Here is a 140,566-nt window from a genome sequence, read left to right as displayed (position 1 = left end):
TCGTTGCCCTCTATTTACAGCCAAACTCCATTAAACACCCCGAGGGTTGTCACTGATAACACTATTGCATCTTGCCACCGTCTATTCAACCTGATGTTGCTAAGAACTCCATCTTAGTATAAGTGTAAAACCTTTGTATCAAAATTAACCCTGTCCTCTTGTAGCCACTAAGAGCTTGTGGTGATGACCAGGAGGAGCATAGCATGCTAATACCCCTCAAAACCCAATATCCACCCCAGCTGGAGACTCCAAAGAGGTCAACCATGAGCTTTGGCTCTCACCAACACTGGAAGGGTATCCAAGCCATTGGGGTATTGCAGTCTTGATGGTGAGGTAATGGAGCTTTCTGGTAGGTACAACTGCCCACCTCCTCCTCAGGAGCTTTCCATCACCCTGGTGAGGTGGATGTGATGTTTCTGCATGAGCTTTGTCAATAGGAACATCTGGGAATGTGTGTTTAAGTCCTAGATGTTAAGACTTTGGTAGTGGTGTCTTCACAGACGAGTAGGATGTAGTAAAGGGAAATCTCAGAGCATCTTTTGACCTTTGGAATCTTCAGCCAGAGCAGTAGCAACGGCATCCCTTTAAGAGGACACGTCTGGTTAACATCATCTACAGCTTCCTCTGCAACAAGATTTAAAATAGGAGACCTCCCCTTCAGAGAGGCAGCTTTGTTTAGCACTAAAACTGATTTATGGCTAGAAGGGATAAAGAAAACCAAGTCCTCTGTTGATCTCGTGGGGTATGACCTGCTATGGCAGAGATATGGATGCTTTTACCTTCTGTTACTCTCATCGTGCTCTTCTTTCTCGGGCAGAAGCCAAAGGGCTTCAGACTATGAGGGACCATCGTGTGTTGCTCTTGCCTGGTTTCAAGGGAAGCATCATCCAGATGGGTGCTGGTAGCTGCAACACAGAGCATCAACTGCTCAGTTCGAGGGCAAGCGAGGACAAGAACTCCAAATGATCCCGTTTCTGCTGCACGTGAGTGCTGTCTGCTTTCATCCCTTCCTCCCTGGCACACAAGGGAGATGGGATGTGTTTCGTGTGACTTGATGTGGTCCAGAGATAAACAGGGCTATGGTGAATGTACAATTCCTTTCCACTGGCATCACCTCCAAAAGCTGAACCTCTCCTCCTGCGGCATCTCTGCTCCTGCACTGGACAAGGGAGAAGAAACCAGCCTCTGTGGAAATGAATGAATCCTATTTCTTACCCAGCTATTTTGGGATCGGATGTGTGGAAACGCCGACTTCCCCCACTTAGCTCTTGGGAGAGCCCGGAGGACGGCTGACTTTCAGATGCCTGAGGTCAGGCGTGGTGAATCCCCACGGGCAGGATGTATGGAATGCTTTCAGTGGTATTTACTGCATGTTTTCTTACAATAACATGGCAGGGATTTTCTCCTCTTCCCTTAGGCCTGCGCGTGCTCCGGGTGCGAGCAACCTCAGGAAGCTCCTCGCGATGTGCCGCAAGTGCTGGTTGGCTTGAGGAAACCATCGGCTGCTTTCCCTGCCTGGAGGGTTGTGGTGTGGGTCTGGAGGTGAGGTCCCTTGGAGCTCTTTCAGGGCAAGAGGGTGCACTACCTCACTGCAGCTCAGTGGACACCCGTGATGGAAAACTTCAGTGGCTGTGTGTGAGAGAGTGAAATAGTCCCAAAAGGATGAAGAAATAACCCCCATGCTGATATTCCTCTGGGAGCTCGGCTCCAGCAGGACTCATAAAATCACCACTGGAGCCCTTGGCAGAGTGTTAATTGTTTTCTTGCCTATTAGAGCCACTTGTGTAATTGCTCCCACACCATTAGCACGGTGAGTGAATTACTCTCCCAAATGGCATCTCGTTTTTACCCCTTTGTTTTTCATCTAGACACAGTGGCTTGGAGTCTTTGCCTTCACATGGCGTCAGAAATCACTGCTCATCAGTTGATCCCTTTCCCCTGGATCACTGGGAAGGAACCCACCTGGTCCTGTTGGGTTGCCAGAAGAGCTTTGCCCTGGTGCCTCGGGAGAGCTCCAGGGTTTGTGAACTGATTTGTTTCCCTTTTTTCCCAGAAGATCATCCCAGATTGCATCTCATTTCTAGGAAGACGAAGCACACGGAGGAAAGCAGCGCTCCCACAGCCGAGTTCCCTCTCGGTACAGGATTGTTTCTTCCCAGAATTGCTTCTCCCTGGGTGAGAGCCAAGCCAGGGCTGTTCTTCACTTGCTGATTAATTAGTTCTTGAGTTCCTCTAGTGCAAGTGGAGGGCTACATAAATTAATGATAACAATCTCTGCAAGCACCTCTGTAAGGAGCAGAGCTTTGTACAGCTCCTGCCTCACAGCAGTTTCCCCACCTTCCCTTTGGACCTGTACATCTCCTCTTCTCCTTGGTTTTTGCCCTTTGTTACTCTGCTTTTAGCTCCTCGCTATCCATGTCTGGGTCAGGACCTCCAGCCAAATACCCCATTGCAAGGAGGATGGGAATCAATGGGTTGGGTGGCTCAGACCCCTCGTGGGGGCCAGCACCAAGCTCCGCTGAGCCTCCAACGTGTGCCCGTGTGAAAAGGGAAGATGCTGCTCCTGGTTTTCCACTGCAGCCCCCAGCGATGCTCTGACAACCGGGCCTGGCTTCTTGGCAGGTTTCAGCTAACGATCACCCCCCAATATGCCTGTGATCACCGGTGGGAAGTGCACAGAGGAGAAGAGGTGCCATTGAGCAGCTCTAGAAAAGCCTGCAAAGTATCAGTCTTCCCTCAGACCCTCACTCCCTGGGGAGCCACAGCCCATGCAATATTCAGTGGGACATGGAAAGCAACACGGAAAGAGCCATAAATGTCTTCAGGAGAGATTTCACTGATGGAAACTGTGAAGCTGGAGAGGATCCAAGGGCTGGAGAGCCTCCTCCAGAGCCACCACCCCTCGAGAGCTTCGCTGACTCCCTCCAGCTCGTGACTACAGTCTGAGAAACCCACAACGTGATGGTGTTTGGGGCATTAGGAAGGTTCCCAAGCCCTGGAATCTTTGTGGGGAGCAGGAGATGCTGGAGGGGACACGAGGCAGGCTGTGCACGCTGGAGGAGCCTAATCTCATTACGGTGTTTTCCATAACATTACAACATGGACACAGTTACGCCAGGGTTTTCCGTTAGCTAGTCTGTAACTGGAAACTCGCTGGGGGAAACAGTGTCAAGTTCCCTGAAGGAAAGTTACTGCTTGTGCTCCCCACCAAAATCCCTTGTTTCTGGTTGTTCCCACTCGCTCCATCCTGGTTCCTTTTCCTGGTGTCTCCACTCACTCCATCCTGGTTCCGTTTCCTGGTGTCTCCACTCACTCCATCCTGGTTCCGTTTCCTGGTGTCTCCACTCGCTCCATCCTGGTTCTGTTTCCTGGTGTCTCCACTCGCTCCATCCTGGTTCCGTTTCCTGGTGTCTCCACTCGCTCCATCCTGGTTCCATTTCCTGGTGTCTCCACTCGCTCCATCCTGGTTCTGTTTCCTGGTGTCTCCACTCACTTCGTCCTGGTTCTGTTTCCTGGTGTCTCCACTCACTCCATCCTGGTTCCATTTCCTGGTGTCTCCACTCACTCCATCCTGGTTCCGTTTCCTGGTGTCTCCACTCACTCCACCCTGGTTCCGTTTCCTGGTGTCTCCACTCACTCCATCCTGGTTCTGTTTCCTGGTGTCTCCACTCACTCCATCCTGGTTCCTTTTCCTGGTGTCTCCACTCACTCCATCCTGGTTCTGTTTCCTGGTGTCTCCACTCACTCCATCCTGGTTCCATTTCCTGGTGTCTCCACTCACTCCATCCTGGTTCCATTTCCTGGTGTCTCCACTCACTCCATCCTGGTTCCATTTCCTGGTGTCTCCACTCACTCCATCCTGGTTCTGTTTCCTGGTGTCTCCACTCACTCCATCCTGGTTCTGTTTCCTGGTGTCTCCACTCACTCCATCCTGGTTCCTTTTCCTGGTGTCTCCACTCACTCCATCCTGGTTCTGTTTCCTGGTGTCTCCACTCACTCCATCCTGGTTCCATTTCCTGATGTCTCCACTCACTCCATCCTGGTTCCATTTCCTGGTGTCTCCACTCACTCCATCCTGGTTCTGTTTCCTGGTGTCTCCACTCACTTCGTCCTGGTTCTGTTTCCTGGTGTCTCCACTCACTCCATCCTGGTTCTGTTTCCTGGTGTCTCCTCCCTTGCTCAGTCCTTAGTGGCCATAAAATGTCTTTCTTTCTGAAACCAGCATGGCTTAATCCAGGGATTACAGCCAGCATTCCCCGTGGTTGTCATTGCCTTTGCACTGACCGCCTGTGACCATCGTGGCACTCACGCTGGGCTGCAGTGACCCACCAGTGTTACGGATCTATCCCCATATATATGGACTGGGATGGGTTGTACAAGGCTGGATGTTTTCTAGGCGAAACCCCTCACTGCAGCACAGGAACTGGTGCTGTTTCACCTCCTGAATCCCTTGCCATGCATCAGCCTCCTCACCTCCGCCCCGTGCCATCAGCCCCAGCAGCCGAGTCCTTGCCAGTACAGCTCTTGGAGAGGATCAAGGAAAGCTCCCCCCGTGCCAAGGAACTGCAGCCAAGGGCTTTGAAGCTCGCTGAGGTCCAGCGGCACGGAGCGGAGCCTCGCTGCAGGGAGGGCTGTTGTAACTGCAAACAGCATTCCTGGCCTCGCTCATCGTGCCTGCACGCGCTGCCCCACGGCCGCATCCAAACCTGCCCCGAGCCAGCCGGAGCTGCTCCCAGGGAATGGAGAAGCAGCTTTCACAGAGCGCCAGAGCCAGCAGGGTTGGAAGGGAGCTCTGGAGATCATCGCGTCCAACCCCTGCCATGGCAGGGCCACCCGGAGCAGGGCACACAGGAACGTGTCCATGGTGGGGTGTGAATGTCTCCAGAGAGACTCCACAAACCCCTGAGCATCCTTTCCCTACCATCAATATAAAGAAGTTCTTCCTCATGTTAAGGTGAAACTTGCTGTGTGTTAGTTCATGGCCATTGCTCCTTGTCCTGTCGCTGGGCACCACGGGAGAGAGTCTGGCCCCATCCTCCTGGCACCACCTTTGAGCTATTGATCTGCATTGATGGGATCCCCTCTCAGGCTGCTCTTCTCTGACCAACCAGGCCCAGCTCCCACAATCTCTGCTCATGTGAGAGATGCCCCAGACCCCTGAGCATCCTTGTGGCCTCCGCTGGACCCTCTCCAGCAGCTCTTTGTCTCTTGTACTGAGGAGCCCAGCACTGGATGCAAGGAGCCCTTTTGGGTGTTTCTCCCCAGGATCCAAAGCACGCGATGGAGCAGGATCCAGAGCTGAGTTGTGCGGGAAGCCGAGCGCTCCGCAGGGGGGGCAGGTTGGGTTTGCACGGCTGCTCCTTACCATGTGGGGTTGATTATGAGCAAGGAGGGGCAGGAGGCTGGGGGGGGGGGGGGGGAATGTGTGTGTTTGAGCATGGAGCAAATGATTCTGGTGCTGTGAGCAGTAATGGTTGCCATATGGAGCAATGTGCTGAGGATGCTTGGCTGCGAGCAGGCAGAGCCTAATTCTCCAGGGGGTTAAGCTGCAAAGTGTTATTTGTGGGCACCTTTTCCTTGCTGGGTGCTGGCAGAGGGGCTGGTTTGGGGTTGTTCACGTATTGGGTGTGTAGCCAAGTGTTGTGACATGAAACCACCCTGATGTGGGGAGGGGGGGGTTTGCCCCATCTCCCTGCGTGGGGCAGGGGACCAGGGTGACTTCTGATGTACTTAGGTTGCACGTTTGCATCCAAGCCTCGGCCTGGCAGGCGGCTTCTGGTGGGGGTACCAGGGACATGGAGGAGGCTGATGCTGGCACAGAGGAGAGGTGGAGCAGGGGGAACGTGCTGTAAAGAAGATGTAAGAGAGCAGGGTTCACCCATCACACTCTTTTTTTCCCCCTTCTTGTTTCTAAGGTGAAAATGCACTTGCTGCAAAAACTGCCTTTAATCTTCATTGCAGCCTTTAGCAGGTACACAGCCGGGGGGAGCGGGTTCGCTGCCGGGGAGGGGGGGATTTGCCACTCGAGTGGCCTAAATCTGTGTATTTCTGGCTGATTTATCACCCACGTATCACCAGCAGTGCCCTCGGAACCGAAGAGGGCTCAAGCAGCGAGGACGTGGCGGCACAGCCTGGCCCTGCGAGTGCGATGGGATGCTGCAGAGCATCACCACGAGGAGCAAAGTTCCACCTCCCCATCTGATCCCGTCTCCGGAGCCGCGCCGGCCTCTGCACACCCCGCAGGGCAGGAACTCGCAGCATCGGCTCCCAAAGCGTCCTACTTTATCCAGAGCTCATCGCCTGTCCCCAGAGCCCTCTTGCTCTGGCAGCGTTACCTGGGTAAGCTCCAGCTGTCGGCTCCATTCATCTGGGCTGCATTAAGTGCCTGGCAGGTTGCATTGTTCCTTAAGTGCGTGCAGTTCATCCCAGCCTCATCTCGCAGCAGCTCCCACAGCCTGGCAGCGGTGAGGGTTTGCAGCATCCCTCAGAGTGATTCCCTTTGCTCAGGAAGCTGGAGCTCCCGCTTCCCCCTCTTCCCTGGTAAATATGGAAAAGGGGGGTTAAAGCTTCACCATTTGGGGTTTTTCTTGTGGAGCTGCTGATTTTTAGCTGGAAACCAGCGTGCTGATATATACCTGTTGCTACCACATATTTCAACTGAGGTCAAAGTGCAGTCCCTGGTTACATCGGGGGGATGGGGGAATGCAATTAAAAGCTCTTCATTCTGCTAATAATAATTCAACAAGTGTCTTTGTTAGCCAGGGCAGCTCCATTTCTGCTAGCAGCAGTAGGATGCAACGTGGTGTTAGTGGGGAAGTATCCTGTGTGGGTTAAAACTTAAACAAGGGAAGTTTAGATTGGATCTAAGGAAGAAGTTCTTTACTGTAAGGGTGCTGAGGCACTGCAATGGGTGCCCAGGGAGGTTGTGAATGCTCCATCCCTGGTGGTGTTCAAGGCCAGGCTGGATGATGCCTTGGGTGAGATGGTTTAGTGTGAGGTGTCCCTGCCCATGCAGGGGGGTTGGAACTGGATGATCTTAAGGTCCTTTCCAACCCTAACTGTTCTGTGATTCTGTATGGAGTAAAACATGGGAATGTCCAGGGGATGTGTAGCAGGCTGGGGGAGAGGGAATGGAAACTGGGATTTTTATATCCCAGAATCCATAGGGTATCAGTGGATGCTGGGACCTGCGCTGGGTACCACTGGGAGCTGTAACCAGTGCTTGGAAATGGAGATCCCTTGCTCGTTGCTCCTGCCTCCATCCCCGGTTCATCCTGCTGCTGCTTCCAGTGCTCAGCCCCCCCCAGACCAGCCCCAGCCCAGGCCAGGGAGATGCCTCCAGCTTCCCTGCGAGGCAGGAGGGGACATCAAAGGCACCAGCCCCATGTCCCGCCTCGGCCCCTCTCCCCCTTCCCTGGGTTTGCATCATGGAAAATGCTCTCGGCAGGCGGCTGGCTCAGCTCCATGGAGCCGCCCGGCTCCATCCTGCCCGGCTGGGGCTCCCACACCAGTTCCTCCCCTGTCCAGAGATGGGGAATGTTGAATGTTTTCCCCTCCCTCCCGTGATGCTGCGTCTCTTCCCCTCTTCCGGAATAACCACGGATCCTTGGGAAGTGCCGAGGAACGCCGCTGCCTTTTCCTCCTTCCTCCTCACCCACCAGCCAGAACCAATTACACCAGCAGAAGCTCAGCTCTTCCCGGCTTCCCTTTTAATTTCAGACCCCCTGGTAAGAGGAGACATGATAAAATGCAAGATTAAATGCCTAATACCTAGGATTTGGGATTACCGAGGCCAGGCTGGATGGTTGGAGGTAGAAGGATGTGTCTGGTTAAAGGGAGGTTTGAACTAGCGATGCCTCCCCTCATCTTCTCTCCCATCTGCGGCATCAACAGGGCAGGACAAGCGTGAGACCCCTGCACGGATCCAGCCTGGAGGTGTTTGGGAAGGAAAAGCTTCACTCACTGTTGTTCAAGGGTGGCTTTGGGAAGGGGTTTCTGCACGGGGCAGGGGGTGAGATCCTCAATCCCACCCCATGGCAGCAGGGTGGGGGTCCACAGGCCCAAGTCTCTTGGGGTTGTAGGTAACAGCATCCAGCAGCCCCTGTCATACACCAAACACATCATCCTGACATCCCCCCTGCCTCTCGCTCCATACTGGAGGGTTTCAGGCTTTGATGGCTGGAAAGATGCTGCTGATTTATTCATGGCCACTTCCCACCCATTAGCATTAATAGCTCTCATTGCTCTCCTCCGTCTGTGGAGCTCATTCCCATCCCTGCCCAGCCTTTACTGGGAAGGTCAAGCACAGATTGATGCTGGAGCCCAACAGATCTCCTAAACAGAGCTGGTGTGCCGGGTTTGCATCCTCAGCATCCGACCTTTCCAACAGGGAAGGAGAAGGATGCCAGGAAACGTCCCCTCTCTGTTCCTTCTTCCTCTTGATCTTCTCACTCTGCAGAGATGGATCTGTGCAGAGCTGGTCTGCCTTGCTCCCAGCTGCTCGCTGGCCGTGCCATATGGCAAAGCAGCTCTGCTGTCCTGTTTTGGGTGGAAATGTGGCCTTTAGGTGAATCCCAGCACTATGTGAACCCCATGGGGCCACCACATCGCATCTCACTGAGCAGCCAGGGGGTCCTCAGGGCTTCCTCAGGGGAGGGAAAATCAATGTCTGAGATAAACCTCCAGTTCTGAGCTGGTCAGAGGGACCAAAAGGATCCCCAGAAGATGCTGTTGAAGGATGCGCCTTCCTTTGGTTCCCTCTTAGCTTCAAACCCATTGCCCTGCTCTGGCCCTGCACCTCCGCCCCACCTCTGTTTAATTTTACCACTGTTGCCTTTAAACATGACCAGGGTGCCCCAGTGCCAGGCTGGTGTTACTGGGGAGCAGGTAGGGAGGATCTGGGGGGCCACAGCGGGGTTCTGGTACCGTAGGGCTGGAATCCCCGGCTGAGCCCCCCAGGAGCATCACATTGGAATGTGTGGGAGCGTCCTGCATCTTCCCAAGCCCTGGGAAGTGCGAGATGCTCTTTGCTGGCGGTGGCTCTGTGCCTTGTGAAGCCACGTGGGTGGGGGATCCGAATGGGCCGAGGGAAGGACTGCAGAGGATGAGCTGGTACCCAGGGATGAAGCTGAATATCCCGAATCAGGAAGGCTTTGTGTCTGAGCTCCAGGTTGGGCTTTTCCAAGGGATCTTGCCTGAGTCCTCCCCCATCCCAAGACCTCTGCACTGTGCGTTGTTATTGGAAGCAGGGACATGGATAAATGGGATAATGTTAGAGAGGTGCTGTGATGGAGCTGATGGCTTGAGGAGTGGATAAATGTGTTAGAGCTGAGATGCTGCTCAGGCTCCTCCTGCTCCTATTTGACCTACAGGAACTACCTTGAATAGACCAGCCAAGGCTTTGGAACTGCATTGGGTGATGCTTTGATTCCTTTTATAAGATTACTAATGCTTTAGAGGTGTAATAGCAGAACTGGAGCCTTCCCGTGGCTGCCTGGGGAGCCGGTGCTCAGGCACAGCAAGAGCATTTCACTCAGCAAACACCGCTGAGGGCACATCTCTGCTTTGGGGCTATTCACAGTATTTAGGAAGCACAGGGCTCAGTTGTCTGACTGCCAATGAGGCCCATTTAATGTGCTGACCAAAGGTGTGTTCTCAGCCTGTGGACCAAGGCAGGGGAGGGGACATGGTGCCCAAATGCCCGAGTCCTGCGGTGTGTCTCATGTGACAGAGATGCTCGGGTTTGGCATCAGTGAAACGAGCATCAAAGCGGGTTGGGAAGGGGCTGTTTGGCACAGGGTGGTGGGAACAAGCAGAGGGCCATGGCCAGAACCTGTTGGTGTCACCTCCACTCAGAGGGTCCCTCTGTCAGGCTGTGAGCAGGAGACTGCATCTCGCTCTGCCACCGCACTGCAAGCTGCCCATGAACCGCAGAATGGGCTGGGTTGAAGGGACCTCAAAGCTCATCCAGTTCCAACCCCTGCCATGGGCAAGGACGCCTTCCACTAGAGCAGCTTGCCCCGAGCCCCGTCTATGCTGGATCCCAGTGAGGGGCCAAGCAAGCGTTGGGGAGCATGGAAGGGTTGGGGACCTGGGACTGGGGTCTGGCATACAAAAGATGATGCTTTCCCAGTGTGCTCCATCCCTTCGAAGCGCTGATGCCTGGAGGGATTCTGTGGCTGCAGCCATCGTCCTATGGATCACGTCCCTTACTGGCAATGAGGCACTTCTCCATTCGAGTTCTGCCCTTTTGAGCTCATTCTTGAGCTCCTGCAGCGATGGGTTCAGCAGGGTCTGAAAACCCATTTCCTTTGGTGTATACTTGCACTTGGTCCTGATGGCTTCATTGGATTCCCCTGGGATTTCTCCTGTGGGATGAGACATCACCAAGATCCCTCAGCTCTCACTGGGGTTTTACCTGCAAGAGCCCAACCTCTGTGCCCACTCCAGCACAGCAAGCGAGGGCTGGAAACACAAATTCCCTCTCCCCAGGAGCTCCGTGGAGCTGGAATTGTTATGGCTCATTTCGAAATGAAAAGGCAATCTCGGAATGTTCCATTTGTGTGAAATATCCCACCCCGAGGCTCTTCCCTCCAGCTTCTATTCGCGTTACCTCGGCATTAGCAAGCGCTAATGCTTTGTAATGTGGGATAGAGCTGAAATGACAAACCAGAACGTTTTGCTGCAGGAACCCTTCTGGAAGCTGGGGAATAGCTCAAAGGATGAGCCCTCTGGTGCAGTTTGGGATGATCCTTCCCGGATGGGCCCCTCTTCCCATCGGGAGCTGGATCTTCATCCCTCGTGTGACCAAGAGAATGAAGTGATGCCGGAGGTGGTTACTCCAGAGAAGAAATGCTTCTGGTGGCTTAAAATTAGGCCTCCACCAAGGTGGGGGGGGGGGTACATAAGTGATGGGAACAGGCATCTTCCCTCCCGCTCTCTGTTCCTTTCATAACATGCAATGTATATGGGGTGCAACTAAAACCAGCTCCCATGCAGAATTCCTCCCCCAGCTTGTGTTAATGCCACGTTGGAGCTGCAATTGTGATGGGCAAGTGGCTCCTGGCTTGTGCTGGGCTTGGGTCTACAGCACCTTGCTCCTTCCTCCTCCTGCTGCCCTGAGCGGCTGCTGGAGAGCCAGGATCATCAGGAACGTGGATGCTGGTGGCAGCGAGATCTTCCCAGGTTCTTTTGTCCAGCATGGAGGTGTTCCTATGGACTCTGAGTTGCACAAAGCTTTGCAGAGCTGCGTTTTGGCCTCAAGTTCATGTTCCCTTCAACTGGAAAACGTTCCTTTTCGGGGGTTAGTGAGGAACGGATCATCCTTTACAGAGAGCCCTGCCATGTGTGAGCCTGGTCAGGCGAGGAGGAGGGATTGCTTTCCATGGCACTGGAGGAGAGACCCCGTAAATCAGATCCCACCTTGCCTCCTGCACAAGTACCGCTGGGGAGGGAGTAATGAGCATCACCGGGACAGTTTGGTGCGTGCGGTACAGGAGAAGGTTGCAGAAGAGCATCATAAATCACTGACAAGAGAAGAGGGATTTAACTGGAAGCTTTGGAAACGCGTTTGAACTCCCTCGTTTTGTAGGTGGGGTTAATTCACATTCATCTGTGAAAATATCCAGGTTTTCTACGTGGGGACAGCTGACATTTCCAGATCTCCTCAAGCCTTCAGGCTTTCCCAAGCTCCTATTGCAAAGCTGGAGATAATCGCTTTTCCAAGGATCTAAAGATGACTCCACATTTGCACAACGGGATTAGGAACAAGCCTGGTTATATTTACACTCAACCACCGGAACAGGGCTGCTCCAGAGCAGCCCATGGAGCTTTGCATCCCACAGGGATGGAAATATGGTGCTGTGGTTACTTCCAGGAATGACACCAAACTGCCCCCCCCATCTCTAAAGGGGCTTTGGGAAGATGCTGGCCCATCCTCCTGCTCCTAATGCATTGCCCAGGTCTTCCTTGGCTTTGGTGGATGGGGGGAATGGTTTTCCACCTTCTTTCTGCAGCAGCTTTTGGGGATGCTGGGGAAGCTGCCGCAGCATCTCCCACTGGATGGAGGTTGGATGGAAGTTGGATTGATCCTCGTGCCCCACAAGCATCAGCTGCCTGGGAGGGGATGGGGGGTGACTCCTCAGCCAGAGACTGCTTCCAGCCCCAAAACTGTGCCTCTTCCCAGCGCAGGCAGTGTGTGACCACAGGCCAGGGTTATGCAGCAGCGAGCAAGAGCCATCACAAGGCCTATTTTAACCTCCACAACCGCCTTGGTGGCAGGAATACATCACATCCTGGCTCTGTGCCTCAGTTTGCCCATTGCTTTGAAGGGGAAGGGGTGTCCGCTTCATAGCTGGGGCTTCAGAGCTGCAGCCCCATCCCCTCTGCTCCAAATCCCCCTTCCCAGGCCGGCAAAGCCCCATGCGCATCCCAGGAGGGGCCCTGCTCCAAGACCCCTCGCATCCAAGCCCTGCCGTGCCCACGTTGCCTCTCCGGGCTGTGACCCCCTTTGGCAGCAGCCATCCCCTGCCCATCGCCTCCCGGTCGGAGGCTCCTCTCTCCTCCGGTGCCAAGTCCCGCTCCAGCGGCTGCGTGCTCCCCAGCGTGAGTCATCCCGGCCCCGAGCTCCCGGCCGCTCCGTAACAGCATCGGAACATTCCTTCTCCCTGATCTCAGAGCCTGGCTGGCAGCGCTTCCCTCGCTGCTTCTCCCGCCTCCAGCCGCACGGTTCCTCCTGCCCGGGCTCGGCCGGGAGCAGAGGAGGCTCCCCCCGGATAAACCAGAGCTTGAAGCGAGGCGGATTCGGGTCCCTTCCCTCTCCCAGACCCAAGAGGAGTTTCCCCGCTGCGGTGAGGTGGGGTTGGCCTCTCTCTGAGGGCAGCGGTGTCCATGCTTTGCTGCACTGTTTGCTGCTCTTCCCCCCCATCCAAGACGTGTCTGTAGGAGCTGCACACCCAGAGCGCTGCGGAGGCTGCTCCGAGCCTTTGGTCCTGCGCATCTCCCATCCTACCACGGGTTCTGCTCCAGAGGCCCCTCCCTGGGACCCTTCCTTTCTCTCCCTGCCATCACTTTTGTCCCAGGTGGGTCCTTCCCTCCTCTGCTCCTCCAGAGGTGGTCCCACAGCCTGCAAGGACGTGGGCAACAGCAGCATCCATCTCCCTTCCATGAGCTGGGCACTGAAGGAAAGGGGAAAGAGCCAGGCTGAGCTCTTCCTCCTCCACGGTACCTTGTCCCTGCATGGTCCAGCTTCAACCCCTGCAGGCAGCTGCCCTCATCCCTACACCCGCCTCCATCATCTTCCAACACATTCATAGTGGCCCCATGGGGAAACCTGCACTGGGAAAACTGCTTCAGAGCAGGCTCCTGTGCAGGGGTGGGCAGCACCTGAGTGCCTCTGCCAGCTCCTGCTGCTGACAGCACTGCCCCTTGCTCCGGACGTCCCACTGCTTCCCCTCTGGCTCTTTGGCCGGCTCCGCCTGGCACAGGTACAGCCTCTGAATAGGAATCGGATTTTGCTCAAAAGCATTAATTTCTTGTGGATGTGGAGTGCCCAGATGGCCTCAGCGGCAGCAAGGGGAGGCCTGGAACGTGGCACCGAGCAGTGTGAAAAGCCGAAGTCAAATATCATCCCCCCCAAGTCAGCTGGGTTTGTTCAGCCTGCCTGCATGGAGAGGATGAGGGAGGCATCGCTCCAGTGCAGCGGTGGAGCTGGCACCTCGGGCATGCAGCTGTGAGCCCTCACCCTTCCCCAGAAGTCCAGAATCATGGAATCACGGAATCCTGGAATGGTTTGGGCTGGAAGGGACCTCAAAGCTCACCCAGCTCCAACCCCTGCCACGGGCAGGGACCCCTTCCACTAGAGCAGCTTGCTCCAAGCCCCTGTGTCCAACCTGGCCTTGAACACTGCCAGGGATGGGGCAGCCACAGCTTCTCTGGGCACCCTGTGCCAGCGCCTCAGCACCCTCACAGGGAAGAGCTTCTGCCTAAGAGCTCATCTCAGTCTCCCCTCTGGCAGGTTAAAGCCATTCCCCTTGGCCTGTCCCTACAGGCCCTTGTCCCAAGCCCCTCTCCAGCTTTCCTGCAGCCCCTTTAGGCACTGGAGATGCTCTGAGGTCTCTCCTTAAGGAGCCTTCTCTTCTGAGCAGCGGCTCCAAAGTTTCCCAAACACCCCTTTAACAGCCTGGCAGAGGGTGGGGAAGGAGGACCCAGGGCACCATCTCCACAGCATCACCCTGAAGTGGGGATTTTATTCCTCTCATCCTCGACTCACCGAATGATGCTCCTCTGCCAGAGCCAGGTGAGGAACCGGGCTCATCCTGCGCCCCATTTGTGAGCTTTATCCTGGAACCCCTTTCCTGGGCAGCACTCTGCCACAGAGCCTCATGCCTGGGCTCTGCATCTGCTTTAGGACCATGGAGTGCTGGTGGCTGTCATGCTGGGCACGGCACGGTTGTGTCTTGTGGCTCCGTGGGGGGAGCATGCGTTTGGTTTGATGCTGAGATTTACCCCAGTCGTGGGGAAGGGGGAATGCAAACGCGGTGTGTTGTTAATTAAAGGCTGATCATCAGCCTCTGCCTGCAGAGCATCAGTGGCTCTGGGTGTAAAGAGGTTGGATCTCCTCAGCAGCGTGTGGGGTGTTGGGGTGTTGGGGTAGGGGTTATGTTTGTGAAAGTTGGGATCGGTTGTTTCAGTGCACTGTGGTGTGCCTGTGGTGGTTACAGACGTGGGATGCTGCTGGCTGCTCACTGGGGATGCGGGGATGGGGATGAAGTGATGGGGATGTGGGGGCACTGGGATGTGGGGGTGCAGAGATGGGGATAAAGTGATGGGGATGTGGGGATGCAGGGATGGGGATGAAGTGATGGGGATGCAGGGATGGGGATGCAGGGATGGGTACTGATGGGGATGAAGTGATGAGGATGTGGGGGCGCAGGGATGGGGATGCAGGGATGGAGACACAGGGATGGGGATGGGGATGAAGTGATGGGGATGTGGGGATGCAGGGATTGGGATGAAGTGATGGGGATGTGGGGACGTGGGGATGGGGACATAGGCGTGGGGATGAAGGGATGGGGATGGGGCTGAAGTGATGGGGATGGGGCTGGGGATGAAGTGATGGGGCTGAAGTGATGGGGATGTGGGGACGCAGGGATTGGGATGAAGTGCTGGGGATGGGGCTGAAGCGATGGGGATGTGGGGACGGTTGGTGCTCACGGAGAGGTCTTTCAGTGCCTCTTTGTCGAGCTCCGAGGCCAGGAGCCAGCCCCGCGCTCCGAGCCGGCTCCTTCCGCAGCCTCTGCTCCCCTTTGTGCTGCCCGGAGCAGCCTCCGGGACGCCTTCGAGCCCCAACTTTCCCACGGCCGCCACCCGGCAGCGGCCCCGCCGGGGGGGTCCCGGTCCGTGCCCCCTCCCCGCGCTCCGCCCCCCGCGGGATCGCGGCCGGGGCCGGTCGGGGCGGGGACCCGGGGCCGGGCGGAACCCGCTGCTTCCCCCCCCCCCCCCCGCCCAGACGGCGGCGGCGGCGGCGAACGGGGAGGGCGGAGGAGCCGCGCGTGGCCCCCCCGCTCCATGGCCCCGGCAGCGGCGGCGGAGCCCAGCGCCCGCTGCCCCCCGGGGACCGGCCCCGGCCCCGGCCCCGGCCGGAGGCGCTCGGCTCGGAGGCCCCCGGTGAGTGCGGGGCAGGGGGGGGGGGGGACGGGAGGCGGAGCGGGTTGGGGGGGGGGGGTCCAGGCGGACACGGCGGTGTCCGGACACGCTCGCATCGGCCCCGGGGGCAATGAGCCCGCGGCGGGAACCCACGGGCACGGAGCACCCATGGACATGGGGCAGCCGCGGGCACCGGGAGTGTGCGGCTACGGGCAGCCACGGGCACGGGGCAGCCACGGGCATGGAGCACCCACGGGCATGGAGCACCCATGGGCGCAAGGCACCCACGGGCACGGGGCACCCACGGACATGGAGCACCCTCGGGCATGGAGCACCCACGGGCATGGAGCACCCATGGACATGGGGCACCCACGGGCATGGAGCACCCATGGGCGCAAGGCACTCGGGCATGGGGCGCCCAAGGACATGGAGCACCCTCGGGCATGGAGCACCCACGGGCACGGGGCACCCATGGACATGGGGCACCCACGGGCATGGAGCACCCATGGGCACGGGGCACTCATGGAAACAGGGCACCCGCAGGCACTGGGAACGCGCAGATCCGGGGTGCAGATGGGCACAGGGCACCCATGGATACTGAGCACACACGAGCACTGGGAACCCATGGACCCAGAGCACCCATGGACACCCAGCACACACAGAGACAGCAGTCAAGCCCCCGCAGGGACACGCGTGCAGCCGCACTGCCATGCACACGCACTGACACGCGTGCTCACGGATGGGTGCACACACTCGTGTGCGGGCACACGCACCCTTGCACGGGCACAGCACGGCTGCTCCAGCCAAACCCCGGGGCTTTTGGCAGTTCCCAGATCCTAGAATCATGGACTCATGGAATGGTTTGGGTTGGAAGGGACCTTAAAGCTCACTTTGTTCCATGGAGTGTCCTCGTAGAGGGTTGGGATGAGGAGGGGGTCGTGCCGCTGATCCCCACGCAGGGTTTGATGTGGACACGCAGGAGAGGAGAAGTGGGTGGAAATCATCCCCGCAGCTCCTGGAGTTTGGGATGGGGCCGGCCTTTTGGCCCAAGGGGCTCAGCTTGGCTGGGGGGAGCGCCCACGGCTCCCATCGCTCTGCCGGGTGGGTTTTGATTCCTGTAGGTGGGAATAAACGGGAGATGATGGAGGTTTAAAACACTGGAGACAAACGTAATCCCAGCTGGGAACTTCATTGTGTGCAGGGAGAGCGGGATGCGGGTCCCTGGGGTGGGATGAGGTGGGTTTATGTGTGTTTGTACCCATCGGATAGCTCGGGCCAGGCCTGGGAGCGGGGAGGACTTGGCTGCCCCCCCTCTGGAGTCCCTCCTCCCGCTGCTCTGGCAGGGATGTCCCAAAGGAGCAGCAGGGAAGGTGCCAAATTCGGGCAGAGTTTGGTCCTGCCAATCCCAACCTGCGGATTTGCCTTCCTTTCCTTTGGACCGGGAGGCTTTGCAAGGTGCTCGGCTGCAGCCTCCATCCCTCGGGGCCCTGCACCCTGCTCCGCTTCCCAGAGGCAGGAATTCTCCCAGGAAATCCCTCCGGAGCTTCCCACTCCTCCCCCTCCTCCTCCGAGCCGTTAGCAGCCCTCTCTCCATTTAATTTTAGATGCCTGCAATATCTTGAATTTGGATTTATTAATGATTTCCATGTGGTTCCTATCAGGACGCGTTGAGCAATGCAGATGGCCTGGTTTCGGCATCAGCTGGGGCGGGGGGGGGGGGGGGGAACACAAGATCTGTGGCATTTCCATTGTCTCCTGAAACAATGGGCCCATCAGAAGCAGCTGGGATGATGATCCCTTGCTCCGGGGCTGTGACTCTGTGGGATCCATCCAAGCTGCCTGGGTGACCAGCGCTGGGGATGAGTCGGAGGAGCGGAGCCAGCCTGGGTGAGGGAGCTCGTGTCGTGAGTCACCGGCTGGATGTTCCCATGTGCCGGAGGCCGGGGAGGAGCTTGGCACATGGCCCTGTGCTGGGAGCAGCGAGGACCTTGGGGAAGTCAAGGTGAAGGGAGCTGGGGGCTCTGCTGGCTCCCACCTCTTGCTGCATCCCCATCGGGACCATCTCACCCCGTCAGACACAGGGTGGAAACCAAAGGGACAGACCCCGCCGTGTCCCCAAACCAGCGCCGTCTTTCCCTGTATCCCGCTGCCCTGGATCCCATTCCAGGAGACAGCGGTGGTCCCTTGGCTCCGGTCTGGGATGTGTGACCTGAAGATGAGGATCCAAGGTGCTTCTCCACAGCTGGGCTCGGTGTGGAGGTGATGCCTCCATCACCAGGTGCTTAGGGGGGGTGATGGTGTGTTAGCACCTTCCCCATCCCACCCTTCCCTTGGGAAAACCGAGGTCTGGAATGAAACAAGGGGTGTTCGGAGTGAGGAGCCATCACCTTCGGGTTACAGGCAGAGGGGTCTTCTGTGCTGCAGCAGAGGGAAGATGCACCACAAGCCCAGTTAAAACCTGCTGTGAGACCCCCCCAGCCCAGCACCAGAAGGTGATTCCTGCTGGGAATGGGGCTAATCCATCCTGCACCGCGATAACAAGTGTTACTGGGTTTATGTGGAAGCTCCTATGAGGGACCTCGGTTGATTATGATTGATAACGGGTGTCCCCAGCCAAGATCTGTCACCGCACCGGGAACACAGCAGGGAGGTTTCACCCCTGCGGACTGGGAGCTGCTGGTGGGAGCTGGGATGGCCACAGGGTTTTCTCCTGCTGGAAGAGACCCGGAAAGATTCCCGGCAGCTTTTATCTCCTTTCTTCCCTCTGGACACCTCCTGTGTGCAGCCGAGGGGGGAAACGTCAGAATCGGTTCATTCCCAACTCGGGAGAACGGCTGCAAAGCCACAAGATTTGGGGAAAAGAAGAGGAAAAAAGGAGGTGCTTCCATTTGTCACGCATTGCTGGGGGTGCATCCTGAGCCGCAACTCGTGCCAAGCTCGATGGGTTGGAAGGGACCTTAAAGCTCACCTTGTTCCGTGTAGTCTCCTCGCAGAGGGTTGGGGTGAGGAGGGGAGGAGACCCACAGCACGGGGTCCTGGAGCAGGGCAGGATGGAAACGCTCCCCGGGGAGATGCTGGGGTTTAAATCCCTGCCAGGGTGATGGAATCTACCCCGTGCCAAAGCCTTTTCCAGGTGTGAGCCCCTCGTCCCTCAGCCGGAGGGAGATTTTGAGGCCAAATCTGCTTTTTGGTGACCTGCGGCGTTGGTTGTGGCAGGGGCAGGGACCCTTCCCAGGCTCTGCTTTACCCCCATCCCGGCTCCGCTGCTCTTGGATGCGTTGGGATTTAGTGTCAAGTTTTAGGAGCATCTGCCCGCGAAGGCGGCAGGAGGGGATTGGGTGGGAGGATGGAGCTAGGAAGAAGCCTTCGTGATGGGGGGGATTAGGGAAATGTTTGGGTTTATTTTAATGCCAGGCTTATTGCAGGGATTGGGAGCTTAACTGCGAGCCTGGCAGCGGAGCAGCCCTCGGCTCGCTCTCTACCGGCATTCCCGTCCCTAGGCCGGCATTCCCTTTGGGAACAGAAACCTCGAAACCGGCGGTGTCGGGAGCCATGGATTGCAAGGGGGTGGCCCCAGAGTCACCTCCTGTCCCCACCGGGGTTGTTGTCCCCTTGCCCCCACAGCACCCATGGGCCCCAGGGCTGTGTCCAGCACCGCTGCTCCAGGGCTGAATTAATCCCTTGGCGGGAGCGGCGGCGGCTGCGAGCTGCAGAATGGGGTGGAAACGTTGGGATTTGGCTCATTTTGTTTTCCTTTCTTTTTTTTTTTTTCCAAAGAGCTTACATAACCTTGGGGATTCTATTAATAAAAATAATGGGTTTGAACTCTGGGAACAACCAGCCCCGCGCTGAGCAATCCCGAGCCTCAGCTCCACAGCGCGGCAGGAGATGAGGGGAGAGGAGAGGTGCTGGGGGCAGGAAGAGTGATAGGGGAACGGGGAGCAGGAAAAGGAGATTCCCAGCCTGGATGCAGGTTGATGGCATCTTCCTGCCCTGGATCCCCACCCCTGTGTCCAGGGAAAAGAAGAGGAGGGAGGGAATGAGGTTATTCAGGCCCCGGGGATGTGGGACCTTCTTGTCCTGCTGCACTGCTCCCACAGTTTAATCCTGGGTTGTATCATAGAATCATAGAATGGTTTGGGTTGGAAAGGACCTTAAGATCATCCAGTTCCAACCCCCCTGCCGTGGGCAGGGACGCCTCACACTAAACCATGGCACCCAAGTATCCAGTATAAAAACATGGGAGCAGCATCCCAAATAACACCCAGACCCAACGCAGGGCCCTGGCTGGACCCGGATCTAAGATGGCAATGAGGGGATGTGGAGACATGACCTGAATCAGGGCATTTAAAGGCAAAGATCCCACGGTCTTTGGGATGTGTTTCTGCTCCTGGTTATTTCCCTTCTAACACCAAACCCTTCTAACCCTCATTTTCCTATGGAGGGTGCCCGTGGTGTTGGGTTCATTGCGTTTCCCCCTTGGCCACGCAGGATCCTGGTTCCCGGGGAGCTTTCCCAGCCCCCTCAGCAGTTGGGTTTGGGTTGTTTGGGACTTTATTTCCCTTCCTCCTTTCAATCTCCCTTATTCAAATTGTCACAGCTTGAGCGCCTGGTGCCAGGAACACGCTGTCATCCTGGAACTCATATCTTTAATTCCTTCCCTCTGGTGTTAATAACACCTTAAGATGATTAAGGCTGAGGATAAAAACCCTTTGTGTCTTGTTTTCCTGCCATCGCTGATGCTGCTTGCTGGCTCCTGGTGCTTCATTCATCCCGGGGAGTGAAATGAGAGCAGCCTCCCCCCTCCAACCGGGGTCTTTCTGCTTGGGTTTACTTTCTGCCTCTTCATTGCTGAGCGTCGATGCCACCGGGCTCTGCGCCTCTCCTGCTGCTCTTCTGCTGCAAGCCCCCTCCTGCAGCATCCCTTGGCCGGGGGCCACCCTGCAGCATCCCCAGCGCCCATTTGGGAGCATTCCTGCTGCACAGCCACGTTGCTGGGCGCACAGCAGCGAGCAGCCGGGCGGCAGGGGCTGTCAACACGGGGTTATCCATCTGCTGTTAAAGACGTGTCCGGGCTGGGACGTGCCCAGAGCCTGTCTTAGCCTCCCCGTACCGCGGGGCACCGCTGACCCTGTGCAGCACGGAGCCAGCCCGGCTGATGCTTCCCTGCGGGGTGCTCACGGGCTGGCTTAGCAGCAGCTTCAGCAGCGCCCTGCTCATCCAGGACACAGGGTGCTGGATAAGGAGCTGTGCTGAGCGCCCTGCGAGGAGCCCTGCTGGGGACTGGGCAGGCTCTGGGCATGAAGCAGGCTGAGGAAGGCGGCTCTGGCTGTCGGCGCCGGTGCTGCCTGGGGCTGGGCTGCTGGGGCTGGGGCTCACCGGCGGCTCCGGGTGGTGGCACCGCGGGTTTGGTGTGCAGGGGGTGCCTGGGTAGCGAGGGGAGCAAACGGGAGCTGGTGCAGCTCCGGCAGACCCTGAGCTTGGGTTTGCACACCCAGCCCTGCCTCAGTTTCTGCGGCCAGTGGGAAACTTCCCTTCCCCCTTTCCCTTTCCCTTTCCTCTTCCCCTTTCCCTTTCCCTTTTCCCTTCCCCTTTTCCTTTCCCCTTCCCCTTTTCCTTTCCCCTTTCCCTTTCCCTTTCCCTTTTCCCTTTCCCTTTCCCCTTTCCCTTCCCCTTTTCCCTTTCCCTTTCCCTTCCCCTTTTCCCTTTCCCTTTTCCTTTCCCCTTTCCCTTTCCCTTTTCCCTTCCCTTTCCCTTTTTCCTTTCCCTTTCCCTTTTCCCTTCCCCTTTTCCTTTCCCCTTCCCCTTTTCCTTTCCCCTTCCCCTTTTCCTTTCCCCTTTCCCTTTCCCTTTCCCTTTTCCCTTTCCCTTTTCCCTTTCCCTTTTCCCTTTCCCTTTCCCTTTCCCTTTCCCTTTTCCCTTTCCCTTCCCCTTTTCCCTTCCCCTTTTCCTTTCCCCTTCCCCTTTTCCTTTCCCCTTTCCCTTTTCCTTTCCCTTTTCCCTTTCCCTTTTCACTTTCCCTTTTCCCTTTCCTTTTCCCTTTCCCTTTCCCTTTCCCTTTCCCTTTTCCCTTTCCCTTCCCCTTTTCCCTTTCCCTTTCCCTTTTCCTTTCACTTTTCCCTCTTCCCTTTCCCTTTTTCCTTTCCCTTTCCCTTTTTCTTCTTCCTTTCCCTTTCCCTTTTTCTTTTCCCTTTCCCTTTCCTTTTCCTTTTCCCTTTCCCTTCCCCTTTCTCCTTCCCCTTTTCCTTTCCCCATTCACTTTCTCTTTTCCCTTCCCCTTTCCTTTTCCCCTTCCCTTTCCCTTTTCCCTTTTCCCTTTCCTTTTCCTTTTCCCTTTCCCTTTCCCTTTCCCTTTCCCTTTTCCCTTCCCTTTCCCTTTTCCCTTTCCCTTTCCCTTTTCCCTTTCCCTTTCGCCTTCCGCTTTCCCCTTCCCCTTTCCCCTTTCCCCTTTCCCTTTTCCCTTCCCTTTCACTTTCCCCTTTCCCTTCCCCAACACCCATGTGTTTTATGTCCCTTCTATGTCCCTGTGATCCCCACACTCACACCATCCCCATGCTCCCCATGCCCACATCCTCCCCATTCTCCCATCACCCCGGGCACGCAGATCCCCAGTGATGCCTCTTCTCCTCTTTCTCCTCCCCACAGCAGGAGGAGCGGCCGGGCCGGACACGATGACCGCGGAGAGCACCGAGAGCAACGGGCCCATGCGGGAGCCAGAGCCGGGGGGCACAAGGTCCCCGGTGCCCCCGGTGCCCCCAGTGCCCCCAGCCCCACCGCGGCGCCGGGGGCATCGTCTGCGGCGGCGCAAGTCCCCGACGGAGGCGCCGGTGAAGGGGCAGCTCCGCATGCGCTCGCCATCGGGAGCCTTCGTCATGGTGGGCATCTCGGTGGTCCTGGTGGGCATGACCATCGCCGTGGTGGGCTACTGGCCCCACCGCGGAGCTGGGGCCGCCGGTGCCGCCAACGTCACGGGGGACGTGAGGAGGGAGGTGGCGGCCGCGCGCCACGTGCCCCACAGCGAGAAGCTCAAGTTGATCGGCCCCGTCATCATGGGCATCGGGCTCTTCATCTTCATCTGCGCCAACACCATGCTGTACGAGAACAGGGACATGGAGACCCGCAGGCTCATGCAGAAGGGGCTCTACTGCATGGTGGCGGCTCTGCCCGAGGGGACCGGCCCCGGGGACGGGCACTGCCAGCGCGGGGACACCCAGCCCGTGCCCAAGGCCAACGCTGAGTGCGTGGAGGGCTGCTACCGCGTGGACCTCTCGGGCCAGCCCTGCCCCGGCACCGGCACCAAGTGGTCCAACTGCTACGGCTCCACCAGGCTCCAGACCACGGCCGAGTTCCTGCAGCGCCCGGCGGCATCTCCCGCTGCCTCCCTGCTCAGCCTCCGCTCCGGTGCCTCCGCCGAGGCCAACCTCGGCTTCTCCCCGCAGCCCGGGGCCGAGTCCCTCCTCTCCTCGGCTGTCAGCGCCCTGGCGCTGCCCGTCATCAAGCTCAACAACTGCCTCTTGGATGCAGCAGCGCGAGGGGGCCCTGCAGAGCCCCACCATGAAGCCCCGCAGCTCTCCCAGCCTGGTGGCAGCAGCAGCAGCACCGTGCCCCACGGCCACGACCCTGGTGGTGGCCACATCATCATCAACGTGGATGGAGGCGCGGAGCCGGTGGTGATGGAGCTCGGCCCCGATGCGCAGCTCCACGCCCCGGGGCACTCCAAGTCCCTGGACCTCGGCCAGCCCGGGGTGCTGCTGGTGGCCCCCATCAAGGACCGTAAGAACCGGAGCTGGCCGCGGCTGGACCACGTCAGCCTGGTGGGTTACAGCAAGCTGGAGAGCACCGGCGAGTCCTCGGACCGGCTGCTGGAGCACAGCGAGCCCCGGCCCAGCTCCTGGGCAGTGGGGATGGAGCAGGGAACGCGGGTCTGACACCCCCAGCCCCTCACCCTGCTCCCCAGCACCCACCAGAGACCCCACATCTGGGGGTTGGGGTTCAGGGGTGCTGATGTGAAGCAGTGCCAAGAGGGAGGTCTTGACCTGGTGCTGCTGCCGGAGGACTTGCCTGGGGTGTGATGTCCCCTCCCGGCTGCCTCTCGATGTCTTCCCAGTGGATGCCCTTGGCCTTACAAAGCCCTTTTCCTGGTGGCTTTTCCAGAGGAGCCCTGGCTTTGAGACCCAGCACAAACTGCAGGATGGGGACGTTGGGTGGGTGAAGCCCCACCAGCCCCTGCAGCACTTTATTGCACCGGAGTGGGGGGGGGAATGCTCTGGGGCAGGGGGTGTCCCCTTGCCCAGCCTCAACCCACTGGAAGGTTTGCTTGACCAGAGCACGTAAACCCAATGGGGCTATTAAATATTACCTTGATGCCATGTGGTCCCACCTCGTGTTGCCGCAGGGATGCTCAGAGTGGGCAGCGGGTCCCAAAGGGTGTCCAAGACCTGCTGCCCCCCCCCAGGCTCAGGGTGGGGATGTTCTGTAAATGATGGGTACGTGCAGGACGAGGTGGGAAACTCGAGGTTTGGAGGGGTTTTAGCAGAGCAGGGATGCAGGAGGAGCCCAGGGGAGGTGCAGGCAGCAGCGGTTCCCAAATCCCCTCTACGGGACAGGGATTGTTTGTGCTGATTGAGGGGGTGAAGGATGTGGGCTGTGGGAGGAGGGATGTGATGGGCAGGGAGGGAAGGGGGAGCGTTTGGTGCTGTGGTGTTATTTGGTGTCCTCTGGGTGCAGAACAGGAGCTGCATGGAACGAGGCCGGAGATGCGACCTTGGCACTGGGCTGTTGTGATCCCCACGGGGGGTAGCACAGAAACAAAACCCTCCAGCAGGGAACGTATAGCAGGAAAATGGTAGTTGGAAAAGGACGTTACAGCAGGAGGAAAACATGGATAGAATGGGAAATGGAGGAGCAGGTCTGCTCCGTCGGGTGAGGCTGCGCTGCGGGATGCAGCTCGGATCCCATCCCAGCCTGGAGCAGGGAAGCGCCGCTCCTCTTTACTTCCAAACAAGCAGTTTTGCCTCTGTCGTTTCTTTCCTGAGCCTTTCCCGGGGTCTTTGCCGTGTTTTTCCCTAGGGAAGGTCATTGCTGTGAGGCTCAGCCCGGTTGATTCCCACCAGCGGTGTCCCCATGGAAGCGTCTCCAGGAGGGTTGTGGGGATGGGGACAGGGGTGAGGAGGTGACGGGTCCCACCAGCCATGGCACGGCCACAAAGCAGCGGTGACGGGGCCTGGTTCAAATACACGGGGACTGGAGGAATATCGGGGAATAACTGGAGGAATATCCAGGAATGACCTTTGTGTTCTTCAGGCTGCAGTGTCCCAGCTGCGCCACCGGCTCAACCAAACCCTGGGACAAACCGCGGCCCAATGCCGGCGTCAGACCGGCTGGGCCCTGGCAATGGGAGCAAGGAACCGGAGCCCCGTGAGGAGCTGCACCAGGAGCGGCACAGGGCCGAGGGCTTCTGGTGTCATTTGAGCCCTTCATTGGCTGGATGGGGCTCAAACGGCTGCAACCCAATGATGGGGGATGAGAGGGGAACCTGCCTGCGGCATCTCCTGCCTGGACCACATCTCCTGCCTGCACCACGTGCGGCCCAAGCATCCTCCTCCTGCCCCAGCATCCTCCAGCCCAGCATCCTTCTCCTGACCCCAGCATCCTCCTCCTGCCCCCAGCATCCTCCTCCTGCCCCAGCATCCTCCTCCTGCCCCAGCATCCTCCTCCTGCCCCAGCATCCTTCTCCTGCCCCAGCATCCTTCTGCCCCAGCATCCTCCTGCCCAGCATCCTCCTGCCCCAGCATCCTCCTCCTGCCCCAGCATCCTCCTGCCCCAGCATCCTTCTCCTGCCCAGCATTCTCCTCCTGCCCCAGCATCCTCCTGCCCAGCATTCTCCTCCTGCCCCAGCATCCTCCTGCCCCAGCATCCTTCTCCTGCCCCAGCATCCTCCTCCTGCCCAGCATCCTTCTCCTGCCCAACATCCTCCTCCTGCCCCCAGCATCCTCCTCCTGCCCAGCATCCTCCTCCTGCCCCAGCATCCTCCTCCTGCCCCAGCATCCTCCTGCCCAGCATCCTTCTCCTGCCCCAGCATCCTCCTCCTGCCCAGCATCCTCCTCCTGCCCCAGCATCCTCCTGCCCAGCATCCTCCTGCCCCAGCATCCTCCTGCCCCAGCATCCTTCTCCTGCCCAGCATTCTCCTCCTGCCCCAGCATCCTCCTGCCCCAGCATCCTCCTCCTGCCCCAGCATCCTCCTCCTGCCCAGCATCTTCCTCCTGCTGCAGCATCCTCTTGCCCAGCATCTTCCTCCTGCTCCAGCATGCCCCAGCATCCTCCTGCCCAGCATCCTCCTGCCCCAGCATCCTCCTGCCCCAGCATCCTCCTCCTGCCCAGCATCCTCCTCCTGCCCCAGCATCCTTCTGCCCAGCATCCTCCTCCTGCCCCAGCATCCTCCTGCCCCAGCATCCTACTCCTGCCCAGCATCTTCCTCCTGCCCCAGCATCCTCCTCCTGCCCCAGCATCCTCCTCCTGCCCCAGCATCCTCCTCCTGCCCCAGCATCCTCCTGCCCCAGCATCCTTCTGCCCCAGCATCCTCCTGCCCCAGCATCCTCCTGCCCAGCATCCTCCTCCTGCCCCAGCATCCTTCTGCCCCAGCATCCTCCTCCTGCCCCAGCATCCTCCTCCTGCCCCAGCATCCTCCTCCTGCCCAGCATCCTCCTCCTGCCCCAGCATCCTCCTGCCCCAGCATCCTCCTGCCCCAGCATCCTCCTCCTGCCCAGCATCATCCTCCTGCCCCAGCATCCTCCTTGACGGGATTCCTGAGCCCCATAGGGATCATTTCGAAGTGTGAAGCTGCTGGATTAGTGGATGTGGCAGGGTGAGGAGACCTCTGCTCCCATCATCTGCACATCCCTCACCTTCAGCTCTGCCCGTGGATGTGATTTCAGGAGTGTTTGTGGGATTTTACCAAATGCTGGTTTCAATGGACGGATGCTGCGGATGCTCTCGCCCCCACGCTGTCCCTGTGATGTGCTGGGAATGGATCTGGGGTGAGAAGATAAATTAAAGCAAACTAACCCAGTATGGATTCCTCTGTTGACCCCCTTGGATGCAGAGCTGTGAAGTTCACCCATCCTGGAAGCACTCATTATGGGTTAACCATCCAGCCATTACCACCCAGGAGGAGACTGCCACCAAGAGAAGGGGGATTTCACCCAAAACACCAGCAGAAGATAACAGTGGGGTTGCCCTCAGGGCTGGCACATCCAGGACAGACCATGGGGCATCCCTTGGGCCACCACAGACAAGGGTGGAGGCAGGAAAGGCAACGGGCCCTGGTAATTGCAATTACCATCACCAAGGGACCCCGAGGCTGGTCCATGGCGATGGGACAGGCGTAATTTGGGCTAAAACCAGGCAAAATGGGCAAAATGAGTGGGGGGAAGCAGTGCCCGTGGTGCTTGTGTGTGGGGAGGGGGCAGACCCCACCTGCGCCTCTAAGGGGGTCCCCCATGCCCAGGGCCGCCGCAGGCAGCGCTGGTGGGGCTGCAGGTTCCCTGCCGGGACATCGTCATCCCCAGGGCAAGGGAGCCAGACCCAACCCTTGGAGCACAGCAGCTCCGGCCACATCAGCCACAGGTGGGGATGATCAATCCCACCCCATAGCTCCCACCACACCCTTCCTGCTTCTCCTTTCTCCTTTCTCCTTTTTCCTCCTTTCTCCTCCTTTTTTCTCCATTTTTCTCTTTTTTTTTCTCCTTATTTTCTCCATTTTTCTCCATTTTTCTCCATTTTTCTCCTTATTTTCTGCATTTTTCTCCATTTTTCTCCTTTTTTTTCTCCTTTTTTCTCCTTTTTTTCTCCATTTTTCTCCTTTTTTCTCCTTTTTTCTCCCTTTTTTCTCCATTTTTTCTCCATTTTTCTCCTTTTCTTCTCCTTATTTTCTCCTTTTTTTTTCCTCCTTTTTTCTTTTTTCTCCTTTTTTCTCTTTTTTTCTCCTTTTTTCTCTTTTTTTCTCCTTTTTTTTCTCCTTTTTTTCTCCACTTTTCTTCATTTTTCTCCTTTTTTCTCCTTTTTTCTCCATTTTCCCCCATTTTTCTCCCTTTTTTTCTCCATTTTTCTCCCTTTTTTCTCCCTTTTTCTCCTTTTTTCTCCTTTTTCTCCATTTTTCTCCTTTTTTTCTCCTTATTTTCTTTTTTCTTTTTCTCCTTTTTTTCTCCCTTTTTTCTCCATTTTTTCTCCATTTTTCTCCTTTTTTTTCTCCTTTTTTTCTCCATTTCCTTCATTTTTTCTCCATTTTTTTCTCCATTTTTCTCCTTTTTTTTCTCCTTTTCTCCTTTTTTTTTCTCCTTTTTTCTCCTTTTTTTCTCCTTTCTCCTCCTTTCTCCTTTTTTCTTCTTTCTTCTTCTCCTTCCTTTTCCTTTCTCCTCCTTTCTCCTTTTCTTCCCTTTTTTCCTCCCCCCCCCTTTCTTTTTCCCCCTTTCCCCCTCTTTTTTCCTTCTCCCCCCCCCGTCTTCCCCTTCCTCCCCTCCCATCCACAGCCGTGACTCCTCCTCTCCCTTAGGTCCTTCCTCACAGCCTCAGGTCTGCGTGGGGGGAAGCAGACGCACACTTGCAGTGCAGGCCGGGGATGCGGTGCTGGTGCACGACTTAGGGCTGCCGTAAACCTCCCTGCTGAGGCGCGGGGAGAGGAAGTGTTGGCTCTTCTGCGCCCGTTGCCCTGTGTGATGGGTGATGCTGTAGCACCGTGTGTTCCAAGGCAAGGGCCCCAAGCAGGGTGCTGGGGTGCTGATGGGCCCCCAGTGCTGCATCACCTCTTGGGGAGGTGTCTGGGGGCTGCTTTTGGAGGCTTCATTCAATGAAGGGAGATAAGTGCCATGCAAAGCGCTTCTGTGCCCTCCTGAGCTGTCCTTGAACCAAGGACACGTCCCAGCACCCCATGGAGCCAGGATGGGGTTGGGGGTAGTTGCTTGATGCATTTCCTTGGGGCTGGGGGGTCCTGCACAGGATGTGGGCACCTCTGGCCCTGCACATTGCTCCTGTTGCAGGAATGGGGTGAGAAACCTGGGGCTGATCCCCCCGGGCTGGTTCTGGGTCCCCATCAGTTGTTATCAGCATCCCTGCGATGTGCTCATCCCACAGCCCAGCGCTGGAGCCTGGATCTCTTTGGCTTAGAGCCCATTGGGGGGCACTGCCCGTACTGGGGGGACATGGTAGGAAGAAAAGGATAATGCGGATAACGTGGCGTGTCTGGAGTGCAAGGGGTTAACTGGGGCTTGGTGCAGTTAAGGGCTGGGAATCTGGGCTGTGGGAATCCATTCCAGGGAAACTTTTATCTGGATGGCGTGGTGGGATGGGCTGGGAGAAGCCTGTGCCTGGGAGCTCACTGCTATGGAGCGGAGCAACGAGAGGGTTGGGAGCATCACCCCAGTGTGCAGCTCCCTGGGAATCACTGGGTGCAGGTTTTGCTGCCTCGGGTCCCGTTTCCTTGGCACATCCCGAGGGCAGTGGGATGAATCCAGATGCTGTGTCCCTCTCCATGGGGTGATGGAGGGCACCGGGCTCCAGCCCCGCTCGAGGGGTTTGGAGGGATGCGGTGATGGAGCAGGATGGCAGGGACGGTGCTTTGGGATGGAGCTGACCCCGCTGCCTGCCCGGCTCCTGCAGCCCTGGGAGCAGCCCTGACCCCAGGGCCTGGCGCTGATCCGTCGGGACCAGGATTGGCTGCCCTGACCCATGCCCGGGAGGAACGACCCAAAAATAGCCCAGGCTGGAAGGAGCTGGTGCTCGAATGGGAACGTTCTCCTCGGGGGTGATGGAGGCTGCGGCCCCGGCCGGGTCTGGGATGGAGACCCCCGGAAGGACCAGGGATGGGAGAGGGGGAAATGGCTTCTGTGGCTCCTTCCCAAAGGATGGGACCTCAAGATGGAGACTTCAGGGTGGGATCCAGGGGCTGGAGCTGGTGCGGGGCCAAGCAGGAGCCCAGGCTGGGCCCCCAGGGAGCTGCGGGCTGCTGCTGCCTTCTGCTGGTGATGGGACAAAAGGTTTGCTATGGGCTTCCTTGTGTTTGTTTGCATCTCTCGGCATTGCCATGGTGTTTGTTTGCCCAATGTTTTCCCTTCCTTGTAGCCAGGCAAAGCCCCCCCCCTCCCCTCCACAAACCCTGCTCCTTGGTTCCTCTCGGGATGTGGTCTGGACCTGCTCTAGGGGAAGCTGTCCCTGCCCAGGGCAGCGGGTTGGAGCTGGATGTGCTTTAGGGTGGCTCCCAATCCAACCCATCCCACGGTTCCCCTGTGGCTGAGGAGGGTCCGACAGCCCGAGGTGCAGCTGGGCACATGGATTCAACTGCTCCTTGGTTGTTTGCCCCCTCCACGATGCCTTTGGAGCTGCAGCTCCTGCCTGGCTGTGGCTCATCACCCCCAGTGTGCTCGCTGAAGGCTCCAAGCCCCAGCTCCCCAGGACAGGGTTATTTAAGCATCTCTTGGTGTGACCCTAATTGGGTTGGACAAGGCAAGGAGCCCGGGGCTGCCGCAGCCCGTGCTGGCTGCAGGAATAACGTTGGAAGTGATTCAAGCTGCTGTGACACGTTATGGAACAGCAGCTCCAGCGGCGGCCGGTCCCCAGTGATCCCAGCCTGATCCCAGCGGTCCTTTGTGTTCAGGTTGAACACTTGGAGCTGCCTGGAAGCAAAGGGGCCAAAGGCAACGAGATGGAGCTTGGCTTCATGCTGCTTTTAGCATGTGCATATAGACATGGGACAGCATGGGGGTGTGTAACCCTTCCCCTTCTGTCTGCTGGAGAAACTGAGGCACGGGAGTGGTACCACAGCCAGCTCCAGGGCTGCCTCTGCCATAAGGATGCTCTTCCCACCCCGTTCCCCATCTCCAGCTGTCCCAGCTGGCTGTTGCTCTCTATGGGGCTGGTGACCAAGCTGCCCCATCAGCTTTCTGCTGGGTATCCCTGTCCCTCCCAGAGCTGCTGCAGCCACAAGAATGAGATGGAACAAACAAACAGAAGAGGATGGGTTGGACACCATCTCCCCTGCTCCAGCTCAGCATCGGGCAGCCCCTGGGCAGGAACCTCACGCAGTAGCTTAAAGGGAGTTTCTCCATCAAATGGTGATGCTTTAGGGGAAACCTGGACTCTTGGGGTCCCCTCTGGCTGTTTCTGGGGGTCTTGGTCACACACGTGCCCCCCTGGAGCTGACTGAGGGTCTGAAAGCACCGGGAGTGCAGGGAAACACAGCCCAGGGATAGGGGAGCGCTGGGTACCACCGCACACGGCTGCGGATGCGGTTCGGAGGCAACAGGTCTGGCTTAGGTCGGATGAAGCCAGGCTGGGAAGAGAGCCCTGGAGGAGGAGGAGGAGAAGGCAAAAAGGCTTCAGGGCCAGGGCCAGGTTTTGTTTGAGAGTTTATTGGAAAACGCAGTACAAGAAGCAATACCGAACACTTGGGTGGCTCTAAACGCTACAGCGACTTTCCCTTTGATTCCCTAGGGGAGTCCAAAAGAACAGCTCCAGCACTAGTGGATCTAGAAAGGTTTGCCCATTGCAAAGTTCCTATTGGTAGAAAGAAGTGTAAACAGCTAGCCTAGACAACCCACCATCGCCTCAGAGTGTTACAAAGCTCCTTCGTCCGCTCAACTAAATCCTTGTGTTTCTTTCCAAGCTTCAAGGATGCTGGGACACGAGCACCTCCGACGGGAATGGTACAATCAGGAAAATCAGCAAACCACAGTTTAGTGAAAGCAGAAATCAGTCAGTCCTTTGCTAACACATCTGTGCTGGTCAGAGATTGCTACTTGGCAACCAGAGCCGCCGCTCCAGTTTAATGGAGGAGGGAGAACACGAGCTCCTTGCCTTCCTTTCTATAAAAACATTCATTCATATATAAATAGCTTCCATATAATGTGTATTATACAATCAAGACAGTCTCTGGGTGAATTTGTGGAGTGGGAAGAGCTGGGAACATTCATATAAATAGACCTTACTTAGCTGGTTTGTCCCTAGAAATGACACAGCAAGCCAGGAGCCAAGGACTCGCCAATCCCACGGGAGGTGGAAGAGGTGTGGGCAGCATCACTGAGGATGGAAGAAGCTGCTCCTGCTCTGAGCTTTTATCTTCTTCCTGGGCTGCTGCTGCTCCTGTCCAGCTCCTGGCTCGGGTGCTGCATGGAGGAGGCTGTGCTGGTTGGAGAGGGTCAGCAGGGACATCTCACTGGGGTCAGAGCAGGGTGATAGCAGAGGGCAGACGAGGCAATAGCTTGGTTAAAATACTCCAGGAGAAACAAGAACTGAGAAGGGGGACGTGTGAGAATGAATAACGTGGAGACAGGCACCCAGGAAGAAGTTATTCCAGTCTACGAGTCCTTAAACCAGGGATGCACAAAGCCACGCTGAGCAAATCCTTTTGGAAAGGAACCACCTCCTGTGCCAGCAGCTTTCTCACCCTAGAAATCCCTGCTCAGGGTGTTCTGTCCCACTCTTTGTGCTCCAGACACCCCAGACCAAGCTTCAGCCTCACACCACCTTTCCCTAACTTCTCGTGGCAGCCACGTGTCTTTAAGTGCTCTGGACAAACAGGATTTACCCCACTGGCTTTGTGTGGCAATGCTCAGAAATCCTCCTATTGACTCCTCAGTGTGTCTGCTTGCTCCTCAGGGAGCTGCTGCGGGGTGGAAAGGGAGGACTGAGTGGCAAAGGGACGTTCTCAGAGGGATGCTCAGCATGATGGGGCTTTAAGGCAAGTGTTACCCCAAGTAAGTTGAGGGCAGCAGGGACACAGACCTGTTCAAGGGTCTGCAGGATAAGGAAGGAAAGGGCTGTTCAGGCATAGACAGGAAGACTTCATCTCTATACTACAGCTGTGGAGCCCAGGATTCCCTAAATCCCAGTGTAGATGCCTGGTACCCAGCGGAAGGCAGAGCAGCCCAGGAAGCAGCGACCAGCATGAGGGTGACCCACACCAGCAAAGCTCAAAGGAAGCAGAATCCTGGATTCCAGCTTCTTCAGCACAGCCTCCAACCAATACTGAGAGCTTCCTTCACGTTACACCTGACTCTGAGTAGCTACAGCAGGCCCAGGGGAGTTGAAGGCTCTCTGCAGCTCAACACCAAGTCCTCACAGCCTGAGCTGAAGCCAGTGGCTCCTGAAACACACACTCTGAATTTAAACCAGCAGAGAGCTTGCTTTATTGCCATCTTCTCCCCATCCTCACCTGAGCACTCCATGCCCTCAGCTACCGATGTGCCACACTAGAGATAGACAGAGATACATACAAAAATCACAACCTCAAAGTGTACTCAAGTGCTCACGAGTGTCTGGGAGGCTCTTTCCAAAGCCTGGATTTATTCAAGTTTAAAAGCTGGAAGGAGAAACCAGGGCATGATCAGAACATTTCCACAACGCTCAGGAAGCAGCAGTGGGAGCTCAGTCCCCAGTGCTATGGAGGGAAATGCATCCAGCCCCCCCAGAATGATGTTTTCTGGTCATCGCCATGCCCCAGTGGTCTTTAAGCTCAGCCTAAAGCTGATACTAACCCTGGTATGTCATTCCAGCAAGGTGGTCACGAAGCCATACGAAGTACAGACCCCTAAGTCAGCGTGGAAGAGGAGGTGGAAGCACTTTCTACATGGTTTGGCTCTATCATGACCAGCAAACACCTGATACCTCCTAAGATTTCTTGTTCAGCCTCTCCAAATACAGCTCGCAGGCCTAAGAAGGATTGTCTAAAGGGCTTTAAAATGAAATGAGAGTAGGATACATGCCCTGGGATGTGGGTAATGTGTTTAGCTTTAAACAGCACTGTGAGGGGAGGCAAAAACCCAACCCATGACTTACAAAATCCCCCCCTAAGTTAAAACTCCTGAACACAAACAAGTGAAAAACTATGACACTGAAAAAACCCCAGTTGCTGTGAATGCTGCCTAAGCCTACCTTAATAGCATTCCGAGTCCAAACACCTTAAACACACACTTCTAAAGGGCTTTTTAACTGAATGGCATCTAGAAAACACAAACAGGTAGGTAGCACTCGGCAGAGACACACGGGAGGAAGGCGAGATGCTATCACAGTCCTCTTAAAGCTCTAAAATTCACAGTATAAGATACTTGAAGCAACTTCCAGTAGTCCTTAAAATCTAGTCAGCTATGGAGATGTGGGCATCAGCTACACCACAAAACCCTACTGTGTTCACACATGGGGGGCCTGAAACCCAACGGGGAGCAACCTCCTCTGCATGTGGCTGTGGAGTCTCAAGCTCCCTCGAGCTAAGAAAGAGAAAGGATAAATCAAGAGGCAATCGGAAACGCTGCACAAAAGTCTGGCTTCTCTTCAACTGGCTCTCCCAGCAGAAAGAGCCATGGCTTTATGAAGGCGTCTATGGATCCCGCACTGGGAATATGCATGGATGTGGCTTATCTCCTTTATCCCTGATGGGGTGGAGGGACTAGGACTTAAACCAGAGACCCTTTGAGCCCTGCGAGGTGTGTCTGGGTTGGTATGGGAAGAGGCTCTGCAAGAGGGAATGCAAAATTGAAAACCTGTAAAAAAGATTCAGTCCAGTTAGAAATATGGCAATATACTTCTGTCACTATATATATATATATAAAAAACCCCAAACCCTATATCCAAGGGGATCCAGTGGAGGCTGGAAAATCCCACGTAAAATGTCAAAGCGCAACTCCTATTAAATGATATGAATGTCTCTGAGTGTCAAGTCTTGTAAATCCGAGGTCTTTGTGCTCCAGGTAGCTTCTTGGTAGTTTTGCTGGGTTTCTTTTTCCTGGTGCTGGATCTGGCAGGAACTCTTCCTAGAAAGAGGGCAACACGGGAAGTCAGAGCTCCCAACTCAGAGAGGGACCTCTTCCTGAACTGATCAGAGAACTGAAAGCAGAAAGTGAGTTACCATTACTGGCAGATTCAGATCCACCACCAGGCTCCTGGCACAAACTACACCCTGCTCCCACCCCTAAAGGACTGTAGTTTAAGCCCAGGAACCCTTAGGAAACCTGTGGTGGTTTTATTTAGGTTTGGAGAGCTATAAAGCTCAACCACAAGTGTGTTAAATCACGCCGTCTGTTCTCTGCTCATCTGTTCATGCTCCACCTCCCGAATCCCATCTTTGTTGGGATGAGGCAGGACACAAGCACAGGCTTGGGCAACACAAACATCACCAGTGTGGGGCAGGATGGGCTTTACAGCACTGATGCACAGGAAGAGCTCCTGGATTCCTTGAGCAGCTCTTTCCCAAAACCCTCAAAACTACAGAGAAGGGAACTTTCCAGGCCAGCCAGGAGCTTGGGGTCCATGATGCAGGCAGGGGTCTATGTGAAACCTGTATCTCAGCATGCTGCTGGTGCACTGAAGGTGTTTGGTAAGGCAAAGCAGCTTCATCATGCAGCCATGCAGCTTGTTTTAGACTATTCTGGCTCACTTCCACAGCAGGATTAGTCTGTGACTGCTTCATCAGCCTTAAATCATTTCAGAGAGCAGCCCGAGCAGGCCTCACCAGCTAACAATTATAATTGAATTTAAACTTTGACCATATTTAGCCAAACCTCCCTTGCACCCATCCCTCCCTGTCTGTGGTCTCCCTACTTACACAGCCTTGCTACTCCTCTGCGATCTCCGTCTCCTGGTGCACAACCACTTTGGTCACTGACATGTCCGGGTGCTGCTCCTTTGCTGCTTTGATGGCCTGAGCTAGGACCTGAAAGAGACCACGTTTCAGAGCATGACACCAATGGTCCTCGGGGACAGAAGAGACTACTCCTAACTCTGGGGAGAGGAAAAGTGACTCCACTTCAGCTGCAGTCTGTGGGTGGCATTCGATGATCTCTGACAGGAAAAGCTCTTTTCCAAGAACACACCGCATCTCTCCCCTGCCCCATGGTAGGACATGGCTGAGAGCAATCAAGCCAGCAAGTGTGATGAGCCCATTGCAGGCCTTCTCACACATCTCTTGGAATGAATAAACTAGCCCTTGTGGTTCAGATGCTCTCCTGCCCCATGATACTTGCCACTAAAACCAAAGTATAATTCTCTGATGACAAAATCATCACTTCCAACAGACGCTCCAGGCCAATGAGCCTGACTCATCAGAAAGGTTTCACATAAAGCTGATGAGATTTAATGCAGGTGCAGAAGTGCTGTGAAATGACTTCTGGCACTCTACAGCAGCAATAATGCTTCAAAGGTATCAGCAAATTCATGCAGATCTCAAGGAAAAAAATCGTATTTCACCTTTTTTTTGTGGATTTTTTTGCATTTGTCTGGAACAATTCTGGAATCAAAACTTTGCTGCCAACACCAGCTTTGGAACAGAATTGAGCCTTGCTGGCCCAGCTCTGCTGCTGCAAACTGCCACAAAGGGATTTAGTGCTGAAACCCATCTTGAACTTTTATTTCTACCCCAGTAACGTTCCCCTCGGCTGTTTTCTGGCGGAGCTGTCCTCAGCAAGGCAGCCTCAATGTCGAATTCGTGCCATCTCTCAGAAGCTCTTCTGGACCACATCCAAACTCCTACCTGGTCGTGGTCTACATCTGCATCTCCTGTGATGACAATCCTCTTTTCAATCCGCGTCTCCGAAATGCCACCTTTTACAGTCTAGTACAAAAGGGAAAACTACTGTCAGTCTTGGGAAGCAAAAGGAACTGCAGTGCATGGGGGCTGCCCGCCTAAAGACTGCTGCAAAAATAGCATTTCCAAGCCCTGCCGTCATAGGACGACAGCAGCACCACGGGGGAAACTGCCACTGCTCAAAGGAGTTCTGTCAAATACTCATTTTCTTCTAAGTGAGCCAGGGAAGAGCTTGGTGTGTCCCACTGTGTTCCTGTGCTGTTACCTTTGTGATCTGGGTGGTGGTGGTGCTGCTGGTGGTCTCCGAAGTGATGGTCTGAGCAGTCAGCAGGATGCCAGGGTCTAAATCTCCATTGCCACCATCTGTCTGTGGGACAGAAGAACAGGCCATCAGTCTCTGTGGGATACATGGGCTGAAGCAGGGGCTCCACATCAACAGAGCAATGCAATCTCAGGACACAAACTCCTCTCCATCGTGGACCACGGGACAGAGCAAGCTGAGCTGCACAAGGATCACGCAGGTCTGAAGGCTCAGCACAGCCCCTGAACTGATCCAGAGAATCACCCCAGACGACCTCTGACAATGGAAGTCCAGCCAGCTGGTGAAGTAGGAACATCCATAGCTGGTCACTTGGTTCCCATCCTGCACGACTCGGCCTGCCAAGGTCTGCTGAAGAACCTAACACTCGTCTTTGCCAACTCATCCCAGCCACATCTCCCTCACAGGGCACCACTAAGGAACGCTGTGCAGCATCCCCAGTACGGCAGTGGGACGATATCTGGAACTACCACAAGGTGGGACCATTTCCCACAGACTGGAAGGAATCTCACGGCACATCACAAGCCCATATTCTCCCTGGAGACTCGCTTTTCTTTTCCGTTTCCCTGTTAGAAATGGTAGCAGCAGTACGAGAGCAAACCTCCTGTTTCCCTAGTGATCTGCTGAGAAAGAAGGTGATGCTCACCACCACCCAGAGCGGGCATCTCTGAACGCCCCCTGTGCTCCTGAGCACCCTTTGGGGCAGGAATTGTTCCTCAGCTCCATCTAAACCTGCCCTGGTGCAGCTTGAGGCCGTTTCCTCTTGTCCCACCCCTTGCTCCTTGGGAGCAGAGCCCAGCCCCTCCTGGCTCCATCCTCCTCTCAGGCACTTGTAGGGAGCCATCAGGTCCCCCCTGAGCCTTCTCTTCTCCAGACTGAACCCCCCAGGTCCCTCAGCTGCTCCCCATCACACTTGTGCTCCAGGCCCTGCACCAGCTCCATTGCCCTTCTCTGGCCCTCTCCAGCACCTCAAGGTCTCTCTTGTAGTGAGGGGCCCAGAGCTGAGCACAGGATTCAAGGTGCAGCCTCACCAGTGCCCAGTGCAGGGGCACAGCCACTGCCCTGGTCCTGCTGCTGTACTGGTGCTGATACAGGCCAGGATGCTGGTGGCTTCTTGGCTGCCTGGGCAGACTGGACTTAAGCCCCTGGAAAATGAATCAGAACACACCATACCTGTGCAGCTTCATAGGTGATGGTCTTGGTCTCCGTGTGGACGATGGGGACTTCTTTAGTGGGGATTTCGCTTTTGACAGCGCTGGACACGTCGGAGATGGTGACAGTCTGTGTCTTCACTAGGGGTGGCTGTGAGACAGGGTTAAAAACATCTCCATGAGGACTCAGTTAAGCATTTCCACAGCGTGACAGTGCTCCTGGGAAATGTTCTGACACTGATCTGATAAAAGCACTGTGGGAACCAAGGTGAGCCTGGAAATCTTTGGGTTTAAGTCTCTAGGATAATACACTGCTCAGAGGGCAGAGCTCACGTGTGAGGATCGAACCCATCAGACCTTCTCCAACACCCTCAGGCCAGCCCAAGCGAGGCATGAAGGATTCAACCAGTGTGTCACAACACCATAAAGAAACTGTCTCCGCTGATGACCCTCGTCTACCGATGACCATGTCAAGATTAACACAACCCTTGGGCAAAAAAGAGACTTGAACTTTTATTAAATCAATGTCAGACAAAACAGAAACGGGATGTCTCGAAAGAGAAATGGGGAGGGGGGAAAGAGAAATCAGTTGTTCCACCACCTGATAATCATCCAGAAGACGACAGGGTTAGTTCAGACCCACAGTGTTTTCCCAGAGGGCTTGATCGCTGCTCACCATTCCCAAACCTGACAGATGCCACTGTGGTTGTTAGCAGGGGAAGTGGGCATCTGTTTAACCAGAAGCAATGCATACCAACACTGAAGCAGGCAAAAATACCTCCCGTGGTGGGGAGCAGGAAGGGGACATCAAGTCCCACCTTCACGGTGTAAAAGTGTGTTTGACAGCACTTCAAATTTGCTCTGCTGTGCTAAGGCTCAGCCTCTGCTACAGCCGGAGACGGCAAAAACCTCAAGGAACTAAAATTACATGCCTTTGGAGCCTAAAAATTTCCCTTTTTGGGGATGCAAAAGGATGCTTTGAGCACAGAAAGGCAAAGGGCGTTGCGCCATGGCCATTTCATGTGAAGACAAACGGAGCGGGACTTGTGTGCACTGGCTGTTTAGCTCCAAGCACGAGGCCAAGCCAACACAATTCCTCTCTGGATCCATGGCATCTGCTTGCTGCAGTGTTTGGGTCCCACTCCAAAGGGGGTGCAGGGGAGCAGGCGCTGGGCTCACTACCTGGAAGCAGCGAATGACTGCGGGCAGCCCGGTATTAGCATCCGAGTCGTGACACTCGCCATTTAGCTCTCTAAAGGCAAATCTGTCTTCACCTTCCTCTGCCACCTCCTCCTCTCCTGCCCAGGGCTGCTGGGGAGGTGCAGGGCTGGTGGGGGGCTCCAGCTCTGAGAGCTCCGAGGCCTTCTCCACATCCGCACAAAGCCCCTTTGCACATCTCAGGTCCTCCTCGCTCGCGGGGAGGCTGGGAGCCACCTCCTCCTCCTGCTCCTCCTCGCTGCTTAGGGAGGAAGCACCAAAGTCCTGGCTGGGAGAAGGCTCTGAGGCGGGTGGCACCGGGGTCTCACTACAAGCTACCGACCACTTTGAGCCCTCCCATGCCACGCCAGTGTTAACACTGCTCCTCTCTGGCACTGCAGCCACATCCTCTCTGGAGACAAAGTCACTCATTGTCTAAAAGGAAATGGATACACAAAAAAGGCCAGGGAGAGAAAGAGAAAGAGCGTTAGGGAGAACAGGAGGTCATGAAGCATAAAGGCAAAACATCAGTTTCTTACATATCACATCTCCAGTAAGGCATGCAACAGCAGTGGGTTTGGACACTGGAAAGCATGAAGACCTCTGTGCTATGTGGTGTATCCATGGCATCTACTGACATGGCTTCCTGGCACATGAATAATCCCCTCTCCTGAACTTTAAGGAATTAACAACTCTGCACCTACAGGAAGAACCACTGCTAAACACTTTTTACCCAGTTTGGAAACAGGAATGATTTTGGTGTAGGAAGTGGGGACTTGTGCACACCCAAAACTCACACGTTCCACAACAATACTACACCAAAACCATACCCCAGTTCTGCTTTTAACTCCTTGAAATACTCTATGCTGTGTTTTAAATTGCACATGGAGGTCAAAAGAATAAGCCCAGAGTAACTGTGCAGGATAATCTGCCTGTGCTCTCCGGCGATGAAATCTGGTCACCTAAAGGAATCTGCATGATTTCCTCAAGGCAAACCAGTTCAAGTGACTCAGCACAAACCCTTTCGGCTGAGGACTAAAGAAGTGTGGCTTTAAGGTGGCAAGCCAGACGTTCACACTGATGTGTGCTGACCCATGGCCACCACGCCACCGCTTATAGCCCAGCAAGCTGCACTTGACCATTAATTCGGCACTACCGACCTCACTGTAACATACTCTAAGCCAAAAGCAGTTGGCACATGGACACCTTTGCAGCAGCTAAACCTCCTGGAGGGCCAACATGACTGGCATTTGTGATGGAGAGCACGCACGTAATGAAGCAAGTCAGCTCTGCAGAAGCAAGGAGTGTGTCCAGAGCACCTGAGATGCCTGGGAAGAGCATGCCAAGCCAGTTCAACCAAGGCTGCTACTCTGCTGCTCCCCGTTCAGCTTGTTAGCAAGGTCTCAACTAGGTCTTCCTACATCTCTAGACAGGAGGGAAGCAATGGTGGCAGAGGAAGAGTTAAAACATGAACACGACAGAAAGGTTTAGCAAAACCCAGCTCTTTGCCCCAGTACCCAAGTGGTAAATATTTCACATTGTGGATTTCATAGAGCAGCAGCATTTCAGTCACCAGCAGTGAGTGATGGCTACAGCCCTGCCCTGGGCTAGAAACTGTGCTGCTCTCGTTACTGACATGGAAAGTTGCCTTCAAGTGAGGCAGAATAAGCAGTTACGGGCACCTACAATACCGCACATCTTGAAGTTGTCACATCCTGCAGCATCAGGGAAAACGGAGGGAAGAAAACCACTTAGGATACTGCTTAATCAATGCTATTCATATTTCTTCTTAATAATTAACCTTAGGGCTGATTTCTGGTAACTCTGTATAGAAATAACCACATCTCTGTTCATCCAAAAAAACAGTGATTTAACCTTCATAAAAACATGGCAAGTCCATTTTGTTGACTGGGATTCTAATTGTGGGGGTGGGATAAAGATGAACAGAGATTGTTGCCTCACTTTGTACCCTGAGGAGTCTCTGGGCAACCAAAAACCTGTAATTTGGGCTTAAAATGGGAGGTCTGAAGCCTAGGGGTTCTCCAGTACAATGTATTTTTTGTACACCAGAGGTTTTCACCCTGATTGACCTCATCTAATGGCCCAGTTCAATAGCGAGTTAAAGAATAGGAGCTCTTTATAGAGGAACAAATAGATGCTTATTTTAGTATCTTTTCAAGAAATTACTCTTTCCACTGTTCCTTCCGGGTGCTTTTTCTATCCATTAGGATTTCCAGACTCTTGGGCTTCAGTTCCTGGGATACTGCTTAGGAAAATGCATTTAACAGGAGTGTAGGGACAGCGATGAGGACTGCGATGATCAGGTCAGACTGCACACATAGGGATGTGTTATTTCTGATCGAAACCACTTCCATCTGTGCTCTGCCAAAGGTCTATCCAGATCCCACCCTCATTTTGCCTAATACAAGACAGTACACTGTAGTACTTCACAGAGCAGGAGTGGAGGTGGTTGGCTTTGAACACTCACGTCTTCATCTTGCTATAAAACCTGAATTTACAGACTGATGTTTCCTTATGCTAACTCCTGCAAGCTCCTTGTGGGATCTTGAGAAGACACAGAACATCTTCTGGGGTGTAATGGGAACTGCCTTAGGAGCAAGATGTCCTTGTGTGACAGCTGGGGCATGACTCCACCAAGAGGAAGAATCACAGAACAAAGCAGATTAGGCAGCTACACAAAGGCAGATCTAGTTGAGAGACAAACATTGGTACAGTCAGAACAACTTCCCAGGGGAAAAATAATGTGCGTTTTGGAAGTATCTTGTATGGTAAAAGCATAAAGGGAAGGAAAAGCTTAAATGAAGCCCAGAGCATACATATATAGAGTGGTATCAGTAGAGCAAAGTGCAGCAACAAACATGCAGGCTGTGAAGCCAGAATGAAATCCTGATAAGATCAAGTGATCAGAAGCACTTTTTTCCTTGCTTTGCTATTCCATCAGTAAGAAGAAAGACTCATTGGAAGGTGTTTGCTTCTATAGAAAGTTACCTATTGACAGCATTGCTTTTTTTAAAGAACACAACTGTGGTTGGTCCTACATTTAAAACATGTTTGAATGCAGACTAGAAATATTAGCTTTAAATATAAACCACAAAATAACCCAAATACCACCGCCCCCCCCCTCAGGAATTTGAACATCTGTTCCAAATTCTGATCTTATCATGATTTATTTTCCCTTGCAAATGCAGAAGCATTCCTGTTTGGAGGGCTCAGGCTTGCAGAGTTCCAAGCTCTCCTGGAGACCCTGCGAGTTCCTGGCCTGCAAAACTTCCCACTTCCAGAGCTCCAGACTCAGACCAGCGACGCCTCCATCCCGCACAAGCCATACACAGGGTCAAGAAAATACAGCACAGGATGCGATGCCCCCTGATGAAACACATGGAACCGGACAGGAATGCAACCGAAACATCCCCCACTGCTAAATGCAAACCTTTGTGCACCTGATGCTGCCAAAAATGCTTGAGGGTACAGCTTAAGCATTGCAGTGTAATAAGTGACACACAATAATTCTGACTGGGGATAAATTAATAACAGGCTTAATGGCTTGGCTGGTTATCAGTGAGCAAAAGGATTTATCTTCCTTAAAAAGTGATTTGGTATCGATGTCTGTGGATGTTTCCTGGTTTGGATGAGGACATACTCCTATGAACCAGCTGTGCTGCCAGATGAATGCCTGTTTTCTGCAGCCCATGTAGGCATGATGCTGCCTCTCCTCCTGAAACATCCCATTCTCCTCATCCCAAACCAGACTCCGATCCTGCAGGAAACTTAAGGATTGCTAAAACAACGTCAAGCTGCCAGTCACCAAGGACTTGTGCTAAAACTGGATTAAAAATGACACTACAGTGCACTCTCCCTACAACTACCATGTGAAATGGTAGAAACAGACATGGGTTAGCCCTGGCAGTGCTGGAGTAAAGGTTGGGCTTGATGCTTTTGATGTTCCAAGCTGGTTGATCCTATGATTCTATGGAATTCCAGCTGATCAGTGCCTCCCAGTCCCCTTCTTTTCCAGTCATTAACATTGCCACATGTTATTAGGTTATCCCCAACAAGTATCACAGAAGCTAACAGGCTCTGCATGACCGTCTACGGATGCACACGTAGATGATGTCCACACTCACCAGTGAGAACTCCCAGCTCAACTGAGGCTGTCAAAGCACTTGGATAAAAGGTATTATAAAGCAGAAAACAAAAGAGCCTTAATTTACAGTACGTGCCATGCCTTACAGAACTGCTTTGCCTTAAAGATAGAAGTTAAAGAGTTTAGAAAGCATTCAACAACCCTTGGCATTTGAAAATGATGGCTGTTACCTACGGATTCACATTTGTGGATGGTGTTTTAATTGCCATGGATCTGATCCCAACAGCCTGACCACCTTAGTCAGGCAAGAGAAGGATAAACCAGAATTTGGCCGAAGTTAAGAGTAAGGCTAGGAAATACTCAACATGCTACAAGCTTACAAAGATTAACTTGCTGCCATGAACAAGAATCCCAGGATATTACGTGATACACAGCAGCCACCTCCAATGCACTGCATCAACTACTTGGCAACAGGAAACAACCTCGAGAGCGAGACTTAAATCATTAAAATGAGGTTGCTGAGCAATAGGATTCCTCTTCCCATCCACCCTGACCCCTTTCCCATCCCTCTGTGGGGCAGGTATCCTCGGACGAAGAGCTTCTTATTCCAGAGTCCCTCCGCAGAGGAAGGACTGCTAGTGGCACTGCAAAACCACCTCTGGCTTGATGCAGCAGCAGCAGCAGGTAAAAGGAGTGGGGACACCATCAGGGTTCACAACTGACATCACTCTTGTGCTGCTGATTTCATAACTAAAGTTACAGCTCCAATCTGGAGCCAGGCTCATCGTGTTTGGGTTGGAAGGGAGCTTAAGGCTCATGAAGCTCCAACCCCTTGCCACGGGCAGGGACCCCTTCCACTAGAGCAGCTTGCTCCAAGCCCCTGCGTCCAACCTGGCCTTGAACACTGCCAGGGATGGGGCAGCCACAGCTTCTCTGGGCACCCTGTGCCAGTGCCTCAGCACCCTCACAGGGAAGAGCTTCTGCCTAAGAGCTCATCTCAGTCTCCCCTTGGGCAGGTTAAAGCCATTCCCCTTGGCCTGGCCCTACAGGCCCTTGTCCAAAGCCCCTCTCCAGCTTTCCTGCAGCCCCTTTAGGCACTGGAGCTGCTCTAAGGTAACAGAGTGCTACAGTCAAATTATTCGGGCCAGTCTGAGAGCATGAGCTGCCTACAGCTGGAGCCTTGTGTGCCCCCTCTCCCACAACAGAGAGCATCCAGCAGCCCCAACACCCTAAAAGCCACCAGTAGTGACTCAGGGGTCTTACAGCTGCTGGTTTGGGAAAGCAGTACTGAGGGGTTGTCCAAGGAAGTTGTTAGTGCAGGCTGTATATAGCGGTTTTGTTAATAAGCAGGGGAAAGAAGAATCTGATTTGCAATAACATTTATTAAGGATAAATGTACATATTTACAAAGGAAAATCTGAGAAAAAATACAAAACCGAAGAAGTGTTCCAAAAGAGAGCAGTTCAGGTAAAAAAGAAAGTGGTTTTAGTCCCCGCAGACCGATCCAGCACGACCATGTACCACTGCTAGAAGATCCCAAAGCAGCACAACCCAAGGCTGGTCACTTCCCTCCAGCTTCATAAACCAAGACAGAAGCAAACAGGGACACAAGAGAAACCACCACTGCTGGGTTCTCCAGTGCCATCCCCTAGTAAGTACAGACCAAAGAGTTTCCAAATGAGTCTATAAGCCTTCTTTGGGATATTTTTCCCCAGAGAGCATCCTCCCTCGTTCTGCAGGTCAGAACAGGCACCATCAACTCACAGAAACCAAATAAACCAGTGGAATAATTCTCAGAGTACCAAATTACTGACCTTTGTATGAAGTAAAAGACACTTGCCCATAACCTTCTCGAGGAGCCCCATAACCTTGGACAAGGCCAGCCCTACCTGCTCCCTGCAAACACAAACTACTCCCTTTCTGCCACGCGGAGGAAATCCACCTCATCCCCATTATTCCAGGATAGGAAGCAAATACTGAATACCTGCTCCTTAGGCTCATCACTAGTTTCTGCACAAACTGTAAGGGAGGAGAGCTGGTCTTATCTTAACTCCATACCCCAACCCAAGCTGCCCACAGAGAGTCCTCAGCTCATCTTCTGTTGACGCACCAGGCAAAGCAGCACGTGGCAGGAGCTGCAGCCAATACCCTCCTTTATCTGCTCACTTTTAATAAGTTTATGCACACCTTGAGTATCACCAGTGATCATCACCTGCATCGCGAGACCTAATTCAACCTCAGAGCTGAATCCAAGTTTCAAGCCACTGGCTCTGGCATACTTGCTGCTTCAAAATACTAACATCCACCTCTTCCTAAAGCATGAAAGCATGAGATACTCTGTGGTTTACCTGGCACTAGGATGAGATGATATCAGGGTAGGAAGGTTTAGAAAGTCAGCACGGAGCCAACACCAACTTTATGATGGAAAACAATGAAGCCTTGACAGCCACTAACTGGATCCATACACAAGCTCCAAAGAGCCTCGCTGCAGCCGAGTGCCCACACCACAGAACACTGGGGAAGTCTAATCAACATCAGAACTGCTGGAGAAGACTGACACCATTTTCTGCAGCAGGTCCCATGGAAGATGAGGATTTCTCATGCCAACCTGGATGAGGTTACTTGCTGTGGACACTACCGGCTTCCCTTGGAAGGGATAATTCAGTTTGGCATCACCCGCAGATGGGCACTGCACTGGCCTCATCTGAACACTGCCCAGGGTCAGGCAGCCGGGGTTTTGCAGCAGGTTTATTCCTGAGGCAAAAGGGAGCTAAGAACATGTGTTGGTTCCTTTACCAACACCCTGAGAGCTCTGCCCTTAAACAAAGCTGGAGCAAATCACCTCTCCTGCACAACACAGGCATCCCGAAATCCCTTCTTTCAGCACCGCATCCCGCACAGGCATCCAGGGAAAGGGGTGAAAGCAGTACTGACCCAGCACAGCACTGACATGTATGAGAACCAGAATGAAAGAAAGCAGAGGAGTGACAAGCAAAGGGGCTGGAGCACAGTGGGCACATCACTGTGGTGTCAATCAGATGAGGTTTCTGCTCCTGACAAGCTATGGGCTCTCTCTGTCAGGAGAGGTCATAACCACCCAGATGAATGTCAATAACTGGCCTCTAAACTGCCATAGAAATATAAAGCATTTGTTCAGGTTCTTATACTCTGCAGTGAGAAGTGTTCTATAAATCCCAAAAATGTTCCTGAGCATTCTCAGAGTGTAAAGTTTCAAAGGTTTTTTGCTGATGAAAACCAGCCTTATCTCAAGATTTAAATCAGAAAAAGAGAGACCATCTCAATAAAGAAGTTGAAGAATTGAGTTTAAGCAACAGAGGCATCTCCCACCACTCTGGGATAAGATACCCTGAGCATTATGTTTAAATATTGCTCTGGGCAAAGATATTCAGACTTCAGGTCCTTTGGAACTGGTAGAGCTACAGAAGTCATGGCTTTGCAGAAGTCACTGGTATGGCTTCAAAGTACCTGTCATCAGATCAAAACGACAGCATGCAGCAACCTGACTGCTCACAGCAGCCACATGGCAGCTAACCCGAGCAATGGCTTTGAAAGGGAGCAGGAGTGTGTTTAAGCTGCTCTTCTCCAGGAAATATGGACAGAAAATGGACAGAGAGAGATCCAGCTCCTGCCCCTTCTCTCTTCGCACCAGGCTGGGGAAAAGGAATTCTCCCTGGTTTTCATCATGTCTGTTCCAATTTGAGGAAGGAGATTGAGGCAGGGAATCCCAGCCAGAAGCATCCCCTTGGCTTCTTCCAACCTCCATCTTCTGGCACTTCAGCATCCTTCCCCTCCTCTCCTCTCCCACCTTTCTTAAGACAGTCACACCAAGTTTGCCAGAGTCCAAGCACACTCTAAGGATGCAGCACCATCCATCCACTGCCTGCACAACAACCCAGTGACTCCTACACTTCCTACTGCTGAAAGAGGAAGACTCTGTATTAAAGGCAGTGTATTAAAAAGAGAAGAATACTTTCCAAGGAAAAAATCAGCATCCTCAAAAAACAAAAGTCCTAAAGGCACAAACCGGTGAACTCATCAGAGCAGGTTACAAGAGGAACTGGGAGGATTCCTGTGAGATCACAACAAAGGGGTTCACGAGCAACCTAAAGTTTCTGAGACAGCATTTAGAGAGCCTCAGCCTGTACCCTAAGTGAAGAGAGAGGCGGCTCAAGTGGTCCATGATACACCACGGTCCTTCAGATCAGACAGCACGTGCTGTATTTGCCTTATGTCTTTTTCCTGTAAGCTTCCTAAGTAACACTGTTCACATGGATACAGATCTAGAAAGGGTTATAAATACAGGTATTTATATATATTCACACATTTTAGTCCCTGTAGTAAACATCTACTCCTTTCTCTTCAGTGCTGCTGGAGCAGCTGCCAACACTGATGGCACTGGTGGCTGTTCAGAGAAGTAATTGTGTCTACACCAACCCTCCGGAGTAGGCAAGAGAAAGCAGATTACTACAAAAGGAGAAGCACTTGGCTCAGCTCAGTCCCATAATTACTATATACAGAAAAGAAACCCTTTAGACACAAAGTCCCATCTTCCCTCCAGCTCACAGAGCAGTTCTGCTCAGCCCAGCTCAACCAGGGTAAAGCATCATCCAGACATTTACATTTGTAGGCAATAAACAACAAGCAGCATGCAACGGTTCTGTTAAGAGAAGTCAAAACAATCCATGGCTGTAACATTAGAAGTGTGTCCTGATGTGGTAAAGTCATGCTAACAGAGGAGACGTACCTAAGAGCAGGTTACTCCACTCCTGTGACCTAAGCAAACATGCGCCAGTTAGTTCACACAAATGAAATAAAACACATCCGCAGTGCACCGAGACCACCAGGTTCAGAAAAATGAGTCATTTCTTTACAATAAATACATCTTTGCAATGGGTTTTTTCCTATAACGTGATGTACTTCCTTGGAAATGAGGATAAATGGAGAGGGGGGAGCTGTGGTGCTTTGCAAAAGGCTTCCCCCACCAGGAAAATGAGAAGCTGCCAGTTCCTGTCTCTAAGTTAACACTAACAGCAGCACTGAGAATCAACACTTCTTATTTAAAGCAATAATAGTTGCCTAGAAAAGGAGTGGTTATGGATTAGATTCAGCAGATTGCTGTAAAGCTGCTTTTGGACCAGTATCAAACATCCTTCTTGTGAATGCCTTACATTGAAACCTTAAAAGCAAGTCTTCAGCAATGCCTACGTGATGTCTACAGGGGCTGAAGCAGCAAACGTCTCCTGGCTTGTATCTACACTCCCCGTCTGGCCTCTTATAGCAACTGGGAGCACTCTGTACAATTATAGAGCAGGAAACTTCCCAATGGACCTGGCAATCCATGACCACTCCTGCCAGGTCCCGGATCACAGCTACACACGACACACAGCAGGATTAACACAACGCTCGTGGGGTGTCCCCTTCCCGGGACACTGAACTACGGAGAGCAAAGACCAGGACAAGGAAGATGCAGCAGAGGCTATGGCCAAGACATTCAGGAGCTTTGGTCTTGAGAGGTTTCAACACGACCCTGTTGCCACTCAGAGAAAGAGCAGCCACCAAACAGTCAGTGCTATGACCAGGAGAAAGGACATCATAAAGGGAATACGTGGAGAAGGAAAAATGCTAGAGTACAGCTGACACTTTTTGAGCGCTTTCTGCTCTTCAGGGATTGGAATAGAAACCTTTGGAAGAGTTTCTTCACTTGCTTGCCGGGCAAAGGCTGTCTCAGTAGGTATCTCCTGCTTTTTTAGTTTGTCTTCATCCTGTACTAACAGAGGACGCTCCCGTGTCTGCTTTCGTGGTAGAAGATCAAGAGAGACAGAGAGAGATGAACAAAAATGACAGATGGAAAGTGCCCAAAAGGATACTTGGAGGTGTGCAAAGCATTCGGACAGCCTTCTCAATGTAAAAATTAACTGCCCAGGAGAGCAGAGCTGCTGGTGGCTTGGGCTGCACCAGCCTCAGAGCTACAAAGCGCAGTCCTCTCTGCAGAGCTCATGAACATCTGCATCAGGATCATGCATGTTTTGACACAAACACCTGGATCATGACCATGATTTACACCTGCCCTCCCAGAAAACTGTGTTCTTGGAACCCACTGAAGCGTTTTGGAATTGAAATGGCTGAGAAAAAACACGTGAGGCGTTAGGAACAGGAGCGGTGGAGTACAAAACATGGTCTCTGACAGCCACCTACTCTACAGGGCTCTTAAAAAGCAGCCTTTGTTCAGTGTCACTGAGCATCCAGACTGCAGTGCAGGTACAAAAAGCTTTGCCAAAGTTCTGGTGACAATATCAAAGTAATTCATTTGAAAACCCTCCTGGAACAAGTGGAAAACCGCTCAGCTTAGAAACACTGAGCGTGGAGCTGCAGGATGGCAGTGGGAGCCCTGCTACCTCCTTCCAGTTTGCTCTTTTGCACTTTAGTTTCTGGAGTCGAAAGAATGTAAAAGCCCAGACTGAGTAGATCATGGCAGGCTCAAGCAAGGGCTCCAGTGCTTCCACTGAGGACAGAAAAGGTTGTGGGAAATGTAGCTTTTTAAGTAACTCTCCATCCCTTTAGTTTGCCAAACCTGGTCAGACCCAAGCGTACCTAGGAGAGGAAGAACTTGGCTCTAAGCTCTCTGAGCTGAGCTAACCTCCTTTGATCAGGGCGGTATTTTGGGACTGGTTCTTTGCACACCCCTAAGTGATGAGTATTAGGGAGAAAGTAGCCGGGAGACTGGGCAGCAAAAGAAAATATAAAATGCAAGAGTAACATGATCATTAAAACAAAAGAAAAAACAGAAAGGAAGACAACATAAAAAAGAACAGGGTACAGTTAAACTTTCATCATTGCTTTGCTCGCCGAGTACACGGTTATATCTTTCATGCAGCTTGTTTTTCCAACCAGCCATGCACCAAAAGAAGCAGAATTGAAAGCTGCAAAAGCTGCAGCAGTGCGGAAGTCCTCTCGGTGTGAGTTATGAAACTACTTCATGTAGCCAAAAGAAAGAAAGTGTTATCCAGCAGCTGCTGTTGAGTTTTTGCTTTGGTGCCATCGCAATAGCAAAAGTCTGGTTCAGAAGCACATATCAGAACAGCAGCTTTACCTCAAGCCCACCAACCTGTCTCTCAGAAGATAGGACAGTGACTTTCTTGACCTGGACACATAAAGCGTGTTAAGGTTCAGTCGTTGTGCCATAAAACATCTAGGAACAGCAGAAAAGCAGCCCCTGGCAGAACACCCCTTGGTCACTATCGCAGGGGGAAGGTACCACCATGACCAGGAGAAACAGGATTGCTTTGCATCATCATTTCCCATCCTTAAACATGTGCAGGTGAAGGGAAAACCCCACCCCAGTAGCTGCCTGGTGAAGATGCATTTCTGGATGCTCACAGCAGAACGTGTCCACCTCCACCTCAGAGCAAGCCCACTTCAGAGGGCATCAGATGAAGAGGGTATTTCCAGAAATGCAAATCCAAGGCTGCCACCAATACTTGCATTGCTGTGGACCTCAGATGGGGAAGGCCCACACCATCCAGTTACTGTGAAGAGCAGCCCCCAGGACCTCACAATGTGGTCGCCTTGGAAGAAACTCTCCATGATATCCAAGAACAACACTCTTGAAGTGCGGTTGTGGAGCCTGGGAGCCCCTGCTCTGTCCCACCTGCACATCCCTGTACCCAACAGCAGCATGGGGAGCTCTGCAGCACTCCGCTGCCCATGTTCCTGCAGAATTGACCCTGATGCTCAGCAAGCAAAGAGGAAAACCCATCCATGTGCTGAACTGGGTAATTCCAAGGGTAATGATCAACCCTGAGTAGTTCATTTGGGGTGGTGGTGGGGGGGTGGTGTTTATTTCTAGCAGGGGGAATAAAGACCCTGTAATTATTATGGCTTTTCTCAGTGCTTTGAGGAGCCTGGAGTAAACTTGGCCATTAAAACCTTGTACCTCCATCCACTGCAGGATGATTTCTGTCTAAAACCTATCTCCCTCGCAATGGTTTGAAGATTAAATCCCAGCTCCTTTGCAGGGCTGTGGGCAGGAATGGGAGAAGCTGGGCTTAAACCAGCAAAGTCCACAACTGCCACACAGCCAGGATGCAAGTTTTCAGTCATAATGAGAAATCACATTTACTGTTTAAGAGACTGATTACCATGGGCACTGACTACAGGTTTACTCACAAGCTGAGCTAGATAGAATCATAGAATAGTTAGGGTTGGAAAGGACCTTAAGATCATCCAGTTCCAACTCCCCTGCCATGGGCAGGGACACCTCACACTAAACCATCTCACCCAAGGCTTCATCCAACCTGGCCTTGAACACCGCCAGGGATGGAGCATTGACAACTATAACACCAATATTAGACAGAGCAGCTGTCTGTTCTCCAAGAAACCAGTTGCACACAGAGCTCTGCTGCTCCAACTTGGTTTCTTTGAAAAATTACCTTTCTTTGAGGGAATTAGCAGAGAAAATGAATGTGTGCAGCTACTACAGGCCCTGCTCCTGCAAGGAGAAAGATTCCCATCACGTATGAACAGCCCTGCTGTAGCCACCTGAGGAGTCTTCCTGAAGCCTCCACAGCACAGCAGCACCTGCAGATCCTAACGCAAGACTAAACCCAATGACATACTGGATTATAACTGCAGAATAGAGTGACGCTGGAAAATGGGATACCATTCCAGTGCTTCTCCACTGGGTTATCTGCAGTATTATGGCTGAAGTAATAATTCTCTTTAGAGTTTTGGGGTTCTTTTTCCACATTTTGGGGAGATGCATTCCCTGGCACCGGGAATAAGCCAGTTCCCAAACCAGCCCTGGGACAACACTAGCATCACGGATGACAACAGTCGGAAGTCAAAACCAGGGGAAGGATTCCTATGTTGTTTTCTACCAAAAAGATCACATTTTTTTGACACTAAGACTAAAGCATCAACTCTCCCAGAGACCATCAGGCATGTTAGAAGTCCCGATGTACCATTAAAACTCAATCTAAGCACAGCCTAAGGGGAGCTGAGGCTGCAAAGCTGTCCCCTGGAACACTGCAGAGCACCGAGCCCCGCGCGCCGCTCTGGTACTCACTCCATCCGCTCCCGTAGGAATCTGCCCGTTGACGTTGAGGGTTCGGAATGGGGAGTGAGTGGACAAACGTTTGTCCCATTCACTCGGGCGAGGCTCTGGGACGGACTCCATGAAGTTCTTCTTCAGCTCACTGATGTTGGCGTGATGCTTCTTTATTTCTTCCTGGGTCTTATCTAGATCCTATTAGTGAGGGGACAGGACAGATGAAGAGACATGGAGGTGACACCAGCACTTGCCTAAGCTGCTGCTTAGCAAAGCTGCGCTCAGCAGAGGTACTGCCGGCTTCCAGCAGTTGTGCTCGCACTGCAAACACGCAACGGGAGCATCCTCTCTCCTCTTTCCTCTTGCATCAACTGCGATAAACTCAATCCACCAAACCCGATGGTAGCTGAGGTGTAACCTCGTGGGTTTCCCCATATGGGATCGGGTTGAAGACTATGTTTGCCGTATTTAATTTAATGCCTTTAAATTGAGTGGGTTTGCTTCCTTTTCCCTCTACTGGTCTGAATATTCACAGCTATAAACACAACTGATGTTTAAAGGAAATGTTTCCCCAATTTTCTTTATTCCCTTCATACCTATTTCCCTTTCATCCTACCAGGAATTACCTCTGGACCCAGAATACCCTCACTAGCTTTCCACCCCCCTCTCATCTCATCCCTCCAGAAGCTACCACAGGAGGTGTTAGACTTCTGACATGGAGATGATGGCCCTTTACAAATCAATCTGAGAATCTGCTTTATGCTGCATCAGTTCAGAAACTCCTCCTAAAATCCTTCACCTGGAAAAAGCCAGCTTTCTGCTCTGTGATGCCAGTTTACAGCATAAACACACAGACTTTAAGGCAAGTCAGCTCTCTTCCTCCTGTTTAAAACCAGCTTTTGCCTTGCAAGCAAACCAGAGGTTGTTGAAAGCGAAGCTTTCGCTGAAAACAGGCAGAAGCCAAACAACAACTTTTCTGGACAGTGCTGAAAAGCAGCTTAGAAAGGGAGAAATTAAGGTCAGTAAAAGCATCACTGGGGAATTTCGCTACTTTTCTGCTTTGAGCTGTTACTCGGCCCATGGAGTTTAAAAGATGGGAGAGTAAATGCATCCCTCTAGGCAGGTTTCCCCACCAAATACCTGCAGCTTGGACATTTGCTCTTTCTGGCATGGTTCTGAGGGGTAAAGAACCAGTTTGGGATTGATCCTGGCTCAAAGCAGAGGGCAAGTGCCTGCTGGATAGCAAAAACGAAAATGAAAAGGCAGAAATGAGTCTGCTGAGGACTCCAGGGTAAAGGCCTGTCTGGTCCAGGAGCTCTACAACCCTGCTTTAGAGAAGAAAGACCACCTTGGCCATCCACCACTGCTCAAGAGGTGGTCCTGGGAGGGTCTGCAGAGAAGCTGAAGCCACAAGGAGCTCCACAGAGCCACAATGGGTCTTGAAAGCATCTTGAGGAATAAGCTCGGGAAGCGATAACCGCTTTCCCTCCAGTTCTGTAAGAACATGGGCTATTGACCACAGAGCTTTCAATAAAAACAAGTGGCAGCTTTGGGAGGATAATGTCTGCTGGGAAAACATCCCATCTGCCCAGTGCATGGCGTAAAAAGAACACAAGGAATAAAGGGGGTGAGCTGCTGGGGTCTAGGGAGGGCTGGAGCACCTGCAACAGAACCAATGGGAAGGGCAGGGGAGAGGGAACGGGCTGAATGCCAGCACCCAGTATTGCAGTGACAAAAGGGGGAAATTGGGAAAAAGGGGGTTGGAAGCAATGAAAAAGCTCTGATTGGGGCTGGGGAGATGGAGTTGTTTGAGTTGGGTGGTAGAAAGTGACAGGCACGGTACCCACAGCGTTCCGGTGCCCATCGTGCTGCAGCCCCTTTGCTCGTGGCCAGAAGATAGGGGTGCAGCAGTCAAAAAATAGGAGAAAAAAGAAAAATCCCACCCAAAAGCTGCACAACTTTCCAGACTCCGGTTAGGAGAAGGCGTTGGTACACTTCTCTGTCAAGAGATACCAACAGGGAAACCCTACCAGCTGCTGGTGCTGCAAGTTGGAGTAGAAATGTGTAACACAGGAACAGAGTATCAGAAGCCACAAACATCTCCCATAACATGGTGTATTAAAGAAAAGAAAATATATGATTGGCCTGGTCTGTTCTGAGACCGCGCTTGGGTGAAACCAAAGGGGAAGGCTCCCAAAGAGAAGGGAAAAGCTGCCTGAGAAGGGATGAGGGCTCCCAAAGCGAAGGGAAGAACTGTCTGTGGAGGGATAAAACAGCATCTTGCCTGCTCACAAGGTACTCACAGGTACACTAAGCCCCTGTGTCAGCTCCAAGGGGATGTGGTGCTGATGCAGGATGGGGCCCAAGGGAGTGTTGAGATGCCACAAGGCAAGCGCTGGGAGAAGGGTTGCAATGCCATCAGCAATGTCCAAAGGGAGCACTCGCTCCGGTTGGAAGCAACATGAACATCACGGTGGCCTGAACCCCACAGAGGTGCCAATTTCACCTTATCCTCATCCTGAGGTTTGTATTCTCACAGATTGTCTTTTACCCCTGGAAAATCACTTATTCCAAGCAAGGAGAAACTTGTCCATGAGCCACCCACCCTAGGACTGATGCCACTGTGAGCACCCAGCGGGTCCAAGAGCAGACCTGAGCACGCAGCTCTGCCAATCATATATTTTGGGTAAGTATGAGAGAATGAAAGTCAGAAGAGGTAGAAGGCAGAAGGCCTGCACACCGGCAGGTTTACTGTCACCATGCAAAGAGCCTCTTTCAAAACAACCCCAAAAGGTTTTTCATGCAAGAGCATGCAAAAAGAAAGGCAGCAGCAGAAGAGGAAGAAACAGGTTCAGCGCAGATGCAGGTCTAGGCAAACGCAACTGAAAAAAGCTTCAAGTTCATACAAACCTCCAACATTAAATTGCTATGCCTGATATAAATGTTTTCACCATCTAGCCTCTTTGATCTCTTCTGTGAAAATGAAAGAAAAGGGGGGAACAAAACAAACAAACAAAAAGCACAACAAATTAAAACGTTGTTCTGGCGGGCTCGCTACATCGGCAACTTAAAACGTGAACTGAAGGTGGGGAGCGCAGCGCTGAGCGTGGGGGCACCTCCACCAGCAACTTGGGGGGGGGGGGGGGGGGGGGGCTGCTCATGGACAATTGGGACATGGAATGAGTCTGTTAAAGAGACAGCTCCCAGGGGGCTCTTGGCTTTCGCCTTCATTTGTAGTGCTCACCACAAAGGGATGGGTCACAGGTTTGCTGGGGGAGCCTCACACATTGCTCAGAGCACTGAATGCATGCCCCAGTGTACGAGGTGTAACCCTTAGATGGCCTCAATGTGTAAAGCCACTACGCCTTAGCCACCTTTCCCATCTTGGGTATGTCCCCTATTACTTAAGAAGCATTTTTAATTGCAGTTCCTGCAATGCACACTTACAGTTTCTTTGGTTTCTACCTGAATTTGTTACAAAGAAGGTAAATTTTATCAATCAACCCAAGAGTGATTCTCTTGAACGTTCAACATGCATCATTTTAGCAATCAGACTGTCAATGGGACAAAAAACTATTGATTTTAAAATCAAATGTTTGATTCAAGGCCAGGTTGGACACAGGGGCTTGGAGCAAGCTGCTCTAATGGACCGTGTCCCTGCCCCTGGCAGGGGGTTGGAACTGGGGGAGCTTTAAGGTCCCTTCCAACCCAACCCATTCCATGATTCCATGATAGTTGCAGTTTAATAAAACAACAACTAAACCCCAACCCAAAGCTCATGAAGAAAGTGGAGCACTGTCTTTTTAAACAGGTTACGGATGCATGAATGAGATGGCAAATTCGTTTGGAGAGAGGGTAGAACTGCTAACCTTCCTCATCCTTATCAGCTCTTCCTCTTTCTCTGCAGGCTGCTGCTGGTGGGCAGTGATAAGGAAGAAAAAAAAGAGTTGTTGGTTCATTTAACTCTGTTGAACCTCACTGTTTAACCTTAAAAATAACATGTGAGCAACCTAACTGAGTTCTTAGCACAGACCTGAGGCTGGGCACCATTCGTGGTGGGTACTGTGACCTCAGTGTGTGTTTTCCTCACCTACATGTGAGAAATAAATTGGTAAAAACATTCCTTGTTAGTCGAGTTTCAAGAGCCCCTTTAGTTTCAAACCACATGGAGCTGGTTTTGAAACTGGTGAACATGCAAAAACCACCATGCAGCTCTCCGGAAGGTGTTAATGACACCACAGCTCTGTTAGTTACCAGCACATCTACAGTAATTCCTATCTGCATTGGAAACCAGTGCTCTCCAGTGCTTCCCACTTGCATGACAGCTTTGCCAGGCAATGTTTTCCAATTCCACTTGCAGCTGGATCTCCCAGTGGAATCCACATCAAAAGCGACATGCTCAAGTCAACAGAGAGCTTCTCAAAACCAGAGCTTTATTTGCTATGCACAGGTTAGGATGTTCACAGAGTCAGTCAGAAAAGACTATGGACAAAATCAAGCCTAATGTCACAAACTCAGCTCTTTTATAGGCCATAAGGAGGGAGCCAAGTGTTTTAACACTTTAAGGGAAGTGTTTTAGGGAAGCTGGATTGCCAAATCCTCTGTAGGCGAACGCAGAGTAACGCTGGTGAGTGCTAAAAGTGATGCAGCTACTTTGAGAAACAGGGTAAATTTGGCACATTCAAATCCCCAATTTCCTCCCACATCTCCATTTCTAGAAAAAATAAACCCAATGTTTAAGTATTTAGGGGAAAACCCTGTAATAAGTGAGGTGGGATGAATCAAATAGACTTGCTCTGTTTCATATAGGGAGGTGAGCAGCAGTGTAGGAATAGCATTGCAGGATGTACCACGAGGCACACTGACAGTGCCAGCATGGAGATCCCGTCAGCATTTCCATTTAAGAATCACTGGTCACACAGTGATCCATGACGTTTGTGAAAGCAACTGTCCTTTCTACACCTCCATCTCCTTAATGAACAGTGATTGATCACCTTAATCAACAGTGATTCCCCCTGGAGCATGTGATACAAGACCCCCTGTGGGATAGCTTATAGCAAACTGTGGCTCCAGTAGTGCTCAGAACAGCTCCATATGGCAATATTCTATCTCAAGGTGTCCACCTCTGCTCCCAACACTGGAAGGTTCCAGTCAATCAGATTAGCAGAATATCAAGGATACTGTAATAGGGACAATGATTGTGCGTATTCTTTTGACTTTGGAGAACACCACGCATGGATCAACCCCAGCAGAGGACTCAGTTGTAGAAAGATCAAACAGTGTTTAAATAAATGTACTTTAAACAATAAACCCCCCAAGGCCTCAATAGTGCCATTCACAAGGGAAGTTTCAGTTCAGTTTGCAGGAAGGTACTCACAGCTCTCCCAGAGAAAGCCTATCAATGTGAAAAACATTTGCACCCAGGCACTGGGCTGGGACCAGATCCATATCACCCATTTCACTGGAATTGCCTCCTGCTGTCATACCAGGAATCAGAGAGAGCCTGGCGATGGGTGAGCCCTAAATGCAAGTCCCAGGAACTCGTGTGCAATTCTTGCCAGCATTTTTTACAGCAAGTTGCCTTTGGTTTGCCTGCAACCACCAAAACCCAGCTGCCCTGGACCTCCTCCTTCAGGGATGGGATTTCCCTGGGATCCAGATCCCTGCCCCTCAATCCCACCCGATGGGTGAGGGATAAACCCTCTGGGGTGGCTTTTAGAGCCAGCGCTCCAACCGAGCACAAGTGCAGCCTCTTCCAAGGACACACTAGTGTGACCTACCTTTGAGGCATCAGCTGGCTCTGGCTTGGCTTTCTCTGCTGGGATTTCTTCACGTCTCACATCAGGTTTTGCTGCTTCTTTCTCTACTTTATAGGCAGCAGCCACGTCCTTCACATCGGGCTTCGCCGGGACTGGTTCTGCAGCGTGGGTCTGAGCGATGGCTGGGGCAGAGGTGGGACGGGGACTCCTCTCAGGGGTTATCACAGCTGCTGCTGAGCATATGGAGAGACAGACAGGGATGAAGTTCACAACAGGAAACGTTGCCAAAGTGCAGGCAAAGTCTTTCCAAATTACAGTGCTGATGTTCAAAAAGAAAGGGAGGAGGAGGAGGAAAAAGGAAAAAGAAATCAAGATGTTGAGCAAAGCAGTTTGTGCATTTAGTATGGAAAAAGTTGAGATTATTTTCCTTATGGTTGAAATCAAATCGAATCCCACAACAGATGGTTTCCAAAAAGCAAGCTTGCACTCTGCAGAGAAGCCACACCAGAAAGGTGAATCTATCTGTGACACTGTGCCATTGGTTTCTGGGTCCTTCACACACACTGACACAGAATCCACTCCCAGTGCAACCATTAAAATGGAACCACTTTGAGCTGTGGTGAGTTCTTGAAGCATTGGCATCTCCTCAGCCAGGAATGGATGGTTTCTGGAAGGGCAACACAGGCTTTCCCCCACCTTCCCCATCTTTTCAATCAAGGATTGCTCTATAAAACTTCACAGCAACTTCCAGGTGGGTTTCAAAGCAGGCTGGGGCTGCGTGTCCGAGATGGGTATCTCCTGCTGCAGCCCAGAGCGACACTGCGAGAAGATACCCATCATCTCCAGATCAGTGACAGTGCAGAAATGAATAGCATGCTGCCAAAACTCATCTTCCTGGGGGATGAGAGTCTTCAATACAAGCACTTGGTACACACAAAATCAACTGCCTTCTCCTTTCCTCCCATTCCTGATTTCCCAGTCAGTTCCCAACCCCAGAAAAGTCCGACACCTTCAAAATATTCAAGCCTGTGTGACAAAGCAAGCCCCAACTACTTCACTGGGCGTACCTATAGATGCAATGAGCCTACTGAGTTCTCCTGATGTTGGTTTTCAGGGCCATTCCACTAAAAATACACCTTAGTTACCTGAATTCATTCATAGAATCACAGAGTGGTTTGGGTTGGGAAAACAAAACCCAAACCACTGCTGCCATCTCCATTATCTCCCCTGCTCTTCAGCACAGCAGTTCATTTCTGTGAGCCAGACATGGTGTTACCCTTTCAGAAGGACATTGGGTGCTGTGTCCTGGTGTATTTATGCCACGGAAGTGGTGACAGCCGCTGGGGAGGTTGTATGGAGGGTTGGTGAGGTGGCAGGGACAGCCGGGACAATGAGGATGCTGGGTGTGCAAAGCCATCACGGTGGTACCTGATTCCTTTGGGACCAGCTCTAGTTCTCTCATCACCAGCATTTTTTCTTCTTCCTCCTCTTCAATTGGGCTTATCTCAACAATGCCAAGAGCACGTTTGGCTAAAAGAGTTATGGATGTGTTAAAAAGCCACCTCAAAGATGAAGCAGCAAAGGCAATGCCACCAATAAATCCACACAGCCACCTCTCCTGCTTCTCTCAGTGCTCAGAAGCATCAAGACACACAGGAAAGACACCCACAAGTACCAGGCTTTTCCTTTGCCATCCAGTGATGAGTTGGGTGCTGTTCAGAACTGTGTTACTGTAGTTACATTCCCATGATTAACCACCTTTGGCTATTTTGACACATGACAATTTAAACACACCGCTCCAAACTACGAGATATAAGATATCAACCATCGATGTCCTGGCCAAGGAAATGGTCCCTACTGGGAACAGAAGTGTTAAGAGGAGGGAAAAGTGCTGGAGGTGAATGCGAGGCAGGGGCAGCTGCAGCAGGATGTGCTTAGGTCTGACACAGGCTGATGTCCACTCTGCTGCAGCCCGTTCCACGAATACCCTAGAGGGGAAGCACAGGGGCTGGTTTTGTGTTTTTCATGATCAAACGAAGAGGTGAAGTTCCCAGTCAGTCCCTCCATGGCTTCAGTCTCCTCCTCCTGCAATGAACTCTGCAATCAACTCTGTGTTCAATTATGATGAGGGTGCATCTGTCTGCAGCACTAAAGCTGCTCAGAAATCCTGCTCTGAGCAGGGAAGAAGCAGGTTCCCTAGCAAATGAATAGAGCAAAGTGTAGGTGACCTCCAGCATCCTGGAGCACACAACCTGATGTTCAGGCACTGCATGTTCCTATAGCTCAGAGGAATGCACCTTTCCAGAAGGGACAGTGACAGAGGAATGTTAAGAAGCCACTGCACACTCAACTCAGCACACAGGCACACAGCCAAGGCACGGCACAGCACCTCAGGCACACGCTGATAAAGCAGCACTCATGTATTACAGCACGCTTGCAAAGCTGGCTGTGATTTTAATGGCAATGAACACCACCACAAACAAGGTAACCTCCACCCTACAGCACTGCACCACATCAACCCAGCAGGTCACAGCATGGGCTGCACCCTGATGCCGAATGCCACTGTGGCTGTACCTGACCACGTCCGCAATGGCTCTGGTGACTTTGGCTCGGACACAGGAACCTTAACCACCACTACCTTGTCCTCCTTCTCCTCCTCCTCTGCAATGGGCTTCATTTGGAAAGTTTCAAGTGCATATTTGGCTAGAAAGAGGTTTGCATGTGTTAACGGAGCAGCTGGAGAGCCGCACAGACACACGACAGGCACCACAGCAGAGGAAAGAGCAAGAGGAGATCCCACTCCGAGGCAGAAAACAGCAAGGACATTTCTAAACCAGGCAGCTTGGTAATTATTTTCCATCACACCATTGCTATCAGTCCTTGTAGTGCTGCCAGACACAGGCCCAGGATGTGGGATGACTGGGGAAATGAACAACACTTTGTTCTAAGCTTTGCAGGCTTCTTGCCCAGGCAGGGATATGTGGGGACACCTGATGGCTCTGGAGTGTTGGGCTCTGCCTGCAGAGTGCTGCAGTGGGGAGATGCAGGTGCTGGCTGCTAATATAGAATCATACAATCACAGCATGGTTTGTGTTGGAATGGACCTTAAGGCTCATCCAGTTCCAACCCCTGCCACGGGCAGGGACCCCTTCCACTAGAGCAGCTTGCTCCAAGCCCCTGTGTCCAACCTGGCCTTGAACACTGCCAGGGATGGGGCAGCCACAGCTTCTCTGGGCACCCTGGGCCAGCGCCTCAGCACCCTCACAGGGAAGAGCTTCTGCCTAAGAGCTCATCTCAGTCTCCCCTCGGGCAGGTTAAAGTCATTCCCCTTGGCCTGGCCCTACAGGCCCTTGTCCAAAGCCCCTCTCCATGTTTCCTGGAGCACCTTTAGGCATTGGAGCTGCTCTAAGGTCTCCCCTTCAGGAGCCTTCTCTTCTCCAGGCTGAACCAGCCCAGCTCTCTCAGCCTGGCTCCAGAGCAGAGCTGCTCCAGCCCTTGCAGCATCTCCAAAGCCTTTCTCTGGACGCACTCTAACACACAGGCTCCTCTAGATAAAAACCTATATAAAACCTAGCAGCTTTAACTAAATGTACTTCAAATCTAAACATTAGGAGCACAGAGCCACCTTCCCCTGTGCAGAATTATCTCCAGCCCTCATGCACCACAGGCTTTTGCTATGTAAGTGATGAAGACTGCAAGTATTTGACAACACCGCTTCTGTGATAAACTTATTAGCAGTCAAATATTCTGTTGTACCTACATGCCTCTTCAGGGCATTAATATTTATTAGTATTACTTATCTTAAGAGAAATAGAAGCTCCAGGCAGCAAAATGGGTGGCATTTCTCAAAGCCCAAAGAAAACCCATTGGAAAATGGCAAGCTGGTCCCAGGATGAAGGATTTCAGAAGCTTTACAAGAAGTTTCAAGATGAAACTTTCATGCTTTCTAATCCACATTTACAAAACCACTCAAACTTAACAAGGAGACAGTCCTCAAGGGCCAGCACGGCCTCAACTTTTCCCCATCTCCCCCTGGAATTACAGTCTAATGAGGTGCAAGGCAGAGATTTAATGAGTCTCCAGAGCCGGGGTCTGCTGGGCTCTGTCCTCTGACTGCAAAACTCTTCTTGCAAAGGAATGGGAAAAGAAAGCCACCAGATTTGGTGATACTTTGAGTTGTCAGGAACAAGCATGTAAAGGATAGGAAAGGTGCTGCAGAGAGTTGTAGCCACCACCACCACAGCTATACCTGGCTTCTCTCGGATCTGATCCACGGGTTTTGGTTCAGGAACCTCAACCACCACCACCTCCTCCTGCTTCTCTTCCTCTATGGCTCTGAACTCAACTTTTTGAGTCGCACGTTTAGCTGAAGAAATGGGGCACATGTTAAGGACTGCCCACACAGCAGATACAAACAGGCTGCAGACTTCAATGGGGACACAAGCAGGACATTCACAGGCTGCTCTTTTCCAAGCTCTGGCATTCAGGTGCGGGATTGCAGCATGGATTCCTCTGTACATCTGGGGTTATACATGTCTACAGGGCATGGCCAAGGGGCAACAACACTGCTGGTCCTTTTACCCCTGTGCATCATGCCTGGGTAACCTCACACACCGGGACTGCAGTGAGCTGGCATCCTGCTTTGCTGAGGTACAGAGCTCAAGCCAAGCAGCCCTTCCCCTCCCAGCTCCGAGGCATGAAGCTCAGGCTCGGGTGTCACTGAGCCCTGTAAACCCATGTCAGGAGCAGGGGCAGCCTGGCCACAGGATGCTGCTGGCCACAGGATGCTGGGGCAGCCCTGCTCCCTCCCAGGCTGCAGCATGACCGCAGGGCTCAAAGCAACTCTGCTCCTGCTCTGTCAGGTGCTCTTGGGGCAAAGGGATGCTCCCCTTTTCCTGGATCCTGATTTTATGAGCACCTTACAATCCAGATCACCTCCACTGGCTGCTGCTATCTGGCTCTTTTAAAAAGATCAGGGATGAGCCCACTTGACCGAGAGGCCACAAGCTTCAGCATGAGCATCATTTAACAGTGGAAAAGTTTCAGACAGTTCTGGCAAGAAAAACTATGTACTTTCAGCAGCTCAACAAACCCTAGAACAGCTCAATTCCTGATTCACTAACAGGAAAATGCATTGAGATGGAATGAGGAAATATCTTTACAAGCAGAACTTTGCCATGAGCCTTCAGCACCCTCCTTCATCCTTTTTGTCAGTCAGTTCTCACTGGTACTACTAGCAGTTTGCGTTTTACATCCAGGTCTCATAGTAAAGCGAGAAGTTATGGGCTGGGGTCTCTTTAAAGCAGGGAATTGAGGTAGTATTGAAGGAGTATTCCAGCATCCTACTGAATGCAGGCATGGAGGGGGAAGAGCACCACACTCACCTCCATCCAGGCTCCTGGATGCTCGCTTACTTGCCGTGCGCTCGAACTGAGGAGCAGGGCGGTCGATGAGGGCGCTCGCCTGCCTCGTCTGCGCCTGAGTCCGGCCACTGTAGCGGAACTTGGAGCCCAGCGCCAGGAACCTGCTCTTTGGGATGGCCTCGGTGGAAGTCAGCCTGGAAACCAAGCACACGGGTTAGAAACCCCACATCTACATGAGACAGAAGACCTCTGCCTTATCACAGAGTCGTAGAATGGGTTGGGTTGGAAGGGACCTCAAAGCTCACCCAGTTCCACCCCCTTGCCACGGGCAGGGACACCTTCCACTAGAGCAGCTTGCTCCAAGCCCCTGTGTCCAACCTGGCCTTGAGCACTGCCAGGGATGGGGCATTTACCACTTCTCTGGGCACCCTGTGCCAGCACCTCAGCACCCTCATGGGGAAGAACTTGTGCCTAAGAGCTCATCTCAGTCTCCCCCCTGGCAGGTTAAAGCCATTCACCTTGGCCTGTCCCCCCTTGCCCAAGGCTTTCCTGTAGCCCCTCCAGCTTTCTTGTAGCCCCTTTAAGCACTGGAAGCTGCTCTAAGGTCTCCGTGGAGCCTTCTCTTCTCCAAGCAGCCCAGAACACAGTTATTCTTATACATCTTATGAAGCTGCCTAGAAATCCATTGCAATGTACATATTTAATGTCTCTCAAGCATTTCACTCTAGATTTTGTGAAGCCCTAAGGACCTCGGAAGGACTGCTCATTTTCAGCAGCTAATCTAAAGCATCAGTTGGTCAAGGTGAGCCCACCACTCAAAACCCACCTGAAAAACGTGTGATGTTCAACACATACTTTCCACAGCTTCTTCGCTGCCCGGTAACTTGGGAGCTTGAACCCAATTGTACTTTCATACTGTTCTTGCTGTAGAAAACACAAATATTAGCAAGAAATGTGGCAGGAGTCCAGTCCCCAGCCCATCTTCCCCTTGTGTTGCAGCACAAAGTGCTGGTGTAGCCCAAGAGCAGCTGAACTCACTCTACAGTGTGAGGGAGGAGCTCAAGTGTGACCAAAGAAAGACCACAAGCTTGGCCACAAGCCTGAGCATCTCTCCTGATGCACAGGGATTTGCAGAGCCATGTGCTGTGGGTTTTGCAGCCATTCAGACTCATTTAACCCCCATCACACTGCCCAGCTGCAGGATGGGGTTGAACACTGAATTCCCTGCAAGGCCAGGGCATGGCAGTTGAGCAGAAGGAGGAAGAAGAGGAGGAAAGAGGCAAAAATCATTGCAGCCTCTTTCTCCACTGTCTTTCCAGCAACCAGGCTGCTCCAAGGATCTCCCCCTTCATAAGAGGCAGCATCAGGGCAGCCTCCCCCTGCCTGCTGCAGGCTCAGTGCAAAGTATGGCTCTGTATTTGTAATTACTCTTTTGGTTGTAAATGAAAAGAGATCAAGAGCCTTCGTCTAGCCCTGTTTCCAAGAATGGAGTTAGTCCTCTCCAATTCCAACTGCGAGCTTCCCACTCGGGATGCTGGGAATACCACGCGGTGCCAGGAGGTGGTGCTGGACGACACCTTGTTCAAACCGTCTCCCGCTGGTTTACAGCTCCAGCGAGGTCAGCGCGTCCCACTCGAGCTTAACACCAAGCCAGGCTCAGAAACCCGAGAGAGCCTGAAAATGCTCTCTCAGAGAAGGGGTCCCTCCCTCCCCGCAGCACACACACACGGTGGGGGTAACCAGAAGGCAGATAAAGAAGAACCGAGCACCAGGAAGTCAGAACTTGCCTCCCCTGGGCGAATCTTGATGAAGAAGCTGCTGCGCTTGTAGGAAATCTTCAGGACTTTGGGCCACGGGAAGCGGTTGATTCTCAGTTTGTCCTTGTAAACCAGAAGGCCGCTGGAACACACTCCCAGAGTGATGTCCACTCCTTCCAAGTCCTGGGAAAGCAGACGAGGTTTTAGCAGTGTCAGGGTTACAAGTTTCAGGTCAGTATCTGCCTTCAAAGGAGCCCTTTGGTCTTCTGATGCCATCTCCCCACCTCCCCGACTTCAGGTTCCAGCTCCCTTGCTTTTCCTTCACATTTCTCCTTCCAACCTCCTCCCTTCTGCTCTCTCCTGATGCTGTTTGCTCAAAGGGTTCATCTCAAGCGTGTCCTGCATTTCCCTGAGCACAGTGGCTCCTGTTGCAGAGTCAGAGCTGTACCTTCTAAGAGCAAGGACCTGCCTATATCAGGAGCTTTGTAAAGCTTCCTGTAATATATAAGTAATAAGCAATCAGGAAGCATCACTTCAAGAGTGCTTGAGGCACTTGTGTTGCGTGGCAGTTTCCCTACTTCCTCTGTCTTTCAAAAGGAGCCTCCTGGCATTGGCAAACTTGCTCCTGCAAGGGAAGGATGAGTCTAGTTACCTCCACAGGCAGGTGCACACACGTCGATTCTCACCTTGGCTTGGTGAAGGTCGACTCCATACATAGACAGCTTTTTTGCATTCTCCAGGAACTCCAGGTCTGCTTGGGCTGGAGTCATAGATCTGGGGAAAGAAAGAAAGAAAGAAAGGGATTGGTACTCCCCTACCTGTTGCTTTTAGCAGGGGGCAGATCAGACTTCATGAAACCATTCACTCATTAGATTTTCTTTTGATGTCAGTACAGATTTGTGCCCAGAGGTAGATATATAAATATAGATATTTATGTCTAGATTTAGGCCAGGTTGGACACAGGAGCTTGGAGCAAGCTGCTCTAGTGGAAGGTGTCCCTGCTCATGGCAGGGGGCTGGAGCTGGATGAGCTTCAACCCAAACCAGGCTGGGATTCTGTGATGAACTATTAAATTACTGTGAATGAACAAATTTCTGCTTTGAGCCATCCTCGTGAACCAGATGCACTTTATCCCTGTGGCTGCACAGACACTGGAGAAGAAAGAAAGGAAGCGCAGCAAGAGGCACAAAACTTGATTGAGTGGAATAAGCAATCACAGGCAAAGGGTGATGGGTCTGATGGGTACCATCCTCCCACCCCTCCTGCCTCCAGACCTCCCAAACCCAGCTATTGTTCTCCAGACCCCAGGCTAGGACAGCTGAGACCCCTTCAGCAGTGATTCCTATGGGGCAGAGCAGATGAATGAGCAGTTTCTGGGAGCAGATGGTGCCCTATCTGCAGGAGGAGCAACACAACTTCACTTAACAGCAGCATCCTGCTAATGGAGGATTAGCAACGTTCTTGAAGTGCGCTTGTTAATAAGTTTCTAGGGTGCAAGGTACATCTAGCAGCTCTGCTGGGAGAGAATTCAGCTGTATCCACTTCATTCTGTTCCCTGCTTTGATGTCTCCTTTACTGAGCACTCACATACATCCTTTGTGAGATGTAAAGAGAGGTTTTAGTGGTGGGAGACAGGGCAGGCAAAGACAAATGTGAGGACAATCCTCTAGGAAAGACCTGGAGCAGTCGCCTGACATGTGCCTTGTGCTTTGCAGGTAAGGTAGCAAGAGATGGAGCATGGCTCAGCAGAGTTTCCCCACTGAAAACCCTCTGACAGTTTAATGTCCACAGAATACAGACCAGAAATTACACAGGGTACATGTTGATTCCTCCTGCACACTCTAGCAGATTAAATATAACTCCATCCTATACCTTCAAGTATCTTCTAATGAAGCCATGAATAATTCAGCAATGAGATCTGCCACTTCTAGCACAGCTAATGGCCTTTGACTCCAAGTCATGAAGCTTGTCAGCAGCCCAGGACTTATTTTCCCTCATTTCCTCTCCTCTCAGTGCAAATGGAGGGGAATCAATTGAAAGTATTGATTTGTGGGGTTGAGCAAGGTGTTAATTGTAGCCTGGTAACAGCTGGAGGTACACGTCCACCCTTCCCTACTGCACTTGGGTTATTAGTTCCCATCTGCCTGCAAGCAGGTCTCATCTTTGCTCTGTTCTTGCTACTAGCGCATCAACCAGCAGCTTTTCACAGGTCAAGAGGCTTAAGGCTGAAGGCTTTGGTATCACCAAGTGGTTATATGGGCTTTTCCCCCCCCCTAAAATCCGAATGTATTGCCTGGGAGGGTGCAGAAGCTGCTGCCCAGCCACTCTGCACAGCAGCCCTCTGCACTTCTGCAACCTGAGCACTTGAGAGCATCTATGAAAATCAGCTCAAAATAAGATGAGGAAGAGGTTTGGTTATTGTCCTCTTTTGATCTTGTCCCAGGGGGCTCCCAGGAGTCCTTGAGCCCTACCTGAACAAGACACAACTGCTTGGGTCATGGTCATGCAGGCAAACACCCTGAGGACAAGCTTAACCACAGGTTTCTACCTCCTGCATCACCTGGAATACTTCCACATTACAGAAGTTTTACTCATTAAATGTTGCACCAGAAAACCCCAAACACGCTGTAGGCTACAGAGTGTGCACACAAAGAGATGAGATCTGCTCCAGCCAGACTGCAACCCAAAAATTACATAAATCCCAAAGCAAATACTAAAAGACAAAGGGAAGGTAAAACCAGCCAAACTTTGTCTTTTCACATGAAATAAACCCCAGCTACACTGCTGAAGAGCACCTTACCTATATGTTTTGTGAAGCTCCACAACCTTCTCCTCCAGCTCTTTTGTCTGGTTTGGGGCCAGTTTGAATTCAGTGATGTAATCCGGGCCGTGGAGGTCGGGATCGTAGTCTCCCAGCTCAGACTGGACCGTGTATGAACCCAGCAGAGCCAGAGTGGCAAAGGAACAGGGCAGCCGCCCCATGAGGATGTCCTGTCTGAGCTGAAGACACAAGTAATACCTGGGGGAAAAGCAAAATACTGTTTACAGAGAACATAAACTTGAGGATCAAACAGAGCCCAACCTGGCCTTGGACACTGCCAGGGATGGGGCAGCCACAGCTTCTCTGGGCACCCTGGGCCAGCGCCTCAGCACCCTCACAGGGAACAGCTTCTGCCTAAGAGCTCATCTCAGTCTCCCCTCTGGCAGGTTAAAGCCATTCCCCTTGGCCTGTCCCTACAGGCCCTTGTCCAAAGCGCCTCTCCATGTTTCCTGCAGCTTCTTTATGCACTGGAGCTGCTCTAAGGTCTCCCCTTCAGGAGCCTTCTCTTCTCCAGGCTGACCCAGCCCCGCTCTCTCAGCCTGGCTCCAGAGCAGAGCTGCTCCAGCCCTCGCAGCAGCTCCATGGCCTCCTCTGGCCTCACTCCAGCAGCTCCACATCCCTTTTGTGCTGTTGCCCCAGCGCTGGATCAGGGCTGCAGAGGAGGATGCAGCCCAACATACTCCCAACAGATCTCCTTGCTGAGGGACGGAAAAGCACCCAAATGTTAACACTTTGTACCTGATATTCAGTGCTTTGCTGAGGGAACTCACCTGGTTATGTCCTCTGTCAGCTGCGCAGGGTCCGGGGGGTAGAACTTGACATTGAAGGTGAAATCCCAGGGGCCTCCTGCAATTACAAAGAAGAGCTTGAGAAGAATAAACACCCCACAATAGCTTCGTGACAATCAGTCCTTACAGCAAAAGCTGGGAATATCCAGCTGCAAGATAGAGCCAGCAGATCATCTCTTAGTTGCTGCTTAGTAGAGAGTGTAAGATACGATTTCATTTACAGGAGCTAAGATAGAGGCAGAAGAAAACAAAGCAGAGCAGGAAAACAGACATAGATAAACCACAGCTTGTGGAGAAAACTTCAATTCAGTGCTGAGAAGCTCAGTTACTCGTGTAGTTTTGCACTGCTTGAAAAGAGGGATTCATGAAGCAAGGTCAGTGCTGTAACTCCATGAGTTAGCATTGATTTATCACTCAACCCAAGTTTCAAATGTCACCAGCCTGAAGCACTGGGGTGGGCTCAGACCACAGGTTAAACTCAGTACAATACAAGCATCAATCCCTGGATGAAACCAGCACTGAGACAGGAAGAGCTTTACAAGTCTAGACCTAAATGCTTTAATACAGCAAGTCTTGTATAAGCATTAAGTGGAGCAAGAATCCCCATAATCCCACCTAGAACTGGCATTATGGACAGTCCAGGTGACTGGAGATCCTCTCATTTTCTTGAGAATAATCCCATTTACCCATGGAAAACAGTCCTGACCCATTAAGCACTCAGAGCAATTCCCATAGTTACAACTTCCCCTGATAACACTTGCCCAACATAATGTTTCTTTCAGCAAGAGGAGACACCCCTGTGCTTGACTCGCTCAGAGACTGATCCCAGTCTCAACCAGGGATGAGGTGGGATGCAACATTCATGGATTTACAGCTTATGCAATGCCACAACTGGGATTAAACACAAGGCTTGCTGTTTTCATCACACACAGCTCAAACCAAGTTATACCAAGAACGTATTTTAGGTGCCAGAGGGTACCCAAACCAGCAGACGCTGCTGTACACGTATTCATACATTCAACATATACTGAAGTAAAATCAAGTTATTTGCCATTTAACCCATCTCAGGGACCAGATTCCACAGGGAACTGGCTGCTCCTTACACTTACTAACTGAATCCTACCTGCACAGCATGGCCAGGGCAGCTCCTGCCCTTTACACACACCCTGCTGTCAACTCAAAGAGAAGTTGATGAAAGCAGAAGCTTCTACTCCACAGCCCTGCAGCACTTCCCCCCTCATCTGTGCTTAAGGACACACTTTGTCCTGCACCCCTCCAAAAGCACACACCTAACAGTACTGTACTGTCGTAAACCAGGATTTTGCTTTCATAAAGCAAGAATTCACATTCATAAAGCAGTATTTTACTTCCATAAACCTGTATTTTACTTTCAAAGGAGTCAGGTTTGCTCCTGAGAGCACACAAAAGCCTCTACAATTTATTTATCTTTGACACTGCCCTCATTTTGAACTAATTCAGTGCAAGCAGACCTTAAAATCCAGCTTTGGAGAGCATCTGCTATTTGCCCTGATACCACTTGAGCTATTTATCATTCCAGTGCCCCTGTCTGGACCTCAGGCCAGCTTCAGAGTCCCTCAAACCTTGCTACAGCACACAGCTTCCATCAGGCTCTCCTGTGAGATTTGCACTGTTCCCACTGGTACCTATTTTCCCATCCTCAAACAAGGAGCAGATCTCCTGTTTCAGCATCACATCGTAGCAAGGACAGCGTGGGTTTGCCCAGGGGGAACACCCCCAAGCTGTGTTTTCCCAAGGAAATGACATCCTTCCCTAAATCTAGAGCATCACAAAGTACTTGGGAAGAAGGGAAACGATGCACACACTGCTTGAACTTGTGCTGATCCCTGCCAGACACCCTCACTTGAATTACCCCCCCTCCTTAAGCCCCCTGAATGGCCCCTAAAGCCACACTTATTTAGGGAAGGAGGGAGGAACCACCACACATACACACCACAAATTCCATCTACTTACCATGAACCTGTTTCTTTATTTCTTTGGCAGGATCCAGCCACGTCTGTAAGAGGATAAAAACATCCCAGGTTAACAAATGTTCCAGAAACACCCGAGAAACCTGAAACCCCCTAAAAATACAGCAATGGGACATGAATGCAGTTATGGTAACTGGAGAGATGGGGCGTTTCTCACAGCTTCACCTCCAGTCTGTGGTCTTGGTGGGTGCACTTCCCACCCTTCATCTACCAGGTACTCATATGGGAGGAAACAGAAACAGGAGAAAGCAAACAGAGCAGCATATCATAGAATCATAGGGTTTGGGCTGGAAAGGACCTGCCAACCCCCTGCCATGGGCAGACACACTTCACACTAGACCATGTCACCCAAGGCTCTGTCTGACCTGGCCTTGAGCAGTGTCCTATCCTTACAGTCCCTGATGAAGAGCCCCTCTCCAGCATCCCTGCAGCCCCCTTCAGACACTGGAAGCTGCTCTGAGGTCTCCACAGAGCTTCTCTTCTCCAGGCTGAACAGCCCCAGTGTTCTCAGCCTGGCTCCATACAGGGGCACACAGCCGCAGGTCGCAGCCACATCCAGCTATGAGTGGCACTTGCACGTACTTGTCCTGGGCTTTTTCCTCCAGAACCTTTCAAAACAGGCCAAGAGGATGCATGCATTCATTTTAGGCAACCTCTCTCCACACTTACCCCTTCAGAACAAAGATTTCCAAGACCTTCTATCATTACCCATGGTTTTTAACTGAAATACAAGTGGAAACATCCAACTGCTGGGCAAGGCTGGAATCTCTTCCAGGGGTGTGACACAAACTCCATCCCTTTCAAATATGACTCATGTTTCTTGTAATGTTCTCAGCTACAAACTTTAGAAATACATCCTTTTTCCCCATCTCTGTCACTGGGGGCTTTGTGGGATGCTGGTGCCTACCCTGTAGGAGGTCAGGGCCTGCCCTGCAGAAGGGGACAGAACAGTTCTAACAGTGCTGTTGGAGAGCCTACATTAAGCCACCCTCTTCATTTTCAAGCCACCCTCTTCATTTGCAAGCCACCCTCTTCATTTGCAAGCCACCCTCTTCATTTGCAAGCCACCCTCTTCATTTTCACAAGCCCTGAGCAGGATTTGGACATCCAGGTCTCCCGAGGTGAAGGAATTAACTCACTGAATCCCCCAAGCTAATCTGTTTTGACCAGAAGGATGTGTAACTTCACAGCAGCAATATTTAATCTTATCTTTTTACATGCTTGTCCCTCTAACCCATAAAACTGGGGCTATAAAACCCATTTAGAAGGCAGACACGCCACTTGCTGTGGTTCTGTGGCCACTGTTTCAGACAGAGCACCTCTAGGCCCAGGCTGGGGCCAGGACTGCTCATCACTGCCCACGGTGCAGTCTGCAGTTGTGCATCCCCAGCACTCATCCTGCCCCAGCCAGCAGACAATGGTGGGCACAGCAATTAGCAGCACTTTCAGCCACACTGAGAAATGAATGGCTGGAAACAATCCTCCCTTTCAGAGCAGGAAGAGCATCAAGCTCTTTTGGTGCTGACCAGCTGCTCTATCTGCTGTCTCACTCTCCTGTTCCCACTGCCACCCTCTGCTAGTCCCATATGGCAAAATTCCCATCCTCAGGAAGGTTTATTCCATAAAAATCAAAGGGAAATGCCACATTCAACCCTTCCCTGTCCAGGAAGACACACAGGCATCTCTGGTCTGCTCCACACAGCACTGAGGACAGAAGTTCATCTATTGGGTTTATATTAAGATCATTTTATAATCTTTTATAAGATTACAGTCTAGTGGAAGGTCTGCCTGCCCACGGCAGGGGGTTGGAACTGGAGGAGCTTTAAGGTCCTTTTCAACCCAAACCACTCTGTGATTCTATGATCATTTCTACCTGTAAATGAGCAACTCACTGTCAGGTCCTATTTGAAGTTAAAGCAGGAGAGAGATGGAGCTTCAGATTTCAAAATGGTGTTTTCCCCCATCAGAGCACACCAGATTTCCACCAAGCAGCTTACTCTGCACTGGAGCTAAACCCACTTCCAGCAGCTTTACCCTCCTCAGCCCCTGAGTGATCCAGTGCACAGCACAAGTGTGAGAAGCTGAGCTGATCCAAACCTTTTTCTCTCAACTGGATCTAAAAGTGCCCCTCTGCCTCCCCCTGCAAGCACACCCAGCTCCCAGAGGTCAAAAAAACAGGTCATACACATGGAAGGAAATTTGGCATACAAGGAAATACCAGAGACAGAAAAACCAAACCCAAGAGAGTGCTCTGCCTGCCTCAGATAGTGATGGGGTGCTATTCCGCCTCTTCATTAACAATTCACTCTTGCATTTATGAAGTATTTAATGCTAAATGTCTCAGCCACAGTAAGCTGGCGCAGAAGTGATTCTGTAGGTGAAGCATGGGTACAGTCAGAGCATGGATCAACCTATCTGGTCTAAAGGACATAAAAGGGTCCCTTGATTTCAGCTCAGCACACTTTAGGCTTCAGGAAACAGAGCTTGAGTAATTGCTTGAGTTAAAGCATAACCAAAGGTTTAACAGATAAGACACTGCTTGAGTCTAACCAAACAAAGACCTTACACTGAAACCATATGAGTAAGAGTTTTGGTATGGAGTCACACGTTCCTTTGCAGGGCAAAGCCTTGACTCAAATCTGCTCTGGGTGGCTCTGACCATACCTCCCCCATGCTGACAGCAGCGCCAGGGCAGCCTCGCTTCCTGGGCTACAGCTTCACAAAGCAATGGCATCATTTTGCAGGCAGCTCATAGATAATGAATTTTCTCCAGGTGACAATGCAGGCCCAGGTCAATTTTGAACTCAAATCCACACTCCTCTGTCATTTACTCACAATTTCTACCTCTGGGATAACCCCTTTTTGGGAGGACACCAAAAGGAGCTTTAAAGAGCGCTTATGCATCACCTCCTCCCCAAGGGAGAGGATCCTGTAAGGAGCTGAATCCACCCAGGCACAGAACACCACGCACCAGCAGCTGCTTACCCTGGAGGTTGGTGTGTCCCATATGGCCAAACCAAAGTAGTCTTCTTCCAGGAGATTGAGGTGGTCACAGACTTTCTTAAGGAGATCCTGCCCCTTGGCGTGTTTCTGCAAACAGAGAAGAAGACATTCTGTAGGATGGGCTGCTTTCTGCTGCCCTGGTTCATGGGTGAGGGGAGAGAGGGAATGTCATCAAACCACACTATGCACTGTCAAGAAAGGAGTCCTGAGGAGCTCAAAATCAGATCTCCTGGTCGATTCTGAGCAAGGACCCCTTATAGGAAAGAGCATCAGGCATAAAAACTGAAACCAAAGAAGCAATGAGAACTGCAGTGGGTCTCTGCTACCAGCAGCTCCATGTCTGAAGCCCCCCCAAGCTGAGCTTCTCAACACAACCCACAAACACCAAGGTTTTGTATGGTTTTTCCCTCCCCAAGTACATCCCCCAGGCCCAGGCTATCACACAATGAGATGTAGATCAAAAGATGATCAAGGTGGGGTATGAAACTGCTGCTCCCTCCCACTGTAGAGACTCCCATTTTGGAGGCAACCTGACATAGGAGGTTCAGAGAAGAAAACAGCAGCTCAGAACCAAACACATCATTTCCATGGCCTTTCCATCAACCCCATCTGCTGCTGCTGACATCCAGCTTCTCCACTTCTGCCTTATGCACAAAAAGCTGCTTAGTTCACAAGTTCTTGCCTCCAGAAATACACTCTGAGCATTCCGAGCATCTCTTTTCTTCTTTCCAAATCCTGCAGAAGGGAACTGGCCCTCGGAACAGCCACGCTTTTAGTCCAAAAGCACGAAGGGAAACACCCCTAAGGCACAAAGCCATAGTAACCAGGAGCAGCTCATTCTATTGAAGGTTTTGCTGGGAAGAAAGTGCAGTTCCAGTGACGCAAACCGAGATTTACTGATGCTCCACTTGTGCCCACAGCTCTCCTGTTAGGCCTATTTGCACAGCAACTGCTCTTTGCCTACACTGCTCCAGTTCCTTCCCGATTAAGTCTTCGTAAACTCTCAACATGATGGAGTAGGATTCTATCTGAGGGTACCTGTCAAGACAACAGGGTCTCACTGTGAACAGCCCCTCTTAATCCCCACCATGACTCTCTGGACCTACAGAAAGAGACTTGTGGCATCCTGCTCAAATCAGGACCAACTGCCCCACCATCACTCTCCCCCCATCCCTGCAGCCTGCCAGGATGTGAAGACACCAAACACACACAAAGCCCCAGTGAGGGTGCTGCTGAGGGTGCCACCAGCATTCCGGGGAACACTTCCCTTCCGAGGGCTGCACACACAATTCCTGGCAAAGGGAAAGTGATCAGGGCAGCAATGATCTGAGTGGATCCCAGGCAGCAACAGCAGTAGTGCCGCTACACAAAGGGCCAGCACTGACCTACTTGCCCAGGATCACCCAAGGTAACATCCCTGTGCCCACATCCCTCTCCTGGCCCACTGAGCAGCAGGACTGGGGAAAAACAAGCTGATGGAGTATGCTTGAATGGGAAGAACTGGATTATTAATATTCCAGACAAGCACTTTCATACTGAAGGGGATTTCTGCTGGCTTTTTATTGCCCTGGCAGCAAGACAGCCCTGTGAGAGAATGCACAAAATAAAGCAGAAGAAAAGCTCTCAGAGGAAGGGGTTTGCACTAAGTCACCATAATCACTTTAAATTGTTTACTGCAAACACATTCAAGTGAAGGCTAAACACTGCACGCTGTTCTGCATATCCAGGCTCCTAGAGTTACGTCAGCCAGCAGCCTGATAAGCAAAGGTACCTTGGGTGAACAGAAAAGCACAAATCAAGCTGCCAACCCATTTCATTCAAAGGAAAGGGGCAAAAGGTATTTAGACAAGCCAAACCTAATACAAAAACCTCAACTCTAGTCTGGGATACAAATGAAAGGTGAACAGCAAGTAAGGTGATGTCCCCCCCTTTACACAGCAGGGCACCCTGGAAATGGTGGAATAATGAAAACAAGATTCCTGGGCACTAGAGAGTTTTACACCACTAATAAGTTGTTCCAGCTCACAGCAAGACTGTTCTGCAGTAAAGCCTGTCATGTAATTCACTGGCAGCAAATTAGGCTCTTATTAAATCGTGTTTGTGGTGATTTTTCCAGGGTAGGAGAAGGGAGAGGGAAAAGAGGAGAAGCAGAAACAAGCCTCTAAAGTACTTACATCCACGGCACACTCGAAGAGGGTGTCATCTAGCAAGACGACTTTGCAGTACATGTTTCTGTGTCTTTTTACTGCTTTCTGGGCAGCTTTCAAATCCTTGTCTGCTTTGAGCTCCGGAGTCTCTCGCTTGGGCTCTGGCTTGGTGCTCTCTTCCTTCCCTTCCCCTCCTTCCTTGCCCCCAGGGTCTCTGGGGTCCAGGTCCTGGTCGTCCCTCCTCTCCTCCTGTGCAGGCTGAAACCCCACAATTGAGAAGTGTCAATCCAAAAGAACATCACATGAAATAAGCATTGCAGAGGTGCACGACAGGGCTGGGATCTCACCCCACAATGAGTTATCTGACTTCAATGTGTGAGCTGGGACCTGGAGCAGCAGCTTGGCTGGGCAAGTGAATGCTATTCATTTTTAAAGCTTTTCAAGTCGTTCCCAAGTCTTCACTTAATAAAGGATGTAACAAAATTGAAAAAGGGCTTGATTAGAGGAACCAAGGCAGATTACATCATGCAAATCTGAACAGCAGCACCTTCTGGCCAGTTCTTCCCTGTGAGGGTGCTGAGGCGCTGGCACAGGGTGCCCAGAGAAGCTGTGGCTGCCCCATCCCTGGCAGTGTTCAAGGCCAGGTTGGACACAGGGGCTTGGAGCAAGCTGCTCTAGTGGAAGGTGTCCCTGCCCGTGGCAGGGGCTGGAACTGGATGAGCCTTAAGGTCCCTTCCAACACAAACCATGCTGTGATTGTATGATCTGAGCTGACTGTGCTATCAAAAAAGGAAGGCAGCCTTCGTACCGCCCTCCCTTTGCTTAACAAAGCACATTGCGAGTCAGTTTAATTCACTAAAATAGCAGCAAGAGCTGCAGTTTGGGGGCAGGAGAAGGAAGGAAGCTGCTTGGGGTTTTTTCACTGCCATTTCAGCAGGTTAAACGAGTTCACAGCAGCTCTGACAAGTGCTGGAAGTGACTCGCTGCAGCAGGAGCACGCAGCCGTGGCACAGCAAGAGCAGAACTCTGCCTTTACAGCCCATCACATCTCATGAAATCAAACCCAGGCACAACTGTACTGAGGTATTTAAAACCTAAATAATGGCCACAAGCTGCTGACTTCTGTTCCAGCAGGGCTGGGACAATCGGGAGCAGGGAATCAGTCAAAGCCACTGTAATGCCCCTCGGTCAGCATTTATCAAACAGGCAGCACCTCTCCAATGCTGTCACAGCACAAATATCTGCCGAGTGTCACGGTTCAAAAGCCACTGACGTTGAACTGAAGTAAGAGCTAAAAGGAAAAGCACCAATGCTTCATCTGAAGCAAACAGCCCGTGGTGAAAGAAAGCCGTGGTGCCCACTCCCATGCCCTCCGAAGCGGAAAATCCAAGTTTAAGAGAGAAAGAAATGAGGCATTTCCTCTTCAAACACAATTCTGGGCTGATATTGCCTGAAAATCTCCAGCTCCTCCCCACTGTGCTAATGCCACCCAAGCCAGAGGTACAAAACATGAGCAGAGATCAGCCCATGGCTTTCCCTGCCTCGGAGATTTGGGCAAAGAAAAAGGTGTTACCTGCTACCTCCCCTCCAGCTTTGTCATTTTAAGGAGGTGGATTTACAGCTACAGCTGGCAGTGCTCTAACTTGTCCCCTATTGCTCCAGAGTTTGCAGATATGGTTGGATGTGGCTCTGGGCAATCTGGTCTAGTGGAAGATGTCCCTGCTCATTGCAGGGGGGGTTGGATGAGATGAGCGTGGAAGGTCCCTTCCAACCCAAACTGTTCTGTGATGCTGTGTAAGACCTCCCTGGAGTGTGGTCAACACATAAGGGTAAATAATGCAGATTTCACCACCAACGGGCCATGACTCCGGCAACCAACAGAGGTTGGTTGGGTTGTAAGAAACCCCCGTGTGAGGAGAAGGGACACCCATCTTTCTCCAACTCCAGAGAACCACATTAAGTAACAGCAGAGCTGAAAGTACCCATGGAGTAAGAGAGGATAGGCAATACCTCCAGATCAATAACTACCTGCACTTTGTGTCTGCCTCTGGGTGGCTCTGCCTCAGTTTTTACCATGCTTTAAAAACCTTACATAGAAATGAGCCTGGCTGTAAAGAGCAGCCATCAGATAGCTCCGAGCAGCTGGGCTCAGCCCACGTGCTCTGCAGAAACCCCTGTCTACGTGATGCATAAGCAGAAAATATTTGCATTTGGCAGGCTCAGCATCAGCCTGGATTGCACAGATGACCAAGGCATCATCCCCACCATGCTTGCAGTCCTTGAAGATGGAAAAACCCTCTCCTAAATCCACGTCCTCTTGCAATCTCCTCTGATGCCACAGATCTGCCTTTCCCCTGCACCACCAAGGACATCCCAGTGAGCAAGCTCTGTCATGAATGATGAACTTGAACCCTAGCTCTGATGTGATCTCCCATTCCTCAGCAGAGTGCAGTCAGCATGGGACATTTTAAGTTCTGCTGTGAAGTGTGAGCACAATTTCAGGAGCAGGTACTTTGCAGAACAGTCTGACACAGGAATGCAAGAGTGGGAAGCACATGATACAATGCAGAGAGCTCGCAAGAGCCTTTCTAGCATCATATGAGCTTTTCTGACCAAGGTTTCCATCCTAGGATACCAAGTTTTTATAGTTTTGGCTAAAAAGACACATTTTCCAGCACGGGAGGGAGCACAGCACACAGAGCAGGGTGTTTTACCTGTGTTTCTGCACTGCTTAAGGAATGGAGATCTAGCGATGGATCGGTTTTGAGCTCAGGCTCAGGAGCTGCAATTGGGGCTTTCACCAGGATGTCTTCATCAGGGCTGGCTCCTAATGCGGGGTCTCTCTGGTCACCTCCTGCCTCTTTAGGAGCATCACTGTCTTTGTCCTCTTCAGACAACTGAGACTTGGGCCTCCTGAGAAAGGATGAGAAGAGGCGGGAGAGGCCGCGGCCCTCGGAGGTGCGGCGCTCCTTCTTGCTCTGCTCCTCGGGTGCGGGAGTGTCGCCGTTGGAGGCCTTCTGCTTCAGCCCCAGCACAGGCTGTCCCTCCGACGTCTGCCGAGCCCCTTCCTCTAGGGCAGCCTCTTGCTTCTGTGTTTCAGCAGCTCCTTCCTCCTCCTTGCCTTGCTGCTGCTCCGAGTTGTCAGCCTCCGCCGCTGGGCTCTTCTCTGTTGTCATGATGATGCTGTAAGAGAGGTGCAAATGTCTCAGTCAAGAGCTTTCCCCTATTATGTCTGCATGAAGCTATTCAAACCAAGCCACGAGCACAGACACACCATGTTCACCAGTCACACCCCCCTGTCCTGCCACCCGCAGCCTACAAAGTCATTAAGAGCAAAACCACTCCTTTTTGATACGGTTTGCTTTGATAGAAACATCTCTATCGATGTCTGCCCATGCACGTTCCACCACGTGGACAACTGATTCCATGTCCTGGCACCAGCAATGCTGCCTAATGGGAGCAAATGATTCCAAATGGGCACAAGATGAGGGATGGGGAGATGGCTGAAGGCCTGGCTCCAAAGGGCTGCCCTGAGGTCCTCTTTTCTTCCACGCCACCGTTCCCCTCTGGCAGCACAGGCAGTGTGAGCAGAGCAGATGAGGAATGCACACAACCAGGCAACCTTCCTCCTACCACACCGTGCCAAAACCCCTGATGGCTTGCGGTGTCAGCGTCCTTCACCACTGCAGCTGGAAGGAGGAATTTGCAGGGCTGGAGCTGGGTGAGCTTAAAGGTCCCTTCCAACCCAAACCAGGCTGGGATTCTATGATGGGATTCTATGATCTCTGCCGTGTGCACTGGGATAACATAACATGAAAAGGCTCCAAACCATCTCCGCAACAGGGAGCAGGTTTCCTCAGAGCTCTCAAGCTGATGCAATGTTTATTTCAACTTTAGCCTGGGCTGCTGACCCAAAAAGATGGAAATCACATGGGAAGGATATTTCAGGTATAAAGAGGACCTGCAATAATCATGCTTTAGAGTGGACAGGACTAACCTTCACATATTGCATCACACGGCTCTACAGCAATCAAGTGCCACTGCTTACACAGAGCAAACAGCACCTAATCCAACACATGCCTCCGAATCCCCCAGCCCGAGCCCCAGCAGGCAATTGCTCAAAGCACACTGAAAAGCAAGAAGCATTTCAAGGTGTCACCCTCCTCTGTATCACTGCATTCAACTCGGATCTAACTCCTCCCCATCGCCAAACCACCAGAGTGCCTGAAAGAGAAAAGCCCTTTGAGCTTTCCAAGGCACTCCTCCCTTGGGTTTAGGGCAGAAGCTTAACATTACTCCTAATGCTGTGGTTAAAACAAAGCAGCACTGGAGACCTTCATTCCAGTTCTTTCTCCAGCAACACAAATTTCCTGATTTATGAGGTTTAGATCTTGCTTTTCCTCTTTTTTGCAAGGGGAGCTTCTGGAAAAGCAGGAATGGAAACCCATGGGCTCTGTGCTCCCAGTGGAGTGATCCGGAGCTGGGTCACATTTGGGACAGGCTGTCTGACCTCTTTGGAACCTCTTCACTTGGACTGAGCCCCACCAGCCAGCTCTGGGGATGAACACAGGGCCCATTTCAGCCTGCTCTCCTGTCCTGCAGGAGGCAGGACTACAGCATCACACCCTACTGAGAGCCCTCCAAAACCCCCTCGAGCTGCTACCAGGCAGTGCAAGGAATGACAAACCCCCATCGCCCTGAGCCCGTGGCGCAGGACAGAGTCCCCATGGCCAACTCCCAGGACAAAGCTCCTGAGAGCAGGATGGATGCGTTGCAAAACTGTCCCACCACGAACACCCAACAGCAGCAAGCTCCCTCCTGCACCAGCTGCCATAGCAGCCTGCTTTGCACTGCTTTGTAGCTGCTTTGTAGCTGCTCCCCACTGTGCTTGTTTTGAATCAATACATTTGTAGGAACCGTTATCAGAACACACATTGCTTTGCTGAAGGCAGGAGGGAGGCTGGTGAGATGATGACTGCTGAAGAGCAGCTCTTCTCAGCCGCAGTAAACAGGAGGGAGAGTCCACAGACACAAACAAATGCTTCCTCTGGACGTCATTTTCTCTCTTTAAATCCCACCAGTTCCAGAACAAGGGATGTTTACTTGTTTAGGCTTCAAAGCTGCGGTCACGGACCTTTCCCAATGCAGGCCTATGGCTCTCACCAGCAATAAGCAAACATCTCCATGTTGGTCCTGCATCCCACAGGAACAATGGCACAGCTTGGCCAGACCCCTCGGCAGGAGTGGGGCTGCAGAGATGGGCACACAGGAGCCCTTCCCTTCCCATTAAACATCTCATAGCAGCAGTTACCTGCCAGCACCAGTAACTCCCTGGGTCAGCAAACCTCTTGCTGCAAGACCCAAGCGTGCTTCTCCGATGCAGCTGGTTCCCTCCCTTTGGTTTTCCCCAAGCTCTCAACCAAACCCAGAGCTCTGCAGGCAACGCACATAACCGAGAGGATGGATCATCTAAAACCAAAGAGCATCTCTGCTGCACGGAGATGTCTGTTAAGCGCGAGCAGCAAGGTTGAGGGAGGGGATCCTGCCCCTCTGCTCTGCTCTTGTGGGACCCCACTTGGAGACGGCACTGCCACAGCCACACCACAAGCAGGTTTCTACTTTAACTCCATTTTATTCCATCCCCATCCCACAGGGCAGCTCTGCAGAGCCTGCAGGGCCCTCGGGAGCTCCCTGGATGCTGGAGGAGGATGCTCTGCTCTTGCGGGAGGACCCAAAGAGTGCTGCTCACTTCTGCTCTGAGTTGGCACGTAGGAAATGCCGGGTTTAGGGGCTCTGCCTGGTGGAGGATGAGGGTTTGATGCCAGCCAGCCTGTACGAGGCAGCTCTTCACAAGTTGAGTGTTGAGAAAGCGTTTGATGCCACGGCAATAACCAAACCACAGCAAAACTCAGCTATGATCCCACAGGGAGAGCACAGGGAAAGAATCCCATCAGAAAAGAGCTCAAGCACGTATTTATATTTAATCATTGTCAAGTTTAAGAACATCCTATTCCGGATAAGAAGAACTTAGCAACAGGAAGCAAGCTGAAGGTAATTAAACACACCCAGAGCAGCCTGCGGGGAGAAGAGAAACGGGCTTCATCCCCCTTCCCCTGAACCAGAGCACCCCAGGAGGAGGACCTGGATGTCCTGGTGTCCCACAGCACCACCGGGAAGGTCAGTGCTTTGGCAGTGAGGAGGGAACCCCATGTCTCTTCTTCAAAGGCAACTCTGAACACCCAACGTCAAAGCAAACCGCTGCAGGGGTATCTTATGAACCTGCCATCCAAATAACCTGAGACACACCCCCCCCCCCCAACCACAGCAATTCACCCCTGCTTCAGCCCAGGAGCAGGGCTGTGCAGACCATGTAATATTCTATTCTATTCTATTCTATTCTATGATTCTGATATCACACCCTACTTTCCTGCATCAAAATCCTTTCAATAGAGACTTGAGGCTTAAAAGGAGTGCAAGGGCTCAATGCTTCTCCTGTTCCTAACACCCATGGTTCAATCACAGCATCCCAGACTGCTTTGGGTTGGAAGGCACCTTAAAGCTCATCCAGTTCCAACCCTCTGCCACAGGCAGGGACACCTTCCACTAGAGCAGCCTGCTCCAAGCCCCATCTATCCTGGCCTGGAGAAGGCAAACCATTCCCCTTTTCCAGCCTGCACAACAGTTCATCTACAACCCAGGTTTTAGAGCTCAACAGATCCCTGGAGCTGTCAAGAAAGCCATCAAGCCTGGAGGGTGCCAAATTACTCAGTGTGCACATGCTCCTGGAAGGCTGTCATTAAGTGATGGTGTGTTAGTTCTCTGGAAATAAGGATGCCGCTCATTTGGGTTGTTTCATGACAAGTTACAGAGGCTCAAAGAAACACTAATATTTAGATTCATGTCTATCACTGTCTCCTACCTGTCAGCCTGCTCCAGTCTCTCTTATTAAGGCACACAAATAACTGCAGTCATAGGAAAATCTTACTTATCCCTGTTTCCAAGCCTGGAAAAACAACGCACGGCTCATGCCATAGCTTAATTATCAGTGCTTTAGGCTTTCAGAGAGAGAAGAAAAAGGACTTTCCTGCAGGCAGGTTCATTTCTCGGAAGCACAAACCGCTGCACAGCAATGCCCAGCGCCAGATAAAGGTGATCACGCTGCTGGAACAAACTGTCTTGACCTTCCTACCCAAAACCACGGCTCCACTGAACACTGCTGCTCCAGCCAGGGCTGGGGACAACGAGAGAGAGAAATCCTGCCCCAAAGAGGCAAAACTCAAACAGTTTCTGCAAGCGTGGGGGTATTTTTAACAGAAACGCGTTCCTTCCCATTTCATAACGGTGTGAAAGTGCAGAATTCCCCAGGGAAGCTCCGGAACAGGGAGCACAGGCTGGCAGTTCAGTTGGCTCAAGACATGGTGTGTGTGCAACAGACCTACGTCTGTGTATGGGAGAGGAGGAAACTGCAGCTGCCACGAGCAGGACTCACGCGGCGTACGTTCGCGTTACGCATCCTACACATGCTTGTAACTACAGTTAGAAACACACAGCAGAGAGCTGCTTGGCTGGGGTGGTTTTACACCAAATAAGAGCTCCAAATGCAATAAGCCTCTCTATAAGGAATTTAAACAGCTTTCAAAGGCTGTAAAGCACCAGACCCTTTCAAGATGTACTTCACACCTTTTATAAGAGCAATAATAAGCGCCGGAGTTTTATAACCCCCTGTTAGAATTAACACGCATCATCTTTTTGTGCTGGTTCTTTGGGTCCTGAACAAAAGGGATGCTGTTGCTCAGCCAGCAATGCTGGAGGCTAACAGGAGCCTTCAGAGGGAAAATAACCCCCCCGCCCAGCACAAACCAGATGGCACATTACAACCGCCCGGATTTAATTCTCAGCAGCCCTCGTGATGTGCTGCGTGTCGGCAGCACCGTGCCCCTCGTTCATCTCCTGCTATCGTGGAGCTTTCCTATTGAAATGAGGGCAAAAAATAGTAGCTCACCATCTGCTGAAAGCAAATCATTTATGGCAAATTGAAGACTGGGCTTATAAAATGACCTGACTAAATGGAGCAGTAAGTGCATTAGAACCGAAGGGAGGCAGGGAGCTCCTCCCCTCTATCCTCAGAAATCCTCCTGGATGCTACAGAATTCCTAACGCAGGCTTTGCTCAGTGGTAAGGTGCTGAAATTCACATTAAAGCATGTGCTTGTCACGGGAGCTTTGTCCACAGCAATGGGTTTGGAAAGGCTGCCCATGTGGAACCTGTTAAGAAACCTCACTTGAACTTGGAGCTGCTGGACCCAGAAGAGCCCCATTGGGCAGATGCTTGCACCGGGTTGCCAGCACAGCAAAGCTGCTCATAGATGACCCCTCCTCATATTGCAAGGCAGGAACAAAGCAGTTATTGCCTGAGAAGACCAAGAAAACTGCTGGTTTAATGCAAGTGCTGCTTCCTACTCCTTAGCGAGCAGCAGAAGCACTCCTGGGGCTCCCCTTCAACAGAGGCACGAGCAGGAACAACGCAGTTTTGCCTCATCTGACGAAGCTTTCCCTCTGCACCTCCAAACAACCCAACCACAGCAAATCCCCATGGAGGAAAGAGCAGCTCTGCCTCGCAGGCAGCAGTCACACCAAAGCCCTCCTCTGCAGAAGGAGCCCATATCTGTGGAAGGAGGGAGGGAGGGACCGCAGGCGCCATCCCCACCCGCGGGCATTGGGGAGCTGCTGGTGCAGTCAGCAGATAGCAGAGAGCATCCTGGGGCTCCCTGGCACAGAGATTGGGAGCACGGGCAGCCCGGCACCATGGAACAGGCAGGCACCAGCAATCTGTGCAAAGAGGAGCAGTGGGGACGGTGCAGCCTGCGTGCTTGTGAGAGCACCGCGAGTGAGCAGCTCCATCACCAGAGAGCAAGGCCAAGGACATCATCCCAGCAGGTCACTCCATCACAGCCTCTCCTGACTGCGCACTAAAGGTGTATTGGTGACAATGACAACAAAGCAGAGGTGATCCAACCAGCCCCAAACCTCTCCCTCCAGCAGAACACTACTTCCTAGAGCAACAGTTCAACAGAAAGAGGCAATAGATCCCCATCAACTCAATAGGATTTTCTTCCATGCATTATTCATGAGGCTTTTTTTTCCTATCCCTGCCTGAACACAGATGTGTTTACTCACACTGTGCCTCATTTACACTCAAGGTTTACCATAACAGGGCTCATTTTCCTTCCTTCCAGTTTTTCAAGCACAAGGGGCAAAGTGCTTTTTGCTTCTGTCATTTTCCCTTTGGTTGTTTCCCAACCAAAGCTATAATTAGAACCCCAGAGGGACCTGCAGGCTCCTTTGATGAAGAGCTGCCTGCGAGATAAATAGCCCCCCATGCACACACAAACACACACAGAGGCACCCGCCAAGTACATCCCGCTGCAGCTCTGAGAGCCAGAAAGATGCTGGATGCTGAAAGCTCTGACCAGGCTCCATCGCCTGCTGCTGCCCTGCAGTGGGCACCAATGGCTCCGCTCACTGGCGTGGGCTCTGCACAGAACCAGCAGGGTTGGAAGGGAGCTCTGGAGATCATCGCGTCCAACCCCTGCCATGGCAGGGCCACCCGGAGCAGGGCACACAGGAACGTGTCCATGGTGGGGTGTGAATGTCTCCAGAGAGACTCCACAAACCCCTGAGCATCCTTTCCCTACCATCAATATAAAGAAGTTCTTCCTCATGTTGAGGTGAAACTTGCTGTGTGTTAGTTCGTGGCCATTGCTCCTTGTCCTGTCGCTGGGCACCACGGGAGAGAGTCTGGCCCCATCCTCCTGGCACCACCTTTGAGCTATTGATCTGCATTGATGGGATCCCCTCTCAGGCTGCTCTTCTCTGACCAACCAGGCCCAGCTCCCACAATCTCTGCTCATGTGAGAGATGCCCCAGACCCCTGAGCATCCTTATGGCCTCCACTGGACCCTCTCCAGCAACAACTTGTCTTTCTTGTACTAAGAAGCCCAGAACTGTACACAAGGGGCCCAAAACTAGACACTTTCTCCTCTGCTGTGTGTTGGTGATATGGCTCTGAATGTCTTGATTTGCAGTTCTAGGGCTGCAACACAATTTGCATTCATCGTGTGCCTCAAATCCATCAGCCACACCCTGGTACAACACCCAGATTCATTAAAAATAACCTCTTGCACCAGTTAGTTTTACCTTATTCGGTGCACAATAACTGAACAACATTTAAACTAAAGGCACCACTCACAAGCAGGGCTGGCACAGCCAGTGCCACCTTAGGCTCACCCTAACCAAGCCCAGAGGGTGACAGGGCTGTGACCTCCCTGAGGCTGCACCCCAAGCAGGGGATGGAAACTCTCCCATGCCCACCAGGAACAGAAACCGAAGGGAGGGAGTGAAGCAGCAGTGAAGCATCTCCTACACTCAGCAGTCAATCATGCACAACCCATTGAGCAGCTCAGCCCCGTCACCACCCCAAGAGCTGCTCCTTTCAGTTCCAGATGCGGCCGCAGCAAGCCCAAGCCCAAACCCAAACCCAAACCCAAACCCAAACCCAAGCCCAAGCCCAGGCTGGGCCCCGGAGCCGCTGCCACCAGTCTGTGTGTTTGCTTTTTCCAGCCAGCAGTGAAATGAGGCAGCTTTAGTTTTTAATCCCCTTAATTAGGGGTGTGCAGCCGTCTTCATTCCTTAATTACACCCATTGACACATCTGATGCAAGGCATTTACAAACACCCATTTGCACTGAGATGGCTCTGAATCAAACTCCACACTGCCAGTGGGGAGAAGGCACATCCTGGCATTCCAGATGCTTCAATAGGACACACTCATTGCTTGGAAATGGGATTTTCATTAAATAATCACCTGTTTCTATGAGGATTTAAGCACGAGGTGACTACAGCATTGAAAAACCACCCGCAGTCTGCCTGAAGCAGCAGCTACTAGAAGTTTGCATCTAAAATATTACTATTTCAGGCAATATTCTCAATACAGACCAGAAGAGGCCATGGAGATGCTGCCAGGGCTGGAGCAGCTCTGCTCTGGAGCCAGGCTGAGAGAGCACGGCTGGGTCAGCCTAGAGAAGAGAAGGCTCCTTAAGAGGAGACCTTAGAGCATCTCCAGTGCCTAAAGGGGCTCCAGGAAACATGGGGAGGGGCTTTGACCAAGGGCCTGTAGGGAAAGGACAAGGGGAATGGCTTTAACCTGCCAGAGGGGAGACTGAGTTGAGCTCTTAGGCAGAAGCTCTTCCCTGGGAGGGTGCTGAGGCGCTGGCACAGGGTGCCCAGAGAAGCTGTGGCTGCCCCATCCCTGGCAGTGTTCAAGGCCAGGTTGGACACAGGGGCTTGGAGCAAGCTGCTCTAGTGGAAGGGGTCCCTGCCCGTGGCAGGGTTGGAGCTGGAGGAGCTTTAAGGTCCCTTCCAACACAAACTAGTCTGGGATCCCATGCTTTCAGTGCCTAACCCAGTTACTTTGGTACATCACCACTTGGTGGGTTGGTTCAAGGCAGACAACGTCACACCAGTTCAGTATCTCAGCTGTTAGGAATCCCTTTGATACTTTGGGAGAGCAAATACCCAGTGAGCACTTTATTACCACCACTTCTGCTGCTGAACCAAACTAATTACACCAACACCTTCTGCTTGCCCATGGAGCCATTACAGCTTATCCCAGGGGATGTCTGCTCACTCTTCCTTTGAATTACTACACGGGCCCCCCAGCCTAATGCTCTAATCGCTCCCCAGGACACAGCAGCTGAGCTCCACGTTCATCCTGGCCTCTCAGCAACAGCAAAGAGCGACCAGGATATTAAATATCATCAGGGGGGAAGGAGAACATAGATTTAAATAATGGGAAGGATGATTCTATGACATTGTGAGGGGGTTTAGCACTGCTGGAGACCCAAAGCATCCTTGCTGGTCCCTGCATCACCCTCTGCTCAGCTCCTGCCCCAACCCTCCTGCACAGGGTCGCTGTGATCATTCACATGCAGGAAACATGCACAAATGTTGCTTTCTTCAAGCTACAGAAAGGAAAAAGGAAGCAGCGTTCACCCTCAGTACCCGAGGGAGGGGAGCAGAAACTCCCTTTGCACCACATCACAGGGGCTGTTTGCTCCTTCTTTCAGTGCTGCCTTCCTTTCCGCGCGGGTGGGTTGGTATGGGAAGGGTGTTGCAGGTTTTGGTTTCACTGAACACACACCAGCACTGCTGTTTGAGCAGCTCTCAAGAGGTATTTTGTACTTCTTCAACTCCCACCTTTGCCACCCAGCACACCAGGAGGACAGAATTAGTGCTGAGCTCCTGGATGCTCTGGATGCTCCTGAGCACTGATGCTCCTGGATGGCCCCTGTATGTCTGAATAACAGACCTCAGCACCTTCCTCTCCAGCCACTTAGTTCTGCTGATCCAACAGATCCAACTCTGCAGCCCTTTCAACCTTCTCCCTTTCATTCTGCATTAACCTCCACACCGGGAGCAGCTTAACATCCCTGCGGGCATTAGGGAGAGCCTGGGCATGAAGACATGCGGGCAGACAGCAGCCCCATGTGCTGGGGAAGCAGAGGCATCACTGTGACATTGGAACCAGCTTTCCCCAGTGCCAGCAGTGCAAGTACCCAGCACCACGGCACAGCAGCATGCTGCTAGCCACCGACCAGCTGAGAAGACACCAGCCAACAGCTCCTGACTTAAGCACTGCAGGGCTTTAAGATGAATGAAGGGCCGTGCAAGACAAAATACTTCCTGTCACAGGGATGAAGTCTATGCAGAAAGCAGCTGCTTTAAGTATCTCCCTGTTAAAATAAAAGGTAGGTGAGGCTGGCACTGCTTTCTGGATAAGCTACTGGTCTTGTGTACACAATTTACCATCCCATTGATGCTTCTTTTACAAGCCACGTCTCAGAATAATCCTTCCTCTATTCAGAGCGTGCGCAGTGTGTGCACACGCACCCAACAATACAAGGGCTGTAGGAACAACTGCGTGTTGGTTTGGAGAAGCTTTGCTTATTTTTCCCTTTTTTATATTTCAATCCCAGTTGTGCAACTGCTCCATGCACAGCTAAAGCCTCGTTGAGCCCAACACTGCTCCATCCACCGCTGAAAGCTCTGCAGACTCCTGGGGGCTCAGCATGGCTCGGGTATTTATCAAGCATCAAACCCAGTAGAAAACGAAGAATAAACCTTATTACCCTCAGTATTTCAGACTCAAAACCTACTGGTCTTGCCCGGCACCCAGTACTGAAGGCCAAATGGAGAGACCCAGCTAAAACGCTGCTGTAGAAGGGCTGCGAGCCCCCCCCAGTCACAATACCAGACAAGTGAGCTCCTCTTTTCACTGTGCTGCTGACAGCAGGAGCCACACAACGATATTGCTGAAACCCACATTCAGGCAGCACAAGGGAACGAAATGCCACACAAATCCTCTTTCCTGCAAGCTCTGTCGATATCATTGTTCAGGATAAAACAGCCATGAGGAGACCTTTCCAATGAGGCCAGGGTGAAAGAGTGCAGGGAGCACAAAGCAGCAGTGAGCTCACCCCAGCTCCCGGCCAGGCGGCTCGTGCCAGAGCGGCTCTGAACTCCTCCAACAAACACGTTCTTAAACCCACCTCCTCTGCACTCCCTTCTACTTCTCTGTACAGATACCCAAGCTGAAGGTAGATGGTGCCTGCTCCTCCATAAGATGAATAAAATGAACATGCAAACAAGGTCTGACCAGAGTTCGGACTGATCTGAGACACCTCCTCACTGGTGTGAGCTGCTAGCAGGACAGTACAGGAGATGAGAGTAAAGCCACACCAGACCCAGAAAGCAGGTTGGGTTTTATAGCCCTTACAGAGGCAAGAAGTGAGGTTTCAGAGTAAACAGCAAAGACAGACACACACAGAGCAGCCTGACCCTGTGTCAGCTCCCCAAACTGACCAAGTTGCAAAAAGTGTTTAGAAGTGAATGACAACCCCACACCTGGAACATTTCATTCTCTTATTCCTTATTTAATAGCTTTAAATGAGAAAAGGAGAGACTGAGATGAGCTCTTAGGCAGAAGCTCTTCCCTGTGAGGGTGCTGAGGTGCTGGCACAGGGTGCCCAGAGAAGCTGTGGGTGCCCCATGCCTGGCAGTGTTCAAGGCCAGGCTGGACACAGGGGCTTGGAGCAAGCTGCTCTAGTGGAAGGTGTCCCTGCCTGTGGCAGGGGTTGGAGCTGGAGGAGCTTTAAGGTCCCTTCCAACACAAACCAGGCTGGGATTCCATGATTCCTAAGCAAGGGAGATGCTTAAAAAATACCTGCCTTACTGCGTGGTGTCTCCTCTCCAGCACGTGGGAAGGAGGAGAAGATCCTGCTCCTGCTCTGCCCCTGCATGCTTTGGTTTCACTGGGTCTGCTTTGAAGCACGCCTGTGTTCCGCACGGACCCTGCTCACTGCACGAGTCATTGCCATGTGGATTTGCCACTTCCCAGGAGCTTCACCTGCTGACATGAGGACTTCAAACCTGTTTGCTTGATTTAACCATGCTCCTTGTTCTTAAGCTGCCATCCAATTACTGCTCACAATTACCCAGTGCTCAAGAGCCAATGTTAATTACAGAGCTCCCTTCGCAGGAGGCTGCTGCTGGCAGCGTTGGAGGCTCCGCTTCCAAATCACCCACAGCCAGGACCAGTCACTCCTCTGGGACAAGAAACAGAGATTCTGAGTCTCAGTGGTGGATGAACAGCCCTGTGCTAGAAGAGCAGGTCTGGTGGAACAGCAGAGGAGCAGAGGCTCATTGTAGCCTCAATGCCCAAATCTCAGCAGCATCCAGCAGGCCCTCAGATTCCTGGGCAACCACAGCACTAAAGATCTGGTTTCTTCTTTGGCATTCCACAAAACACAGCAGCAGTTGAGGAGTGGGGATGTTAACCTGGAAATCTCGGGGCACACTGCCTGGGATGGGGCAGCCACAGCTTCTCTGGGCACCCTGTGCCAGCGCCTCAGCACCCTCACAGGGAAGAGCTTCTGTCTAAAAGCTCATCTCAGTCTCCCCTCTGGCAGGTTAAAGCCATTCCTCTTGTCCAAAGCCCCTCTCCAGCTTTCCTGTAGCCCCTTCAGGCACTGGAGCTGCTCTTAAGGAGCCTTCCTTTCTCCAGGCTGAACCTCTGGACTTGCTCGAGTAGGTGGGTGAGATGCTGCCAGGGCTGGAGCAGCTCTGCTCTGGAGCCAGGCTGAGTGAGCTGGGCTGGTTCAGCCTGGAGAAGAGCAGGAAGCATCACATCTTGCAAAGCCTTCTCAGACACGTTGGCATCTGCAGACAGCAGCACAAGAAGTTATTTTGCAACTCACATTGCTCAGATTTAATAATCACCCTGATGCAAGAGACCCTTCTGTCAGATTAGGAGAAAGGGCCTGTAAACTTTGGTCTCTTTTCCTTTCTACGGATAGATCTGTATTGCACAAAGGAGCAATGCAGTGCCACTTGTGTCAAACTGCTGCATGCCAGAAGGAAATATTGCTTTACCACAATTATCTACCCTTTTTTTAATTGACTATTAGATTCTTTTCTCCTTGTGCAATGCATTTCCAGGCTGTTTCACAAACAGCACTGGAAAACTCATTCTTAGCAACAGCAGGGAAGGGCAGTGCTAGACTTTTACATACAAGAATCAAATCAAACAGGTAAATAGCTCTTCTCTATCTTCATTTCTGCTTCCAGTCTTTGCCAAACACAATTTCTTTGAGGAAAAAAAAGCCTCTCTCGTTGGAGGCTTGCTCAGGAGCAGGGCATGGAGTCCACTCTGGACCATGAGCAGGGAACAAACTACTCACATCAGGGATGTGCCTGCACAGGCACGACTCATGTACATCTGGGACTGCTTCAGTCAAGTACATTGGGGCAGCAGAATTTGCCTTTCTAATGCCATAACATGTTTAATATTAAGAGTGGCAATTAAATCAATTAGTGGTCATTCAGTGAGCTGCTGGTTTACAAAAGGAGTTCATTTTATGCAGCAATGAAGAAGCAATTTTTGCCTGTGAGGGTGCTGAGGCGCTGGCACAGGGTGCCCAGAGAAGCTGTGGCTGCCCCATCCCTGGCAGTGTTCAAGGCCAGGTTGGACACAGGGGCTTGGAGCAAGCTGCTCTAGTGGAAGGTGTCCCTGCCCATGGCAGGGATTGGAACTGGATGAGCTTTAAGGTCCCTTCCAACCCAAGCCATTTAATCACTCTATGTATGATCACTAAAATCCAACAAAGCCACAAGGGGCCATTGCAGGTACCACACCAACTCATCACTTGCATGACAAATTATCAAATTATAATCAAATATCTGCACTGCTCCAAGCTAAATTTTTTTTTAATTTCATTTAAAAAAAAACGAGAACTCCTTGTTTGGAGCAGCAAAGACAGACCTTGCTTTAAAAAAGAGCAACAAGCCTCAAGCATTATTTCCCAAAGCACCATTAGGAGCTCATAGCTGCTAATATCAAGAGGTCTGGATCTGCTTGTGTCTTGGAGACAACCCTCAATTTTAAGCTTGTGCAAAGCCTGGAGTTCTCCCAGGTTGCTTTCCAGAAGCTTGCCCCATCCTGAGCTCTAGTGACTCATCCCCAAACATCTCTGACGTGCTGCATCCCAACTGGCTGCACCCATGGAACACCTCATGAGTAGGCAAAAGCACAGCAAATGGGTGGGAAAGCACTGCCTGGAGATTAACTCAGAGAGCAGATGAAACGTGCACGTTCCCTGCTTGCTGTTTCCTCCAGAGAGGAGGCACTGAGTGACTGCTGGGCTTGGCTCATGGAGGGATATCGAGATGATGCTCAACTTCATGGGGTGCAGTTGGCTGCATTTCTGCACTGCCTTCATCCATCCTAAACGCTGCTGCTCCTGAGGATGTTTTCCAGATGAAGGAACACAGAGAGGCTTGTACTTTTCTCCACTTGTTTTCTGTTTTAAAGAAATGTCTCAGAGTATTTTCTCAGGGAGTGTTTCTACTGAAGTGGATCAGGGCATTCAACAGAGGGGAATAATAAGCAGGGTCTCAAAGGACCCAGGAACAGCTCACACACAAAGCTCATACTTCAGAGATGCAGGCTGCAACTCAGCCTATACCCTCTCCACCCTCACTAGATTATGATAAGCTTTACTAGAACAAGTGTTTTTAGACAAAAAACAAATGTTCTTCACCTATCCTGAGATGTCTTCCTAGTGGTAAAGCTGAAGTGCTACAAGAATTACAATTAATCAAGCTGTAGTTTCAGTATAACTAATCACTACTTGGGGTTTTGCCAGTCAGGAGTTTCAGGTTCAACTGTTTCCAAAATGAGCACAATCTATCCACACTTTTTTCAGTTGATTTTACAGTGCATGCATCAAAAGGGCAGAGATCTTTGTCTCCTTACAACCCTCTTTTCAATTCAAAAGACCCAGGCAGGAGGTGTGCTGCACCACACAGGGCTCAGGGCTTCCTGCATCTGCTCCTGCTACCTGAGTGATTTACAACTGTGTGTGATGAGGAGTTAATGTGCAACCACTTCCACCAGCAGCTTGAGCCAGAGAACAAAACGAACCCCATATCAGCTCTGTGCAAACCTCACAACCCACTGAGCTTGCGAGTGATGGATCTCCAGGGTGCTGGCAGGCCCCCTGCACCGGCTCTGCTGCTCACTTCACCTGTGTCTGCAATGAACCCGATCCCTGCAAGAGATGCAGCTGTGCAAAACCCTCAAGAAAAGGGAGAATAAGCTTGAAGCCCACTGCATTTCATAGAATCAGACCGGTTTGTGTTGGAAGGGACCTTAAAGCTCACCCAGTTCCAACCCCCTGCCACCTTCCACTAGAGCAGGTTGCCCAAAGCTCCTAAGAGCACAGCAGAGGGGCAGGATCCCCTCCCTGAGCTGCTGCTCATGCTCTGGGGGTGCACCCAGCACACAGGGGGTTCTGGGCTCAAGCACACACTGATGCCGGGTCATGGGGAGCTTCTCTTTTACCAGCACCTTGCAAGTCCTTCTCAGGGCCGCTCTGTCCATCCACCAGCCTGTTTGCATCACCTGCCTTTTCTGTGATTAGCCCTGCAAGGGTCAAACCCAGCCTGAACATCCCCTTCCTCCCCCCCCCGCCCCCAGTGTATTAACTAGACAATGCTCATGCTGGGGAGTTCAGTTCAATTCTAGAAAGAAATAAAGCTGCAAGAAAAGCATCACAGCAAAATACCCAATCTCAGTGTAATTGCAAGCCTCCTTGCTTTGCTGGAGTCATCTCTCAAGTTCATTATCCAGCCCCATTCCTGCCTCTGGAGGCACTAATAGAGTCAGCTTTCTTCAGCTCTCCCCTCTCTATTCATCATGCGGTGGGAGCTCTTTCTTTAATAAGCTACATCTTTACAACAGGAATATCACCATTTGTCATCATCAGGTCAGATGAAGACAGTCAATCCCCATTTTTAAGTAAGCCAAGAGCAGCAGCTGCAGAACACGAGGCTGGTGACACTGGTCACACCACTGCTGGTTTGCATCCGAACACCTTTCAGGTGGGTGTTTGCTGGTGGGAATCGAGCACACCTCAATGCAACCAAGAAGAGGAATATTTTCTTCATCACTGCCCCAAAACTGAAGGGATGGGAGGCACCAACTACTCAAAGCATTTCACTTCAGAAGCAATATAAAATAGAAACAAAAAGACTTGCTCCATGGTGCAAGCAGCAGGAAAAGGTCATTCCTGGAGCTCTGAGACAAACACGCTCAGGCGCTGCTAGTCCCTTGGGTTCTCATTACTAACAAGTGGGTGCAGCATCCCAAACCATGCTGCAGAAAAGGGCAGAGATGGGCACAACATGACCTCAGCAGCCAACTCCAGCTTTATTCCACCCTTTCCTGGGGGAGGGAAGGGAAGTGTAGAGACAGGCAGGAGCAAACAAACTAGATACTGCTGCCCATAAACAAAGGAAGCGGGGTTGTTTTAAAGACAGCATCTAGGTAGGCAGCAGGGAAATAACAGAAGCAGCAGTTACAACAACAACAAACCTCAATGAGAAGTCTAAAGAAACTATTTCCTCTAATGAAACAGGCTGCAAACGGTATCGGGTGCTGCTGAGGTCAGAGGAACTCAGCACGTGGCCACTGCCCCATGCTGCCGGCAGCACGCCCTTCCCATGCTGATGCCATCAACTCCTACCTTCACCACAGACAAACCCCCTTCTCCGGGCTCCATCCTGCACCCATTCTCTACAATAGCCCATGATTTTTCAGCAAACTCCTGAAGGTTGAAGCCAGCTGATCTGTGTAATGAACCTGGCAAAACTGTGTGGCTGCAAGAGCTCTTTCCCATCTTGTTCACACACTCCAGAGCCCTACAGCTCGTGTCTAACAAATGATGGGCACGTTAAGGTGATGCCACCAGGATATCTATGATACATTCTGTATCATAGAATCATAGATTGGTTTGGGTTGGAAAGGACCTTAAAGCTCCTCCAGTCCCAACCCCTGCCACGGGCAGGGACACCTTCCACTAGAGCAGCTTGCTCCAAGCCCCTGTGTCCAACCTGGCCTTGAACACTGCCAGGGATGGGGCAGCCACAGCTTCTCTGGGCACCCTGCGGCACCCTGTGCCAGCGCCTCAGCACCCTCACAGGGAAGAGCTTCCGCCTAAGGAACGGTCCCCAGCTGCATGTTCCTCATTCTGTGAGTGCCTGGCTTGAGGCCCTGCAGGCAGCTCACACAGGCAGAACCTGGCCTTGAATAGAAGCTGTTCTACCCTGCTCCACATCTACAGGATCAAATCAAACCACCCCTCGATGCTTTCACCATTCCCAGGCCCGGAGCATCCAGCCCCAGCTCACAAGCAAACGGCAAAGACCAGCTTTTGATTCATCTGAACTCAGCTGGGAATTACTAATCCTGTCTTTGGAGCAAGAGCTTCAATAGTGGGAAATAAATACAGCCTGAGGCTCTGTACACAATAGGACAGGAGTGCTCCCACTTAGCAGCAGCTTTCTCTTATATTTAGTAATACACAAAGCCCTGAGGGGGTGAAAGCCCATTTGCAATCCCACACCAGGACCACGCTGCTCTGTGCTGGGCCTGAAAGGCAGAGGAGATGCTGCAGGACGGGAGCAGCGCACACCATCTTCTCCCTCCAAGTGTGTGACTCCACAATTCTACTCGAAAGCCACGTGAGCGGTTTCGTTATTTATTTAACTAAAAGCTTTTAATTATCTCTCTCACCCAGGCGCATTATGTGGGGTGGGGAAAGGGGGGGGATAATCAGCCTCCAACGGGTGACTCCGGGCTTCAAAGGAATTGTGTTTCGCAGAGCAACAGCTAACTAGCCCAAATCTTCTCCTGCTGCTCCTAAACCCTGCTTTCTGCCGCAGGGCTCCGTCCGTGGGGGGTTGCTGCTGTTACAACTCGGGTTGACCTGATGGCTGTAGGAAGGACCTCAGTTTGGAGAGAGCAAAGGCTCCTTCCCAAGTCTGGGCACAGGTTTCCTCAGGTGGCCATGGAGAACGTTATTTCACGGTGTGAACCTGCCATGAGCTGACATCCCACAGCACTCACCCTCACCAAAGGACAGAATGGAACCCTCTCCAAAGGTACAGGAGGGGGTGAAGCACGCACCACCATGGTCATGGCCACATGAGCAGCCACCCACAGAGCTCTGCCACCATCACAGACACTGCAAGCAGAAGCATTCCCTGGATCTGCTGTTTTTCCTGCCCCTTCCAGGCTCTGCGTCGAGATCAGGGAGATCCAAAACACTCTGTCCCCTCCCAAAGCACCAGAGTTCAAGTGCTGTGCAACTTAATGAATTATAAATTACAAACCACTGCTGCAGACATTTGCTCTGAGCACAGCAGCTAAAGCTGATGTGGGAATTTCACTGGTTTGGGTTGGAAGGGACCTTAAAGCTCATCCAGTTCCAACCCCTGCCGCAGGCAGGGACCCCTTCCACTGGAGCACCTGCTCCAAGCCCCTGTGTCCAACCTGGCCTTGAGCACTCCCAATTTGTTTAAGAAGCCCAACTCAGGAACACAGCGGGGTCTGGAGGAATGTGCCCTGGGAGAGTACAACTGCTCCCAACACACAGCCCAGGCCCACACAGTTTTCCTCCTTACAGAACTGTTTTGCTAGAGAAAAAGAGATTGAGTCTCTCTAAGCAGACAAATTCAAAGTATTTGCTTTTAATACATAATAGCAGCAGCATCAGACAAGCAAGAATTCACATCAACAGAAAACAGCGTAAACAACCGACTGAGCGTAAAGAAACTAATAATATTAATCTGGATTAAGGACAAGCCACGACCATTCCCACCTAATCCATCCAACGGACAAAGATAAATCCCTGCTCTGCTGCATCCCACAGCCCTTTGCAACTTAAGGAACCACAGTACTGACCAAAACAGGGCAGCAGATGAGAAGTATACGGTGAAATCTTTACATCTAGCTGCCTGCTTAATCTACACAGCATCGCAGTAAAACCAAGCTCTGAGAAAGCAGAACAACCACTGCAGAAGATCCCCAAGCCCAGAGTGCAACTGCCACTCGAGATGCAAAGCGTCACGTCGAGCTCCCCTGGAGAGATGCATGACAGCAACAAAACACAGCGCTGAGCCTGAACAATCTGAGTGCCTGTCATTCCTTAACGCTCCAGAAAAGTTCCATGGGGGTGAAGCATGGTTTGGAGGAAGCCAATAGATCTGCAGTGGAGTTTAAAGGCATCACATAAGGTTTATAACAGGAAATTATTTGCATTTGTAGGGCTGCTGCAGGCCCCTCAAAGACTACTGAATTAAAGCAACACTCTGATATTCATCACAGCTTATTCCCATGAATGCAAAAGCAGCTTCAGCAAGTGGAGCAAAGCGGGGCACTACCCCAGCGCAGCACACAAAGAGCCCAGCTCAAGCTCCCCATCCACAGGCCCACGCACAACCCCACTACAGTGGGGTGGGAAGCACTCCCGCTCCGACTGGGATTCCCTATTGCAGGTGATCTGCCAGCTTGGACACCAGGACAGAGCCCAGAGCTCCCACCATGGACACAGCATCCCTGAGCAGCACCAGCTCCTAGGGCTTATTCCAAGAAATAGATGCAATGTGGCAGTAAGAGGATGAAGATGAACCTGCTCTGCAGCAGAACAGCTCCCCTAAAGAAGGAGGCTCTTGTCAAACACTGCTCATTAGAGAGCACAAAGAAAGGTGCTGGATGAGAAGCTCCTGGCCAGGTGCTGTGGATACACAGGGAACTGAACAGCCCTGAGGATGAAGAGCTGGAGCTCTACTTGCTGACCCCAAAAATCCAGGATTCCTCTGAGCCTTCCATCAGCAACACTTCTGTACATACAACTTCATTCCAGCATTTTACATGCCACGTTCCCACCACTATCATCTACCCATCAACATATCAAAGCACACAGAGCATCCCAACATCCCATAGCTGGAAGCCCGCAAGCAACCCCGGTACGGCAGCACTTTGATCACTAGTGAATGAATTAGTAGCCGTGGTGGCTTACTACAGAGGCCACGTACATACCAGCTACCCCCATCAATCCAGTCTGCTCAGCAAGCAGCAAATTGGCCCTCAGACCAGGTCTGTTTCACCACTTTCTGAAAATGAAATGCTGTCAAGTGAAAACAGTGTGTCTGCTCCCGCAGAGCGCTCGGGCACTTGGCAGCACATCACCAGAGACAGGAGCTGCACATTTGGAGGATCATTGTCTAAAGCATTCTGAGGCTCTAAGAACATACGGTGCTTTGGAAGAGGCTGAGGAGAGTCCTTCCTCCCCCTGCCCAGAGCAGGAGTGCCCTGGAGAGAGGTGCTGCCTTCCCATCAAATGCTTTTGCTTCCAATAACACTGTTTTCAATGGCAACGTGAGCTCAGATGAAAACACAGGTAATTCCTGTGCTTCTCAACTAAACTGATATAGGAAGCAATTAATGTGTTTGTGTTGAAAAAATCATCATCATTAGCTCCGTTTCCTAAGGCTCCAAGTGAGTTTTAGAGGGAAGGAGCACTATGTTTATCCTGGTATTTACCTTCTGCAGCAGATTATGTCTGTCCATGGGAATCCTAGAAAATCCTCCCCTTCTTTATTAAGGCCATGTCAGCAGAGAGACGCAGAGGACCCCACTGGCTTTGAAATCACACCCAGTGCTCCACATTGCCACAGAAACAGAACTGAAGACGCCAGAATTTGGCACCATGATGTCAAAAACTAGACATAAGGTAGCACTGGCACCTGACATATACCACAAGCAGGACAGCCCTGTTACCAGTCACCAAACCCCTACAGGAAAAGCCTTCAAGGAATTAAAAATACATTTGTGCCAGCCATTAAAAAATAACCCCAGCACCTCCATAAAGCAACATTCCAAGCGAAGAGAGTAGGGACACATGCATCGGCTAGCTGTGAAAGGAATGGCACTCCAGCACACTGCCACGATGAACAGCCAGGTCGGAGCTCCACTGTGTCTCCCACCACCACACAGCCGTATCCTCCTGCACTCAAAGCTTAGAGGGCTTGTTTTTACATTCAGTAACTTAATCAGGAAATAAGAATGAAGTAATCAGAAGGACCATCCCTCCAGACCTACCTCACTCAGGCAAACCAAACCTGGCATGTTTGGAAAGCCTGCAAACCCTAAATACAAAGAGCAAGGCAAGGGGAAAACTGGTTGCTCGGAAATAAGATTGTACTTTGCTTCTCTGTATTTATACCAGTATCTTCATTAAATAACACCACACAAAATTGGATTATAATCAAATTATCATTTCCAGCACAACACCTGCCCCAGAACTGGGACAGTCTCTAAGAAATTTTCTCTGGACCTACAAATCTTAACTAAACATTTATACACCCACAGCCCCTGCCCAGACCACACAAAGGGGGAACAAGTGCCTCTTCCCCAAGAAACACTTTAAGCCACGACACTCCGGAGAGGTGGCACTCACAGATGTGGGCAAGGAGCTATTTTAACTCATTCCAGCCCCTTTGGGGTCACTGTCACTGTGAACTCTGCCTTGCTGGAGATAAAGAATAAAAGTACTCCTTGGTGGAAAACCCTTGCAGATGAAGAGCACTGCTCCCCAGCGGGCTGAGGTGATTTCTTGAGGTGAAATTCAAAAGGAAGTGGGATACACGGCTGGGAAAGAGCCAGACCACGGCACCCATGGTCACCCCATGGGTGGGCGAGTGGAGCTCCACCAGTTTGCAGAAGCTGGAGCTCTTCCCCACCGTGTCTCCTTCCTCCTTCTCTTGCACAATGGACTCTGGGCAGAGCTGCAGACGCTAGCTTGGCCACCAGCAGCCCTGGCAAGGGGGGACCCTGGGTGTCAGCTCCCCTGTGCTGGGTCCCACTATCCCGCTGTGTCCCTGTTCCTCACTCCCACGGAACCCGTCCCCAGCTGAGCCTCAGCCTCTCAGCTTCGTTCTCCATGACACACGCACCCCACAGGGAGCTCTGTGCGCAGAGACACAGTGCACACACACACTGAGCATGCATGGAGAGACCACAGTGGCATGCACCATGCACCCCACATACACCACACGCATACACTGCACGCGTGCAGACCACTCATTCAAATCCACACACATGTATCCTTTACACGCACAGTGCACAGAGACCATGCATGCATACAGATACACCATGCAAGCACAAATACACTGTGCACACATCAAGACGCTCACTGTGTGCACAGATACACTGTGCACACATGAACACACTCACTGTGTGCACAGATACACCGTGAACACATCAACAGGCTCACTGAGTGCACACAGATACACCGTGCACACACGAACATGCTCATAGTGTGCACAGATACACCATACACATACGAACATGCTTACTGTGTCACACAGAGATACCATGCACACATGAACATGCTGTGTGCACACAGATACACTGTGCACAAATGAACACGCTCACCATGTGTGTGCAGACACATTGTGTCACAGACACACCATGCACACGAGCACACTCACTGTGTGCGCACACATACACCGTGCACACACGAACACTGTGTGCGCACACATACACTGTGCACACATGAACACCCACTGTGTGCGCACATGAACACTGTGTGCACATACACCGTGCACACACGAACACTGCGTGCACACACACTGTGCACACACGAACACTGTGTGCACATACACCGTGCACACACACTGTGTGCACACATACACCCTGCACACATACACCCTGCACACATGAACAGTGCGCATACATACACTGTGCACACATGAACACCCACTGTGTGCGCACACATACACCGTGCACACATGAACAGTGCACACACATACACCGTGCACACACGAACACCGTGTGCACACACATACACCCTGCACACATGAACAGTGCGCACACATACACTGTGCACACATGAACACCCACTGTGTGCACACACATACACCGTGCACACATGAACAGTGTGCACACATACACCGTGCACACATGAACACTCACTGTGTGCACACACATACACCGTGCACACATGAACAGTGCGCACACACACACCGTGCACACATGAACACTCATTGTGTGCGCACACATACACCCTGCACACATGAACAGTGCGCACACATACACCGTGCACACACGAACACCGTGTGCACACACATACACCGTGCACACATGAACACGCTCCCCGTGCCCGCGCAGACACGCCGCGTACACACACCGCTCACACAAGCACTTACACGGCAGCACAGACCGCGGGCGCGCACCGATAACGCCGTTTGCGCGCACACACACACACACACACACACACACACCCCGCACGCACGGACACCCCGCGCTAAAGCCATCCGCGCGCAGATAACGCCGTGTGCGCACACACACGCGCACGCACTTACCGGGCCGCGCAGAGCCCCCCCGGTGCGGCACCCCGGGGTCCTGCCGCCCCGCTCCGGCCCGCTCCGCGCCGCTCCGGCTCCGGCCCAGGCCCAGCCCGCTCCGCTCCGCCCGTGTGGAGCCGCCGCCGCTGCCGCCGCCCGCCGCCGCTCTGCCCCTCTCCCGGCCAGCCCCGCCTCCCACAACACTGTAGTAAGTTCCCATTGGCCGAAAACAAGGGGCGGGGCGCCAGCGCCGCCTCGCTATTGGTGGAAGGGAAACCGCGGTCGGTGGGGAGGGAAAGGAGGAGGGGGGAGCGGGAGCGCGCGCCCCCTCAGCGCTTCCCGCCACCCCCCCCGCCCGTTCCCTTCCCTCAGGGGCCGCCCGCGGCCGCCGAGCCCGGGCACTGCGACACCGCGGGCAGGGGAAGGAGGAAGCGGCGGGGTGCCCGGTAGCACGGCCCGGCCATAAACCGATGCGGGGAGAAGGGGGAAGGAAAAGGGCCGCGATCATCCGTGGCCGGGCGGAACCGGTACGAGAGGCGCAGGAGGGGCCCAGGCTGCCGGTACCGCGGAGCAGCGGCGGCTCTCGCCTCCCGCCATGACCTAGATATTAAATACAGCTCGCTGTCTCCCGGAGAAAGTTGTGCCCAGCTCCTGAGGGAGGAACGGGGGCGGTGATGGTGCTTATTTATTTAAACACAACGCCATAGGAACCGAGAGCTTCCTCAGCCCATGGAGAGCACCCGGTCAGCAATGAAACCCCTCAGCCTCCCAGGTGAATGGACAGCAACAGGAGCACCGCACAGGAGAGCCGTACAAGAGCCAGCACCGAGCGCGTTTTCCTCACCTACAGCCAAATTACGAGTTCTTTTCACCCACCAGAGCTGTCCAGCTCCTGCTGCCATGTGCAGCAGAGCAAAACGCTCCCCACATTCCCACTGGAGCTTCCCTGTGGCTCCAGTGAGGCTGCTGCCAGCCCGACCCGCTCTGAGCACCGAATCCCAGCAGAGACAAGGAACTGCGGCACCTCTGTTTGTGTCCCAAAGAGAATGAAGCTCTTGGGCGCATTATTCTGCCTGCATCAGGAGCAACTGCCTCCAGCATCCCACCTCTTCATCAGGGCTGATGCACACCCTGGCTGCGGCACCTTCACCTCATGCTGAAGCCTTCCCTAAGTACATACCAAGGGGGAACCGCTCACACACCGAGGACACACGTGCTGAACGGGAGCCAAACCCCATTTTCTAGACAAATTAATGTGCTTCTCACTGCTGTTTCTTCTCCTCTCTCTGTCTATGGCACAGCTCTGCCAAAACACGCAGGATGGAGCAGCTCCCCCCTTGTCTCGCTGCTGAGATCTCTTCCAAAAAGCTGCTTAATGGTATGGAATAGTGAGATTCTTGCCTTAAATCTGGACTATCTGGTGGTTTCCCTGGTCTCGTCTGATTCAAAGACACAGGCTGGGAAAGGTCTGGTGGCCCCAAGTCGTTGCTAACACCAGGGACAGACAGTTCCCCTGAGGCTCTGACTTCACTCCCCACAGCATTAAATGAACACCTTATAATAGCCCTGGCTGTGAATGGAGGAGGCTGAGATGCTTGGTGCTGACCCACCACCCCAACTACTGCCTTTGCTACTGCTCACCCTGCAAACGCACTGTGCCAGAAGAGAAACCGTGAGTCCAGAGGGCTTTAAGGAGAAAACCACGATTTTGGGGTGTGAGGGGTTGGCAACAGCTTCTTGCAGTTAAGCAAGCAAACAAAGCCACGCTGCTTCACCACAACAGGCAGAGGGCAGATTACATGGATGAGAGACCAGGGCAACACAAACTTCACATCCAAGTGGTGACTTAACACCACGCAGCACGTCATCCCCCATGCTCAGCTCCCCAGATGATCCCCAACTCCATCTGCCACCATCTGAGTGCACAGAGCAGCAGCTCCCGTCTTTGGAGCTGTCGTGTCCCAGGTGAGGCATTTCTCCACAGGGGAGCACTGGTGCAAGCTGCCACACACGCTGTGCACGAGGGCAGAATACGCCGTTACCTCTTCAGGTCCCAAGCAAATGGCCAAGAGCTCGAATGGCACAAGAACTTCAGAGCAGTGGAGTCATCGGATACAAAAAGCAGCACATGCCGCAAAAAGAATGTCTTTAAAATGTTCTCCTGGGGCAGGGAATTTGAACCAAGCCCAAAGCAATGCCTTTGAAAGGAGCAGAGAACAGGAAGAAAAAACACCCCAAAAAATCACTCTTGTGCATATGGAAACACCACCACTATCACCATGCTGCTGCTGCAAACCAGCAGCTTCACTTCTAACCTTTTCCTTCCTCCCCAGCCCCAAACTGACCTCTGAAATCCCATAGGAAGTAATGGAAATGTCTTAAATTCCTCACTATAAGAACAGTTACCCCATGCCAAGCCTGGATTGCAAATATGTAAAGAACTCTCCCAGCCCTAGCTGGATTTAAGTCACTTTATAGGAGTCAATTAGAGAGAATTATTTCAATAAGTCAGGATTTCTTGGTATTCGGCTGCTGGATATAGGAATAAGGAGAGGAATTATATTCATTTTAGGCATGTGTTTGTGGTCTCCAAGGCAGAAGCTGTTCCCTGCAAGCTGACAGCCTACTTGGATCCCGATGGGCTCAGTCAGTGCATATCAGCTGGGTCACAACAGAACACGATGCCAAGCCCTACCCTGTGCCTGTTTAACATGCAAGCAGCTCACAAGTACACGCTGTAGCATCTTAAGAGCATCGAGACAGTAGATTAAATCCAGCTCAAGTACGTTCTTCATTAAAGAAATCCTCTGTAAGGTGATCCAGCGCTCCGCAGGCCCCTGAGGGATGCGCTACTGGTAGGACCTGTGGTAAAACAGGACTCCCAGTTTACACCGGTGCTGGAGAACGCTGTGCCTGGAGCCTTCCTGGTGCTACAATAAATGCCACAGAGTCTCCTCTCCGTGAGGAATTCCCAATCCAAACAAAGGAATTATGTGTTGCACTGGCACCGTCTCTCCCTCCCGCAAAGCAAGCAGGATTTAAGGTGAGGAGAAATACTCAGGGTTACGCCAAGATGTAGGAAAACAAAGAAATGCAGCTGCCCAAGGGAATCCTTTACCCACCACTGCTCTCACTAAGCCGCCTGTGTCTCCATCACACACGTGTGCACAGACCACATTCAGTTTAAGTGCCACGTTCACAGAGTTTTCAGCAAGCAAAGGTCTGCAGAGCAGCAGCAGCCATTTCAGAAGAGCAAACAAGGTGGGAGGAGAGCAGGTGGCTCTGTTTCACCAGCTACTGGCCCTCTGCCCTTGGCTCTTCTTCCAAGATCTCCTCTCACCATCAGCAGTGCTCTGGCTGACAGCAAAAGGCTGGGATGAGGTCTAAAGGAAATCTCCCTTCACCTTCACGAGTTTCCTTTTACTGTAACCCAGTGATGGGGAACAAAGATCCTGCAGGTAAATGATTCACCTGGGAGGAAGGGGTGCTTCAGCTCACACTGGGTTTCTCCCATGCTCACCCCTCCACTGAGCACACAAAGCAGCAGGCACAGCGGGATCCACGGCCAGGAAAACCTCTGACAGGAGGAACTGCAAACTCCAGACGTTTTCATGAAGAGCTAGAACATGCTGCACTGCTTTGCTACAACATGTGGGCACACGGTGAAGGCAACCTGGGACATCTACACACACCTGGCTCCATATCAAGTATTTAACAAAGATTAAATCTAGTCCAGCCCATCACAGCCCTCTCCAAAACCAACAATCAATTCATTGTTGAGTGACTCATTAAAGGGCCAAGCAACACTCTCCATAATTAAAGAGACTAAGTGATTTTGTTACTGTAATCCCACTTGGCATCACAGAATCATGAAATGGTTTGGGTTGGAAGGGACCTTAAAGCTCATACAGTTCCAACCCCTTGCCACAGGCAGGGACACCTTCCACTAGAGCAGCTTGCTCCAAGCCCCTGTGTCCAACCTGGCCTTGAACACTGCCAGGGATGGGGCAGCCACAGCTTCTCTGGGCACCCTGGGCCAGCGCCTCAGCACCCTCACAGGGAAGAGCTTCTGCCTAAGAGCTCATCTCAGTCTCCCCTCTGGCAGGTTAAAGCCATTCCCCTTGGCCTGGCCCTACAGGCCCTTGTCCAAAGCCCCTCTCCAGGTTTCCTGCAGCCCCTTCAGGCACTGGAGCTGCTCTCAGGTCTCCCCTTCAGGAGCCTTCTCTTCTCCAGGCTGCCCCAGCCCAGCTCTCTCAGCCTGGCTCCAGAGCAGAGCTGCTCCAGCCCTCGCAGCAGCTCCATGGCCTCCTCTGGCCTCGCTCCAACAGCTCCATGTCCCTCTTGTGCTGCTGCCCCAGAGCTGGATCAGGACTGCAGGGGGGGCTCCCCAGAACAGAGTAGTTAGTTTCAAGTTTTCCTAAATCCAAGCAGCTTCTCCTCTCCTTTCCAGTGTGGTTTCCTACTGGAGTGTTTTCCTTTGCTGGTTGTTTTAACATGGCCTTTTGAAGGCCAGTGTTCCCACACTAAAACCTCATATTCTTTCCCACAGGCAACAGAATCTAGTTTTGGAGCCACTACATCTTTTTGTCCTGGGCTGGCTTATGCAGAAGCCATTTGGGGAGATGGGGAAGGCAGAGGGGACAGCCAGACAGCTAAGCCTGTACACCAGGGAATTCCCATCCCACCCAGAATCTGGTTCATTGATGGAAAAAGCTCCCACTGTGGGTTTCATCAGTTTCTGGGAGGCTGATGTTCACTTCAGTCTGTGTCTTGCAGCAGATACAAGCTCCAAGAGGAGGAATCAACGAGAAGAGGAAGAGCATCAGCTCCCTCCAGGCTGCGTGCCAGTGCAGGGAAGAACAGCTCCCTGGAAAGTCAGCTTTGTTCCAGGGCTTAGAGACAGCGCGTGAAGCACACTGCTGCCAAGATGCACCATTTAAAGATTAGAGGAGGTCAGCTTCAGATTGCAGGATCGAGTTTTCCCACTGAATGTTTCTACAGTGAAAGAAATATTTTTCCCCTTATGTATGGGTAGGAGATATTAAACACATGAGTGGCTGCACTTCAAGGACCTCAAAAGTGCTTTAAAAGGCCTCGAGAATAGATTACAGGCGATGCTATGAAGAAAAGTAGCAGAGGCTCGGGAAAAGCCATGAGCCTGAGCTCCAGAAACAGCCCACAGAAAGGACTGATCCATGGCAAGAGCCACTACCAGCACACTGACCTCTGAACTCTCCCTCATTTCAAGCATTTGCTGGTTGTTCATTCCCTAGGGATTGAGAGGAAGTCTTAGTGAGGACACAACTCAAACTAGAGGAGCAGGCTCGACTCCCCATCCCTTAAATTCCAGGAGACACTGCTGGAAACCTCTCTGTTCGGGCAGCAGGAGGAAGTTCAGCCCTTGTGCCAGCCTCCTAAACCAACCCTGAGCAGCAAGCTTGGCTTGGGCTGCATCTGTCACTCCATCAGGGGCCAAGCTCCGCTCTGCAGGCTTTGTTGAAACAAACCCAAACCCAACAGTTAGTGCCACCTAGGGACCGGCCCTGAGGCAAGGAGGCAGCAGAGCCCCGCCACAAACAGAGGGTGTCAGGGGCCCGTTTACCCCTTGAATGGATGAGAAGTGAAAGTGCAGCGAGCAGAGGCTCATGTCGACTTAAATAACACCGGGGAGGTGGGGTCTGAACTGCAGCTTCTCCGCAGAAAGACACCAACGGGGTGAAGCTTTCTCAGGGGCTGCCTGAGCACAGCTCTGTCTCTCCACTGTCACACTCTTTATTTCGGTGAAGAGCACCCCTCAGTTTCAAAATCATAAAATCGCAGAATCCCAGCCTGGTTTGGGTTGAAGGGACCTTAAAGCTCATCCAGCTCCAACCCCTGCCACGGGCAGGGACCCCTTCCACTGGAGCAGCTTGCTCCAAGCCCCTGTGTCCAACCTGGCCTTGAACACTGCCAGGGATGGGGCAGCCGCAGCTTCTCTGGGCACCCTGTGCCAGCGCCTCAGCACCCTCACAGGGAAGAGCTTCTTCCTTGTATCAATCCTGAACTTAGTTTAAACCCATCACCCCTGTCCTAATAAAATCCTCTGGTTCAGGGAAGGGAAGTTTCAAGAAGTTCCAGGTTTATTTAGGACTGATGTGTACCTACCACGACGTTAGAGCTGGGTACACGGCAGAGAGCCCTCAGGTCTGTCCTAACTCACCACTTGTAATACAAAGGCTGGGCAGCAAATTCACCCAGGCTGTGAACACAGCACTAAACTGAGAGCAGGTCATGAGTGCAGGCTAGACCTGGCGAGACCTAACATTCATCTAATAAAGACTTTAGTTATGGAGAACAAATACAACTTCTAAACAGAGCACAGGCTTATTCCTGCCACAAATGAGAGCTGAAGCTCTGCACTACCTTGTTCCATGCTGCTTCCCCCATCTGCTACCTCCTTGGCCCTTGCAGGGTTTGTCTTTAGCCACTGCCTGGATCAGACTCGTCACCACGAGTCCTTTCTACCGATGATCCCAGCAGCTAGCACAGCCCCAGCCTGCCACAGGCACTTCTGCAGGTGCACAGTGATTAATTGCTGCACATTTCCATATCCCATACTGAAAAAGACGACTTCCCAGCTTGGTTGAAAGGCAGTGTATTAACCTCTGGAACTGGCAGTCATGGATACCAGCTTCAAAAAGATTAATATCAATAGGACAAAATCCCTGAGGAGAGCAGCACATTGCTGCCACTTTTCCCGGAGCTTTACAAAATAAGGCATTTTTGAGGCTTTCTTTAAGGTCGTAGCTTTCCATGCTCATTTCATAAAGAAAACCCAGAGCAGTTCAGATTTAGGGGCAGAATCCAAGTAGTAGGGAAGGGGAGGGGAGGGAAATCAGAAGTTGTAGAGGAAAGCTCTAAGTATGGATGGAGAGACAGGGAAGAGAGGGCAGGAATGCTTCAGCTGCACTATTGCCATTGTCAGTTAATTGCCGAGAGTCATCCCCACTCAAAAAGGTTTGTTACTGAGTGAAAGAATGTAACTCATAGTTCAGTGTGTTCTGCAGGTCCGCAGAGGCTGCACATCAACACGATGCACACAGCAACAGCTCTGAGATGTGCACTAGGCAGCTCCTACCCCTGCGCTCACCACAGCCTGCATCAGAAAGAAGCTGATCGTCATTAAACTGCCATCTTTTATTTCTAATTATTTGTCTCCACAGCAGGGTTCCTCCAACCAGCAAGCGAGAGGGAAGCAAGTCTCAAAGGAGGAGCTGTTTTGAAGAGGCTTGCAGCTGCCACCACATGAATGGCTCCCCAAGAACAGGAGCAACTGCTCCCAACTGCCCGCAGAGCTGGGAGGAAAGCATCTCTGCTGAGGTTGGTTTTCAATGTTGGTTTTTAGGTCAACTAAAACAGCTTTTCTTATGCAACAAGAGCTGCAGAAAGCTCACTTGCCTTTGAGTCTTTGCTTTCATTAATTAGATGGTAATTCAGAAGGCAGCACTGCTATTTCAAACCCCACAATAAGAACTATTTCACTGCCTTACAAAGCGCTGAAGTGAAACCACTGAGCTAAGCCAGCCTTAGAACTTGACACCACATTGGATCCTGATGGTCTCTTCTCAAGGGGTGAGACAAGCCAAAGAGATTCCCTGGGGTGCATTCCCATAGAATCATAGACTTGTTTAGGTTGGAAAAGACCTTTAAGATCATCCAGTCCAACCATTAACCCAGCACTGCCAAGGCCACCACTAACCCATGGCACTGAGCACCACATTTACACACCTTTTAAATACCTCTGGGGACAGTGACTGCAGCCCTGCCCTGGGCAGCCTGTTCCAATGCCTGAGCACCCTTTGGGGCAGGAATTGTTCCTCAGCTCCATCTAAACCTGCCCTGGTGCAGCTTGAGGCCGTTTCCTCTTGTCCCATCCCTTGTTTCTTGGGAGCAGAGCCCAGCCCCTCCTGGCTCCATCCTCCTCTCAGGCAGTTGTAGGGAGCCATCAGGTCCCCCCTGAGCCTTCTCTTCTCCAGACTGAACCCCCCAGGTCCCTCAGCAGTTCCCCATCACACTTGTGCTCCAGGTCCTGCTCCAGCTCCATTGCCCTTCTCTGGCCCCGCTCCAGCACCTCAAGGTCTCTCTTGTAGTGAGGGGCCCAGAACCGAGCACAGGATTCGGGGTGCAGCCTCACCAGTGCCCAGTGCAGGGGCACAGCCACTGCCCTGACCCTGCTGCCACACTGGTGCTGATACAGGCCAGGATGCTGGTGGCTTCTTGGCTGCGTGGGCACAAGCTGCTCATGTTCAGTCACTCTCAACCAAGAGGAGAGGTTCAAAGCCAAAAATCTCACTGAAAGGTGGAGAAGCAGGAGACATTGCTTTTCCTCTTTGAGCTACACATAAATAGGAGTTAAGGGGAGACCTGAGCTCACACACAACAGTGGTTCAACAGCCCCATGGAGCAATGCCCTTCTCAAGGTGTCCATGATTTTAGGGCCAGAAAGAAATACTTTCATGTACAGGTAAACTTCAAGACCACAACACATGGCTCTCAGCATCACCAGAGCCAATGTACAGCCAGACCCAGCCCAGCAGCAGCCCATTCCTAGACACACCACACTTACTTTCTGGAAAGGCTTCAGATAAAGGAAACACACTGAATCTTAACTTGAAGGTCAAGAGCACAACTCAAACGTCACAGGCTTCACTTGCACCTTCAGCATTTCCCTTCACGTTCCTGCCCTGAGCTTCCCTCCATGGAAGCTGCTGGTGTGTTCCTTTTAGGACTGATGCCCAACACTTATCAGGCTAGGGGAGGAGATTCACTTACTACAGCTCGTATGCATTTTATGTTTACCTAAGACATAAGCCAGGCTTAGAGGTGGAAAAGCAACCTGAGCCTGTTGTATTCACTGCTGAATGAAGGTCAGGGCTGCCCGTGATCCAGTGAAACTGTACCACAGCACCTTTACCTTTGCCATCACCAACAAAGCACCACTTTGCTTCCTTGTTTGCTGATCAAGATTAATACGAAGTATTCAGCAAGCAGCAAATTCCATCTCCTATCAGGGTCAAACCCCCAGAAGCCTCTCCTAAGCAGGACCATTGGAGTGCAGCTCCGTCCCATCTGTGCAGCACATGAAAGCCAACAGACTGCTCACACAGACAGAAGTCATGGCAACACTGCTCTGGGGAAAGCAAGCCAGGGGCTGTTCGGGTTACCAGCATTCCCCAAGGAGGAAATCCACCCTTGAGCAGTGACTTGTCACACAGTGACCACCAGATGGGTGCCTGTGTCCTGAAGGCTGGCTCAGGCATGAAGGAGAAAGAGCATCAGCCAGTGTCCTGGTCAAAGCAAGCCTCCTGCTAACCCAGTGCAGCAGTCACACAAGTGAGCACTTGTGGAGCTCTGGAGTACTGGGAGCTACTATCTGGAGTAACACCCCAGCCAGCACGCTGCCAGCCTGCATGTCTTGCAGCTACACCTTCTGTGTGGAGGAGGTTTATCCTGCATCCAAATGACTGCTGGGTGTTTGGTGGGGCTGGAGCTCAGCACCTCTGCTCAAGGCAGGTTCTCCAGTTAATTAAGGATCCTTCTTTTGGGTATAGTTCTTTGGTAGCAAAGAACAGCTCATTCAGAACAGGAGACAGCTGCTCAGCTTCCAAATACAGTGCTCTGCTGACTTCTGTGTGAGAGCAACAGGTTTATGCTTGGATTCGATTCATCCCTCCCTGCTGAGGATGTACACATTATTATGTGTAAGAATACTGAGTTTAAGGATAAGGCAATCTGCTCCTAGCACCTTCCTCTGCTTTCCCTTCAAGTCTTTCATCAGGGACTTGGTACATCAATGCTTGGGCACAGGGCAGAGCTGCTCTAAATACACTTAGTCCTTTCTGTTGCTGGGAGAGGAGAGGATATTACTAGGGGAGGGTGATGGTCAAGAAAGGGGAAAGCTGAGCAGGACTTCTGAACTTCGATAGCAAGTTCAGTGCAAAGGCACCGCTGCACCCAGAGAACCGGCTTTACCAAGCAGACCCCTGCTCTCCTCCACCCTGAGCACACACACTGTGTTTTGAGAGGCTTTAACACACAGACCACACCTCGCAGCTGGGCTCAGGGGCAGGCACCAAACCTCGGCAAGGGAAACCACAAGAATCCACCCCACCAGGATGATTTCCACCCCGCGTGGAGCAGGATCTCTGTGAACACAAGCTGGGAACATCAGTGCCTGACATTACCTCTGCAAGCTTGACACGCACGTCCCCTCCTCTCCTGCCAGAACAGCCTCAAGCTCCTTCCTCTCTGTGCCCTGCAAAGCCCAGCACATCTGCAAAGGGGAATCCAGCCCAGGGCTGTGCAGAGGGCTCCTTACACAACCACAGCACTGATTTACCATCAGCTGCTGTCAGGAGGCATCTGGGCAGGAATAGGGAGCACTCCTTGAACTACCAAACTCATTCCCACTTCCACTTGCTCCCCTGTAGGCACACAGTGAGCTTTTAGCATCAGGTCAGTGCTCTGCAGCCCAAGCTGGCACAAAAAAACTACTGCTGGGGCTTCTTCAGGTTACTGGGAACTGCTGTATTAATGGCTTCTCAGTATCCAAACTCTTCACACACACACAGAGGATAAATCCTGCTGCCTGACACCAATCAGTGCTCCAGAGTTTGAGACAGAATAAATAGATCAGTTCATTAGTTAAGCGCAAGTGATTCGGTTCAGCTATTTCCTCCCATTGAGCTAACGAAGCAGGTACTTACCCAGAGATGAGGCAGCCGGGCAAACCACGCAGGCGAGGCACCGGAATCCATCCCGGGGATAGAAGAGAAAGAAAAAGAGACACGGGTTAACGACCAGTGCCAGTTAAACAAGGAAAACCCCACACCCCCTCCAGGAAACCCCTTTAAGCCACAAAGCCCATCGCTCACAGTTGCACTGTACCGGGGTGCTGTAAGCAAACTTCAGCGCCGGACTCTCCCCAGCGCAGGAGGCGGACCCAGGCGCTCCCGTCGAGCCTCTTCTGAGAAACGCAAGCACGGACGGGGGCAGGAGGAAGGGAAACCAAGGAAGGAAAGGAAAACACCCGCGCCTGACGTTACCGACTGCTGATAACGCAGGCGGCCCGAGCTGTGGCCCCAGCCGGGGCATGGGCACCGCGGAGCGCCGGGGCAGGGAGCAGGGTGCGAGGCAGCTCCTCCAGCCTTACATAAGTTGTGGTGCGAACTCCAGCGCTGCAGGGACACGGCCCCAGCGGCACCGGGCTCCGGCCGAGCCCTCTAGTGGAAACCTCCACAGAACACCCAGGGGCTTAATTGAATTAACGCTCTGCCAGGGGCCTCTAAACCCTAATCCTCTCCACAAAAGGATCATTAACTAAATGGAGTGATTCAAGAGAGCAGCGGGGCTCTGAGCCGCAGCAACGCGTCGGGGCCGAAACCCAGCCACAACCTCAGCCCATGCCACAGCCCCACCGACGGTCCGGGGTGGGGGGGGGATATGACTGGGTACGAGTGCACAGGCAAGTGCTTGTGGTGCACAGGGGGTGCCCAGCATGGTGCCAGCTCCCCTACAGCCACACCAGAAAGATGGGCACAAGCCTGTGGCCTCACAGCGATGCTGGCACCCAGCACTGCCATCTCCACTGAGACTGAAACCCCAAACTGCTGAGGATTTGATGTGAACGGGTCAGGGACCTGGGGGGTTCAGTCTGGAGAAGAGAGGCTCAGGGGGGACCTGATGGCTCCCTACAACTGCCTGAGAGGAGGATGGAGCCAGGAGGGGCTGGGCTCTGCTCCCAAGGAACAAGGGATGGGACAAGAGGAAACGGCCTCAAGCTGCACCAGGGCAGGTTTAGATGGAGTTGAGGAACAATTCCTGCCCCAGAGGGTGCTCAGGCATTGGAAGAGACTGCCCAGAGCAGGGCTGCAGTCACCATCCCTGCAAGTGTTCACACACCGTGGAGACGAGGCCTCAGTGCCATGGGGTAGTGGTGGCCTTGGCACTGCTGGGAATGGTTGGACTGGGTGAGCTTAAAGGGCTCTTCCAACCTGGCTGATTCTGTGATTCAGCTGCAGCGCTGCTTGTTTAAGTGTTATCATCCACTGATGCCAAGAGCCCGGCAGCAGCTGAAAAGCAGCTCCTCTTTCAAGAGGCAGCCTCAATCCTTCAGCTTAAGGCTGGGGAAACACCTCCATCCCATAGAGGAGCTGCAAGGAGCACATCCAGGAGACTGCTCCTTAGTGGGGCAAACAGGAGCAAGAGAGAGCTTAATTACAGGGCAGGGACCGTTCCCTCCGGGTTTGGGTGTCAGCAGTGGCCTCAGTGGGGCAGAGCTGCCCCACGGGACAGGCGTTCCTCAACAGAGCCCACAGCAAGCGCTGCCTTTGCTGCGCCACGTGTCTGCAAGTCAGGAGCGTCCTGGCTGGGGCTCTGGGATGAGCTGCAGAGCCTCAGGCTCTTCCTGAAACAAGGAAGACTTCAGGCACTGCTTGCAACAAAGCTTCTCCATCAGCAGCAGCCCTCTCCAGTGAAACAGCTGCAGCCCACCTATAGGTACTGGTGCCCTGATTTGGTGCTGTGTGCGAGCACCCCAGCCCCAGCAGCAGCTTCTAAAGCTGAGCTCCAGCCGTGGCATTCACCAGGGCAGACGATGCAGGAGCTGCTGATGGCACAGGCTCATACCCCAAAGGCTGCCACAACCAGGGGCAAGGCTTGCAGGGCAGCCAGGAGATGCTTCACACATTAACTTCCTCCCCAAAACCAAAGCAGCCTTCCTCAGAGGGACCCCAGCCCTGCAAGCTGCCAGCCAAGCCCATCACAGTTCCTCTGGGTTTGGGAAAGCACTCACAGAGGCCTCTCTTTTCCATAAGTGCCTTTTATTCCTGCACCCTCCCCGTGGCTTTTCGGGATGTGCCTGCAGGATAGAGTTGACACATCCATCCCTTGCCTGAAGACACAGGAACAACTGCTCCCCCAGCTAATGAGGCCGTCCTGCTTTGACCCGGGGCAGTTTCCAGCTCACACCGAATCAGCAGGGCTCTCCATGTTCACCTCCTGGAATAAATCCCAAGAGCTCCCTCTCCCCAGCGCGGGCAGGGACACAGATGGTCACAGAGATTAAAGCACACAGAATTAAGCACCCCGTGCAAATGAGCTGCTTCACCCAGCCCCGTGCTGCCCGGTGGTTCGGGGCTCAGCGCTGAGATGGGATCACCACGGAGTGCTGAGCTCTGATAACAGGCTCCTATCGGCCAGAGCAGGAGGCCAGAGAGCTGAGAGCTCTGCAGGCTGTTTGCAAGGGAGGCAAGGTGCAAAGGGCCAGCGCCAGGCTGCTGCTGCCAACACATTCCACTGCTACAGGGAACCTGCCCCTGCGTCGGGGCAACCCCACAGTGTCCTGGGCTGCGTCAACAGGAGCGTGATGCAGGTTGAAGGAGGGGATCCTGCCCCTCTGCTCTGCTCTCCTGAGACCCCACTCGCAGCACTGTGTGCAGTTCTGGTGTCCTCAGCATCAGAAGGACTTGGAGCTGCTGGAGCAAGGCCACAGGAGGCCACGAGGATGAGCAGGGGCTGGAGCAGCTCCCATATGGAGCCAGGCTGAGAACATTGGGGCTGTTCAGCCTGGAGGAGAGAAGCTGTGTGGAGACCTCAGAGCAGCTTCCAGTGTCTGAAGGGGGCTACAAGGATGCTGGAGAGGGGCTCTTCATCAGGGACTGTAGGGACAGGACAAGGGGTGATGGGTTCAAACAAACAGGGGAAGTTCAGGTTGGAGATAAGGCAGAAGCTCTTCCCTGTGAGGGTGCTGAGGCGCTGGCACAGGGTGCCCAGAGAAGCTGTGGCTGCCCCATCCCTGGCAGTGCTCAAGGCCAGGTTGGACACAGGGGCTTGGAGCAAGCTGCTCTAGTGGAAGGTGTCCCTGCCCGTGGCAGGGTCTGGAGCTGGAGGAGCTTTAAGGTCCCTTCCAACCCAAACCAGGCTGGATTCTATGAAATAAAACCAGCAGCACCAGGAAAAAGCCTGGCCATCAGCAGAGATCAATCCTGCGCTTGGAGAGCTCTGTATTCCCACTGAAATGCAGCTTGGATGGATCAAGCAGTGCTGCAACCCCAGCAAGAACCATCTTCAGCTCCAAACGCTGCCCCAGCACCTCTCACAAAGCACCAAGCACCCACAGGCTGGCAGCAGCAGCGAGGGAAACCCACAGCAGCCCCTGCTGCCTTTCCTAGAAGGCTGGCTCTTGGCACCCATGGAGGCACAGGATCTGTCAGCACAGGACACCAGGAAGGATCTGACCATTGTGTGGGTGCAAGAGTCTTTCCTGAGAAAGGAAAGGATTTCTGTGACTGCCTCCCAGGAGGAGCTGCACCCCGAGCCCAGGGGCACGTCAGCATCACCAACAATAGGTTTAAACCTTATTTATACTCAAAACTAGGGAGAAAAGCTGGACAGGAATGGAATCCCTGCTCAGCACCATCCCAGCTGCCAGCTGGTGTTTGCAAGGGATGGGTTTCAAGTGATGTGATGACACCGATGACCACGTTTGCTATTAAAAGCCTCCTGAGGAAATCCCTGAGCAGCGCCAATCCCATCTGGCAGCCCCTGCTGAGGCTCCTCACAGACACAGATCGGCCGTGGCTGATCCACGCAGGAGAGGTTTCACCTCCACGTCAGACACAGGCACCTCCAGCACAGCATCAACACAGAGGAAACCACCTTAGAGCCCAAAGTGGCTCACAGCCAGGGCAGCATCTGCCCCCTGCAACTCTGTGCTCAGCATCCAAGTTCATGCAGATGCAGGGAGGAGACTCAGAGCTGATCTGTCTGATACAGACCCTCGATGCAGAGAAAGAGCTGCCCTCGAGTTTGGCAGTGCCCACAAACCCACCTCCAAGGGGTTCTGAGGAGCAGATGTAAAAATACAAGGCCCTAAAGTAGCCCTAAAGCACTTCTACAATCAGGGGACAGTCCCCAAGCAGGGATCAGCTCCAGAGGTCACGTACAGCATGATAGATGCTGTAATGCATCAGCTGTATTAATGCCCTGGCTACAGCGATGCTGCAAGGCATCAGTCCCCCCCAGGGCTGCTTTAACACCGCTGCACTCAGAGCTGGGCCACTGAAGGCTTCCAGCACACAGCAAGCCTCACACCCCCTTGCCCAAACCCAGCTCAGGTCAAGCGTTCGTGATGCAATTACCTACATGAAAGGAGTTAAAAGCCGCCTCTAATAAGGGGATGTATTTGTGCCACCAGACCAGGGTTCCTCCTCCTCCTCTTTTGCTGCTCACCAGGGTGCCAAAACTTGCCTCACATTAAATGGACCAGCAAAAACTCAGCCTCATTTCTTGCTTCCAACCCTGGCTTCCCGCAGGTTTCTTAGTCACCTATTTACAAACAGGAGCAGGGAGCATTTTAACAGCATTCAAGTGAACAGCACACAGGATGTCAGTGGCCTTGTGTTGGCGAAAGGCTTCGGGATGAGCAAATGGAAAAGCAAAGGCAAGTCCTACACCCCAAAACACTTCCCAGGGGCCAGACCTCCCTCAGGCTGGTTCCCAACAGCCTCAGCATCCTCCTGGCAGCCTTTTCCCTGCTGCCTCCAAGCCACCCGGCTGCAGGAAGCAGCAGAAGTCACCTCCAGCCTCAGAAGCACAGCCACAGAAGAGCCCAAGCTCCCTCTCAGCCTCTCCTCCTCAGACCTGCAAGCGAGGAGGAGTTTTAGGGCTGTCCCCAAGCAGCAGGGTCTGACCTGCACGAGGCTCAGGCAGCACAAAGCAGTTTGACCTGTGCTGTCTGTCCCTGAGCACTCAGGCCGGGAGCCCAGATGGTTTCTCAGGGGGCATCAGGAGGGGGACTGGAGACAAACCATGCTAATTGGATAGACCAAGATACGAGCAGCTGCTCCAAACCTCTTGTGAGCCACAACAAACAGCTTCATCCGAGGAGCAGGCATGGATTAAACGCCACAAACGCCCTTTTCTTCCCTCTGCTCAAAGCGCCTTTTCCCCCAGCGCGGTCCCAAAACAGGCTCCAGCCCCGCGGATCAAACCAGGAAATTCAGCAAAGTGAGCACAAACAATGGCAGGAGGATTTTCCAGACCTTCCAGTCTGTTTGGCAAGTCCCAGATTATGTAAAGCGCCGCTCTGCTGTTGTTGGGGAACCCGCTGGCACCGCGTGCCCGTACCCAGCACCACAAATCCCTTCCCAAGCACTTTCCACCGCAGCTATTCCCAACTGCCTTTCATTTTACACCTCATTCTTATGGGATTAATCATCTTCCCAGGGTCTGGAGTTGTTTTCAGTCCTGCTCAGGTGCTGGATACTGAACTGGCTGCCCTGGAAGAAGTCTCCTTTGTGTCTGCAGGGTGGCTTTACATTGCTGCCGTGCCTCTGCCCAGCAGTGATGTATCCCTTCCGTCACTTTAATCCTTGGCTTTTCCACCAGCTGGGATATGCTGGAGGGCTCAACTGGTTATCACTGCACACACATCTTTCAGAGAAAGAACACAAGAGGCTGGACTCATTCCACACTCAGTACCCAGCTGGATAAACCCCGCTGGCACCCCAGAGGCAGGCAGGATGGGAGCCACTTCCCTGGTACCCAGCTCCACACATGATCCGTGTCCCCTGGCGATGGCCTCACACATGGTCCCAGTGCATTTGCCTAATTAAGACAATGAAGTAGAGAGATCCATTGTGGACCTGGCCGGGGAGCAGATGTGCCCCTGAACCGGGCACTGCTGTCTCCAGGGTGAATCAGCAGGAAAGGCTCAGGCCGGGATCTCAGCCCTGCAAATGCAAGACCCCGCTGCTCCGTCAGAGCCAGGGAAGGGAAATGCTCTGTTCATCAGCAGCCTCTAGTGGGGAGAAGCACACAGACCGCGTGGCTGCTTCGGATGGACCCCACCAGCCCTTAACACACAGCCCCATGAGCCCACCACTGCTGTCCCCCCCCAGCTCAGCTGTGGATGGCCTGGCATGGCCCTGATGGTCACAGTGTAGGGGACCCCCAGAGCACCATGAACTCCAAGAGCCATGAACCAAGAGAACCATAAACCCCGAGAGCCATGAACCCCCCAAGCCATGATCTGACCCACCTGGCCCCAGCGGAGCATCCCATGTGTGAGACCGCTCAGAGGGGCCGTGCCCATGCACTGGCTGTGGTCCCACCCCTGGTCTATGCATGGAGAGTGGCTGCAGCCCCTCTGCAGGAAACCTAACCCAGAGCATCACAGTAATCATCAGTTAGTGAAGAAAAAACACCTAAAAGGTACCACAGCCACATTCCACCCTTCCTGAGCAGCCCAGGGTGGGAGAGCTCCAGGTTGATGCTGGGCGAGTCTCTCCCTCCCCACCCCCAACACCTCCAACAGGCAGCACCCAGAATGGCCAAGCAAGAGCCACTTGTGACCCCAAACCTCCAGCCCCCATAGCCCTAAGCCTCTTCCCTGGCTGGGGTCACGCACAGAAGGTAAAACACTGCTCAGAGCAGATGGAATCTGCGCTCCGGGCAGGATCACCTGCAGCCTGGTCCCTATGGGGAGCGGCTCGGGAAAATCTTCTCTCTGTATTAAATCAGTGGCACATCCCTGGGGAAGAGCCGATGCTTTTCCTTACCCCGGGAGCGACCCTCCCCGGCGCGCGGTGCGGAGCAATGCGGCTGCCGGCGACTCCAGGCTGCAGGAGGAGACTGAGCCTCGGAGCAGCACCGCGGCGCATGAGAAGGCACTTTCAGTCCTCGGCAGGGATTCAAACCCTCTCGGGAAGGCCTCGAGCTCCTCCGAGGCACGAAGCGAGGGGATGCAGGAGGAACCCGCTGCCCGCAGAGCGGCTCCAGCACCACCATGGGGGGACTTGGAGCTGCCGCCGAGTCGCCGCTCCCATCGCGACACGCACCAGGCATGTGCCCTGCTTGGGGTGAGGAACAGGAGGAGCCGCCAGCACCACCATGAGCTGCGGGAGACCCACGTCCACATCCGCACCGGGTCTCGGAGCGGGGGAGCCGCACACCCGGTGTGGGGACACACAAACTGCTCCGTGAGTCCCAGCCGCCTCCTTGCAGACCCGGGCACGGAGCTGCTGCATCACCATCAGCACCAGCAGGGGCACGGGGGGAACGATGAAAGCAAACGGGGAGCCTCAGCCCCGTGTCACCCGGAGCTCCAGGTGTTGCCACGCTAAGGGATTACTCCAGCGGAAAGAGGATGAGGAGGGGAGCGCACGCGCTGCCACCGGCAGCCCTGACCCCGGAGCCGCATCCCTGCCTGTGCTAAAGCCTTGGAAGGGAGCAGCAGAGGGATAGAGAGGGCTGCGCCCTGCTCCTCTACCCCAAGGCGGCTCAATCCCATGGGACAGCAGAGCTTCCCTCGCCCCACCGGCTTCCCCATCCGTGTCCATTTGCTCCGGCTCAGCCAGTCCTGCTGCTGGACGGTGCCCAAGCATGTGTGACTTTGCTGGGGGGCTGCTGGCCCCCCCCACATCAAACCTCCGCCCCTTTGCACAGCCTGACCTCGCATCGCCCAGTGCCAACCCCTGCAGCAGCCAGCACTCCCTGACCCTATGGCTCAGCCCCACAAGCAGAGCACGTGTTGACTTTTCCCACGCGGGAACCCTGGTGTAAGTCAATCCCTGGGCGAGGAGGCGGCTGCCGGCAGCACCGGGCCAAGGCACCACCCTCCATTGCAACACAGCCCTAAAGATAGCCCCAGCCATGGGAAGCGCTCGGACCCACGGCGCTGCCGAGCCCACCGGGACACAGGGAAGGGCAGAACCCCCGGCACGGAGCACGTTCACCCTCGTGGTGCTACGGCTGCAAGAGGGTGGAATTCAGGAAGGGAAGAGATTGGAGGAACCAAGGAACCACCGAGTCCTGCCCCACGCTTCTCCGGTTGCAACATCAGCACAATGCAGGTGGGTCTAGAAGGGGATGTGGGGAGAGAAATCCCCCGCTCCTGACGGTGCAGAGGAGAAGTCGATGGAGAGGTTTTAATGCTGCCCCATTGAGCGCGACATCGATCCGCGTTGGGATGAGCATTGACGGGAGGAGGAAGAGGAGGAGGAGGGCCCCGGCGCTCCGCAGCTTTGGGAGCTGTCCCGGTGGGTGCAGAGGGGTCTTGAAGAGAGGGGAAGGAACGCGGGAGCCCCGAGATGGAGCAGGAGTGAACCCAGTGAGCACTAAATCAGAGCGAGACCCAGATGCCAACTGCCTGGGGGGGGGGAACCCGGTTGCCCAAGGGTGCACCAGTGGGAACAACACTATGGGGGGTGCAGAACCCCATCCACCTGCATCCCATCTGTCCTCCCAAGCCTGAGCCCACTGTGGGCCCCCTCTGAGCACCCCCAGCCCTGCCCACCCCATATCCTCCTGCTCAGCCCCACTCCTGGGCCCTGCTACAGCCCCAGGGCACCTCAGTCCCCCCACACCCAGCCTGACCCCACAGGGCCCCCCCACCCCAGAGCACCCCACATCTGCTTCCTGACACCACAGGGCCTCTCCCAGCCTCACAGCCCCCCCATTGCCCCTATAACCCCCCTTGCTCCACAACTGACCCACTGTGGGTCCCCCACACCCAGCCTGACCCCCCAAACCCCAGAGCACCCTAAAACACCTCCCACGTAGCTAGACCTCTGCAGGTCCCCCTGCACCCCCCATCCCCTCACCCCACATCTCACCTGACCCCAGCACAGATCCCTCACCCCACAGCACTACATGTCCCCTCGTAACCCCTCCATAACCAGCCTGACCCCCAGACCCTCATGTGCCCCAGAGCACCCCAAGTCCTCCTTGGGGTCTGACCCATTACAGGTCCCTCTAGGGAGCCCCAAAATCCCCCAACTCCAGAACTGCCCCAACCTTCTCAGAGACACCCCAAAGTACCCCGGCTCCCCCATGCTCCCCACCCCATAACCAGCCTATCCCCCATGTGCCCCAGAGCACCCTAAGTCCTCCTTGGGGCCCAGACTGACCCATTACAGGCCCCTCTAGGGAGCCCCAAAGCTCCCCAACTCCATAACCCCTCTGACCCCCAACTGCCCCCCCAAGGTGCCCCTGCTCCCCTATGGCCCCTCCTGCCCCATAACCGCCGTGACCCCCCACAGACCCTCCCCTGTGCCCCCCAGATGCCCCCCATGGCGCTCACCCGGGCCGGGGTCCCGGCTCCGCTCCGCACCGCGCTGCTCCACCTGCCCCGCAGGCCCCGCCCCCGCTGCCAAGGGGCGGGGCCAAGGGTTCCCAGCCGCGATGCGCTCCGTGACGTCACCACCCCATATAAGGACAAAGCGCGTCCCCCGGGTGCCGCTGTCCCAGGGGCAGCGCGGGGTCCCCGAACCGCGGCTTTCGGAGGCGTTTTCCCCTTTTCCCCCTGTTTTGGGGTCCCCCGGGGCTGGGGGGGGCCCTGGGGGGCTCCACCGTAAGGGCGGTGGGAGCCGAGGTGGGGCTGGCGCTGTCCCTGCTGCTCACCGGGGTCCCTGAGCAGCGCTAGGGCCACGCCTGGGCTATCGGGGGCGGGCAGGTGGCTGCCGGAGATAAGGGGCAGCGGAGCGGCTGGACCGCGCTCCATGGGCCTCAGCACCCCCTCTGCTGGCGGCCCTGCACTCACACTGGGTGCCCGTTGGGCTGGTTGGGGGGGGTGCCCTGGCGTGACCCTGGGGACAGGGTGTCCCATGGGGACGTGCCTGGGGACACCGGTCTGACCCTGTGCCTCCTCCCCACAGCTTGTCCCCCCATCACCCACCTCTCCCCCTGGAGCTCTGAGCCTCCCCCGACGAGGAGGAGGAAGGGTTGGTGGGGAGGAAGAGCACGGGGTGGCAGCAGGGGAGCCCCTGCCTAATGTGGTGTGAGGGATGAATCCATAAGCTGTTAAGCCACCACAAAGCCCTGGCGCTCCGGCTCCCTCATCACCGACTCCTGCCCGCATCTGCTCCCGGGTTATTTATAACTGGGAATTAAGGATTTCTGGGTCCTTCAGCAGGGAAAGGGGGGACCACTCCCCCCCCCAGCATGGGCTGTGTAAACACCAGCCCCACAGCTGTTTACAAGGGGGAATAGGAGCAGAGGATCCCACATGGAGGCCCTGGAGGGGAATGCAAGCAGGAACCTCAATGCCAGGGATATCAAAAATAAAGAGAGATTTATTAGCAGTGAGTAAAGTGCAACCTCGGCGTCGTTTTCCACTCAGGAGCCGTGTAAATGGTGGGAGACAAGTCCAAGGCAGAGCTGGAGGGCAAGGGGAGGGCAGGCCCGGAGCAAGGATGTGCTAAGAGGATACAAAACCTGTACAAGTGTTCAGAACACAGTGAAAGAAGAGCAGATGAATTATTTACAGCTCCAGCTGCTTACAGGAGGCAGAAGGCTCATGGGCTTCCACAGGCTGAGAGCAGGGAAAGGGACCGAGATGTGGGCCATGAGATGGCATCCAGCTGATATGGACAGATGGGACCATCCTCCAGCATCAGGCTCTGAATGCACTGGGAGATGTGGGCAGTGTGGCAGCATGGCTGCTGCTCCCCCAGGGATCATCCTCCTTTCCCCTTCAGAGACACCCAGCACACGCCGCTACCTCGGGAATTCCATTTACCAACAGGGTCATTGTTCTTGCCAGGGCACCAGAGCTGTGTTCCCCCATCCCTGGCAGTGTTCAAGGCCAGGTTGGACACAGGGGCTTGGAGCAAGCTGCTCTAGTGGAAGGGGTCCCTGCCCATGGCAGGGGTTGGAGCTGGAGGAGCTTTAAGGTCCCTTCAACCCAAACCAGGCTGGGATTCCATGACTTAGGACCCACCAGCAAAGACCCTGGAGCTGAAATGCAGCAATGGATGTGTGACCCTTTCAGCCCAGGCCCACCCATTCCATGCTAGAACTGCTCCCTGGGTCACGGTCCCACCAGTGTGAAGCTGCAGCCTGGCTGGATGCTTTCTTCTCCCCAGAAACCCCTTCCCACAGGAGGCCCTGAGCCACACTGGACACTACCGAGCTCGCTGTTGCCTTGCCTGTGCTGTCACCCTCACCAGCACACCAGGACAGGAGTTTAACAGGGCACAAAGGACAGCACAGCCAGAGAATGGTCACCCAGGGAATGGCCCAGCCTCTTTAGGAGCAGAGTGACCTGGAGCACATGGAAGTGTGGAAGGTGGGCACAAGGGAAGAGCTTTTGCCACTCTGTTGGATCCAACCTGTTGCTGGAGACAGGGTGGATCTACTCTCCCATCCAGCCAGCAGAGCATGGATCAGGTTGGAAGCTCAAGCCTGTGTCTGGTCCCTTCCCTGCCTCGGGTGGGTGAAGGTCAGGAGCCTGGAGCAGATGGGGCTGTTCTCCTAACGCTTGGACCACTGGTGGTGAACAGCATGGTCCCGAAGGGCACACACAGCCCCTCACAGAGGGGGAAGAGGCTGCGCTGTCCTGGGATGCAGCCGTGAAAGCACTTGCAGAGCCCTCTTGACACCTCAGCCTATGGGTCACAGGACTACTGCCGCTCAGGCTTGACGTGGTCCCCGATCATCCTCCTGTGGTAGGTGGCCAGGAAGATGTCGTTGTCCTTGGGGCAGTCGTGGTGGCAGGAGCACACCTTGATGAACATCATCTTGCGCTGGAAGAAGTCCCCCTCGGGGCAGTGGAACTCCACCTCCACCGTGCTGGTGACGTACGGGGTGCAGCAGCGCCCGTCCGTGCAGCTCCCACAGAACCTGGGCCGGTAGGAACGGGAGCTGGTGCAGCCCGAGAACTCAAAGCGAAGGCTCTGGCGGGGCTTTGGGGTCCGCACGCACTTCCTGCCCTTCTGTGGAGGAAGCAGACGGGTTAACAGGGATGGGATGGTCCCATGAACCATGGAATGCTTTGGGTTGGAAGGGACCTTAAAGCTCCTCCAGCTCCAACCCCTGCCACGGGCAGGGACACCTTCCACTAGAGCAGCTTGCTCCAAGCCCCATCCAACGAGGTTTGAACACTGCCAGGGATGGGACATTCCCAACTTCCTTGGGCAACCTACATGAAGGGTCCACCTAGGCCTGTGCTCCATCACAAAGCCTCACACCCCACAAGCACCCACCTGGGTACCCCCCTGGCATTCCTGTCCCCAAGCCCGGTACCTTGGTTTTGTCCACAGGGAGGTCGCAGGGCCGGACCATGCAGAGCCGGGTCTCCTTCTCCAGGCGGCACTGGGGGTTGTTGTTGGTCACCCGTGCAGAGATGCCCATGCCGCAGCTCTTGGAGCAGGCGCTCCACTCCGTGGTCTGCACCAAGCAGTTCTCCTGCAGGTTATTCACCTCTGGCTTGGGTGCTGGATGCTCCCTGAAAACTGAGCCGCGAGGCAGGGATCAGCGCTCGGGATGCACCCAGCTTGATGTAGCTCTTGAGGAGCAGCAGCAAAGGGCTGGTCCACCCCATGAGCTGCTCTGATGAAGGATGCAGCCAAGTGTGGGGACGTTTCCTACCACATCCCGGCTGCACTATCAGAGGGTGCATGAACCTCCCTGCAGCATCCCTGAGGTCTCACCTTGAGAGCTGAGCACTTGCTGCTCACACAGAGAGCAGCCAGCACCAATCCCAAACCAGCCCCAAGTCAGAGCCGCGACCCAAAGGCGCTTTGGGTCTGTCCATCCCCCAGACATCCCCTGTCCCCATCCCCTGCGCCCACCACTCACCCGCCATGGCTGTGTCCAAGCGGTTCTCCTCGCCGCCCTCCGCACAGACCCACTCCTCGCAGCACTTGTTGCTGAGCTTGACCCGCTGTGGGTTGGGGCACTCGGGGGACGGCAGGCGCAGGTCGTCGGAGCAGAGCGGGATGCAGCCAATGGCCCCGTCCATGCAGATGCACTGCAGCTTGCAGCTGGGCTGGAAGCTCTCCCCGTTGTGGTAGATCTTGCCCAGCAGGTCACACGTTGCACCCTCGTGTGCTGTGGGAAGGAGGAAAGGAGCTGAGGAGATGCCAGGGGGGGTTAGATGGAGCTGAGGAACAATTCCTGCCCCAAAGGGTGCTCAGGCATTGGAACAGGCTGCCCAGGGCAGGGCTGCAGGCGCCGTCCCTGCAAGTGTTCACACAGCGTGGAGATGAGGCCTCAGTGCCATGGGATAGTGGTGGCAGTGGCAGTGCTGGGAATGGTTGGACTGGAAGAGCTTAAAGCTCTTTTCCAACCTGGTTGATTCTATGATTCTGTGTCTAAAGGTACCTACAGAAGGGAAGTAACACTCTGGTTTATGACCTTTTGGGCTCCTCTGCGTTGTGCGAGTCTCTTCTTCCTTCCAGCCACAGCTCCTTTGACTTCCCTCTGTTCTGATCTCCAGCTCTCCCATCCCCAGCCCTCCTGCAAGCCATTCACTCCTTCCCAGTACAACTTCAATGAGCAAAACAAGGAACCACCACAACCTCTGACACCATCTGCAGCCCATGGGCACCAGCAGAGCTCACAAGTTCTGGCATCCAGAGCAGCCCAAACTCTTCCAGTGGCAGTTTTCCAGCCAAAACCTCGTAGCTGATTGAGAGTTTTGCAGGCCCGGACCAAAGTCAGGGATGTTTCCCAAGAGAAACAAGGGAAGTGTTTCAATTGGCTATCAAAGATTTCCTTTAGGCTCTTACAAGAGCTCAACCAAAATCCCTGTTGGACTGTATCCACAGGGGAACCGTTTGCTTAGGCAATTATTATAGATACGATAAAGATTGAGATGAACCTTCTGATATCACGGAAGGGGAACGTTTTGAGGCATTTCAATAACTCCTGACAAGTTTTGTGAGGACATCCTTTGTATTTCTGCTGGTTTTTGGTCTTTTCAGCCTGAAATGTTGCAATCTCAGTGGTTGACGGGGCAGAAATCCTGCTTTTGGCCACTTCTCCTCAGCTGCTGATGCCTGCAATCCTGACCCTTACAAAACAAACCTCTATTGGGAAGTTCCCAACACGAAGGATTCTTGGCTGCTTGCAGGGGCTTACCAGGAAACCTGATCTATTTTCCCCTTAGTCCTGCTCACCCGTGGAATACTGTCTCAGGCAGAAAGCGTTTGGAGCAAACAAGGAGCAAGAGCCTCTTCCCATCCCACCTACTCCTTGAGGGGACACAAATCCACCCAGGCTGCTGCTGTGGTTCTAATCAGAGCTGGACCTCAACTTGCAACTCTTTTCAATGCCTTTGGGATAAAAATACTCCCGAGCTCCTACTTCGAAGTCCCAAAGCCTCACTTTTTCCATGGAAATGGAAGCCATCTGCTTTCCCTCTCCGCAACCATTCATGCTTATTTTTAAACCCTCTCTCAGTGTTTTCTAGCCCTGTTCCTCCCCAGTGAAGCGGTCGTGCTGTTCTCCCAGCCTGCTCAGGGCTCTGGTCTGTTTGCAAACCTCAACCCTTCCGTCATGCCCTTCCTTACCCTCCAATGACCTCACTTTCCCCTCGACCTGATCCAATTAAAGCCCCAGGATGGATTGCGCCAGTGGAATGGGACAGCTCCTTATTTACCAGCCCCGCTGGGCACCTCCCCTCCCGCCAAGGAGACTTTTGCCCTTTTCCACAGGGATTATGGCAGAGTTCCCATGGCTGAGCTCTGCCAGCTCCCTGCACCCACTCGGGCCGCCCGAGCACCCTCAGGCTCTCCTGCTCCAGACTTCCGACAGGATCGTGTTTACCTTCCTGATACCCCAAGGTCTCTGCAGGGAGGGAAGAACTCATTTGTGGCACGTGAAATGCTGTGCTCTGAGATGACATTAAACAAAAACACAGCGGCTTTCACCGCGATGGCTCCCATCCTGTCTCTTCTGGTGTGAGCTTTGTGGTCACCCCCAACCTAGAAGCTCGTCCCGTGGCACCTGAACACTGCTCTGCTCCTTTCTGCTCCCATCACATCTGATTTCTCTGCTTGTGAGTACTCTCTTCTCTGTTCAGAGGCATTGAGCCCTCCCTGTATTTGATTCAGCATTCATAGAATCCCAGTCTGGTTTGGGTTGAAAGGACCTTAAAGCTCCTCCAGTTCCAACCCCTGCCACAGGCAGGGACACCTTCCACTAGAGCAGCTTGCTCCAAGCCCCTGTGTCCAGCCTGGCCTTGAACACTGCCAGGGATGGGGCAGCCACAATTCCACCCTCAGCTTCCCTCATTGCCTCCAAAATCCCCCATCTTCCAAGGGATCAGTGTGGACACCACAAAAATACCACCCAAGCACATTATGGCCCAAACCCTCCACCCAGTTTAGGGGACATCCCGGTCTGGGTCCACCTGGGGTTCCTGCCATGAAAACTTCCATTTCTCATTTAAAGGCAGGAGGGGCAGTGGTGGTCATCAAGTCTGACTTTCAAAGAGGAGGGATACGGGGGGATCACCCCCAAATCTTTGTGTCAAACCCTGTGTCATGGAGAACACAAATCACTTCTATTAGAAAGGGGCCCAGTCTTAATGTGGAGTCTGACATGGAGCTTGCTCCATAGAACCACAGAATAGTTCGGGTTGGAAAGGACCTTAAGATCACCCAGTTCCAACCCCCTGCCATGGGCAGGGACACCTCACACTAAACCATGGCACCCAAGGCTCTGTCCAACTTGGCCTTGAACACCGCCAGGGATGGAGCATTCACAACCTCCCTGGGCAACCCATTCCAGTGCCTCACCACCCTCACAGGAAAGAATTTCCTCCTTATATCCAATCTAAACTTCCCCTGTTTAAGTTTTAACCCATTACCCCTTGTCCTGTCACTACAGTCCCTGATGAAGAGTCCCTCCCCAGCATCCCTATAGCCCCTCTTCAGACACTGGAAGCTGCTCTGAGGTCTCCACACAGCTTCTCTTGTCCAGGCTGAACAGCCCCAGCTTTTTCAGCCTTTCCATGCTCCTGAGTAAGTTGTTCCAGTGATTTAACCACCTTTACTCCACAAACAGACACCTCATTTCCAGTCTGCACCAGGCAGTCAACAGTTTACACCCACTGGATGCTATCCCACCTACATCCATCTCCCTCAGCTCCCATCGGCAGCTCCTAGGTTTACCCATGCTTACACAAGGGAGCTCATGGGGCTTCTAAAGATCACGATAACTGGGGGAGGAAAACAAAACAACCTCCCAGAACCTCTCCTAGGAACGGAGAAAACGCCTTCTCCAAGCTAAATTCATTGCTTAGAGTCAAAACCCAAATGTATGCGACTCCAGAGGTGCCCCATGCAGGGGCCGATCACTTCCTGGCTTTCCAGGCAGAGGAGGCTTGGGTTTGAACAGGGAGTGGGAGACTCAGGAGAGCATCAGGGGTTTTCCTCTACACCGGAATCATTTCTGCATGCTTTAAAACCAGCAACTGAACAAACCAGGCACAAAGCAGCCGGATTTTCCTCTGCTGGCTGAGAAGAGGCAGCAGCAGAGAAAACAGCTCTATGGAGATGAGCTCTTAGGCAGAAGCTCTTCCCTGTGAGGGTGCTGAGGCACTGGCACAGGGTGCCCAGAGAAGCTGTGGCTGCCCCATCCCTGGCAGTGTTCAAGGCCAGGTTGGACACAGGGGCTTGGAGCAAGCTGCTCTAGTGGAAGGTGTCCCTGCCCGAGGCAGGGGTTGGAGCTGGATGGGCTTTAAGTTCCCTTCCAACCCAAACCATTCCCTGATTCCATGCTGTGTATTTACCTGGCTCAGTGTCATTTCTACATCCACACTCCTTTTGCCCAGCTGTTCCCACCCACACGGCCCTTGCATTGAAGCACTGAGTGCAAAACACCAACCCCCAGTGCAAGGTGGGGAGATTTGACAAGAAACACTTCCCAGCCCAAGTCCAGACTGGTGCCGTCCACCCACAGGCACTACGGGATGAGCCGATGCCTCCTACCAACTTCAGAGGGACAAAGGAGCATCCCAAACCCCACTTGTGCCTGTGGCGAGGAGGAAGCAGGCTGTGCGTGCGTGTTGGCATCAGGGAACCTGCGGGCTGCCGGGGCTCCCATCGGGTGCTGCGGGATGCAGCTCCAAGCGCTGCAGGGAATTCCGACGCTGCCGAGGGTTTCCCGAGAGCCCGCTCTCACCTAAGCAGATCCCGCTGCCTCTGTGGATCTTGGCGAAGTCGCAGTAGAGTCCCTTGTGATGGTCGCAGGGCTGCTGCAGGGAGCAGAGCTCGCCCAGCTGCCTGGCGCACACCTTGCAGCAGCCGCAGGCATCCAACACGCGGCTGGTGCCGGCGGGGCAGCGCGCAGGCTGGGAGGGACACAGGCATGGGTACGGGCAGGGCTGCGGCTCGACCTGGAGGGCAAACAAGGCATGGAGAGAATGAGTCTTCCGCAAGGCAGCCGGGCAGGGGAGTGAGGAACAGGATCCTGCTGCGAGCGACCCGGTGAGAGGAGCGGAGGGGGGGACCTCACCCCCCTCTCCTGCCGCAGAGGAGGTGCTGCAGCTCCCAGGGCTGAGCTCACCTCCTCATCCCCAACTCCTTGAGGCTCAAGGGAAAATAAAGCCCAAAGCTGGCTCTGGGAAGCCATGGGCAAAGCAAACAGAACAAGCAGGGGCTTGGATCCCCTGCGTGACTCAGCCCCCTGCTTCCCTGGAAGCAAGGAAATAGGAGCTATTGTCAGGATGCAATTCCCAGCTCTTACATAGAAGAAGACATCAAAGACTGGAGCAGCATCATTGCGCCCATCTGAAGGTGGAGAATTGAGGTGTGTGGTGAAAGGACTTGCCCAAAGTCCTTTTAGCAGCACCAAAACCCCATCCTAAAGCTCCAAGTCCTGTTTTGTCCCTGGATGCCATCCTTCCTTGGTTATTCCCAGAGATGCGTCCCCTCCTCTCCCCATTGCAGAGGATACAGCTGCCCTTGGGACCTTGTGGATCTGCTTCTGCCCACCTGTGAGGTTTCGGAAGTGCTAGGTACCTCCTGATACCCACCCTGGGCTTTACAGCACTTGAGATGCTAAACAGAGCTCAGGCTCTGGCTGAGGAGGGTGAGCTCCCCCGGGGTGCTTCAAGCACTCCAGTAACTCCCTCTGCAGCATCTTCATCCCGAGCCAGCCTGGATCAAACGCAGCCTCAGCGCTGGATGTGCCAAGATGTAAAAGCATGGCTATGAAGGATGCAGAACACACGGTTTCTAAACAAAGACCTCCCCAGAGCATCCGGGCACCAGCCCTGGCCTGGTTTTCTGTGCAGTTTCTGCCCATTGATGCTCTCCAGGTAGCTCGGGGGACACAAGAGCACTGCTCCAGCTAGCAGTGCTCTGATGCTGCACCCAACCTAGGGGCAGATGCACCCCTTGCATGTAGATGATGCCAGCAAACACCTTTGGGATCCTGCCTTACTGTGAGCTGGGTGAAGAGGGGAGCACCCAACAGGGCAGAACCTCACAGCTCCATCAGCAAGAGCCAGGCAGGGAAAGGGGCTTTTCCAGGCAGCTGGAATGAGCCCAAGAGCAGCTGGGGGGGAAATCAGGAATCAAGGTCAAATGACTGCATTGCTACAGCTCTGTTTGCACTCATTGTGTCCCATCCAGCCCCTGCTTGTGAAACAGCTTCCTCGGATATTGTGTTTGTCACTAATAACAGCAGGAAAGCTTTTCCAGCTGTTGTGGCTGTTGCTTCAAGCAGCTGCTCTGCCTTGAGCTCACGTGGGGTCAGGAGATGCCAACTGCTTTGTTCTGCAGCAACAACCAGCGCGGTGCAGTGCAGGATGGGGTCCAGCCAGAACCTTAACTCACAAATCGGGGTCATTGAATCCCAGCCTGGTTTGGGTTGGGAGGAACCTTAAAGCTCCTCCAGCTCCAACCCCTGCCATGGGCAGGGACCCCTTCCACTAGAGCAGCTTGCTCCAATCCCTGTGTCCAACCTGGCCTTGAACACTGCCAGGGATGAATCCTCCCAGAGTCTCACCCTGCTCAGCAGGAACCAGCAGCAGCTCCAAGCACAAAGGGCTGTTGGAAGCCGGCCCCTCCTGCCTGTATCCCAGCTGCTCCCAGAGCCGCTTGGTGGGAGCCGGCACATCGCTGGGATCAGCTCCCGACCACAGAGGGCAATAAAAGCCACTGAAAACACAGCAGTGTTTTCACTGCGCTTCATGCAGGCAATCACTGCAGCGTCCAAAAGGATGTGTTATTCGACCATGGATGAGAGGGAGGGGGGACGTCCCTCACACAGTACCTATATTAAGATGCAATCCATGCACTTGAAAAAACTAAGGAGGAGCAGCATTTTCCAATGCAGCGTCAGCCACAGGCCATAGAAAGAGTCCCTCTCAAAATAGCCCTGCTACTGAAAACCAAACCAAAACGGCCTCTCTCAGGATAACAGGGAATGCAATGGAGTCAAATCCAGCTGGGTTTTCCTTCTTGGCTTCATTCGTCGTTGTCGGTGCTGTTTATTTCCTTTAATAACTCACCACAGGAACTTGACCACTGGCTTTTGCCTCCTGTTCCCTTCCTCCTTATATCACAGGTGCTTGAAAAGCATCTGGACCCAGATCTCCACCATACTGGAGACCTGCTGGGTGATTACACCCAACCTGCCAGCAGATGTGTGGCTTAAAAGGCCCAAGTCTCCCGTATCCTCACGGCATTCCCAGACTTCCCAGTGCAGACGTGCCTCTTCCTCACCCGGTCCAGTGGCCCCAGGGTGTGCTGCAGCTCCTGGGTTTATTGCTGAGCAAAGTCAGCTCCTCCTATTTATAACCCCTGCTCCAGGCCCAAGAGAGGAGAGAACGAGCAGAGCTGTGCCCTGGCTCCCAGGGAGCATGGGAATGCTGCCTGCAGAGGGGAGCTCCTGCACCTGGGGACAGTCAGCACTGAGCCAGGTTCCAGGAGTTCCCTGTTACTGAAGTGGTTCCCACAGCAGTTTCAAAGAGGATAAATCAGGACATGGAGCTGCTGGAGCGAGGCCAGAGGGATGCTGCGAGGGCTGGAGCAGTTCACTATCGCCTCGACCCTGTTGCTGTTGGGGTTTGCAGAGCAGAACCAGTGTTAGAGATCAAGGTGATGGGATAAGAAGTGCTGACGCCTGGAATATCAGCTCTGCCTGCTCTGCTGGCGGCTCTCCTATCGATTCCCCGCGTGTGGATCTGCCACTCCCAGGAGCCGTGGCCAAGCCCCAGTGGGAGTGAAACCATCTGCCTGGAGGATTCCCTTGCCTGTGCTCCGTGCACGTTCTCCTCCATCAGCTCCCAGGTCCCATCTGCTCGGCAGACAAGACACAACAAGCTTCCTCCCAGCTGCCAGCACCAACCCCAGTTACCTGGGGAGGTGGAAGAAGTGAGTGCGTTCTTCCTGCTTCACACTCCCATGAACCAATTCCCTCTGCTCCTCAGGAAGGCAGCAGGGGGGGGGCAGGAGCTCACACCATTCGGTGTCACCTCTGTGCCACCGTCAGGGCTTCTCTTTCCTGACAACATCCACAGGAGCCCAGGGAACCAACTGAGGCCAAACCAAAGAGGATCTGGGCTCGTGGCTGCATTCAAAGGGCTGGGAAAGGAGAGACCTGGAGCAGAGCTGGCTGTGCACGAAGTGCTGCAGGAGCCACAGTGTAAGTAACACCGTGAACACATCCCTGGTTCCCTCTCACGCTGCAGGGCTGGCAGCAGATGAAGCAGCCAAGACCCAGCTCTCCCTCCATCCCAGGCTCTCAAGTCACCTTCCTGAGGCTGCTGCACAGCACCCTGTTAGGAGAGAAAGAACCACTGCCCCCATGGCACAGACGTGCCCAGCCTGAGCTGAAGACACCTCCAGCAGCCCTGGTCCTGCTCTCAGCTCTGAGCAGCACAGGGCCAGGAGGAGCAGCTCAATGCCCTTGCTTGAGCCTCTGAACACCCCTCGCAGAGCCCAAAGACAGGCAAAAGCTCCATTTGCACTGACTCAGTGTAAGGAACACAAGGACCACCCCAACTGCAGGGGTTGCCTTGGCTGGTGGCAGCACTGGGTCCCAGGACACCTTTCCTGTCAGGAAAGGAGCTGGCACATGCCAGCGCTGCCAGGAGCAAAGCACCAACCAGGCGGTTAGTGCATGTGTCAGCAAACAACCCCTGCGAGGCACTGTGCCCCTGTGAACCCACTCCCTCACCCATCCCAAAGGCACTCACTGCAACTGAGAACCATTCCTGGCTGCGTCCATGTCCCTGCCCTCTCTGGCACTGTAACAGCACACAAAAGTCCTAAGCAGAATCAGCTGGAGAGGCTGCATCCCCTCGAGATGCCCGGTTTGGGGAGCACACGGATGGGTTCAATGGCAGCAGGGGAAGGATGGTGCTGGTAAGGAGCTGGGACAGGAGGCTTTTATTCCTTGCAGTGGCACAAACTCAGCGACTTCACTCTCTCTGTTCTCCCCCGTGTAAACCAGGGCTGGCTTCCAGCAGCCGCGAGCGGAGCGACACCAACTCCATCCCCATCTGCCAAGAGCTCCGAGATCCAGGGGCCGACTCAGGGCTGCTCTCAGGACCCTGCAGAGGGGCAGGCGGCAGCAGAAAGCATCCCCATGCACCAAAGCGAGGAGGAGCTGCCTCCGCGCAGTACGTACCCAGCCAGGAGCGAGGAGGAGGATGCACAGGGCGCAGGTCAGGGTGCCCCGGCTGCCGGCCATGCCGAGCCGAGCGGCGGATCCAGGCTGCCGGCGGGCTCGCTCCTTCTCCTCCGATGTCCTCCTCTCCCTTCGGAGCGAGGCGCTCGCCAGCTCCTCTTTAAATAGGCTGCTGGAAGGGGCGGGCTCCGCCTTGAGTGACAGCCTGGGGAGCAGGAGGCTTGGGTGCGAGGGACCGGCCCGAATTCCCGGGGGTAGGAGCGGATCCGTGCGGCGCGGGCGCTCTCCACGTGGGTAAAGCCGAGCCCAGTGCAAGCGGGGTTACCCTTTCCTTTTTCCTCCTAATTCCAACAGTAGGAAGCTCTCCTGACACATCCACCCCCCCCTCCTCACCTACACCCGTTCCTTTCCGGCTGCAGGAACTAAGGGCATCGATAAGCGGAGCTTCGTGGTCCTCTGCGGTGCTGCAATAAGCAGGGGCTTTGTGAGGTGCGGTCGGGTCCCATCGCTGCCCGTGCATCACGCACACGGTGCTGCCAGCTCCAAGAAATGGAAGTTCCATGACTTAAAAGCTCCAAGGCAATGAAAAGCTGTGGGGTGAAGGTAATGGATAAAGGACAGCGATTCCCTCCAAGTGCTTTATTTTCACCTCGGGATTGATGCTGGATATCGTGCATTTTTATCCTGGATATCATCCATTTTTATCCTGGGGCATGATCCTTTCTGTTTGGTGCTGCAATACAGAGCCAGGCTCCTGCAGAGCCTGCACAAAAAGACCTTTAGTTTATGACAGGGCTGGTTTGTGTAGTAAAGAGCTGGTTTGTTTATTCAGGAATGCTGCATGGAAGGATGCCGATCAGGAGAGCAGCAGAGGGCACTCTCAGTCCTCGCTGGCTGCGGTGGGACAGGTTGGGGACGGGACAGGAATCATTGCTGCACATGATGGAGCCTTGGAGCCAGGGCTTGGAGCAAGCTGCTCCAGTGGAAGGTGTCCGTGCCCGTGGCAGGGGTTGGGACTGGATGAGCTTTAAGGTCCCTTCCAACCCAGGCTGGGATTCTAGGATATCTGCACTTCCTTTGATCCAGCGTAAAGCGAGAGGCAGGAGCACAAGCAGGAAGCACCACATTGTGCAGCCCCAGCCCCATCTCAGCAGAGTGCTGGGAAATAGGGCAGAAGATGGAATAAAACACATGGAGTGAGTAATGGGTCATTTGAATTCAGCCCCCTTCCTGCCTGCCTCCAAGGGCAGCTGCTCATCTGGGCTTTGAGCCCTGCATTTAACTCAGGTCCTTTCAGATCCCTGTGCGACACCAGAGCAGCCTCCGCTGCTGAGAACAGGCAGCTCTTAACAGTTAGCACTTGGAAATCCCTTGGGATTAGGGGCTGGAGAGCATTAGCAGAGTGCAAACCACCTCAGATGTGCTTCCTGCTCCTCTTCCATAAGACCAGGGATTTCACAATCACTTCCTACCTCTGCGGTTGTCACAACAAAGGATTATGTCTGCACACTAAAGACTGAATGTCCTGGAAGTGGTGCAAACACCCAGTGCCCCAGAGCAGCACGAAGCTAAGGCAGTGTAGCTGGATATGCATCCCTTCCCCTTTCGGAAGGCTTGGCACCTTCAGCTACGTTGACACTTAAAATTAGCAGCTCCCATTTTGGAGGGTGCTCTCCCACTGCTTGTAAATGAGACAGGGATAAAGTGCAGCCACACACCTCTGGTCTCAGACAACAAGAACCTAAACCACAGCTGGATTCAAGCCATATCATGGAACCACGGAGTGGTTGGGTTGAAGGGACCTCAAAGCTCCTCCAGCTCCAACCCCTGCTGCGGGCAGGGACACCTTCCACTGGAGCAGCTTGCTCCAAGCCCCTGTGTCCAACCTGGCCTTGAACACTGCCAGGGATGGGGCAGCCACAGCTTCTCTGGGCACCCTGTGCCAGCGCCTCAAGGACAAGCATCAAGTGGAGATCCTTGCAGCCGTGGGCACTGGGACAGCCAGAACCACCCTCAGTGCTGTCAGCTGAACTGTTCACCCCACTGGCCATGCCCCTTGCTACCAATCAAGAGGAGAACATGAAGGCTGAGTGACTCAGAATGATCAAAGGGAGGAAACACCCAGGTTAACACCGGTTTGTGGCTGTTCCTTTTGCCTGAGTTGCCTCAAGTGAAGGGATAAAGATGTCAACCCTGCTTAAAATCTCCCCCAAGCAAAGAACAGTGGGTGTTTGAGTCACCTGGTTCTGTTCAAGTGGGCGCGCTCCCCGTGCCAACCAGCAGCATTCCTGAATTTACAGGGATGACAAAAAGAAGACATTCGGATCATTGCCAAAAGTCCTGCAAGGCAAAGAACGAAACGAACACAAACACACGCAGGGCTTGGCTCAGGGGCAGCTTTTGACTGCCTGCAGAGCCCGAAGGAAAAGCCAGGGCTCGCAGGGTGGGAAGAGGAGCGATGCTCACCCAGCCCTCCATGACCTCAGAGCTGTCCCTGTCTCCAAGGCGTTTGGGTGGCCACAGGACACGCTGATGGCTCTCAGGACTGCTGCTCCCGTTGCAGGGGATCAGAGGCAATCGCTCTCTTTGGCACCCTTCTGATGATGAGCCTTGCTCAATGCTGTCAGACAGCAGCAGTGAGGTGCACCCAGCCTGACGGGCTGAAACACAGGCCTTGTCCTCCCTTGCTCATACCCAGCTCTGAGGCCTGCTTGATGCATCCTGCTCACAGGCTCAGGTTAAACTGGTTGGCACCTTTGGGGCCACACAGGAGCCCTGTCCCCTGCTTTTTGCCACCCTCCATAGCTTAAGGATGAGCTGCAGTTCCGCACAATGGCCGGGCACTGTCACCCTCCTGCTCCCTTGGTGACACAAGAAGTGATGCTTTGACTTCTCCATTGTATATTACTATAATATAGACATGCTATATTACTATACCATGGTATATTACTATAATATATACATGTTATATTACTATACCATGGTATATTACTATGATATATACATGGCATATTACTATACCATGGTACATTACTATAATATATACATGGTATATTACTAATAAAAGAACAAAACCCATCAACACCTCTCAAGGCTGTTGGGCTTTGATAGATCAGTGTCTATCAAGGCAAGGTTGGGAAGGATTCTGCAGGTCCATGTGCCTTGAGGCAGGACAGGAGAGCATCCTCAAAATGCCTGTGGACCAAATGAAGAGCCGAGGTCTCCTCCAGCCCTGTGCTCCAGTTCAAGTTCAGTGCTAACCCAGCATCTGGCTTGGGGGCCATCTGGGGTCAGATTCATCCCATCTAAGCCTTTAGTGCTTAATTCAAGCATCTACATTAGAAGCCTAAATAGTCTCTCTTTACAATCAGTGGAGAAGGACCGCAGCTCCTGAACTGCGCCCAATGATCCCTGTCTCTGCTCCTCCATCAGCATCAGCATCACAAAGTCGTTGCTCGTAAACTGTCAAGAAGAAAGTGTCCTATGAAGGCAGCACCAGGGCTCAGCAATGGCTAAACACTGCCCCGTATCCGACTGCCATCTGGGTGGGACCGGCAGGAAAACCCACCCCTTCCCAGCCCAGCCCAGCCCGGCCTTGGGATGAGATCCTGCCTGCCCGGGAACACGCAGTGGCTTCAGCAGAGCCAGGATTCCCCTCTCTCCCTGGCCTGGCAGCTCCTGCAGCCCCGAGGGCTCGCTGCTGTGTCCGCGGAGTGAGGGGCGTCGAGCAGGGAGCAGATTCCATCCCTGCCTGCAGAGCTCGCTGATGCGCTCTGCAGCTCTTTCAGCGCTGGGAGGAACACTCCATTGTACTTGAGGGTTGATCGTGCACTGGAAGGCTGTCAAGGGATACAGGGCGTGGGATGGGTGGGGAGCTGCCCACGTCCTGGTACAGGATGTAAATGAATAACCCCAGCCTTGGCATCACGAGCAGGGAAGGAGCCACCGCTCAGACACAGAACAGGGCAGCAGCACCACACCGTGCACCCCTGCCTGACCCTGGGCAGCTCCCAAAGAGCAATGGGAAAGGGGCTGTGGGCACAGCTTGTCCCCTGGCAGGACCATGCCTGGAGGCAGCAGGGGCTGTGCAGGCCTGTCCATGGGCACCACGTGTGCTCATGCAGGTGCTGCGGGATCCCTGGGCTCCAGGTCCATGGGGACCCTGAGGGCAGTGCAGGCGATGCTTCAGGGCATCACTCTGTGCCTCGGGGGTTGCCAAGGAGCAATAAGCAGGTACCTGTGCCCTGCAGACCAGCACAGGCTCCACATGGTCGTGCGACAGCAGGAGCTCTCCTGAGACCCGGAACAACTGCAAAACCGGGATGCAGACGGGAGTCACCATCACAGCCAGGAGCACTCGTGCCAAGGCATTGGCTTGCACTCAGCTGCAAGGAGGAAGAGGCCCTGGGAGGAAGCAGGCAGCTGCATCCACCTCTGAAGTGGATGCTTCCTTGGCTTTTTCCACCTCTTCACTTACTGCTGCTTAATGATCCTGAAGGGAAACTGCAGGGAGGGACGGCATGATTGAGGTGACTCAGGCAGGCTTATTTAAGGAGGCCTCCTTTGGTGCACAGCTCTGATCGGGCTGAAGAGCACTCTGTCTTGCACGGGCTTCGCTCCTCACGACGCCTGCACAGATGAGGTACCAGAGGATGTGCTCAAGGTTGCGAAAGAGAAGGGGTTAATGGGAGGTGTTCCTAGTTATGGGCTACTGCTTCACTCACTGGGGTCTGCACCGCCTGAATAAGCACCCACTCTGCCTAAGACCCCATCTCAATCTCCCCTCTGGCAGGTTAAAGCCATTCCCACCTCAGCTCCCTGTCCCGCAGTCCCGTGCTCAGCCCCTCAGCTCTGCTGGGACCAGCAGGGTCCTCCCTGGTTCATACACACCCCAACAGGCAGCAGCAGGTCCCCGGGCACTGCCAGGCCGGGAGGACCTGGAGGGGTGGGTGGCCTACCCGGACTTGTGTGCATCTCTCATCAGGGATTCCAGCAGGAGCCTGCCCACACCTTTCCCATCCGGGCTTTGGTGAAATTCCAGCTCATTCCGTGGAACCAGTGACTCATTCCGGTGGGGAGAACCCTGAGGGCATCGGGGCCTCTGCACCTGAGCCCAGTGCAGAGGATGGGGGAAGAGGGGTGGGCTTCAGAGACCGAGACACGTGCAGGTCAGCAGGGTCTGCGTTCAGCCTGCTGCCGGCTGGCACACGGCAACCTCGGCACAGGAACCCTGGATCAGCTTCCTAGCCCCTAGGGCTGCAGCTGTGAGCCAGCCCTGACAAAGGGCTCCTGCCTCCAGAGAGGCAGGGACTTGCCCCAGCTGAAGGGATGCTCCCCCGGCAGCGGGATGCAGACACCTCCACAATGAGCTGTAAAGCTGACTGCTGGTGCAGGACCAGGATCTGCCTCCAAAGGCCTGCACAGGCAGATGAGAAACTACCTGGGAGATGCTGAGCGTGAGACTGCCATTTACACGCTCCGGATCCTTCGTGTCTGGCCCTGGCACACACCTGTGGGTGATCTCTCACATTGGTTTCCTTACTAACAGAAGTTTCACATCAGGAATGTTGAAGAGAAGCCAAGCCCAAGCTCCAGCAGCAGCCCTGTGCCAGAATGCTTTGGTTTTACGAAGGAAAGGGTCTATATTTGAGCCGTCATTGCCTGCAGACAGGCTGAACCCACCCGAGCTGAGCAAGATGAACCAACCCATGTGGGGTCTCAAGAAAGGCTTCCCCATGAGTGGGGTCAGTGCCTTGCTCCTGGGCTCCCCTGCCTGCATGCTGGGTGCTGGGAGCTGCTTCTCCCCTCCCTTAGTCCCTCATCCTGACCAATTGCCAGAGCTGTCTTCCCCAGGAGCTCAAGTGATGCCAAACCCCCTTGTGATAGTTTCCAGGTGACAGCTTTGTTAAGTAACAACGGAACACTGTTTGTTCTGCTGCAATCACTGCATCTGCCCCACCATTTCCTGCACAGGGACAGCAGGATTTCTGCTACAAACCTGCTGAAACCACTGCAAGCTCAGAGCGTTTCTTTTCGGGATGGCTTTTGCCATGGATCTTTGGTGTACCCACTGCTGCTAAAGCAACCAGCAGCACAGGCTGGGAACCCTTTCCAGTTTGGGCTCTCTCATCGCAGAGACGAAGAGGTTGTTGCTGCTGCTTGAAGGGGGTGACTTGAACCCATCATTTTCCTCTCTCCAGTTGGAGTTGTTTCACCCTCAGCAGCACGGAGACGGGGCTGGAAGCACACTCTTGGTGAACAACATCCACTTGTTTTTCCCCAATCCGACCCCTGCAGTGCAGCCGTGAGCCAGGTCAAGGAAAAGCTGGAGCCGGTTCCATTTCTGCGCCAAATAGCCCCAAGGCATCTCTACCCCAATGCCTCTTTAGGCAGGGATTTCGCAATGTTCTCCCTTGTGCATTAGACTGGAAATGAATGAGCTGCCTGGCAGAGACAGGCGGATGTGTGAGGGCAGGAGCCTTGCTCAGGGAGCAGTTGGTGGGGATTCTCAAATCACTGCAGTCGCGAGTCCAAGGCGCCCTGACCTCAGGAAAGGGGATGGGTGAAACGGAACCGGAGGAGCAAGGGGGTAAGGAAAGAAAAGCAGCTTCTTCCCCCACTGCTGCCAGGGCAGCTCTTGGTCACCCGGCGCTCG

The 140,566-nt window shown here is 53.2% G+C and overlaps 3 protein-coding genes and 1 long non-coding RNA gene across 42 annotated transcripts; 2 read left to right on the top strand and 2 right to left on the bottom strand.

Annotated features, from left to right (window-relative positions):
• The first annotated feature begins 14,077 nt into the window (after positions 1-14,077).
• On the top strand, positions 14,078-23,671 carry TMEM200B (transmembrane protein 200B). 3 transcript variants are annotated; one of them, XM_057402900.1, is made up of 2 exons: positions 14,078-14,296; positions 22,291-23,671. In XM_057402900.1, exon 2 carries the CDS (start codon positions 22,317-22,319, stop codon positions 23,571-23,573), a length of 1,257 nt encoding a protein of 418 aa, XP_057258883.1. In that variant the 5' UTR covers positions 14,078-14,296; positions 22,291-22,316; the 3' UTR covers positions 23,574-23,671. The 3 variants fall into 3 exon arrangements, with proteins under 3 accessions (XP_057258883.1, XP_057258882.1, XP_057258881.1); XM_057402899.1 differs by lacking the exon at positions 14,078-14,296 and adding an exon at positions 15,563-15,666; XM_057402898.1 differs by lacking the exon at positions 14,078-14,296 and adding an exon at positions 17,505-17,647.
• Positions 23,672-33,606: 9,935 nt separating this feature from the next.
• On the bottom strand, positions 33,607-121,687 carry EPB41 (erythrocyte membrane protein band 4.1). 37 transcript variants are annotated; one of them, XM_057402933.1, is made up of 26 exons: positions 121,625-121,687; positions 78,412-78,863; positions 75,725-75,955; positions 73,533-73,637; positions 70,531-70,573; positions 68,521-68,596; positions 67,730-67,948; positions 65,616-65,703; positions 64,956-65,112; positions 63,999-64,092; positions 63,194-63,366; positions 62,059-62,175; positions 60,384-60,512; positions 59,238-59,339; positions 57,831-58,042; positions 56,084-56,140; positions 55,920-55,964; positions 54,961-55,023; positions 52,069-52,248; positions 50,095-50,145; positions 38,864-39,313; positions 37,704-37,832; positions 36,477-36,578; positions 36,158-36,238; positions 35,234-35,341; positions 33,607-34,442 (listed from the first exon to the last, which is right to left on the bottom strand). In XM_057402933.1, exons 3-25 carry the CDS (start codon positions 75,776-75,778, stop codon positions 35,243-35,245), a joined length of 2,826 nt encoding a protein of 941 aa, XP_057258916.1. In that variant the 5' UTR covers positions 75,779-75,955; positions 78,412-78,863; positions 121,625-121,687; the 3' UTR covers positions 33,607-34,442; positions 35,234-35,242. The 37 variants fall into 37 exon arrangements, with proteins under 37 accessions (XP_057258916.1, XP_057258903.1, XP_057258901.1 ...); XM_057402920.1 differs by having other exon boundaries at positions 78,412-78,880; positions 121,625-121,670; XM_057402918.1 differs by lacking the exon at positions 121,625-121,687 and adding an exon at positions 112,248-112,354 and having other exon boundaries at positions 78,412-78,880.
• Positions 106,320-108,934, top strand: LOC130595869 (uncharacterized). The gene is made up of 2 exons (XR_008971414.1): positions 106,320-106,454; positions 108,708-108,934. It is a non-coding gene; the product is annotated as an uncharacterized LOC130595869 (long non-coding RNA).
• Positions 121,688-123,944: 2,257 nt separating the features above from the next.
• On the bottom strand, positions 123,945-134,009 carry LOC130595868 (CCN family member 2-like). The gene is made up of 5 exons (XM_057402947.1): positions 133,912-134,009; positions 129,454-129,667; positions 125,122-125,373; positions 124,567-124,775; positions 123,945-124,256 (listed from the first exon to the last, which is right to left on the bottom strand). Exons 1-5 carry the CDS (start codon positions 133,972-133,974, stop codon positions 123,945-123,947), a joined length of 1,050 nt encoding a protein of 349 aa, XP_057258930.1. The 5' UTR covers positions 133,975-134,009.
• Between the last annotated feature and the right edge of the window lie 6,557 nt (positions 134,010-140,566).

This window comes from Pezoporus wallicus, unplaced genomic scaffold (genome assembly GCF_028554395.1).
Source record: "Pezoporus wallicus isolate ANWC-B61680 ecotype Strahan unplaced genomic scaffold, APGP_CSIRO_Pwel_v1 contig_14477, whole genome shotgun sequence".
NCBI classification, from domain to species: domain Eukaryota; kingdom Metazoa; phylum Chordata; class Aves; order Psittaciformes; family Psittacidae; genus Pezoporus; species Pezoporus wallicus.
This window is presented reverse-complemented; position numbering and strand designations above follow the sequence as displayed.

What these genes read in the sequence shown, in the direction of transcription:
- LOC130595868 (XM_057402947.1), bottom strand. Translation starts at nt 133,974, where the DNA reads ATGGCCGGCAGCCGGGGCACCCTGACCTGCGCCCTGTGCATCCTCCTC. An exon ending in TCCTCCTCGCTCCTGGCTGG is followed by an intron (nt 129,668 to 133,911) that starts GTACGTACTGCG and finishes TTTGCCCTCCAG; the next exon opens with GTCGAGCCGCAGCCCTGCCC. An exon ending in AGGCAGCGGGATCTGCTTAG is followed by an intron (nt 125,374 to 129,453) that starts GTGAGAGCGGGC and finishes TCCTTCCCACAG; the next exon opens with CACACGAGGGTGCAACGTGT.
- EPB41 (XM_057402920.1), bottom strand. Translation starts at nt 78,873, where the DNA reads ATGACAACAGAGAAGAGCCCAGCGGCGGAGGCTGACAACTCGGAGCAG. An exon ending in CGAATGGTGCCCAGCCTCAG is followed by an intron (nt 55,965 to 56,083) that starts GTCTGTGCTAAG and finishes ACTGCCCACCAG; the next exon opens with CAGCAGCCTGCAGAGAAAGA. An exon ending in ATAGCAATTTAATGTTGGAG is followed by an intron (nt 52,249 to 54,960) that starts GTTTGTATGAAC and finishes CCTCACTAATAG; the next exon opens with GATCTAGATAAGACCCAGGA.
- TMEM200B (XM_057402898.1), top strand. Translation starts at nt 17,566, where the DNA reads ATGTTCCCATGTGCCGGAGGCCGGGGAGGAGCTTGGCACATGGCCCTG. An exon ending in AGGACCTTGGGGAAGTCAAG is followed by an intron (nt 17,648 to 22,290) that starts GTGAAGGGAGCT and finishes TCCTCCCCACAG; the next exon opens with CAGGAGGAGCGGCCGGGCCG.